The 129,715-nt window shown below is 39.2% G+C and overlaps 3 protein-coding genes across 4 annotated transcripts; all 3 read left to right on the top strand.

Moving 5' to 3' along the window:
• The first annotated feature begins 9,176 nt into the window (after window positions 1-9,176).
• Window positions 9,177-91,726, top strand: ppp1r16b (protein phosphatase 1, regulatory subunit 16B). Of its 2 annotated transcripts, none has more exons than XM_010732125.3 (11): window positions 9,177-9,349; window positions 37,039-37,452; window positions 62,581-62,651; window positions 73,100-73,245; window positions 75,112-75,215; window positions 81,516-81,640; window positions 87,780-87,905; window positions 88,011-88,086; window positions 88,283-88,412; window positions 88,748-88,895; window positions 89,637-91,726. In XM_010732125.3, exons 2-11 carry the CDS (start codon window positions 37,191-37,193, stop codon window positions 90,108-90,110), a joined length of 1,662 nt encoding a protein of 553 aa, XP_010730427.3. In that variant the 5' UTR covers window positions 9,177-9,349; window positions 37,039-37,190; the 3' UTR covers window positions 90,111-91,726. The 2 variants fall into 2 exon arrangements, with proteins under 2 accessions (XP_010730427.3, XP_010730426.3); XM_010732124.3 differs by lacking the exon at window positions 9,177-9,349 and adding an exon at window positions 35,621-35,864.
• A 7,598-nt stretch (window positions 91,727-99,324) lies between these two features.
• On the top strand, window positions 99,325-108,268 carry fam210b (family with sequence similarity 210 member B). Its single transcript, XM_010732123.3, has 3 exons — window positions 99,325-100,027; window positions 104,321-104,520; window positions 107,328-108,268. The coding sequence occupies exons 1-3, from the start codon at window positions 99,524-99,526 to the stop codon at window positions 107,542-107,544; spliced, it is 921 nt and encodes a 306-aa protein (XP_010730425.3). The 5' UTR covers window positions 99,325-99,523; the 3' UTR covers window positions 107,545-108,268.
• Window positions 108,269-124,140: 15,872 nt separating this feature from the next.
• On the top strand, window positions 124,141-129,661 carry LOC104919979 (cytochrome c oxidase subunit NDUFA4). Its single transcript, XM_010732122.3, has 4 exons — window positions 124,141-124,312; window positions 126,658-126,743; window positions 128,421-128,484; window positions 129,450-129,661. The coding sequence occupies exons 1-4, from the start codon at window positions 124,271-124,273 to the stop codon at window positions 129,504-129,506; spliced, it is 249 nt and encodes an 82-aa protein (XP_010730424.1). The 5' UTR covers window positions 124,141-124,270; the 3' UTR covers window positions 129,507-129,661.
• Window positions 129,662-129,715: the final 54 nt, after the last annotated feature.

Below are 129,715 nucleotides of genomic sequence, written 5' to 3'. Positions count from 1 at the left end.
TCATTTTTTCAGGACAGACAGACTGGCCACGGCTCCTGAATATATTTAGATGAACTAAAACTGTCTTGCATGTGGCAAAGACATGATTTAAGACATATACAAATACTTCTCTCCTCTTTTGGTTTTCCACATAAATTAAATAATAATTAAAATGTATTTTTTAAATCTTTAGATGACATCAGCTCCCTTTCCCTCATTGAAATGTCCAGAATCTATTAATATACAAAAATTTCTAGACACAACATGTCTCCTGAAACTCACTGAAGGTCCATTCTCAGTTACGTGTATGTGTTGGCTTGTAACATAGTTATGTTGTCACAATCATGCTCCTATGTAACACCTTGAACTTAAGGTTTAAGGTGAGGACAAGAAACTTTCCCTCTTCAGCAGTTGCCCATGAAAACACTCTCTAGTGTCAAACTCTGCACTACATTATTCTGCACAGTGACGCTAAAAACATTCAAATGATTTGACAATAAGCTTAAGTGCATTTCTGAGCCAAGAGGGACTTTAAAGTGTGCATAGTCCCTCAAAGCAATGCACTTGGAGAGCACATGAGCGCAAAGAGATGCAAATGTGACATTGCAAATGACCACTGTTGTCTTGGTTCATTCAGTAGAATACATCTCTGCTGTTGAGCTGCGGTTGAGGCGCCTCTAAGGGATCCAGAGAGAGGTTGTATCTTCTGGGGCCTGCAGCATTTTTCAATAGCAGTAGACTGAGAGATTTGAATGTACTGTGAAAGCAACAAGTTGAATGTATATGACTGATCTCTCATTTTTGCCTAATCTCACAGACTGCAGTAACAGTGATAGAATCTGTTCTAATGTGTTCAAAATGGCTTTGCAAAATGTATCCGATGTCTATATGTATGAAAATAAAATCTCCACGTACACTTTATCCAGACAGCTCTAACTCGTTTGGCTCTGGCACTAAAATGTAAAATGTTTCCTTCACACATTTTTCTACTAACAGAAGAATTACATCAGCAATTGAACTGAAAACTTGAAAAAATGCATTTTTTTTGCAGTCTCACAAATCGAAATGTGATAGATTTCTTTTTTGCAAACGTCTGCTGCATTGCAATTCTTCTGAGAACTGGAAAGATGGTGTCATCATTGGGCCAAGGAAAGAGAATCCACAAAACGAGCTTTCTGGGAGCACTTACTCTAGGTTATTTGCATATTGCTGTCTCAGTTGAAGGAGGAATCGTGGATTTAGCAGCTGGAACACAGCCATATAACACATAAAAGAAGGCTGACATTGATTTTGGACAGTTAAGATTTTTTCTACCATAAACACTTTGTTCAGTTTTGTTGTTGTCATTGACAAAATGTATCATGATCCTGAAAATACATTACAGTAAGTATAGGAGTATTTCTCATTCTGCACACAAATGGTCACCTTCACTGATATATTATTATGACATTATTAGGTTTAGTCATTTAGTTTTAACCACAGCAGTAGTCAAGTGGTGCTACAATTTGAGGTTTGTTTCATTTATTAGGGTCAGAAGATAAATGTGGAGGGGTAGTGAGATGAAAAAAGATAAACTCTTTTAGTCTCTAATGTAATTTGCTTCATTTTTTTTTTTTTTTGTTAAAATATTGGTGTTTTTTCCTCTTTGGAGCTCAAATAATTATTTGATGTTTGAGGTTTAGAGGGAAATGTCTGTTGGATCCGCCGCACCGCTCTGCCTTGTCAACACCCCGCTCCCGGGGCGCCCGCTCCGTTAACTTAGTGAGCGGTAGCCAAAAATACCAAGGTTTTTTCTTTTTCGGGCGCTTGTGCGCCCCCCATGGAGACTGCGCCCTGGGCGGCCGCCCACATTGCCCATAGCTAAGACCGGCCCTGCATGAAGCCCAGCAATGAGCTGGGGACTTGTCCAGGGTGTATCCCGCCTCTTGTACAAAGTCAGCAGGGATAGGGTCCAGCTCCACCATGACCCTGATGAGGATACGCGGTTACAGATAATGGAAGGACGGATGGATTTGACATGAAATACACACTGCATTGTTAAAGATTAAACTAGTGTTTTCCAAATCACTTGTTACAGCGTGTGATCTGTTACAGTCAAAGAAAATGTCTAACTTGTCACATTTTTGTGTTTTAGTTGTTTGAAGTTCCTCCAAACAGACATTTCCCCTCTAAACCTCAAACATCAAATAATTATTTGAGCTCCAAAGAGGAAAAAACATCCAATATTTTACAAAAAAAAAAAAAAAATTAAGCAAATTACATTAGAGACTAAAAGTAGAGTTTATCTTTTTTCATCTCACTACCCCTCCACATTTATCTTCTGACCCTAATAATTGAAACAAACCTCAAATTGTAGCACCACTTGACTACTGCTGTGGTTAAAACTAAATGACTAAATACTCCTATACTTTACTGTAATGTATTTTCAGGATCATGATACATTTTGTCAATGACAACAAATCAAACTGAACAAAGTGTTTATGGTAGAAAAAATCTTAACTGTCCAAAATCAATGTCAGCCTTCTTTTATGTGTTTATATGGCTGTGTTCCAGCTGCTAAATCCACGATTCCTCCTTTCAACTGAGACAGCAATATGCAAATAACCTAGAGTAAGTGCTCCCAGAAAGCTCGTATTTGTGGATTCTCTTTCCTTGGGCCACAGTGATGACACCATCTTTCCAGTTCTCAGAAGAATTGCATGCAGCAGACGTTTGGCAAAAAAGAAATCTATCACATTTCGATTTGTGAGACTGCAAAAAAATGCCATTTTTTCAAGTTTTCAGTTCAATTGCTGATGTAATTCTTCTTGTTAGTAGAAAAATGTGTGAAGTGAAACATTTTACATTTTAGTGCCAGAGCCAAACGAGTTAGAGCTGTCTGGATAAAGTGTACGTGGAGATTTATTTTCATACATATAGACATCGGATACATTTTGCAAAGCCATTTTGAACACTATTAGAACAGATTTTCTATCACTGGTTACTGCAGTCTGTGAGAGTAGGCAAAAATGAGAGATCAGTCATATACATTCAACTTGTTGCTTTCACAGTACATTCAAATCTCTCAGTCTATCTGCTATTGAAAAATGCTGCAGGCCCCAGAAGATACACCTCTCTCTGGATCCCTTAGAGGCGCCTCAACTGCAGCTCAACAGCAGAGATGTATTCTTACTGAATGAACCAAGACAACATGTGTCATTTGCAACTGTCACATTTGCATCTCTTTGCGCTCATGTGCTCTCCAAGTGCATTGCTTTGAGGGACTATGCACACTTTAAAGTCCCTCTTGGCTCAGAAATGCACTTAAGCTTATTGTCAAATCATTTGAATGTTTTTAGCGTCACTGTGCAGAATAATGTATGTGCAGAGTTTGACACTAGAAGAGTGTTTTCATGGGCAACTGCTGAAGAGGGAAAGTTTCTCTGTCCTCACCTTAAATCTTAAGTTCAAGGTGTATACATAGGAGCATGATTTGTGACAACATAACTATGTTACAAGTCCAACACATAACACGTAACTGAGAATGGACCTTTCAGTGAGTTTTCAGGAGACATGTTGTGTCTAGAAATTTTTGTATATTAATAGATTCTGGACATTTCAATGAGGGAAAGGGAGCTGATGTCATCTAAAGATTTAAAAAATACATTTTAATTATTATTTAATTTATGTGGAAAACCACAAAAGAGGAGAGAAGTATTTGTATATGTCTCAAATCATGTCTTTGCCACATGCAAGACAGTATTTAGTTCATTCTAAATATATTCAGGAGCCAGTGGCCAGTTCTGTCTGTCCTGAATGAAATATGAATCACAGGAAAAATTGGAGTTTAGAAAAAGCACATTATTTCCGTAACTACTTATGTGGACTCAGCAAGACCGGAGGGTCAAAGGAAGGTTGTTCCTGTAAAATGAGACCCAGTGAGATTAAGGATGCCTAAGGGTGCAGATGTTGACAAACAGACAGAAAGTGAGTCATGACTGTAGGATACAAAATCCAAAACTGATTCTTTTCTTTCTTTTCTTTTTTTAGCTGGAATGTCACATTTGGACATGGCTTTGTTTTCAGAAGATCAAGTTTTCAGAAGATCTTTTAAAATTAAAATATACTTAAGGTTTGAAAAGGTGGCACGGTGGTGCAGTAGTTGGCACTGTCAGGATTCCCTGACTTCCTCCCACAGCCAAAAGACATGCAGGTTAAGGCAAGTTAAGGGTTAATTGGTGACTCTAAATTGCCCAGAATGTGAGCGTGTACCCGACCTCAGCTGGAATCCAGCTCCCTACGACCCGGCTAAGGATAAGTCATTATGGAAATGCATGGTATGAAAACTAAATGTACTTATTATGCAGCAGAAAGGTTATTATATCTGATAATTGCTACAGGTTTATTTCTGTGAAAGCAGAAAGCAGCAACGCCCTGGTAGCTCACCTTGTAGAGCACCATGTACCTCATACTGCCTTTCTCTCCCATATTTTCTGTCTGCCTTCAGCTGTTGCTATGCAAAAGTAAAGTAACAATATCTGTGAAATAAATCTAGTAGAAATAGAATATTTACCTCTCAATATAGTGGACTTGATATATAAAACAGCACAATATTGAAATACTCAAGTAATGCACATGTATCTTAAATAAAATACTTGCATAAATATACTTAATTACATTCCACCCCTGCTAGTGTATGTATGGTTACATCCACTTCCAATGGAAAACACTCTGTATTCTTTAAATGTGCTTTAAGAGCATAGAAACTAGTGATAAATGAGATCCACTCCAATACTTAAGTATCATCATTGTAAAGTCCAATATGGTATTGACAGTCCTGTCTGCTCACTCAGTGCTGTTCACCACAAGCAGGTCAATAATATAAGCTGCAGTGCCCTTTATAAACAAGAGCAAGACATGGATACTTACATTGTGATAAAAAAACAGTCTGATTGTTATACAATTGATTACAAAAAGTGAGTTGATGATAATAAGAGCATGCTCAACCTTCTGTGATGTGCTAATATCTTAATGGGGAGACGTGACAACACAGACTCATTGCTCACGGCAGCTACTTGGCACTGATCCAGTCTTTACCACAGAGAGAAGATAAAGGAGAGGGTGGATCATTGTGTGGCAGAAATACACGCTGTGTTTTGTGGAGCAGATTTTTAATACAGTTTTTAATAGCATCACACAAAGAAGGATTGTATTTCCCTGAAACACTTCTTTTGGAGGAGGTCTACAGCAGCATTAGATATTTTCTGTCTGTAGTCTTGTCTCGTTAGTCACCAACAGTGTGACTCTTTGTCTGCCCGCCTATTCAAACCCTAAAAAACTGATGATGGAAAGCTTCTGACATAAAAACTCACTTTCAATCTCGGCACTTAATGATCAGATTAATCACTTTCAAACACATTACTGTAAGAGATTCAAGGCTCTCCTGGATAAAGTTAATTGAACGAAAAGACGTTATTAAATATTATATTATATTCTCATGTGTGTCCATAACATACAAAGCTGGAGCCAGAAGATTGTTAGCTTAGCTTAGCATAAAGACTGGAAACTGGAAAATTGAAGAAGAATAAAAATGATTTGTTTTACATGGAGTTATGCTAAGCTAAGCTAACCAAGCTGCTGACTCTAGCTTCATATTTGGAATGAAAGTGGTACCAATCTTCTCATATAATTCTTGGCGAGAAAGTGAATTCCCAAAATGTTTTTGAAACTATTCTGTTAAATGGCTCCAGACCAAACTTGAGCACCACTTGCAGGGACACAGCAAAGATCTAATCCTCATTCTTAACTGTTACTTGTGGGTTTTGTTTAGTCCTGCCACTCCCAGCAAAACAGCCACTCCTTTCTGCTCTTTGGGAGAAGTGGGGCAAGTGCAAATCCATTAAATATGTAAGGGGTAAAGTCTTAAGCCCACCAGTCATTTCCAGCTGCCTTGGGACCATGAAGATTAGGGTTAAGAGGAAAAAGGGGAGTGTATGAAGGAATACAGCCATTACTGCTGACCCACATTCTCAGATCACAGTGTGTTTGATGTTTGATGTTTTTGTACATACTGTACATCCAAAGTCATAAATTCAGTAATGAAATATTATTATCGTTATATTTCCCATAAGATCAATTCATTATGACTGTGATTGAGGTAATTTTATTCTCACCTATAAAGTGCCTTGAAGCAACCTAATGATCAAAATGTCTAAGAAATAAAACTCTTTCCCAGGAGTATACAGATGAGACGGCTTTTTTTTTTAACTGGACAATATTGTAACTGAATCATTGAATGATTAATAATTGAAAAGAAAAAAGAAAAGTGAGGCAGCACCTTTACCACCTCAGACAGCTTAAGATATTCAGAGTCTCCCTGGGGCTTCTGAAAGACCTTCAGCTTTGGTGCTGCAGAAAGCATCCTAACAGAGGGCTTCATGAAGTACTCTGGTGGCATGTGAATCCATCGCACCGCCCTTCACATTTGATGTTCTTTTGATTCTTATAGTTTACTCTGATTCTGTGTATTATTATTTATTGTGCATAAGCATAAGCAGTCTGGAACAGGCGCAAGACAAATAAAACACTTGAATCTGAATCGCCTTGGTCTTGTTGCTAATAAGAGTCATTTCATCTCAAATGTTTCAAGTGCCGCGTAAACAATTTATGTTTTTAGCACAAGCAAAAATGCATGAGCAATTTCTGGATTTTTCTAGCACCACTATCTTGTACCAAGAGGCAGATTTCTACCATAGAATAAAAACAATGAATACAAGAAGTAGAAAGGAAAGGAGCCAGATATAAAAGATACAAAAAGAAAAAGCCTAAATCCCAAAGAGTGGGAGAGAAACCTCAGACACTGAGGTATTTTCTTCCAAGGTCTACTGTCTCACTGTCTCAGATAGACATACAAATCACTAATTTTATTTTCAGCTTTAGTGTATTTCATGAGCATTAAGACAAGAAAATACCATGCTCAACTCTAAATTAAGTAAAAAATCTGGGTAAAGATATCAGGAGTTTTTTATCAGGATGGGACATGTCAGTAAACTTGTGATTAGATTTTTGGATGATTACCCACTGATTATTGCAAAACTATTATTTAAATGATGCATGAGACAGCAACAGCTAGATGACAATTGACAAGTGACAATGACAAGTTGTCATAAGCTCTTTATATCTTTATAAAAGATGCTAAGAAAAAATGTGTAGGAGGGTGAAAACATGGACAGACAAACAAAGATAACAATACTTTACAACAATAAGCAAACATAAAGAAAAAACAAAAATTCAGAGGCAAGTCAATTTGCTATAAAACTAGTGCACTACTTTTCTAAACCTTATCTAGATCTAGAGTGTGGGTGTCTGAAATGTGTGACGTGGAGGAAACATGATGTAATCTTTTCGTCTTAAGCAAGGTTTTCATTCAAATGTAACAAATTTTAAACAAGTTCCCAGAAAAGTGGAAATAGGTGTTTGTTCATCAAGACAAGCAGCTTGAGGCACTAATTAGTTAGGTGTCGAAGATGAATTAAAAGAACGTGTTATTTTTTTGAATTGCATTTCTATCCACCTGTTTAGTCCCGGTTCAGACCAAATAAGAGCTGTGTCGAAAATGCATTTTTCTCATTCATTTAAACAGGGGTATTACGTTTAAGACTGGGGAGAAGGGGTCTGCAAGGTAAAAAAAACAAAACAAAAAACACAGCAAAGTGCAGAATCAACTTTTGGAGAAATGCAACCCAACATCACATTGCAGTGGCCAATCTGACAATCAGCGGTTGTGCAGCAGTGTGTAGGGTGTGGGTGCTGGACTATGAAACAATCAGAATTTTATTCTTTCTCACTCAAACCAGCAATTTTTTGATACAAATCCAAAAAATATTTCTCCGTGTCACCATTTTGCAGCACAGACTATGACTAAGTAGACACAGATGTAGAAGCTGGATACATAAAATAAACCAAGCCAGAACAAAACTGGGAGAGTATCATCAGTTTAATAGATGTCATCTACCTGGATAGCTCCCCATTTCAGTGATATTTCAGAACCTCCACTGTCAGCCTAAAATGTCTCTCAAACTGAGCCTATCCAGGTGGATTCATGGACTAAACTCTGATACTCTACCTGTTGTGTTCTGGCTTGTTTATTTCATGTAACCAGCTTCTAAGTCAAGTCTGACTTGCAATTTATGCTGCAAAATAGTGACACAAAGAAGTTTAATTTGATTTGTGTCCAGTTGTTTGAGAAAGAGAGAGCGGGAGAAAGCAAACTTTGGTTGAGGGACATAGAAAATGAATGGGATTGAGTGAGCACCGGCTTTGATAAAGCCAGTTAATCGGCAAAATAAAAGGTTTTTCAGCACAATCACCCCTAGCAGCCCTCCCTCATCATTTCTCCAAAAGTTGAATCTGGCTCAACTTCTCTGCAACTAAATCACAGTATGCCCATTCAAACAAATAGGAAAAAAAATTGCATTTTTGCCGCAAAAAATCTTAAAACCTCAGAGTTTAGAGTTGAAAAAGTTCCAGTCGTGCAAACAAACTGTCCATCTAGCACAGTGGCTCTTAACCTGGGTTCGATTGAACCCTAGGAGTTCGGTGAGTCGGTCTCAGGGGTTCGGTGGAGCCTCTGCCCTGGAATTTTTTATACCATTTGTTACAACATATCTTTGTGAGCAATCGTTTTCGAGGATGCTGGGCATAAAAACTAAGAAAAGGAACAGACTTTGCTGTGAAAATGACATGAGACTGGCACTTGCCAAGGTGAAGCCACGCATATCTGAACTGGTCTCTCAAAGGCAACAGCAGAAGTCACACTGAGGTAAGTTGTTGTGAGTTCATGCACTGTGTTGGTTTTGTTATTTGAACAAGGTGATGTTAATGCACGGTTCATTTTGTGCACCAGTAAAAAAAATCATATTTTATTTTTTACTAAAGAAGGGTTCGGTGAATGAGCATATGAAACTGGTGGGGTTCGGTACCTCCAACAAGGTTAGGAACCACTGATCTAGCAGCATGTTGAGCTGCTCCTTAAAAGAAAACACATACATAAAAATAAAACTGCATCAAATAAAAATCAAATCTGTGCGGCGGTGGTGGTGGTGGTGAGGGGCCCATGGTGGCCTCAGGTGGCCCCTCTTTGTGCACCCCTGCCATAGATTACAGTGCGCGCTTCAGTCTCCTCCTCCCTCTCAGCCCCGCCCTCTAGGAGTGAGAGAGAGAGAGAGAGAGTGAGAGAGACTCTGCAGACACACACACACGCACACACACTAAGCTTTTCTTATAGCTCTGCTGTGTCTTTACTAACGGGACAAGTTTAAACCTCCAGGATATCTGTGTCGGTTCTCCGCTTTTCTCTCGCCTCCATGTGAACACCTCGACCCGGACTGAGGTGAGTGCAGAAATCTGAACATGTTGCCAGTTTTAAAGGGTTGAACCGCTGACTGGTTTGTAACTAAACGAGGGGGAAGACGGGGATTTTTTTTTTCTCAGTAGAGGAAAAAGCGGCAGGCAGATAGGAGGAGAGGCATGTCCGACTCTTGCTTCTTCTTGGAGCACTTCGCCGTCTTTCGGGAGTCACTAAACGCCGTAATAACCTGTAATTAAACCGGTGTTTAAAACGGATGTTTCCACTGTCGGCGCCTGTAAATTCAGCTGCACGGTTTGAGATCAGCAGAGCCGCTTCTACATCCTCTCCAGCATGTTGCCATTACACCGCTGTAAATGTTACACATGGCTTTCTCTACATCCGCTTCAGCACGTCTGCAGCAGACACTTTGGACACTTTTATAAAAAGAAAAAAAAAACAAAACAAAAGCTGCACAGATTTACTTTGTTGTTACTTTTATAAGTTTTGCACAAGTGAAGGACAGCTCACCGAGGCTGGAAATGTGTTAAACTTTTGAATGGAACATATGTGCACACCTTTAGTATCTGCCTTTCTTAATTGCCACTTTTATGTATGCTTTTACACGATTCACCTTGTAGTGGTGGTTTAATTTCATTCACGATTAATCCCTAGATTAAATATTTGATCACCTGCTTAATCATTTGGTCTATAAAATAATGAACCATTGCTTGTTTTGGTCCAACCAGCAGTCCATAACTCCAAGTTATGGACTGTAACACTGATACAAAGCAGAGAAAGGAAAGAAATTATCTCTCTTGCGAGGCTAAAACCAGAAACGTAATGGCACCTGAAATGGTTACGATTGTTGGCTTTTGTTGGCTTTTATTGGCTCTTCGACTCGTCCACCATGTTGAACTGCAGTGTGCTCTTTGACACTTTTATGTACGCTTTTACACGATTCACCTTGTGGTGGTTTATTTTCATTCACGATTAATCCCTAGATTAAATATCTGATCACTTTGACACTTTTATGTACGCTTTTACACGATTCACCTGGGCTGTAGACGTTTATTTTCATTCACGATTAATACCTACATTAAATATTTGATTACAGTCTTAGGAAATAGTGAACCATTGCTTGTTTTGTCCAACCAGCAGTTCATAACTCAAAGTTATAATGCTACAAAGCAGAGAAAAAACAAGAAATTGTCCCTCTCGAGAAGCTAAATCCAAAATATGTTTGGAATTTTTAGTTGATGTGAATGACGTAAAGGGCCGGTGTTTAAAATAAATTAGCAGGAATGTAATATAATATTCGTATTTATCTCAAAATAGTTGTTTTGTTGCCTGAGAATGAGCCTTTTATATCTACAGGCCCTCGTCCACCATGTTGAACATGTTGAATGTTCCTACAGTGGGCCAGAATGGACAAACTTAACACTGACTCTACATTGAAGTGTTCATGGTTTTTGTTTTTTTCGCCTGTTGCCGTCACAGTTTCTCCTTCTTGCGTGAAAGAAAAGGGTGAGACAAGTAAATCCTACACACCGGTCCTTTTAAATTGGTTATTTTAATCGTTTATCAGCTGCTTTTCTACAATAATGATTATACTTTTATCTTATCTCTCACGCAGTAAGAAGACTGCATGTAATTATTATTAACAGTCAAACAGTCTCCTGTTTTAATTACCAAAATGGTTGCTTGTATATTTTTTGGACAAAAAAGCAATCCCATCAGCTCTGTACCACAGACTGTGTCACAGGAAACATATGTGATGTCCTTGGTACCATGCTGACATCATAACTGTACCATTTTCAGCCTCTCGCTGTCGCAGCTTCAAGTTCACACGAAAGAGACTAAAAACACCATCAGCTTTGTTCGTCTCACTTTGTGCCACATGCACACTTTGTTAAGGTAGGGGGTGTCCGTGCCTGGCTGAGTTGGCCTTTAAATATTTGATGCGTGGAGACATCCTGGGTACTTTCTCCTGCTGTTCCTCTCAGCATCTGCACAGACTGTCAGCTCATGTTAGAAATGGGCTGTTAGAGAGAGACGGTACAATCTGCAATCTGTAACTATATACATACACAAGTATGGTGTGCATATATATATATATATGCGAAGATTAAGTGTATCTGTGCATGCAAACATGCAAGTGACCTGTGGGCGTCTGTGTCACAAACATCCAGACTAATGTTTGCTTACATAAACCATGTATTGTATTTCATAAGCTCTTTATATCTTTTTAGAAAGTAACTACAGCCTTTAACCAGACTTGAACCGTGGACGTTGCCGTTTAGGGCTGACATCTTAACCACTAAGCTTTGATGGCACTGTGTTTCTCTACACACGATCAACAGTAAGAGCTGTGCTTACTGTAAGATTCGCTGTAGATCACTAAAGCTGCAAAGATTAGATGTCAGTTAGCTGATTTAAGCTTTTCAAATGTCAAAATGTTCTTATTTTTTTATTTGATGTTTTTTTTTCAAGCTTTTATTGGATAGAGACAGCTGGAGAGAGAGACAGACACAGAGAGAGAGAGAGAGAGAGAGAGAGAGACAGACACACAGAGACAGAGATGCAGCAAAAGGCCATGGCTTTGGGAAACAGTGATCAACATTTTTTGACATTTTATAGACCAAACAACTAATAATAATGAAATCAATCTATACAGAACATACTGGTCAGAGGCAAAGTGTGGTAGGTAGGTAAGAAAGCACATTTTTAAAACAGTTTTGGCAAAGAGGGTGGAAGAACGTGGGTAAGAACCGGACAAGCAAGTTGAGTTTGGGTTAGAAGTCTGCTCAGTAACTCATCTGCTTCTGTTATTTCAGTTCTTTAACCTCAGCCGGATCAGTGTATGTAGCCAGCCATTATCTACGTTATTTTTTAATTAAAATATAAAATCTTTTGCACATTCATAATGTTTTTCTAAATGAAGCTAAGCTGCATATCTTTTGAAAACTAATGTTTTCTCTTATTGCCATTCGTGTTTGGACCTGCTACCCAAATAAACACGCTCATAGCCAAATTAGCAATGCCCTCCTCCATGTGACAAACCAACAGTGTCTCTAGTATGTCAGACGATAAATCATCAGGCTGTATACAGTGTAATGGCGAAATTAGATTCCTCTGAGTGTCTGAGTGAGCCGTCTCTGATCTCCGAGGAGCCACGCTGCTCTCCTTCAGTACTCCCTCTGATGAGCTGCCTCCAGAATATATTCTCTGTAGTTGTGTACCCTAACTGATGTTTAATTACACCGACACGGTGATTTGACTGTGGCTCATAAAATATTGAAACAGAAGCGGCCCAGGAGGCACATTGAAAGACCCAAGCTTCACTTCGTCCTTAACTACGACTTAGAGTGGAGCATGGGCGCCGTCTGTGACTGACATGAAAACAACACAGACACATAACCAAATGTTATTTTTTTCTCTGATATTGCTTTCATCAGTCTTTGCAGGAAGTTGTTTTCTCATGTTTGAATTGGAAATCTGCTCCTTGGCCTCCTGCTGCTTAAGATGTCTTCTCTGAGTCTCACCCGAAACCAGTTTGCTTGCTTACAATCGAAAAGCGATTATACTCGATCAGCGTTCTGATTACTGCTAGCAACTGGGCACTGCCTGCTAATCTGTGGTCTTAATACCGAGACAGACAGATCTCAGGTCAGCTATCAAGGCTACTTAAAGTGCAAGGCCTCATTTCTTGACTGTTTTTATAATCAGATTTCTTCCAAGCACACACCTGCTGAGTTTAGCTCTGGAGGTTTCTCGTGCTTCTCTCGTGTATGTGTTCATCAGGGTTGTGATGTGCAAAATGTTCAGCATTGATATACAGCAGTCCCTGTGTCTGGCTCTGGTGCAAGACAAAGTGACGCCAAATTAAATCCAGCGAGCATGTAAATTATTCCTCAGATTGCCCCTGAAGTGGAGTTTTTCGTCTGTGTAAACACTCAAGTGATCAGTGGACATAATGGTAGATCCCCTGCTGATGGATGCTGGGATATCTCAACCCCCTCGTGAGACCACTCGCTGAGAGGATAAAACCACAAACATCATTGTTTTCTGGAGAAGAGCTTTAGCATCATGCCATCCCAATCGATCAGCGCTGTGTGTGTGTGTGTGAATCCGTTTGTTTGTGTGGCTCTTAATTTGCAAATGGTGGACCCTATCTCCAAATTAGATTAATGTTTTCGATAAATTGAAGGATTACACAGTGCTTTATAACCAGACTGTCTTTGTATTTCTCAGGGCTCAGACGTTTCTGCATTTATAATTTGCAATGTATAGAAGTGTAAAAATGATCCAAATAATAAAGTTAAGACAGAAATCAGTTAATTTTAGTTGAACTGCTGTGTTTAATGGATTTGCTCACAACAATCAATCAAGTACATTTGTGAAGTGCTTTTGCAGTAACTAAGTCCAATAACACCATCAAATCTAGAGCTGCAACAAGTGGTCGATTCATTTGTTCGTCTGACTGAAAGGTAATCATCATCTATTCTGAAAATCGATTAATCCTCATCAAGCAAAATTGTAAAATGTTACCACGGTTGTGCCGTGGTTAGCACTGTCACCTCACAGCAATAAGGTTCTCAGTTTGAACCCCAGCTAAGGTGTGGAGTTTGTTTCCAGCTTGTTTCTCTCTGGGTACTCCGGCTTCCTCCCGCAGTCTAAAGACATCATGCACTTGATAAGTTAATTGGTGACTCTTAATTTCCTGTAGGTGTGAATAGTTGTTTGTCAACCCTGTGGTGAACTGGCAACTTGTTGGGATAGGCTCCAGCCGCCCCCTATGACATTATAACAACACTAACCAGGACAAATACGTTCAATAAGTCATTAATATGATAAACAAGCCATGAAGGGCTTTTGACACATGCACACATTTTCCTGTGCCGATAAAAGTGTTTGTTGTGTTCAGTGTCGCAAGTCAATGATCAAAACAGTTTCATAGCAATATTAGATTTTTCTAGGATTTTTGCATCAATGCACCTTCGTCAGGTTTTTAATTTTCAGACATTCCAGTCTGGTTATTTCATCAATGAAAAGTTTCTCAGTTGATTTTTACAGAAAATGTGTCATAGTACATTTACAGTATACACTAATATTATGCCATAAAGTCACATTTACTGTGATACAGAACTTTTTAGCCATCCGTGCAACCAAGCGTGGCTTCCTGTTTCTGCAGACTGACACGAAGCGCTGTGTCTCATTGCATATACTGTCCTTTATAATTCGCTGTGTTTTTACATCCTTTTCTGACGCCGTGTTGTATTTGTAGCTCATTGCATGTTTCTGGGTTAAAGCCCAACATCTCGTGCAGACTGGAGAAGCAGATCCACCAATCAGAGCCAGTGAAGTGTTGTGAACAGGAAGTGAGCTCATAGAGTTTGTAGCTTGCACTCTGTGTTCAGGAAGGAGCGTGACCGAGGGGGGCATTGTGAAGGTTTTTTCCTCACATTGTTGTGGAAAGAACGACAAGGCCCCACTAGTCTAGTCTGAAACCAGCACATGGTTACTCAAATGTGACGGCCTTCCTATTTAGGATATCGTCAGAATATATAGACATGGTTTCTCCTCAAGTGCATATGAAACGTTCCAGCCTTCCAGCTATTCTTCAAGCAGTCTTATAGTAAACAAATACTCGCTGTCTATGATAGAGTCGTGCTTTTATTCTGCTGTCCTGATGAACAAAATGCCTCTTACATTAGACGAACACAGCTGTTGAACTTCAAAGGCAAAATTCAGCCAACATTGAAAGTATTGTTGCAATAGTCCCCCTGTGTGTGTGTGTGTCTGTGTGTGTGTGTGTCTGTCTGTGTGTGTGTGTGTGTGTGTGTGTGTGTGTGCTTTTTGAAGGCTGTTTTTTTTTATGAATTCTCCCTCTGCTGTTTGAGATGGGGCCTTTAATGTCTGGTTTGCTCTGTCTTCCGTCTCTGTCTACCAATTGGTCCACACACTCCCGTGCTTGGTTGTGCCTGTTCGTGCCAAGGCTGCAGTTGAGGGTTGTGTGTGTGTGTGTGTGTGTGTGTGTGTGTGTGTGTGTGTGTGTGTGTGTGTGTGTGTGTGTGTGTGTTTGTCTGTATTTTGTGGTTTGTGCCCTTAGTGTTGTTTCTTCTCTTTAGGCCTTTTGTAGAAGTGTCTGCAAGTGTCATTTTTGGCACCCTTTTTCAGTATTGCTCACTGAATACCCTGAATACTTACGTACACACAATTCTTGTTTTCACACACATACCACACTGTTAGCCACTAATATTTTGCCTATTAAAGTTTTATAAGCAAGAGAAAAGGGAGTGTAGTAGAAGAGAACAAGTGTTTGGTTTGTTTTGAGGCTTTGTTGAGCATTTTCACTGCAAAACTGACAAATCTTGTATATACGCTACATCCTATGGTTCTCATTGGCAGTAAAAAGAATAGACAGCGTATATGTGACGTCACCCGCGTGTTTCCGAAGAGCCGTTCTGAAGCTCAGTGGCTTTGGCCACAGCCATGTTGGCAGTCTCGCCTCTGCCACCTCCCAGCTAATCTAAACCCACCCACCTGTTGAAGCGTCCACACTGTTAATTATGCATAACTTTAAGCCTTAATATCATTTGAATGGGTGAGTTAAACAGAAATTCACCCTTGGTGCAGTTGTCATGAACATAGAAATAAGTTATAAAGACCAAAACTGTTTCTGTACCAGGCTGTAAACATGTTTATTTCTGCTGTGAAGTTGGACATTTTAACACGGGGATATTGACATGTGTAGCCAGCCTCAAGTAACCGTTTGACCCCTCAACGGTAGATTCATTTCACAGACACAGAGGTTACAGCCTGGGTTATCTGTGTATTGATCCAAACCAGATCTAATCAAATCAAAGCTAAACATTTAAAAAATAATTCTAAAATCTAAAATAACCTCCTGGTGGAATAGAAAACCAACAAAAATCCCAATGTTGGTTGAGAACAAATCATTTTATTTCATATTGTTTGCATTATTTACTTCAAATACACACACACATTATCCCTGAAGGGCAACTTGTTGCAGGGCCAGCAGTAACCACATAACCATCAGACAACAATAAATACAAACATCACATATAGCTAGCAGAATCGCAGCAGATGAAATGATTGTGGCACCAAATGTGACATAAAACCTATGCTGTCGTCTCAGCTCGAGTTGCGATTGCCACTTCCCCTTTACACTTCACACTTCTTTCCTATTATTTAAATCTGTGATGGCACAGTAATTATGTCAGTTCCTGTTTTGACATTTACATAGAAAATTGACAATAGTGTACGTGTTATGCAGAGAGTATGGCTGAAGAAAGAAGTTAAAAAAATAAAAAGTCCACTTCCCCTACTCTGCTTCTCTACTTATCTGAATATCCTGTGGCATCTACATTGGCTTGCATGTTCTTTGCTCAGTGCTATAACTAATAATATTATCATGACGTATGCACAGGCATTTTTTTTTCCACTCATAGTACAGATTGTATTCTGCTTGCACACTAACCATACCACAATTTAACAAGAACTGAACTCCAACCACATTCAGTTACACGGTTTCTTAGTCTCTGCATGAGATTGGAAAGAAAGTGTTTATATTTTAGACAAACTGTCCCAAACTCAAACTAATTATATTAAAATGAGTTCAGATGGACCTGAAGGGAATTGTTTTTTGATCAAATTTAAGTTCGATTGTGTGTATCTTACTTTTTTTGTGTGAACTGAACCTCGAGTGACACATAAGCTCATATTAATGTCCAACAGGAAGAACAGCTTGTGGAGATCAACTGTACTCTCGTCTGTTTTTCTAAGACCAACAAATCCAAACCGATCTTTGTTTTGTAGTGTAGTAAAATGAGAAATCAGCATGTATAGCTCATACTCTGCCCCCGTCTGCAGTTACTGGGACAGTGCAACCTCACTGAGCACCCATCTTGGTTTAGTAGTGGATTAGAAGTGACACTTACTGCAGGCTGGCTGAGTCTAAGCCTTGTTTACTCTGGCTGGGTCTTAGCCGGGGACTCAAACCATCATTAGGCAGAAAAATGACTCAACAGTGGGGCCGAGCACCAGACAGGGAGAGGGAAAGAGAGAAGCAAGAGATGCAGGGAGGAAGAGAGTAGGCGGAACAATTCAGACAAAAAAACATAACATAAAAACAGAGGATATTCCCGAATTGGCCTGGAGATAAAGTGAACCGGATGACTGCAGCAGGGGGGTAGTTAGAACCTGGAGGCCAGGGCGTGCTGTGGTCAAACCCTTTTATAAATAAACAGACAGATTGGTCTAAAATAAACAATGATCGCTCATGTCAGTGTGGAGCAGATGGACGAATAACCCCACCCAGAACCGGGACAGGACTGCAGGCCCTAAACATGGGCTGCTGCTGCTGTTGTGCAGAGAGGCTCTGGGCCAGGTTTTTTTTTTTCCTGCATTGAGGTTGAGACCTTTTTGTGAAGCCCATGTACACAAGAAAATCTGCAGAAAACAACCAGTTCAGACATTTATCCAATTCAAAATTGACTTGCTGTAAAGGGATCAGGGTGGTATCGGGAACCCCAGCCGGAGGCTCTGAATGTCTTCTTTTTTGAAGTTGTAACCTGGTCGTCTTGCTGCCACTTCAGACACTGTTCTGCTGATGTAACAGAAAGAAATATGCTCATGGTGTGCAGGTGAAATAAAAGCTGTCCATTTATTTAAAAAAAAAAAAAAAAAAGCATCTCAAGATATAAAAGGAGCCATTACACAATAACAGACAAGCAAATGGAGACTACAGAAGAATAATTAGACTAGTTTTGGGACATGGCAGGACATGAATCTTTACTGCACAGTGCCTGCTAGTGAGAAGAGGTGAATTATATTCCTTCAAAGGTAGCCTAATGGACTGTAAGACTGGAATACAGATGAATGAGTCTGGATGACAAGAGTGCTTACACACAGGGATGCTGCAAAACTTCTGGTGAAAGTGTTTGGGAAAATCAGAAGTTCACAATAGTTCAGGAGTTCACACATAAGTCTAAAAGGTCTGTATGGAAACCTGACACATCCGTGTTAAATAGATGCAATATATGTGCACAAGATGGTATGTGGCTCATTAGACAAGGTAATGCAAGATAGGAAAAGAGGTACCCTGTGAAGATTCTGACCCATAATGTGGCAATGTTATCAGTGGGTTCTCGTTTTGTTCGTATCATGTACAAATGCGAACACATGGGGTGACGTGAATCACGTTCCTGCTGCCGCTTTCATCCTATTACAGTGATTGAAGACGTGTAGAAAAGTGCCAGCAGAGGAAATGAAGGCGAAAACTACAAGCTGGCAAACATGGATTTAAACTATGTACGATTGGCAAATGTTTTATGAGGAAGGAAATACATTTAGAGCTGTAACGATTAGTGGATTAATCAATTAGTGGATTGGCAGGAAATGAATCTGCATCTAGCTGATCAGTCATTTTTGTGTATATCTTCTTGGAAACGGGATATCTTTGGGTTTTGCACTGTCGGATGGACAAATATAGACAATCGATCAACATTTTTCATAATTTTCTGGACAAAACAATTAATCGAGAGAATAATCAGTTGTTCATGACAATAGTCGTTGCAGTCCTATATGTGTTCATTGTGTTAATTTGACATTGTGGACACACACGAAACATAAATATAACTTTTCCTTGTTTACAAGAAAACTCCTCAGGGTACCTTTTTAATCCTGCATGCAAGGAACATTTTTCGCTCAGCCTGGGAATCATGCTGCTTTTGCTTTCACCAGAGCTGTGGAAGAATATTTCTGATAATCTTTTTAGGTCTTCTGCTATGAGAATCCTGCAGCGCATTACATAAAAAAAAATGCAGGTTTCATGCTCTTTCTTTCCATGAAGCGGAAACAAGAGCATGAAACACTGAAATAAAACACTTGAGGGTTAAAGGTGCAACTGAGAATCACCAACACATCATAGTACTTGACAAGATAATTATCTGTTTGGTCATCTTGAGTTTGCAAGAGTCCATTTTACATACTTTCTTTCTTCGTCTTTGCAATAAGGTTTAATCCTCTCAAGTTTATTAAACTGATTCTGACCTCGTGTCCTGTTTGAAGTACATCGCGTGATAAAAAAAATCAATTTAATATAAAGGACTCTGTGGCAGATCAGGCTCACCTCAGTCTACATGAGCAAAGATAAACAAGAAGCTTATGAGGTGTACAGTAAGAGTGCTCTAAATGCTTCAGTTTACACACTGTCTGCTGGGTAATCTGAGGGCTGACCTGCTGCTGACTCTGTGGTGGCGGGGATGGAAAATGTTGCTGTTTGTGTGTGGTAGGTGACGTAGCTTTTTGTCTCTGTTACAAATAGCAGATCAAGTTGTAAAATGATTATCTGGTTAACTAATGATTATTTACTTAAATACTAAACAAAGAAAGACTTACAAATCATAACCCTTCTTTGATGGTTGTATTGACTTTAACTTGCTATATACAAATGACAGGAATTTGTCTTCTTGCAGGCACAATGGTGGGTTTGTAAAGAAAAGGAACAAATTGCTGTTTTAGATGTCTACTGTTGGCAAAAAATGTGTATCTGTTGCTACACTTTGACATACCGTGCGTTTGTTTGTGTTTTACATGTGTGGCTGTGAAGTGTGCTTTTTAGTTTACTCGCCATTTATTTACTTTACTTTACTGTCCAGATGGACAATTCTGAGATGGAAATGAATCAATTGAAAAATTGAATCTATTACGAATGCACAAGAAGCTACAGAGAGCATGTTTTTGCTGTTTGTAGTTGTTTGTACCTCTTCCACGTTGCACAGCTTCATTTCTGTTCACATCGTACCAAAAACACAGCAAAAAGATGTTACAGATTTACAGCATTTCTCAGCACGTCTAAAGATTTGAGACACAACAAGATGTCTTTAAGTATAAGTTTGTTTGTCCACATAGATTTTAAATTTGTATTTGTGCATTATTTTGTAGTTCATTCATTTAACTTCTTTTTTGAATCCGTCCTACTAATACACCGTTTTGCTCCTCCATGATAAGGTCCCTTAAGTGAAGGTGTCAGATAATTTCTTCTGGTGTATTTGTGTAGATGCAGTATTGGAAGCCACCCCCACGTAATGATTGGTGACACTTGCATTTGTCCTTAAACAGGGCTGTCGTTTAGTGATGTTATGAGACTTGATGAAGATGAAGTGCCAAACGTCTTGGCTTGTTTTGGCTTTTTTAAGGTTGTTTGGACGAAGTATATTTTGCAATATTTTTCTGTGGTGATCCATCCACTCACTGGAAACATAATGGAGAAGCAGAAGAAAAATAGAAACATCAGACAGACCTTTTCTTTAATATTAGAAACGTGTTGCAACAAGAAAGCCATAAAAATATAATGATCCCAAACAAAGATGAGATGTTTGTTGTAGTGTAACAGCAGATTCTTTAAATAATAAAGCAGTATTATAGGAACTGTTCAAATGGACAGAGACTGTAAAAACACAGTGAAAGACAAAGTCAGGTACTGCCCAAAAGATGTGAGAAAAGGGCACAATAATTTAAAAAAATAATTGACATGTTTCACGTCTTAAATTAAATTTCCTTCCTTCATGTCTTACAGCTTTACTTGTAGGGGATTTGAAGTGAGTTCTGATTTTGTCCAGCTCGGCTAAACACTGGATTCACAACAGTACAATATGGACCTGCTGGCGCTGTTTCAGTGTTGACCTGACCATGTTAGGCAGGATGAAGAACAGCCGTGAATTAGGTTACCAGGAATTATAATGTGGATTTTGCATGACTGCAGGGCCAGCAGTGTTGTGTAGCAATGATTAATATGTTGGTCACTTCCATGTTTGTCAGTAGGCCCTGCAGGATCAGTACTGGCAGAGAAATATTGCAAGACTTTCTGGCTTTGTGTTTACACCCATCAAGTAAACAGCTCGTGTGGACATATGCTAATCTATGAGTCGAGTTGAGATTATTTTTTATTGTTTATCACTGTGGAATATTGAATTACCTTTGGGCAGAAAAACTAAAGTCACCTAAAAATGTGTTAATGCTTCCTAGCTCCGTTTTGAATGCATCTGACCAGTCGCGGCATCCTGTAGCATACCAACACCTTGGTTTTGTCGATATGCAAGTCTGCTGTCTACCACTGCCCTGGTTCATTACGACAGGGGAGACAATGACCCAGAATCAAGCTGACCTGAGTGCTTTAAATCAAGGCTCCACTGGAGGAAATAAATTCTCTCCCCACCAGCACGCCCAGCGCCAACTAGGACAAGTAATCCAGACAGAATAAAAACGTCCTCTTAGAGGACGCCGAGGGAGAGAGGAATGGAGGAGTGAAGAAGTGATAGGCTGAGAAAGAAAGAAGGCGAGGGAGAGAGGAGCCGGGTTATTGACTTGATACATGGAGATAGGGAAGAGTTGAACCGCTGCAACAACATGCTTACTGAAGATATGTCACGGGACACAGATCTGAGCAGTCTCTTGGAAAGTAAATAAAGCAGAAGATCCATGTTTTTTTATCCATTTTTCTGCATCCATTCTGTGGTTTTCTTAAACTCTGAGCACAGTTCTGCTCTGTTTGTCTACGAGTTGACTGGAATAAGCCTAATATTTAAGACTGCGTATGAAACCATAATACTACTGAATATTAGAAACTGCAGTAAGTATCACAGGTGGCTTTGAATTTCACATCCATAGTCATGTTTACGTATTCTTCAGTCAGATAGTTCCTGATTTAACTATCTGGGAAATGGCCTTTTGATTGCTCATAACCCAGAGTGTTAACTGTCATTTTGCCATTATTAGGCACTGTGTCTATGTCATGCAGTCACAGGCTCCAGAACAGGCAAGTAAGTATAACTTGGTCTGCTTGAGCTAAGATCGTTTAGTCAGCTGCTGTTTCCAGGGACCATCAAGCTCAACCAGTTTCAGGGTTTTTATTTAGGGATTTATAAGGGTTAAACAAACAAGACAATATTACAACATAACAACAATATGTTAACTGTCAGTCATAGCATCACACTGTTAATTATGCATAACTTTAAGCTTTAATATTATTTGAAAAGGTGAGTTGAACCAGGCTGTAAACATGTTTATTTCTGCTGTGAAGTTGGGCATTTCAATACGAGCGCTTATGGAGATTGACTCACATCTGTAGCCAGCAGGATTTACAATTTTTAGCACTTTGGCATTGGCTTCACTTCCCAGCCATGAAGGTTGCCGCTTGACTGGTATCAGTCTATTCACTGAACTCTTTCCCAAAACATCAAACTGTTCCTTTAACGTTTGTGGCGTATGTAGAAACACATCAAAGTAAAGTATCAAAAAGCCATATCGGCTTGGTATGGCATCACAACAAGTATAGAAACATTTCAAATGATACATGGCCCTGTTGATATAAAAATGCCATGTAATTACATGTTTACATGTTTCCTCCGATATTCATCTGATAAACGGCACCAATGACACCAAAGCACGAGTCAGCATCTGGCTCAGGGTAGCTGAGGATTACTAAGAAGCCACCTGTTGCTTCATTTGACTCAAAACATGCAATATATTATCTTCTTTAAAGATTTGAGACCAAATGTCTGTCACAGGATGTGTGTGTGGTGTGTGTGTGTTTGAGGGTCTGTATGGCTCACTGAAGCCTGCTGTGTTTTCATGTTTATCTGTTTACATACAGCAGCAGCTGCTCCTCTGCTTTTTCTTTCCACTCCTCTGCTCTGCTCTCCTCTGCCACTGAATAAGAAACTTTCCTTTTCACTTTCTTTCCATTAATAAAGGAAAGTGCTGCTGAGGGAGTTCGAGACAGACATCCAGAACTCGATATAACATTAAAAGGGCCGGCTATCCTTCACAAATGTACAATATCGTCTCTTCAATAATGGTTCCTGAAATGAAAAAAAAAAAAATCCATTTAACATTATACATTACAGTACAATTACTCATCTCAAAGGACTACTGAATAACATTTTTTGATACCTGTTAGTTTCAAAGTAATTTGGTCAGTGCCATCAGAGTCATTAACCAGCTCTCAAAGATAAATTTGTTTATACCACAAACTTTATGGAGAAAATCAAATTAAAAAATAACACCAAGAATTTTAAATGACTCCTATGTCATGTAATATATATTTTTAAAATTTAATCAGATGTTTTAATGTTCTCGAACAGTGATCACATTCACACAGTTATATGTTATACATATTTACAACTTAAAGCTGTCCCAGCACAACCATGGTATAACCTGCTGGTCACTGAGCGGCTCCACTGGAGCAGTTCGAGTTAAGCATCTTAAGCTCAAGGGTACCTCAGTGGTGGTAATAAGTTAAAATCAGTTTTCCTAACCAGATTTATGAAGCTTCTGAAGATTCTCTCTAACTTTTAGTCCATCACTGCAGATACTATTATGATAATTTAATAATTCAATCATAGAGTTCTTTTCACAAAACCTCTTTTATTGCATGTTTGTTTTCATATCCATGATATGATTGAAGAACACGAGGGAGAAATGAATGAAAACCATGTAACTCATTAGTTTTATGTCAAGTCAAATGTTATTAATGTTATCCAGAATCACAAATTTGCCTCAGGGGGAGCAAACATTCAACACCCTCTTTCTTTAGATCCTTGATCTGGGTAAAGAAAAGCTCAGGAAGGAACCTTAAGAAGAGCCTCAGATCACTCTCCCAGTACAGACAAACATGCAACAGATGGAGAGCGAACAGAACAAACCAACAAAATCACAACATATGCAAATGTTATGACAGGATTTCTAATACATGGAGAATGTGGATACAAGAGGACATTAAGCAGATGTGTTGAAGCAAAGTGACACGATGCCTGAATAAAATATTAACATGTAAACTGCATAATAAATATAGTGCATATAGCATCAAAACCTTATCTAACACCTGTTTTTACATGACAGAGTCTGAAATTCATAATACTGGAATCTGGTGACACAATTCAAAGCACATTACCTGTGAGGAGAATAAAACAGAATGAATTAAATCATCACAGTTGACTTCTGCTCCGTGCAAGGTAGATGTACATCAACTACCACTGCTCAAGGTGTAATTGTGTATGTGTGTTCCTGGCTCTCCAAAAGCAGACCTGCGTATTGCCATTTGGACTTCAGTGGCTCTGGTTTGACACGGCCAGGGGTCGTGTTTCGGCTAATGGCTGCGGTTGTCAGAAAGGTCAGATGTCAAATCTGAGCGTAGCAGTCAAACCCAACTGCTTCCTGTTTTAATGGCCATGGGCCGTGTCATTAGCCTTTTGTGCAGTGTTTCTGGCTTGGGTCCCAAAATAACTGCTGGAGTATGATAATGAGGACTTTTGGGTAAAACTGATCTGCAATCTGCAGTGAAAAGTTTAAGAGCTGCTGCCACAGTCTGATCATTAAAAGTTAATTAAGGGTTGTTACAACTTGACTCCTTTTTTCATAGTTTTAGCCTTTTCTATCTGCGATGATAACAGCGTACAATCTGGTGAGTCCTAGTCTGGGATTTGAGAAAGCAGTTTTAAACAAACCCCCAGGTTACTTTGTGAAAAGAGAAAAAAACAAGAAGACAACAACAACTTAAGCCTTTCCTTCACAGCGAGTGATTTTATTGAGGCAGGGGCAAGACAAAAGTGTTTCAGCTAAAGGCATCTTTTAGAAATGGGAATAAAGGGACACATTGTCTAACAACCTTTCCAGGAAAGTATTCATGATGTTGCACTCAGTTGTACACACTAAAAAGTGACACCAGTAGTTGTCAAAAGAAGAAAAAAACCTGGCCTAGTTTCTCACCTCCACACAGCAGGAGAAGCTCATTAACACACCCATCATGTTCCAAATATGTTAATTTGAATTCATTTTTAAAAAGGTGACATATGGTATAATAAAGTATAATATATTGGATAAAAGCGGATATTTTTACGGCATTCGTTTTCATAAAACAAGTGGGTATTGAATTGTACATATTTAATTTCATATTAAATATGCATTTGTACAATTACTACTTATATTGGCATAAGCCGAATGTCCTAGTAATGTGTTCATGTGCTTTTAGTGAAATATTTCACCCTCCTCTGCTAATGCACACTCAAAGAGTTGAACTCAACTTAATGAATGCTCAGTTGCCGCATGTCGTGTCCCTGGTTGGGAAACTGGTTGGTTTTAGATGTTTTTAGTCGTTTTTCTTCTCCTGTTGGACTCTGTGTTTCTAAATCTTATCTTTGCACTTCACAACATAAAAAAAATCAGGCTTTACTTGACTCAACGTGCTACCCAACTACTAATACAGGCTGTGGTCACCTCACAACTTGATTACTGTAACACCCCCCTGACGGGCCTCCCAGCCAGCACAGTGAAACCTCTCCAGATGATCCAGAAAGTGGCGGTGTGCCTAGTTTTTAATCAACCCAAATGGACACGTTACCCCGCTGGCTCATCAAGCTCCACTGGCTTCCTGTCGCAGCCCGCATTAAATTTAAATCGCTAATGTTTGCCTACAAAGTAGTCTCCGGTTCTGCACCCACGTACCTGGATGCCCATATACAGGTATATGTTACCTCACATCCGTTGCGTTCCTCCAATGAACAACGCCTGGCTCTGCCACCTGTTCGCTCAAGACAATACAGACTTTTCTTGTCTATGTTGTTCCCTTTTGGTGGAATGCACTATCAGTTCCTACCACATCAGGGACGTCCCTCTCTACCTTTAAAAAAACATGCTAAATCTATCCCCTCTAATACTGTCACAGTACTTATTGCTGCACAACGTCCTAGTCGCACTGTATGTACCATGATTGTTTCCCTGTTTTGTAAGTCACTTTGGATAAAAGCGTCAGCTAAATGACTAAATGTAAATGTAGATCTCAATAATTAAATACAATGTGTGTGGCCTAAACTATAAAGATAACTTCCAAGTTGTGATTACTTTCAATAAAAATTGGTATTTGTTATTTCATATCAGTAGCTTGGATGATAGCACACATATAGATCTGGTTAATGGTGAAAGTAAATGGCTTGGAGAATGACTGATTCATGTTATCCCTCTTCAGGAGTGCTACACATGGTTTAATCACCTATTAGCATGCAAAGACTGGGCTATGCATTGATTTGTCCTCAAGTGTAATATGTCAGCTGAGGCTGTCATGAGAGACACAGTGAACTCACACTCACTGCTCATGTTACGGGTTCGGTCTTGTCTCTTGATGTCTTTAACACTTCGGTTAAGGCTCAATTGTGAAATCAGAACAGACCCTCGCTGCGCAAAAGCCTTTATGGTTCAGTTAAATCACAAAATGAGAACAAGTCATTTCATTTCATTCCAAGAGGCTATACTGCTCATTTTAAACATGAAATTGGATCGAGCTCTTTCATTGCAAATGTCTCTACGAAATAATCCCATTGTACTCTCCTTGAGTAGTGGCGTAAAAAGTTAACAGAGAATAGAGGCTTTACACAGCTGCACAACATTCAATATTTAATTTTACATCAGGGTCTTGAATAAATCCTGTGATAAATTTCCCATTTTGACTGTAATTAACAGTGAAATTGACTTCTCCGCCTCTTCTCGACCCTAAACCAGTCAGTCCATTGATTGAGGACGATGGACTGAATGTTTTTCACAGGAAGTCAAGTGATAATGTACATCGCTTGTACGACAGCTGTGACTTCTGCTACTATCTGGCCCAATGATTTCAGAAGGGGTTTTTAATCAGCTTGGCTCTGGCATTTGGTATTAATAGGTGATTAAATGAATTAGCAGGACCTGGATCACTGGCCTCAAACCCAGGGTCTCTGGGACTGACGGGTCCGGATGGGGTAGGAAAGGTCAGGATGATGATGGGAAGGGGCAGAATGGAGGGACACGGTTTTATGTCCGTCTGCTGAGGCGACAATTTCACGAGCAGGCATGTGTACACAGTGTACACACACTTTCTCATGACATAGAGGGGTTTGTACGACTCACACACGCACACACACATACATATAGATAAAATGCAGATTCACACACACTCTGTCACACACACTGGGCTATTGTGTGTGACAGTGCTGCCACTGTGTCTCCATGCGGAGCGTCCTGACACAGCACACGCCTCCTCACAGCTAAATGTCACGTACTGTTACGGACATTATTGGTGATGCAAAGTGCGGCAAGTGTGTGTGTTTTTCCGTAGGCTTAGAGTTGTGTATTATTAGCCGCTGTCACGTATGCAGCCAGAGAAACCATTAAGGAATGAATTCTTTGACCAACAATTAATCGTTTGAGTCACTTTTCTCGCAAAAAAACCCACCAGAAGTCTTTTTCACAGTTGGCTGACGATATGGTTAATTGTTTAACTAGAAAAATAATCAGCAGGCTGTTTGATAATGAAAACAAGCATTTACTGTGTGCAGGGACCCTTCAGTGACCTCCTTTCAGGGCCGCAACAGACTATTATCTTAATGTTTCATATTTTTTCTACTGTGTAATTCATAATTAAATTAAATCAACGAATAAAATTGCATTCAATAACTCTCCCTCTCTCTTTCAATCAACTAATCTATTAATCACTCATTTTTAATTGATTGTTTCAGCACTATGTCTTTTCAAATCTGTTTTTAGCCCTACATTATAGATGATGGATTATATAATCTATCAATTGTCAGGAAGAAGCAAAGCCCAAGATGATAAATGGCTTGTTTTAGTCCACTAACAGTCCCTTTAACAGTTTCTTGGAAAACGATTCAAACAATCATCAAAATTGGGGCTGACTTAATGTTTGTGTTGATCGCCTCAGCTCGAGTCTGTGTCACTGCAGTCGTCCTCTTTTTCCAGATGTGTTTGCCTCTTGCTGCCAGGTTGTGTCTCTTTTGGTGTCTTTGCCTAAGCACAATTTTGTCTTTGCATCTGCTCATGAGACTGATAACAGCATTAACTTGTCTCCTCATAACAGCAGATGATGAACTATGAGGAGGCTGAAATTAAAGCAGGATTCACCAGCAGCACAAACACATCCACTGTTTGGTGTTTCAGGGCTTCTTCTTCTTCTTCTGCTTCTTGTTCTACGTCACCTTTTTCTTCTTGCTGATTGACGGCACCTCTTCGACATATCTATAATGGGTTATGGAAGCATTTGTAAAGACATTCGACATTCATAATGAGATTAGTGAACTAAGTGAATGGGAAGTCTTTAAAAAGATATGGTCATTTGAGCTAATCTTTTTCAAGGCTATTGAAATGAAGGGGGACTAGAAAAGGTGTTTAGCATTAGAACAAAACATAAAACTCAACTTTTAACTGGACATTTTGTCAGCCTTGGATTGTGCGTCATCCATTCAAGCTGAATTTAAATCTTCATTCTTCTATTACAATAAATGAGAGAAAGGAAAGCGAGGAGTGACATTTAGCTTTCTTCAAAATGTTTTGATGAGGTGAAGAGAGGGAACATTTAAAAGCCTTTCGGTGTTCGACCACTGGATCTCATTTTGAGCTTCAGATCCATTAGTTGTAATGTATTCTCTCTCTGAGAGTCTGCATTAAAACACTGATCATGTTGGCACTCAAACAAAAACATTAAATACAAGTGACTGACTTCTGCTTGAAATTAAAAGTGATAAAAAAAACATTTTAAATTCTCAGAAATGAGTAGATAAGACTGCTTTGCATGAACAGTTCTCATATAAGCCAGATTGTGAACAGGTTTTCTTAAAATTTGGGAAAGCCTGGCAGCCTTTTAATTAAAACGTAAATCATGCAGTTGGCTCCACCTTGTGTTGTCAATTTCTGATATCATTGCGCCTGTTTTCTTAATACTGACACATTGTATTTCGTTCTTTCATGCAGTGAATGTACAAGAGGTCAGTGAGCAGCATGTGTGGTTCCTGGTGGTAACAGCAAGTGCGGTTTAATACCACAACAAACGCGTATCTTTCGGTCAAACACAACCGAACTGCATTCTGATTTCGTGCTTTGCACAGTGCAAGTAGTTTCCCACACAGCAGCAGAGCACATGTGAAAGGAGTTGGTTACATTAATGGATGGAGGAGTGCAGCCCGTCACCTGCAGCTCTTCATCTAACAGCTCAATGTGGCACCTTCTTTGTTTCATCACTCCTTTGCAAAAAATAAAAAAATATCTGCCGAAAGCAACCGCTGGCAACATTTCTGTATCACTTTCAACATGGCACAAGTCTGAATTAAATTGCCTTAACGATACAATGCAGGTCTTGTCTTATCTTATGTCTTAAATCTTATTATTAATATCTTTTGCATGAAAGAGCCCATTTTAAGGCGTTTGGGATATCGATCATGTCAGTCTATAAAATCTATTTTGGACCAAAACTTACCAAGATAATCTGATCAACAGTCTCTCCATGTAAAATCCAGCAAAGCAATTTACGTCCTGTCATTGAATGCTTGTGTGCTGTTGGATTTTAATGATGAAACTGCTGTAAAAAGAAAAGAAAAAAAAAATCAGTAGTTTTTATTCTGTGTGCTCGTGGAGGTCATTAAGACTTCAACATCAAAATAAAACCAGGTGCCAAATATCAAACCGGCACACAGCTGTATGTCATCAAATTCATCTCCATGACATCTGGTCAAACTGTGTGTGATGTGGTTAAAAAGCCCTAAAAAAAGATAGTAAGTGGAGTTGAATTGGGATTATGTCTTCATGCTTCTGACAAACATGTGCATACAGGTTGAAGAGCAGTGCACAAAGATGCAGGAACAAGTAGAATGAGTGAAAAGAGACAGTATAGTTAATACAGTTCATGTTAATAAGAAGTTTAGATGAAATCCTGCCTGAGGTGTATTACAGTATGGGCTGTGCTGAGCTGCCGTTATCTATACTGCATGTCGATAGTATAATGCCCCCTGTGCCAAATCGCTGTTGTAATGATGATTGAAGGTCCAGAATGACCTCAATCCAGCTGGTTTGAGGAGATATTAGTGAATTAAAGCTGATGTCAGCTCTGCTCGATGCACACACACACACTCTATAATTTTTAGCTGCTATTGGGAACATTAATGTCCTGACTTGAGCATTTTTTAACACCATTTCATCTATAACTTACAGCCCCTTTAATCAAGTAAAGACTGGTAAAATGTTTTGGTGTACTTTTCTGTAAGGATGCACAATATTGGACTGAGATAAGATATCCAGTATGTTGATCATTTCTGACAGATCTTGACTAATTGCCAATGCCAATATACCGATATTTAATGTATTATTTATTATTTATTAGATTATTATTTATTTGTTTAAGAGAGTCTCTCCTTTAAGTGGAATTAACAGATTATTATGTAAACCCAGTGCAAAACGTTCATATTCCCTTGGCAAAATAAGAAAACTACTGCTGACAGGTTTGTCGTAATGATCAGAATAGTTGGTCTTGAGATGGGCGATCAGATTTGTTGTCTTGAAGAAACGCGATTTGACTCCCCCTTGCTTGGGAGATGCTGAGCAACATCGCAAATTGCAACGTTTCGTGCACGGAAACCTCCATACCTGTATCGTGTATCCTTAATTAAAGCGTCATCTTTTCAGCCTGTCATATCAGCAGACATCATTTTATTTTAAAGCCTGTTATGACTGCGATGACTACCATACTGTTCTGTCATTTAAAGGACATTTGGTTCTCATAACAAGCATGGAAACACACATCTATGAGATATAGTAAAAAGCTGTAAGCTAGTTGCTGTTTTTAAAGTCTTTTGTGTTTTTTTAAAAGTTATGTCTCAGCCTTTGATGCTATACTTTTTTATATTAATGTTCTTGTCTAGCAGGTCAGTAGACGATAAAGTTTTTACAAGAAAGCCAATTATGGTTTGTGGCTGACAGGTAAATGGAAAGTCTGCTTCAGAACGATGCTCTCTGTTTGTTTTTTGAGCCAAAGAAAAAGCATTTCCAGACTATTTATTCTAGACTACAGGATTGTGAGGCACTTTTGTGATTTAGTAACAAAGCAGGTGTGGTACGTAGGCAGCTGACAATTTATGAAAACAACCACCTGAATAAAAGCAGACTAAACTGGGATGATTGTAATTGTTACTCCATGTTGGAGGTTTACTCTTGGTGCAGTATTGTCTACTGATAGCAGCAGCAGCAGCTGCTCGACGTGGATCGCCTGACCTGCTTTTTCAGATCGGTATAAAATTTAGGTAGAGCTTTTTCCATGAAAGTGTAAAAAACAAAGTGCGAGTTCAGTGTAACATTCTTATCTGCAGCTCCGGAAACTGATTGAGGTCAATCTGTGATTTGCTGCCTTGGCCCCCGGGGAGCGTCTGTGATATCACCAGAGGGCTTACTGTTGCTCACAGCTCCCTTTAGTTTTACATATCTTCAAACAGTTTGTCTTCACCTCCTGCTAGGACACCATCAAGTACACAGAGTGTTTGCATTGTCTGTCTTTCATGCACTGACGAAAATGTGCAAGACAATCTCCCCTTGTGGCTACACATGATTAATTCTCTTCTATCTGCAGCTGTTTAACAGTGCCACAGGATGTGCCATTGTCATGTTCTTGTTCACCTGTTGTTAGTGTTATACAAACACGATATCAGCATAGGGCCTGAACTTTTATAATTTTATGATTTGTTTGAACTGTGAGAGAGCCGTTCAGTTGAAGAGTGAAATGGAAAGTTTTGTGTGAATATTCCCCCCGTGTCATTGCCCACAGAACAAAGTCTTATAACGGCTTAAGTTGGCAGCATGCAGTAAGCAGCGAAACTTCTGCATGCTTGTTCAGACACTGGTTTCCTATCAAGACAGCAACGTTGCTCCTTTTCACTCGTGTGGTTTTGGTGTGTTCAAGTTCTTGTGGGAGGGTAGGAAAATGGCTATCTGTCTAAAAATATGTGATATTTAAAATCTGTGTGGTAACAAAACATCCAAGTTTGGCAGCAACCTCTATCCCCCCCTCCCCAATGGTTTTTATTTTCCACGAGTGGGTAACAATCAAGTAGTTAATCAGAAAGTTTAAAGAAGAAAGACGGTGAAGAAACAAATTCACCAAGGTTTTCTGTTTTGTTTCAGAAACACAAAGTCAGGAGTTCTTTCACCAAAATCAGGTTTGATCCAACAAAAAGAAATACTTTATAAATTCTTGTATCAAATAAAATCTGTTTTTCATTGAGGTGATTCATAGAGACTTACTGATGGTATGCACAGCAACTAACAATTGATTCTCTATTGATTCATCTGCATCTTCCGATTATTATTAATTTATTAAAAAAATATTATGCTTGAATAACACATTAATCATCACCAGTCTATTTGCATATCAGAGATTTTTTTTTAACTTCTACTCAGAACTCAGAAATATACAATTTAAAGGTGACACTGGACATTTTTATCAAGTCAGAGAATATTTCATCAGGATTACGACAGCTGGACAGTCAGACGACTCTGAAATAGATTTTTTTTTTTTTTATTAAAAAATCTGAATCAAACTTTTCAGTTTCTGCTCACATTTGCATTAAATTAAAAGTGCTTTTCATCATAAAACACCACAGCTCTAATAAAATCATTTTGGTTTTCAGTTGTTGATTAATACACGTTGATAGTCTATGTGGGTCTGTCTTTGTCACTGCTTTCTTTTTTTGCCTCTGGCTATCCTATGACTTGTGTGTGTTTTGTCTTTGCGGTTGTGTGTATGAGTAATATCATTACCTCTGCTCTGATTCCTCTGATGTGATCAACAGTGGCTCCTGGGTTTCATATTCCCGGCGCTAATGCCATTGACCATCAAAGGTTACTAAAGAAAACACTGGACGTTCCTTGTTTGTCACACATCCTCTCTGAAGTTAATTCACTTTGTATCACACAAAAGGAGGAAGACAGAGCTGCACGCCGTGCCTGGAATCGTTCACCGTACATCAGAGGAAAGTTTTACCTTGTAAAATACAGCCCATTGTAAAATAAAGCATCTCATGTAAAACGTTTTATAGATGTCAGCGGTTTAGCTGTTCTTAGACCCAGTTTGCTTGTTGGCCTTTTTCCTGGATCAGCTCCACTGTGTGTTACAGCTCCTATTGAGATATTCTTACATTAAAACCTTAATCATCCCAGTGGAAGCATTTAGAGTTATTTTGTATTATGTTCTTGGACATTTTTTTTTACTTGACTCTTATTTATTCACAGCCCTTGGGGTATGCTGTGCAGTTTTTATTAATCCGTGATCATCATTATATGCGATAATAGGGGACATTGTGGATGTGCAGGGGACATGAGGAGTCCTTTTAGACATTATCAGGTAATCAAAATCATGTTTTTCCATGACCAGGTTTTTATAATGTAACTGTGCGGCAGTGTTTCAGTCATGTGGGGCCACCACTGTGAGTGCATGTGTGTGTGTTTTCTTTTGTGTCGCCTTTATTATTTCATTAGTTTCATCCCTAAAGTCTCCAATAAACCAGATAAGGGCAGTCGACTTTTTGGCTGCGGTTCAGCTGAGCAAACCTTAATTTCAGCGATAAAATATGGCAGTAAAAACTTTATAAATTTATAAGGAATAACACTAGCTTAGTTGTAAAATATAATATGAGCAAATCAATTAGGGATGCAGTTTGTGTAAAAGGTTAAAAAAGGAGAGACTTCATGGATGAACACCTACACAGGAGCTGTATATGGCATCGCTCATAACTTTTATCTTTACTTTGCACTTCATCCAAGCAGCCTCCTTATAACCCAGCATGCTGCGTTTCCTGGTTTAGCACCAGCAGTTGCATTAAGATGAGCTGAAGGGTCTGTCTCTGTATGTCATTACTTGAATGGATGTGCCTCTATTAGTAGGAACAGTGTGTCACGAACAGGTGATACTGACAGAACAAACAATATCACAGTATTTTTAGCCTCAGTGATTAATATCACATTATTTTGGCAATAATTAGAGGTGCTTTCAGAATAAATTTACATGAAAGAAACTATTGAAGAAATATTATCTTTCTTTGGGTGAGGACTACGGGTACAGATTTATTTATTGCTTGTTGATATTGATGGACAATCATATAGTGTACAGGGCTTGACAGTAACAGTTGGCAGGTTGTCACTGGCATGGGAATGGGGACAGCAAAAGTTAAATATATTTAATATATACATACATATTTTGCAACTGCGTAGTATCTTAATTACTCAGCTATAAGGTGACTAAAAATGGCAACCATATTTTCAGTTGTGGCAGCCAAAAGCTGATGCTGCCAGCCAGCAACCACTAAAAGTTAGTGTTGATCCTGATATAGTCTTGAAATGGTTGTTGTTGTTGTTGGGGGTGGTGGTTACAGCCTTTACTGTAAATCAATGTTAAAAAAATATTTGTTGTTGTTGTTTTTTTTCAAGAAGAGTTTAAAAGTCAATGCAACTGGACTTGGTTGTAGATCTGTGAAGAAGTTTCACCTCTCCAACATCCAAGAAGCTTCTTCAGTTGTTGCTGTTGTTATTAATTGTATATTACCTTCTCATTCTGCAACTGTCAACATGTTGGTGATGCATACTGAGACACTGTAATTAACACACAGAGTAACACACAGTCTTTTATTTAGATCACTGAGTCATATTAAAAATACGACAACAACAACAACAACAACAACACATTTTACATATGCACCAAAAGCTGAAAATGATAAACTACAAGCATAGAAATGAAGGACACAGTTTAAAAAAGGATATTGTGTGTGCTGATCTTAAATGTCAAGCAATCTGTTGATGGTAAACCTTTTTAAAATAGACAAAATGACAGTTATTGTACATCACAGACTGATATCTATCTTTTCTATCACCAAAACTAAACCAGTGGATTTTTAGCTTCAAGCTACCAGCACACATTTTCTCTCCACTATTAAAAAGTCTTAATTTAACATCTACCTATCACGCAAACCAAAAAATCAAACCATGCCTAGAGACTGTTGAGTGCTCGACATTTCTGCATCTGTCGTCCTTCTTCCTTTAAAGACTGAGGGTGGCTAGAAAGAAAAAAAAATTGCTGACAGCTTTACTTTGGAATCCCTCCAGAATAATTTGAGACCCTGCTGCTTAATCCTCTTGTGATCGGCCTTTTGGATGCTGACCCAGTATTTACGAATCATTTGCTGTAAACCAATTTGCTGTGTTTAAGATCTTTCCAGATAGTTTCTCTTTGACACAAGCTCTCATTGTGTTGATCGTCACTTGTCGTTTGGTAAATACTTTCTGTTACAGAGCCATGTACGTGCTTGTATCTCTGTTCTGAAAGGTTTCATACGTCCTAAGGTGTCAGAGTCAACTGTGTGGCGAGGTTTAGCTTTCATTTGTGAGTTTTTCACTTGGCTGCCAATCGTAACGACAGCTTCTGTTCACACACGCGTACGCACATGCTGCGCTGGTAAAACTGAGGACAGAAAGTGATGCTGTTGGAAGTGATCATGCTGTTTGTTTCCTGTCCACGGTTTTAGCAGTTAGGTAGATGTAGTAGCGCTGCAGAGGAAATGTCGGCAGCTGAAGGACTACATGCTGTAGTACATTTCATCAGGCGATGCTGTGGGACTGCAGGCTTTCATTAGGGAGAGGCTGCAGACATGAGGAAATATTTATGAGCATTTATGAAACTGTGAGTAAGAACATGATGCATATTTTGTTGTCAAAGTTATGGAAATCATATATTGTGTATTTTGTTTTGGTGTGTGTGTGTGTGTGTATCATATATTGTGTATTTTGTTTTGGTGTGTGTGTGTGTGTGTGTGTGTGTTTGTGTGTGATAAGTGGTTGGGAAGGATTGGACTTTTATCAGAGGAGTGTTTTCTGGCTGTGGTAATAAAAAGTCCGTAGATTGTTTAGAGTGCTTTTCAAAGGAAGAAGTGACATTTGTACGTTTTCTTCTTTTTTTTTTTTACTGCGTCTTTACTGCATGTACGGCTCTGCAAATACTTCCTCCTCTAGATTTGTGGAGGTTTTTATTAGTGAACATACAGTACGCTGCTTTCATTGTAGATCTCTTCTAGATGATAAGCAGCTACAGTTGTGTGTGTTTTTTTTTTTGTCATTTCGCTGATCGTGTTGCTTTCAGTTGTCAAAAAGAGAGAGAAGAAAAACTTCTTCATGTTTACAGCCAGCAAGGATACATCAAGGTAATGGTGACATGAAAAAAAAAATCCCCCTTTAGCTCACTGCCCTGGTATTTTTTTTCTTTTCTCTTTATCAGTTTCTCATCATACTTGCGTCGACTTGTTGCTGTCAGGAAGCGGTTAACCTTGAACGGCTCACAAAGCAAATGGAAAATTGAGACTGTAACACATGCTCTGTCATTTAGATAAAAATTGAGAAACTGGACATTTTTTATTGAGGTACATTTATCCATTTTACGTGAACCCTCAAATGCATCGTCTTGTCTGAGTGGATATCAGGCGATTGCAAATGGAAGAAAATGGAGCGATTTATGAGAATAATGTATTATGTCTGTTTCGCCTTGATGTGAGAGAAATGTGATTTTATTTACATCTTTTGGCATCAAACAGACAAAAGACGTGTGAGAAGAAAACAGTTAATCAGCACTTTGTTGAATGGTAGTTTGAACTCTCCAACTAGGCCATCAAAAAGCATCTGTGCACTTTGCTGCGGTGCATCACACCAATGTTTCCGCAGAGCACCTTTCCAAACATTTACTAGAAGTCTGCATCAAACTACCTCCACATTTTATTTGTTATTATTTAGTATTAAAGTTCCAGGTTGTAAAAGTTTATATTTTTATGAACAGTGACTCAGCCTCTGTCTATTTTCTCACTCAGGACGCTTGCTGCTGCTAAAAGGATGATGATGACGATGATGGGAGGAGGCCACGGCCGAAGGTGCAGCCCTCGCTAGAATCACACTTTCTCCTCCAACTTCACCCCCTTCACCATCATCCACTTCTGCCGTCCCTCCCTCCTCCCCCACCACCATGGCCAACCACCTGGAGCTGATTCAGGAGCTGCAGCAGCTGGACAAGGTACCCAGCCTGGAGAGGCTGCGGGCGGCCCAGAAGCGGCGCACTCAGCAGCTAAAGAGATGGGCTGTGTACGAGAAGGAGATGCAAAACAAGAAGCGAAAGGCTGACAAGAAGGGACGCAATGCCAACCTCCAGCAAGAGTCCAAGAGGCATGTGTCATTTGCTGCCAGCGTGGCCCTTCTGGAGGCATCAGCCAGGAATGATCCAGATGAAGGTTGGGGCAATAAACAATATTTATGACATATGCAAATTAGAAAATAGAAGTGTAGATTCATGTGGAGTGGAAGTGATGATAGTAAGTGTTGTTCACCAGTGGACAGGCAGTATATATAATATAACCAATTAGGAGCTTTATCCTCCTTGTAACAAGGCAACCCACTAAAAATATGTGCCGGGGTTTCTTTAATAAGCTCAGAGAAACCCAACACAAAGCTCAGTGACACCACATTTGAATAATTACTCTAGTTTCAGGCTCACCTCACTACTTCAGCTGGAAATCAAAATGCCAAGGTCAGGAAAACCATTAGCTGGACCTGCCCACTTGAACTGCAAGTGAAACCCACTCCGGTCGAGCTGAATTTGTTCTGCTAGAAGACTGTTTTATCATTGGGAAATAATGGAGTTGTCACACTGAGATGAAACTCTGCCAGTCTTTTAATTAAAATTTCTACGGACGGTGCCCCTCTATTTGGAGATAATAATTGTTTTTCTCCAGTACAAACAGTCCCACGATGCTGTGGCAGTGCTAACAGTGCGTCAGTGATGCAGGAATGATAACACGACTGCTTATCGTTTAGATATGACATCTAATTTAACTTGAACTTGAAATTAAATTGAACTCTTTTTATCGTAACGAATACAGCCTGTGGCTGTGATACTGTACTTTCTTCGCTTGTGCAAGCTGCCTTCACAGATATGGAGCCACAGGGCTGAAGTATTTTCACAATAATTCTTATAGAGCAGAAGCAGCTTCGCACCACGTATACACACATACACGTGCATGCATATGCACATGCACATGGGCTGTGAACTGACGCATATAAGCTCCAGCTGGACTGAGAGGTTTGTGTTGTCTAAAAGGCCTGTTTGAATCTGGCCATGATCCAAATAAAGATTTGACAGAACCAGCAGGCGAGAAATCACCTAATTAGATAAAAAAGAAAAAAAAAAGAAAAATGTTTCCATACCAAAAAAACAAGTTCTCAGTTTTATTTCTGTTTTTGCTGATTCTGCTGCTTCATTACACACAGACTGAGGTGCTGTTGTGCGAAAGATTTTGAAAAAAATTGGCTTGAACAGCATTAAGAGGTTTTTGTTGGTTTGCTGTGCGGTGTGTAATTCCCGGAAAATCTGCTGAGCCTCTTAGACTTTGAACTGTGATGTTATGACTAATGTAATTCTTCATAATGGTTTGAGGTGTTCAGGAAGATGCAACATCTACTCACTTCCTGTCAGTTCCAGGAAACGTGTACTTGGAAAACAAGTATGCGCTCTTACTCAAAGATAGGTCCATTATCAAAAAGCGGCTTCCAACATTTATCAGCAACACAATTTCAATTTCATTAAATGTCAAAGGGCATCTTTTGGTGTGCTGTTTATCCAGTTTTGAGCAGACAGATAAAACACAGGAAGAACTATGCTGGACCTTTTTTTGTGAAGGAACATTTTTTGTAGAACTTTTGGAGGCCATCTGGCCAACTTGTAAAATGGAAATGCATTTTCTGATGTGTGTGGATTGACTAGCCTGTAGCCTTGACAGGATTTTACATGATAATACAGTGGACTAAATAAATGTATAAATGGAAAACTGCTGCTGTAGATGTGCATATTATAATTTTTCCAGTAAACCTGCTCTGTAGTCGTAGCTTATACAGTATTTTACAGTTTTAGCCATACATCAGTCTAGACGCTGTGCCCCCTTCATGAAGGAATAACATTTTCACATATGTTAACATTAGAAACTGAAAGTGAAACTCGAAACAACTAACCAACTAATAACCAAATAACACTGGGTACTGAGGCACAAATTACACATGATTAATTACTGACTGTGTGCTAAATGATGCTGTTGACAGAAGACGATTAGTACTGATGGATAGCTTATCTTGAGTGGAAGTTTTCTGGAGTCCAGTTATAAGCTGCAGTATAGCAGCAGCAGAAGACATGACTGTCATCCCCAATTAAATCTCAGCCCAGATGATACAGTCGGTGTTGTCACTAACATAGTAACACTACCTGGTGATTGTAACATGTATAGATGTCCTGATAAACAATGTCTGGCCACTGTGCTGGGTCTCTGAATCGAACAAAGGCTTGTTGAATATGAAAATAATGTATACAAAGTTGTCATGGCATCTGTTGTACCTTTAGTTTTCCATCCTCAAAAAGGCCTCCGGCCATGCTTGTTTACATGTGACGTGCAAAAGCAGGGATGGCAACATCACTCATTGTTTAATTATTGATTTATGTCGACAAATACTGGATGACTTTCCATTAAATGTTATCCAGACATTCATGTTGCCCAGAGGATGAATCCTGATTACTTAATTATCATTTTCATCTGGCGCCACCACGAGGTTGACATTTGTAATTTGGACTCTCAGCAATGGGAGAGATTATCATGAACTTTGATACACAAATTCACCTTTTTCCTCAGGATGAATTGTTGCAACTTTAATCTCAGTATCTCTGTACTTTTTGTTTGTTGCTAATTAGCAAATGTTAGAATGCTAACATGCTAAACTAAGATAGTAAACATGCCAAACGTTAGAGCTGCTACACTTAAACAGAGGGGTGTAACGGTACACGCAAGTCATGGTTCGGTAAATACCTCGGTATGGGGGTCACGTTCGGTACGGGTTCAGTACAACGGGAAATAATACAAAAAAAAAAATCACATATAAAAGACTAGCGTTTTTCTGACTGCAAAATCAAAAACCATCTCGTGTCATAAAAGTAAAAAATAAAACAAATGTATTAATTTGTTCTATGTTTTATTCTATTTCTTTTTTGTAGCCCGGTCATGCTCCACCACTGCTCGTGCACGCTTGTAAATGGCAGGGACCACAGACTGGCTGATGTGCGCACAGGATGGGACACTGTAGCGTGGCTCAAGCAGCTTTAATAAATACTTGAAGCCGGGCTCCTCTAATACGGCATATGGGCGCATAGATGTTGATATGTATACGCCAATGCTTCTGTGATGTTTTTGGCCCTGTCAGTGTTGATGTCAAGAGGTGGATTAAAAGCAGCGGGGCAAAGTTGTTGCACAAAAGACGTCTTTTTCCTTGCACCAGTGACAGATATGTCGGGGTGATGCTGTCTTATGTGGGTTAGCATGCTTGAGGTGTTGCCAGCAACATACTGCACCTCTGTGAAACATTGCTGGCAGAAAGTCTTTGTCCAGTCCAGCACTCGTGTGCCGTCACAATTATACTGTACTGGGAAGCCAAAGTGCTCCCAAACAGCTGATTTAAATGAAGCCGGCGCCTCCTCCAACTCCACACTTTACATCACTTTTGTTCTACGTCCTTTTTTGTAACTACTTCTTCTTCTGTAATGACTGTTTCTGGCAGCTTTTAGGCTCATTGCCACCACTGTGACGGTTCGGGATGAATACCATTACCGTTACACCCGTACTTAAACATGTTAGAGCTGTCATTGCTGTAGATGGTTACTGATATTAGCATTTAGCTTCAAGCACCACTGCGCCTCCAAGTACAGCCTCATGAAGCTGCTAACATGAACGTAGTTTCTGAGTCCAGAGTGTTGCTAAAATATATTCAATAAAACATTTTTCTGTCTGTTATTTTATGTAATTAATTAATTATTGGCTTCTCTGATTTCAGATCGACAATGTCCGCTCTGTTCTTTGTGTGAAGGAGCTATGTGACATCTGGTTATAAATTCTGTCGAGCAGGATGGAAAATGTTTTAAATTTAGTTTTTTTTTAAATGAATTAAAAAAATGTAACCTTGGAATACAATCTACGATTTCCATTGATGGTATTCTCTGCTGTCCTCACCTAATTTTTATGTCCTGCTGTTACCCACTAAAATGATATCCAGTTTTCCCTCCACCAACTGCATGAATCCCTGTGAATGCATCATAAGAAACATATTCACTTGTTAATTTTTAGCATGACTGTGTTCACGCAGCTGAATAAATACATCAGCCATGGTCTCTCAGTGTACAGCATTAGACATGTTAATAGAAGATGCCTTTGCTTTGTTTTTAGCATCACTGATATGCAGTGGCTTTGTCAGTTCTGTCGTACTGCCTACAATGCCTGTGCTTGGAAAACATTTGGTATCGCTGCTGTTTAATGAGGGTGACCATGAAAGAAGCTGAGAGATAAAAAGTAAGGGAGACGAGTGTATTGTTGCCCACACAGCCCCAATGGCAGCTGGGTAGCTCAGGAACCTGATAATCTCCTGACTTATTCCCTCTGGTCCCCAAATGCTCCATCAAGCATCCTGACTCCACACGCTATGCTGCTAAAGGCACACTATTCACAGTCACTGGGCGTCCTCTAAAAAAAAAAAAATTATGTGACAGTGTTACGCAATGTCTTGTACTGTCAGTTTTCAAAGAAAGCTGTGAAACAATCGATGTAGATCATGATGAAAATTAGTTTTAGCACCTCCGAAAAACAGATCATTAACACCGACTTTCATTTTCGAAAAACAAAAACAAAATTTAGGCATCTAATCTGCAAAAATGCTGATTAGCAAAGCCAATATGAGCGCAGAAAGTTTACAGAGGTGTTGAGAAGTAAAATGAGACTCTTTTAATGAAGAGAAATAAAGGGAGAAATAAAAACAACAGAGAGAGAGAGATCGACTTTGACGAGGTTGACTCTACCAGCCTCGAGGCCATAATAAGATGAGACGCTGGATTGGCTGGACTCACTCCTGTGTAATCCAAGATTGGCTGGCTCAAGTGAGAAGTTTCCTGCATCTTCTCTGTGGTTGCAGTCAGAGTATCACTGAGTTGACCGGAGAGTATGTGTGTGATCACACACTGACAAATGTGTGTGTGTTCTTCTGGGTTGAGTATTTGCTGTTTGTTTGTGTACTTTGTAAGATTTACTGTAGATGCTATTATAGAAACTGGGATGTGTGTGTTTAAATGTATATGTTTGTGTGTGTGTGTGTGTGTGTGTGTGTGTGTGTGTGTGTGTGTTCTCTTTCCCCTCCGAACTCAAATATCCCTGTCATTATAACTTCCTCACTGGAAGCTGCGGGAGCGGACTCACCAGGCCGTGAGGAGATGCAGATATAGTAAAGCCTCAGAGGATGCAATGTGTACCCGAGCTGAAGTTTGTGTGTGTCAGTTTGTGTGAATATGTTGTGGTTGTGAGATGGACGAAACAATGAGAAAGTGTTTGAATGTTGAGAATACTGGAATTGCATGACTGTAGTGCTAGTGCGAGACTAGCTCTGAAGAGAGAATAGTAGGTCGAGGAGGATTGGATAGAAAAAAAAACAAAAGCATCCTGATCCTGGGCCCATTTCTTTGCCCTTCGGCTTCCACCATCCTGAACCTCTGCCCCCTCACAGTGATGAGGGTTGATGGCTGTGAAATTACTGTGAAGCACCTCACTGTCTCTCTGGGCAGCACACTGACTATTGAGACTGATAGGTTTTCCTCTCCAGAGAGCCTCTATCCTGCAGAGGAGCAGCCAGTGGGGTCAGAAAGGACAGTCAGCACACACACCTACACACACACACACATACACAGTATGAACCAGCCTGACATTTTCTCTTAACACTGCTGTGTTATCTAAAGAAGTTGTCAAACAATTTGGATATGATTGAAGGTGTGAAAAATATCTGTGGAAAAGGGAAGAAATCCGAACTGAAGTGTGCTAAAAGTGTCAGATCCTACAAATGAAACATGCAGGACCTCTGAAAGAAAAGAAATATATGATAATAAACTTTATTTATTATCATATTATTATTATTAGGTGTGAAAATGTTGGCAGCAGAGTTTTAAATGAGCTGGAGGCAGGAGAGGCTTTTTTTGTTTTCTAATGTAAGAACGTAATTGTATTGCATGTATGACAATTTCCAGACTTTGGCAGACATAAATTATCTGAACCTTGAAATGTTCTGCAATTCTGAGTTATTGAACATTAAAGATTACGTTTATGACAATCAGAAAATGTTATTATCCAGATTGATTTGCAAAACTGCTCAGTTTTTACAATTAAAGCAAAACCACCAGGTCAAATCAAGGTAAGCATTTGATGGCAATCATATCATCCCACTGATTAGCTGACTATAAGTGGGTGGAAGTGGCATGGTTGAATCCCAGCTGCTTTTCTTCAGTGTCCTTGTGCAAGACACTGAAGCCCGAGATTCTCCCAATGAGCAGGTCAGCGCCTTGCAAGGCTTCTCTGCCACCATTGTTGTGTGAATGTGAGTATTGTAATAGTAAGAGAGGGAAAAGAACTAGAGCAAGGACGTGATTGACTACACCAAAAGGTAAAAACATTTTTAGGGAGGCATTCAAGGTTTTGTACCTGGTTGTCCACACAAAAAACACAGATCACAGATCAAGCTCCTTTTCTTACCTCCTCACTGGCCAATCACGCTGTGATGTGGGGGTGGATATTAGATTGTCGGTTGTGAAAAGCTGTACAGTAATTGTTGGACACTACCCCCTAATTTCTGTCAGAAAGGTGTGCATAGCCCTTCCATCGTAAGACAAGCACAAGCACCTTCAACTGACTCACACTTAAGCACCCTATATAAATACAGTCCATTTACCAAGTGAAAGAACTACTACTGATTGTAAACTCTTGTGCCTTTGAGTTTTTATAGTATAGTTTTATAGACCCTTTCTATTTGAATTAGTCACATACATATTTGTAAAAAAAATCAAAACTAATCTCCTGCATACAGTCAAAACTTTATTTTATGAAGCCTACGAGTTTTATTGTCATAATTATACTGATTTATATGTTTTCGGTGTGTAATCCTCAGCTGTGGCTGTTTCTTTCATCTGCATATCAGTTATTTTTTACTTTGTAACATTTGAAGGGATCTATTGACGGAAATGAAATATAATATTCATAACTATGTTTTCATTGGTGTATAAAGACCTGAAAATAATAATTGTTATGTTTATGTTACCCTTAGAAAGAGCCTTTTAAATCTAAAAAGAGAGCGGGTCCTCTTCCACGAAGTCCGCCATGTTGAACAAAGTTTCTACAGCAGCCTGGTTGGGACAAACCACACACTCCTATACCTTACATGTTTTTCACAAGTTTCATGGCCACTGTAGGTTCTTCTTCATGCTTGAACATAGAGGAAGAGGTGACAGGTATTTGGTTGGTTAAATTATGACACTTTACAACTGGATGTATGGAAGATCATAAAATATATGGGAATTGTTTATCAGTCTATTATTACATGATAATATGACTGGCAGTTGTATTTGTCCCTCGCTGAATCTTTTACAGCTCTGAGTGTTTCCCACCCATCGACTATTTATTCACCCACTCACATGGCAACACCCAGAACTCTAATTGGCACTTATTCCCCACTTAAAATCATAACATATAACTTGATGTTTGAGAAGCCACACTTTGAATCCACATTCCCTTTTTAGCCATGTGGCTTTCGTTTTTGGTTCACCGCCTTTTTTTTTCTTCCATATCATCACTATATAAATACAGAGGGGGAATGAATCTAGATTTCAAGTTAGAAAAAATACTCCAGCTGCCAGTAACGTCCTCTTGGACAGAAAATTTGCATGTGGTTTGCCGCCTTGTTTCTTTTTCTAGTTATTTGTGTGCAAATAAGGTCTCTGTGGCGCTTTTGTCTTCTTCTCCTGTCTTATTAGAGTGGTAAGGCCTTCTCCTCAGAGGCCAGAGATAGGCTTAGCTGCTCCTACGCATACAGTATGGCAGCAGCAACAGAGTGGTATTAAAATTACACTCAAAAGCAAAGTGAAGTAAGAAGAAGTGCAACACAAAGAAAAGTACACCATTGATGCAACTTGTCGAGAAAACACTGACCTTTGACAGCCATGTCTCTGCTTCTTCCAAACTCCTCATTTAATTTTGTCTCCTGTTTTCTGGTTTTCCTTTGTCGGGGGGAACGCATTAAGTTAATATGTGTTGTTCAACCTTTGCACTTGATTTTAAATGCCAGTGGAGACATATAACTGACTCCTCTCATTGAGTTTGATGGGAATTAAAATGAAGCAGGCCAGTGAGTGTAAAGATCAAACACAAAGGTGAAAGGAGTGAAGTCTTTAGTGAATCATTGGAGGAGGTTGGTGGACTTTAGTGACTTACTGCTTGGATGCAAAATATAAGACTACTAACGACTATACAGTAAATAGTGCTATGCAAGTTGTAGTATGTGTTGTATTTATGGTAAACAAATACAGCTGCTGCATTTTTAAAATCTTGAGAACATATTACATTCAAACAGAGCCATTAGCACGGCTGTATACTCTTAGTCTTGTTGAATAATGTACAAACAGCCTCTTTAATTAGAGCTGACTGTAAAAACAAAACAAACACTGGCGTAATGTTTAGTAGAAAATGTAGTCAATTAGATTTGTCACAAAAATAAGGCTCCTCTCTGTTATTGCACAACATCTGAACATCCCATGATGTCTCATTCCTTGAGAGCCATTATGAAAGATATTCTTGTTTGATTGGGCAGGATACACATGAAAGGGGGATAACTAATCACAGGTCACAGTATAAAAAAAAATCTGTGTTGTGCAGCGATGATGTAACAGGATCAGTGTTGCAGCTCTCTGTCTTTGATTGCAACAATAATGTTGGACCAAGGCAAAAGAGAATTGGTAAACTTCAAACGTTTTTCACTAGCAGACTTAAAAAGATGAACTTCTGAACCAGATTTACCAGCTAATATAAGAAGCCTGAATCTTGTTATCCACAATGTCTTTCAAATGCCTTCACATCCTGCGGAGCATTTGATCTGAGGTAAAGATCACGGATATGTTGGTGAGTCAAGGCCTTATTTCTAAAATGTAGAATTTCATTTGGTTATTAGGCCTAAATAAAAAAAAAATAAAAAAAATGTTTCATTAGTTTTGTGACCACATTTTACCACAGTTTTCATAAATTTATCTAGACACCCAAACATGTAATAAACCTTTTAAAAAGCCACAAGTTTATAAAGGACTTTAAAGCGTGCACTAACTAACTGCTGAGCAAAGAAACAGGAGGTTGTTTACTTACATGTTTAGCCAAGCTGATAGGACCTCTGACCTTTTGACAACTGTTGTGTAAGCCGTCCAGTCTCTCTCTTGCATCATGGGTCATTACAGGGATCACAACAAGGGGTGAGCGGTCTGTTAAGACACAGGTGTGTTGCAGTGGCTCAGTGAGCTCAACACGTGCACAGTGATGAAACCAAACCACAGAAATGTACTGCGAATACGGATGACACTACCAAAAAACAAATGTGATGGGGGTGTTTATCACTTTCTCCTGGAAACCTTGTTTTGTTGTTTTGTTACCTATATATTTGCTTCAGTTCAGCATGAACTGATGATAGCTGATGATGCTGGCACTATAGGCCCAATTTAATATACAACACAATTATTATATGTAGAAGTTGCTCCTCTGTCTCTCTATCAGCTAAGGAGTCCATGGACTGAAAACGTTGAAGACCCCTGATTTAATTCATTTCTTTTTTTCAAAATGCTTAATAATTATTGCCTTTAAATACTTGAACGTGAATGTTTTACTCAGGTAGGAACTGTATTTTTGTTAAACAGGCTGTAGAAGTTTGCAAATGTGTATTGTTTTCTGATATTTTCTAGGCTGAATAATTACTTGAATAATCGCAGATTGATAAATAATGAAAATAAATGTTAAGACTAAATGTAATCACTGACAAAAAGACTTGAATAATGAAATCTGATAACACAATACAGCAGCTTTTAACCAGCTTGCTGTGCAGTGAGCTCAGATGTGCACTGAGATATTAAACTGCTCAAATCAAGTAGAAATTCAGCATTTGTCACATTTAATCTACTGACATTGTGTCACACCATATGTCTCTCTTTCTGGGTGCTTTAGTTATTCAATCATAAGACTGAAATGAGTGCGAGCATTTGTACAATTCCTGCAGCTTATGGTGATAAATTGAACCCTGCCTCACTTAAATCCAAATCAAGGCTCCTTCAACACCGGCTCTTTGCATTTGTACTTTTTCCTCTTGTCTGATCACCGTTGATTTTATGTGACATTTCGGAGCAGTTGATTACTTAAGTGGGATTTGGCGATTCATACCCTGAGTAACGCATGACAGGGTTGAGAACTACAGATAAAATATATCCTTGTGTGGGTATCAATTGAATGCTTCTATGATTACAAGGAGGACTAGTCTTACAAAAAAAACCCACTAGTCTTACTAAAATGGTGTTTGTTTTTTTATGTATGTTGCCGTCACCATTTCTACAGTTATTATTGATATTCTTGTGTTTTTCTCTTTGTGATTAGGGCTGTTTTCATGGAGTCTCAGGCCAGCCTTTGGGTCAGCCAAACTATGTTTCTGCCTTCTCTTTCTCTCTGTCCAAATTAAAATTCCTCTATGGGCTCGCCAGACTCTGCTCCTCCATGCGTTGCTGCTCTGCCTGGCACACACTGCCACTGCTGTCTCCTCCCTGCCATGGTGCCTCAGCCTGGGCAGAGGGGACTAACTCATCTTGGCTATGTAACACAATTTTGGATTAAGTGTAGAAAAAAACTAAAGATACAAAAATGGAGGCAGTGGTTGCGCTTGAACTATTATATACAATGAATTGTGATATTGTGCCAGGGGTTGGTGTAGTCCGTTGAAATAGCAGGCTGCATCTAACCGTAGAATTATTTGGGTTATTTAGCTCCATAATTGAACACGTTTCTTGCCTGTGTAACTGTCAGACAACAAAAAAGGGTTATTTTTGAAACTCTCTGTTTCATTTACAACCCTTTCTGGTGCATTCACCTCATTTAAAATTGCTCACATAAAGGACATACTGTTATTATTGTTATTCAATGCTGGTTCTGATGTGGTCTTAAGTGAACTGTGCTGCCAACGAGCTCACAGAAATCTTGTCTCTCTCCTCCTCCCTTCCACATCAGTCAAATCTCATGGGTGAGCCCTGACTCTCAAGTTAACTCCCATTTCCATGGTAACTGAAGCAGACATAGAGAGGTCCAGGCAGCCATGGCCCAGAGCTACTCAGTTGTAAAGGCACAAATTGTGCATCATCATTGCTGCTGCTGCACGGGACAGCATGTGGGAGATTGTCAGATGGGATTGAGGCTGCTCAGCTAACTCACCCTCAAATAAAACTGTAATAGATGAAGAAAGTTGTAGAATATTGTTATATTATATCAAGGGTTAACTTCAAGTCCTCAAACAAAATGTATGTAAAAGTGAGAGAAATAAGAAACAGTGTAATATTGAGATATTAGATAATATTTGGCAAAAATGTGGGAGATGCCATGACTTGCAGCCAAGGAGAAACGTTACATAGTTAGTTTGGAAGTGTGCAAAAATAACTGTTGTTTGGAAATAGTATTAAATACTATGGTTTAAAGTGAGTTGTAGTAATAGTAGTAATTGAAAAGGCAGTTACAGAGACTTATCCTGTCAAGATGAACAATGGCATCAATTGTTGTCCCAAAACATTCATGTGACAAAGCCCTGTTGTGGCTGTGGTAATTATGATGGAGAAGGTCAGATGATGTTGTTAAAGAGTAACAAAGTCCACGCAGTGAGGAGGACGGGCTGGATAGACGGATCAATGAAAAATCTGACACTATGTGTTTATTATTGTGACCATGACAACAAAGTTCCTCTAACGTTAATGAAGTATGTCAGTCATGTTCATCCAAACCACAATATCTTTCTACATCTATCCAAGTTGTGTTGTGCCTAAAATTAACCAAAACTTAACTATAGTGTTTTTACAGTAACTAAACCGTCATTTAGAAAGCAGTTTTTTTGGAGGCACACTGAATTTGTCATCTTGTTCATAGTGGCATTCAACTAGAAGAGTGGCGTGATGAAACTACTGCTTCTCATGTCGCCATTATGAGAAAGTGGGGGTGTTAGTGCCCACAACTGAGGACCAATGACTAGTAATTGTGAAATAAATTTTCTTGAAGGAAAAGATGACGCATATCTTGACAAGTGTGAGAAAATGGGCATTACACAACTGGAACTGAGCTGCCGATAATCCAACAGGACTGTATGAATGAGGGGAACTGAGAATACACACCCCTTCAAATTCAAATCTTTTCTCTCTAAATATTGAAGTGGAAAACTGTCAAGTTTTGTTCTATTGCCATGAATGTAACTAACATGGTTATGAGCACTTATTTAGTTTTCAGCACTCTTCATCTTTTATTATATAAATTTAAATTAGTCGTGTTAAAAACAACTAAAACTGCTACAAATGTGTGTATTACACTAGCACATGTTCATTGCTCACTTCAATAGTTTTATTATGCACACACAGAAAATGCTGTGCTCACACATCCACTACATTTTTATCCCCAACTGATTGGAGCCCACCTGCCTGTACACCGTTCCTCCTGAAGACGTTTAGGTGACAGTGTGAGATAGGCCAATCCCCAATCCTCCTAATGCCTGATCAGCACCCTGCTGCTCCCACACTCTTTCTAAACCACCTTATAAAATCTTCCAGTGCGTCTCCACCTCCTCCCTCGTAGTGAATGAGCAGCCCCCCACCATACAGAAAATCCTGCAATAGGATTTTGGATTATCCAACAAGGTTTGGGCCTCACTTAAACCAAACAGGTGCTGCATGTTTCATTAACAATACGTAAAGTGATCATGTTAAACCCCAGAAGTGCAGCGAGTGACCTTTTAATGTTATCCGTTGAAATTGCAGAAACACGTGTAGACTAGAAATTTGATGCGGAGAGTGAAGTTTGAAATGTTTTGACAATCTCAAAAGTGCCAAAGTTACAGTTAAAAAAAAAAAAAACTAAATCGATTTAATTAGGATTTGAAAGAACTCTGGGTCACAAAGCAGATTAGATGCTAGATTCAGATGTTATAAAATTCCAAAAATAACTCAGCCCCTACTCACTGCCATTTCTATCAGTTATTACTGGTGCCACAAAATCCAAATGGGGGCAGTGGAGTGGAGCTGAGCTGGGATCAGCAAATGGCAACCACTTCAGCTGGTAACAGCCAAAGGAGCTGTCAATCAAGGCAAACAACAAGGACAAAATAAACCCATTTTAAGCCCAAGATAATCTTAATAGAATAATAATATCAAAACTGCCACATACACATTAGGCCTGTAAAAAGGCTTAATGTGTCTTGTGTCTTTTTGAGTCAGCATCTAGTGGCCATTAAGGGAACTGCATCTGAAGACACTGAAACATTGGCTTTAAAGAGCACTCTGCTGATTTAGCATTTTGTACCAACCAATGCTGTTTAAATTGAATGCAGCTTCCTCTGGGGGCACGGCAATGTGTAAATGTATAAAATATGTGGAGTTTCTCTTTAACACCGAGCTCTGTCTCAGGTATGTCGGGCCACATGTGACTCAAGTGCTGAGGTTGGGTTTGAGCTCTGTGTTTAATTTGTCATTAAAAACGACCTCCATCTGTCTCACTGTCATTTCCCAACAGTCTGTCTTGCTCTTTATCCCTCCCTATCGTTCACTATAATCAGTGGAAGCCTGCAATCTTAATGTCTCTTTGCAAACATACTGGAGTTAATTGGATGGGACGCTGCTGCATAATCCAGAGTATTACTGAGACAAACAATGCTGCTGTTTATGTTTCAGTGTCTTTCTGTTTTGACCATGCACAGACCTGAATGCTACTTTTGATCTGTATGTACAGTAGGTTTACAAATTGGGCACAAAGTTTGATTATGTCAGTAGGTCTGTATATTATGAAATAACATCTGCAAGAGGCAGGAGGAACTTAATTATAAGAGTTAATGTGGTAGTGAGGTAAGGGCAAGGACAGCGTGGCTTCAGTTTGGAAGATTGTTAGAGAGGGGAAGAGTATTAATTGAAATGCTCAGTAAAATTGATGTTTTAAAAAAATGGATTTGCCTCCCTCCATCTGTTTCTGTATCTGCTGCAAAGTGACTCTGCATTGATATGATTCATTATGAAGGCCAGATTGTTTTCTGGTCTCAAAAAGCCTCAGTTGGGGTTTGTGTTTAGTGCTAACTAGCATTTTAACCTGCTAAATTAAGTTGGTAAACATTGTAAACGTTACAATGTTATCATTGCCATTGTGAGCATCTTGCCATGCTGATGTCAGCATTTAGCTGAACGCATCAATATGCATCTCAAATAGCAACTGCACAGAGCGACTAACAGAGCTGTAGACTTTACAGTTGTGTGCATGCAAGCAATCACAATTTCTCTCTTCATTACTATAAAAAAGATGGGACATTATTCTGTTGCAGCTGTTTATGAATGCGTTCACTGTTATCTTTGGCCTAATTAGTTTGAATATACATTGACGGCTTTGCCTCAAAGTTCAAAGAAACCCTGACACACAAGTTATCTGTGAAAAGACTAATTTATTTGAGATGGGATTTGAATGGATTTGAAGTCAATCCGATGAAGTATTTATCTTGAGATGAGCTGTTTTTCTTCATAGGGCTACCGAACATTTGTGAACCATAAAACATGACCTGGGATTTGTCAGTGTGTCCACAATGTCAGCAGGCCACCTGAAGGATTTGTCTGTTAATTACATTGTTAAGAGTCCTTTAATGCCATCTAGGTTTTAGAGTGAACTCCAATCATCTTTATAAATCGAAACATGGCATCATTGGAGGATGTTATGATTATTCTATTTAAGCCTTAATTTGCTCGGGTGACCCAGGGAACACCTGCTGCATCCCAATCGACACTTTGTTGTGTTTTCCAATTGCCTTCTCTGCTGCGTTATCGAACTACATCTGTTAAAGCAGCGTAACATACAATTAAAGTCCCTTAATAGCTCATCATGTGGATGATAATTATAACACGCAGTGGAATGCTAATTATATCAATGATCTTCTCTCCTAACGTCCTACTAAAACCAATGTCATTTAGTTGCTACTTATGGACGAGCCTAGTGGCCTACTTTCTGCACAGCCGACAGGAAAGCAAAGGCTACCTTGCCTGAGGAGCACTTGGAACATAATTGTGTAATTTTTTAAAAAACTGCTGCACTGTTGATATGTTTAGGGCCATCTAAGATGACTCATTTCTGAGAACTGATGCACACTGATGAGCATGTGTACTACATCAGCCTTTTCCCATTTGCAGTAAATTAGTGAAAAATGAATGAAATGGGGTTGTGGCACAAACCTAATGATGACAATAATGAATACAAGCAACATTTCGATCAATTACCTCAGTATTGTGAGTGAAATATTGAACAAAACATCATTCCACATACTGGCAGGCCTTCAAAGGGCTGAAAAAGAGCCAAATTTTAACTGTGTAATCACAATGCAATTCATCCCACTGCAATAAACATATGTTTTACAATGAACTTAATGTGAGTACTAGACATCTTTTGAGCCAAATTTTGTCATCATTGCCAGACCTAATTGAGAAAATAATAATTTCCTGAATAGACAGGAGTCATTAAAATATTTTTTAAACATTGATTGGGATGCCAGTGACACAATCTTTTTCAAAAGAGTTTTATTTTTTGATCAATATCCCGTTGTTACAGTTATTTCCTTGTAATTAGGACACTCTAATTGGATGGAAAGTTTGCATAATAATCCCTGCTGTGTCTAAAGTGTACATGATGCATGCAAACCAATATGAAAGCTGTTCACTACATCATTCAAGGATCAGTAACAGTCAACCTCATTTACTTGACACACAATATATATTAATGCGGCTTCATGTTGTATTTTGTGCTTTCTGACAGTGATAGTGGTAATATTATTCAGATCACAGCTGTCTTTAAATTTCTCGGGAAAAAAAGTCTGAAGGTTAATGTCCACATCACTTCGTGCCCTACTTAAGCACAACTAAAATTACAATTAAATGTTGCTAACAAATCAGTATACTAAGGTGTAACATTTTCTGCCCCTGTACTGTAATGTTGCTCTCTTAGGGCGTACAATTTAGGTAATGACACTGCAAGCAAAAACAGAAGTGCTTTATTGTAATCTAATTTTAGCACTAGTCTTCACCTTTGCAGGCAGTAGCTCAGTCTATGGGGACTTGACTTGGGAAACAAAGGGTGGCCAGATCAAGTCTAGCACTACAATATGGAGCGTGGACTGGTAGCTGGGGAGGTGTCAGATTACCTCCTGAGCACTGCTGAGCTGCCTTTGAGCAAGGTACCGAACCCCTAACTGCTCCCAGGGTGCAGATATGTGCCTATCCATCACTCCACCGTCTCTCCACATTTGCATGTCTATGAGCCCTTTGTGTTTGTGGCTGTATTTCAGCTCTATATGTGTGAAATATTCCCATGGAGGGATTAATAAAGTAAATTTTCGTCTTTGTCTTTCAGCTGGAATGCAGACTTAACATGATGGGTCCTCCCAAATGTGCAGTGTTACAAAGAGAGACACGGCGTAAATTGCTAGTGGATGATAGCTAAGCTGGGTGGTTATTCATAAATATTGACAGGACTTCTCTAGTAACACCAGCTCTTAGTTAACTCAGTGATGTCATAAGAAACACCCAAGAGCCTTGAAGTCCGGGACACTGTTTCTAAAAATATCTGGCTTTATCATCATTTGAAAAATGGAGGAGTAAGTTTCATTATAGTGCAGAGAATTCAAATTTCAGTTTGACTTATAATTTAGCCGAGTCCCTGAGAGCAGCCTCAAGTGTATCACCCATGTCTCTGCTTTTCATTTGACAGATCTTAAAATGTTTTATAGTGTACTTGGCACTTTAAAATATCACCCTGGACTGCAGTGCATTTGAATCTGCCCTCTCACCAGCTTCTTACCGTTTCAGAGGGATTATAAACCACAATGACATTTTAGGTATATTACATAAACCATTCTCTCACTGGCATCAGCCAGTCTGTGAGATTTAAAAGATTCTGGGGCAGCCTTTGCTGCCGCACAACAAATATTTACCACTTCAGTATTGTAAAGAGAGATACTCTTGAAAGAAAATCAATTCTCCACTTTGACTCTACTGCATCTGAACTCTCACAGCACCTCTCATATCACAATCTTTACTTGATACTTGATTCTCACTTCACCGGCCGTTCCCCCTTATCTGTGATCATTGGCCGTGAGATATGAGCCTACAGAGGGAATCGTATGAGTCAGTGTCGTGAGCCAAATCCTCAAAATAAGAACAACCCTGCTATTAACTGTACTATACACTCAGATAGTAACAAAATGTTCCTTTTTCCATCACAATAGTTACCCAGGTGTTATGTACCATGCTTCTTAAGTCAGCGGGAGATTTTTAAAACTCTCCACTGATCTTGTAGATCAGAGCAGCTGTGCATTCAATATGCTGTGATGTGAGGCTCCCTCATCAATCATCTGCCAGGGATATCCTGAACAGGGATAAGTAGGCTCATAAAAATGAATCCTAAAATGAAGTCTGAAAGATCCTAATCTATGTAACCGCAGAGATGGAAGGTTATAGTACTTGTACAAGCGACTCAATTTCACAGTATGATCAGATATGATTTATGAGGATACGGTGTGATAGATACAACAGCACAACCCAGGCTTTCGAAGGGATAATTAATAAAATTCAATCTTTGAAGTTCTCACAGTGATTCATTTTTTTTTATTTGTCCACTGTTCAAACCTTTCAGGGAAATTTTAAAGACAGCCTCGATCTGAATAATGTTACCACTATCACTGTTAGAGAGCTCAAAATACAACATGAAGCCACATTAACATATATTGTATGTCAAGTAAATGAGATTGACTGTTACTGATCCTTGGATGATGTAGTGAACAGCTTTTCTTATTGCCTGCATCATGTACACTTTAGACACAGCAGAGATTATTATTTAAACTTTCAGTCCAATTAGAGTGTCCTAATTACAAGGAAATAACAACGGGATATTGATCGAAAAATAAAACTCTTTTGAAAAAGGATTGTGTCACTGGTATCCCAATTAATGTTTAAAAAAATAAGAGTTGAGCAGAGATATTTTAATGACTCCTGTCCATTATTATTTTTTCCATACACAATGTTAGATGACTCACAGCAGAAACTGCATGAAACTTTACCGGATGAATCATTAATTGTGACTTTTATCAAAGTTGAAGGTATAATGAGCCTGTCTACATAAAATGGAAAATAGGAAGTTAGCTGTGACATCCAAGGTGCATTTATGTAAGACATCTCCAATCACAATCACTACTGGCAAGTGGGAGGTAAAGATTACACTGACAAGAATATTAATACAGACTGCAACAACTGCAAGGATGAAGCATTGTGAATTTGCAGCAGCTCTGTTTCACACCTCTGACTTTCTTCTTCATGGTGTTGGCAGCCAAGAGTCATGACTGTTGTAGTAGCCCCCAAAATACACACAAAAAAGAACATTTTCAAAAAGAAAGTCAATAGATATACAGAAATATAATAAAATAAATATTTTTAAAATTCCCCATCTGTTCTGACGAAGTCTATAGTTGAGACTTGTTTGCGGTAGTTTGGTTACTACAAAAAAAATTCACAGTACAGAAACTGACAGAAAAACATGATTTCTCAGTAACAGAGTTCTCAACATAAATCTATAGAGTTGTTAGAATATTTGTAGGAGTCCTGTGTGTCTTTGTTGAGCAACATTGCGGGTGTCATTAAAAGTGGCACCTCTCACAACTTGTCACAAACAGTTATATAACAAACTCTTCAGATCTTTGCTGGTGACACTGGTTTCATTATGAAATCACACAATACAGTAAAGATGATTCACAGTTTTAATAAGAGCAAACTTTCTCAACCTTACAGTATATTAGTATTCATTATATTCATGCCCCTGGTTCTACTTGGAAGCACACATTACAGTTCTTGAATAACCTCCTATCAATGATCAGAGTTCAGGAAACGTACAACCTAAATAACTCTGGTAAGTTCATTCACTTGGGATTTGTCCTCCACTGCACTGTATTGTGGAGGCACAGTAAGATAACAGGAAGGAAGGGTGGGTTTCTCTTCCTGTGGTGTTGTTTGTTGATGGATCTTTTATCTTTTGGGTAGCATCTCGTCCAGCTCCATCTCCTCCCTCGATGGGAATTTATGGGACCTGCCCAGGAAGACATGCATGAATTTTCTGCAGTGTTGTGTTACTGGCTTTTGTGGCGGTAGATAATTACCATGGTGACCCTTCGATGTAATGGATTGCTTTTTAAAGATTTTTGTGTTTGTGTGTGTGTGCTCGCCCCCATTGGGTGGTGGTGCAGACAGATAGGAATCATGAGTCTGTATCTCCAGCTGTTTTACTTTCTCCCTCCTTTATCTCTGCATTTGTTAATCGCATATCTTGTGTAATCCAAACCAACATTTTACCCCCTATAGTCCCATTTCAGAGTTTGTATGAAATATTCTTTAAGATCCCTTTTCCTCTTATTATAAAACTCATACGCCATGAGTGGGATAAAAGGAAAGAAGTTGCAATTTTTTTTAGTGCCATAGGCCATTAAGCCCTGAGTCTACATGCTGCTAATGAGGACTGTTCATAAAAAGGGTCTTTGAATTGAATGAATCACCATCGCAAATACTGCTGCAGAGGTGGGTGGGTTGTTTTTAGCAATTTTCTTTTACCAAGTTTGTCAATCAACAGGAAAAAAAAATCAGACTTAATATTTAATAAATTTATCAACCAAAAATGCCACCATGATCTTTCCCGGCTTATAAAATGTCAGCATTGGCTGAATTTCTTCATTTCTATCTATGGTAGCAATGTTGCTCTAGGTCGCTCGGTCACTTTAGACCAGACTATTAGACTGATTGCCATGAAATTTTAAGCAGGCATTTATGGTCCCAGAGAATGAATCCTTGAATGACTGTGGTGACCATCTTTCTATCAAAATATTTGCAAAACTAATGACGTTCTTATCAGCTGTACTTTGTGTTGTGAACTAGCAAATGTCAACATGCTAATCAGGTAAACTGTGATGGTGAACATAGTAAACATTATAGCTGCTAATTATCTACACAATAACATTTACACAGGTGAAAAAATTAGAGCTCTGTGATTTGTTGTGTCAACTCACATATCCGAACTCTTTTATAGCTGATAAATGCAGCTAACAGTGTTTTGTAATTGTAATTATGAGGTTTTGACATCATTTTGTCTCCCTCTTTATTTTATCCAGACAGTTATCTGGTAATTTCACAATGTTAATTAGTTAATGATTCTAAAAGGGGGTTTGTTTATTGTTATTTTTGTTTTGTGATGATGTGCGCCTACTCTCTTTTTTTATTTTGTTTTAAAGGACCGAATGATGATGGATTGTGTCTGAACTGTCTCATTATGTGAGCTTTTACTGTATGTTAGAAGTTTATCCTTGAAGACTTCTCTGACTGATTTTGTTGGAAGACTTCTGTCACCACAGCACATATAAGTCAAATACAGACATGCGTTATGTAAAATAACATCCAAATAAACAAACCTGAACATTAAACTGAAAAGGAAATTTTTTTACAAGTACTGTTTCGTCTAAAGCGTGCAGAAATGTCTTTGGTTATATTTTCGCCATATTTAGGAACAAATTGAGAATTTGATTCTAATACATTTGTTTGTGTTACTGTGTGTATGACAGGTTTTGACATGATAAAGGAGGCCATCATCACTGCACAGACACTCAAACTGTCATATACACATTGCACCAATATTCACGTACGAAAACCACCATCATATTGTAATTATGGTAAATTGTGTAAACGGTAGGGAGAACGGCCATGTCATGAGCACTTTACTGAATGTTATTTGCACAAATTGCTTCAGGCAGACAAAAGATTGAAAACCCAAATATTCCAACCAGACATGAAAAAAAATCAATCAACAAAACACAACATTAAATATGCATTAAAAGAGAGCAGAAACAAAACAACAATAGAAACATTCATAAATATTAAGCGAGAACACGACCATATGACAGTGTGCTCTACAGATTGAGCCACCTCTTTCTTCTCTAGGTTTTTGCACTCTCTGTCGTTGTCAGATTTATCACACATCACAACCCAAATCTATTTCACCCTAACTGATGCATCTGTGCACACTCTTTCTCTCTCACAGAGAAAGCAATTTAGAAGCGATGCATATATTTTGGTGCACGCCGCCTAGAAACCAATTATATACCGAGCTGTGAGGTTGGGTTAATCTCAGTCTCTGGTTTTCAGCATATATTTTTAAATATCTATAGTATATTTTCTAACCTGAAGAAGAAGAAGCAGAGCTATCTGACTTGTGACACGATGACACCATGATTACTTTTCCAAACTCAAACGATGTAAATATATCACTGCATGGCCAACATGCAGCAGAGGAAAACGCATAAGGAGCTCTCGTGTGAATAACAAATATCATGAAAACAATACATTTAAATCGCAGACCTGCATTCAAGTGTAATTTTGTACTCACTCATACCTGTCTTTACTGCTGCAGAGCGCTGTCTATAAAACACTTGGCAGTATTTAATGGAGATTAAAAGCTGTGTGTTCCAGCTGGGGAAGTGAATAGTGATGGAGTAGTGTTTTTATTTAGCGCTCACACAGACTCTGACACTCAGACTAAATTTTTTATTTTCACACCATTGTATTATTTATTATGAAACTGCCTATCTCTGGGTTGTTTTCAATAAAACGTAGACTTTTGTTGAAACTGGATGCAATAAAAAATGGATCTCTGTTATCTGATCAGAGCTGCTGGAAAATTGATTTATTCGCAGAGATGTTTCACAGACCAGGTTTCAAGATTATCTGTGCTTGATTTTGTATTAGCAAGATGTCTGATGGATTGGACTTCAAGTTTAACTTTATCCAGTTCCCTGCAGCCTTTCTGGAACTTAAGACAACAATATACTGTAGTAATACCGCAACCACTTGTTGAGTTTATTTTTCTCTTGTTGTTTTGTTGCTTTGTCTTCTGTCCTTTTGAGTTGAAGTACTTTTGGGGGATGTAGAAGATTTAAAAAAAAAAGTGTTGCCATACTCTAAACTCTTTAAAAGTCTCCTACGTTTTTTTGCCTTATTAAAACATCCTTTTAAAAAGCATTGATTCCCGACCAGCTGCCGTGTTGCTCGACTGTAGCTGAACTCTGACATCTCTTTCTGTGGGGCTGAGAAAGAACGTCTACTCTGAAAAATCAATAAAAAATCCTTTCATTACTTCCTGAAACCTTCTCATTACAACTCGTGAATTATTGATGTAGTTATTAATTTGCCACGATCAATTAAGAGACAGGAAACTACAGGAAAGTTCAAGTAGTTGTGGTTAAATCTGTTTTTGTAGGTGTAACAGTGGATTGTATAAGTTAGTGGCGTATTACAGTTACATCATTAGAGTTTTTCGTCTTGCAAATGAAAAAAGAGTCTTTGTTATTGCACCAAATATCAGCGCCTAAACCTTTTTATTGAAAATGTCATTGTGTTTCTTTAGTGTCTTATACAGTATGCAATGTTTGCTATATAGATTTCTTTATAAATGATTATATGATAAATGAAGCATGTGTTTTAAAAAGCTGCCTGTGTCTTGGAGTACCTTAATAACTTATGTATGCTGCTTTGGGATTTTTATACACTTACAATAGAGAAATAAATTATACACCACAGCCAATTATTGTAAGTCACAAAGTGTCCGGAACATATGTTTGCCTCCTCTGGGTAAAAAGAAATTAAAGTAATGCCAGCAGGTATTTTCAGGTAAATCTCGTGCTCGATGTTTCCTCCATAATATTGTTATTTAAATTCAATTATAACCTACTTAGGCGGCTAAACATTGAATTTAAAAGGTCCCCAGAAGATTGTGAAATACTGAAAAACACTTTCACGAGAAAATCACAGACGACACAGCTTATGGACTGCCTTTCCCTTCGAGATATATTGTTTATAATCCAGTTTGTGCACTGTTCATTTATAATAAAGCACCCCAAATCCGCAGTGGAAAGCAGAAATGGCGTGCAATTCTCTCAGCACTCACTGTATTACTTTACTTTTTTCCCTTCACATACAGGAGTGAATGAGCAGTGAGCCTCTCTGCAGCAGCTTGTTTTGTTCAGTTTTGGTTTGGTGGCCTTGGGTTTTAATGGGAGCTGATGTTGGACATGTGTCAGCTGCTGAGCTCCTGTACAAATGGTTGTGATGATACTGAAAATGGTCTGGCAAAGTCAAATATCACAGTTGGATGTTGACAGTAATGCTTATCAGCAGCCTAATAGAGGTCTAATAGATGCAGGATTCAGGAAGTGGGATAATAGAGTTAGGCTGGTGATGGCTGCACTTCCATCATTCTACTTTATTGCATAAAATGCACTCCCACAGCCATATTCTGTGAATCGCACTATGTGTTTCCATAATGACCAGCTGCCATTATCATCAAACAGTACTAACATCTGTCTCACTTAAAGGAAACTCCTACAACACAGCCAACTGTGCATGGAAACAAACCTTTCTGCTGCTCAATTTTCATTCATATTCATCTTGTTGTCATGACCTGCCTCTAGAGCAAACCTTCCTCCCTTGTCTTTATTAGCCATCACATGAATGCAGTTCATATCACAGGCACTCACGGGCTTGAGATGTCCCTAACTTCAAAGTGTGTGTGCTGGGTGCATTTTTGTATTTTATACAAGAGCCATTTTTTTCTGCTTTTAGAGTTTCAGTTTGATTTACTCTCTAAAATCTCTCTGACTGCCGAGCTGTCAACATCAGCCATGTTTTTCTGTCATCAGTCTCACGACAGGTTTGCCTCTATTTCCAACAATCCAGCTGTCTCACTCAGGCTGCATATAGCTAACATTTCACTTGTACCATATGCCCATAACTGCAACCTGAAGTCTATGTTTATGCTCCAGGTGTATTTTCATATGTTGTGCTCTTCGCAGTGCCAAAACGCAGCTGACTTGAACTGCTACAGTCAGACATTTTGCTTTTGTTATTCAGAAGGGCTGCAATAATCTGGTCTATATAATGAAATGAAACCGGCCTATTATAACTTGAAAACCAAAGATGTCTTTACATATCTGGTTTTGTCTGGTTCAAAACTCAAAGATATTGAATTTACAATGACATAAAAGTGAGAAAAGCAGGAATTTCTCACAAATGATGAGCTGGTATCAGGTAGTGTTTGGCACCTTTACTCAAATGATTCATCTATTTTTTTTTTATACTTAATTTTTGGGGGTTGAAAAACCTCAGTGCGACACTCCCTCCCTCGCTAACCAAGCAAACCTGTGTGTGTGTGTGTGTGTGTGTGTGTGTGTGTGTGTGTGTGTGTGTGTGTGTGTGTGTGTGCCCTCTGGATTTGTGCTGTGTATGTTTCTGTCAATCTGAGGGACAGATGTGATAATTATCATCCCAAATCCTTCTCATCTCTCTTTCAGCGTCATAACCTGATTTATCCACTTGTTCTGTTTTTTTTAGTGTCTCTGTGAAATAAAGGCAGGTGGCAGCTCTGCCAAAAAACGAGGGATGATAATAACGGCATGGAGATGAGCCCTGTGTGTCACTGCCGCTTCCTGCTCAGGTCGGCAGGTTTAGCAGCTGTCCAGTGTGCAGCCTGTGATAGCAGATATTTTGTGAATTAGGGTCCAGGGTGGAGGGTTTATCTGTTTGGACTGTGAGACAGACAAACGGTGTAATCCCAATCATCATTACATCATCCTCTATCACCAACCCTCCCTTCACACTCACCCATCATTCATCCATATTTCCAAGGTCAGTTGGGTAACATCCTGGCAGGGCTGGATAATTTGAGAGATTGGAGTTCCTGCAGGGATGCATCACGATGATGCAGTAAGATTAATGGAGTGCAGATTGATTGGTTGGTGATGTCACTGGATAACAGAGGGTTAAGTTAAGGTGCACCTGCAGGCTGTGTAGGCAATCAAGAGGAATTGGCTTGTATGGAATCCCATCATGCTTTTATCTGGCATCTGTTGTTTGTTTGCAGGAGCCAGAAAATCTTAAATGAATCTAAAATTATAACTCAACAGCCGTATCACTGTGCAACGTGTGCTTCTGAACTCGCAACTTGTGACATTAAACCGAATATTTTTCAATTCTCAGCCAAGAATAGTTTTTCATTGAAGCATGGAGTAAAGTGAAACCTCTAAATCTTTTCATTTTTAAGAGGAAATGCATTTTAGACTTTACTTACGTGTTTCTCCGTCTCTCTTTCCACCAGTACGCTACCTGCTAAAGAACAATGTGAGTCCAGACCTCTGCAACGAAGACGGTCTCACCGCCCTGCATCAGGTAACATTGTCCAACTGCGTCTCCATACGTTTGTCTTTTACTCTGCTTGTCTCTCAGGCAGTACTTTACCTTGAAACTGGGGCTCTAAAGTAAGAGTAATAGACTGTAAGTTGCATGTCAAACATCAAATATACAGTAAAATATAATCTGGTAAGAGCAATAGGTAGAGCAGGTTTGATCTGTAGGCATGAAATTGAACTATAAATTGGTTATATTAGTGCCTAAATGGGTGATTGAGATCTGTTTTTGAGTTACCAAAAAGAAGAACATCAACAATTGTTTGAGGATTACAAATGAAGGCTTGATTCGAGGTACTGTGTGTGTTTGTAGATCATGATAGATCCAGGTGAATCAATGTGTATGAAGAAACTAGGTTTTGTTTTGTTTTTTAAATATACACATATACACAAACCGGAAGTGACGTAGTACCTTGGAGAGCGATTAAGATAACAATAAGAAATTATCAGATGTCTATGCTAGTTTTGACACTGAAGAGGTTGAAAATATAAAATAATATAAAATAGAATTAAATAATCACACATATTGTTTCGTTCTGGTGTGAGGAGACAGACTCAGTCTTTTCAAATGATCATTTCCAGACAAAGCTAAATATAAATTTACACACACAAAAAAAAGATTCTTAAGGATCAAATCAGTTTTTCCCCTCCAGTAGAGCAGACATCATACACAGCATTGATTCTTTTTCTTAGCAGCGGTGTGTGTTCCTTGTTGCATATAAAAGTAATGCAGTAGGTTATTTTAGGGGATTCCTTGTGCATGATCCTTGTGTAATGAATGAAAGTTCATTAGGCTGCACCCTTGTAATGAACTTTTGTTTTTTGAAGCCAATTAAAATTAAATTATAGTCTCCTTAGGCAGCTAAACATGGCTTCTAGAAGTTTATGTGCAAAGTGTCTAATAAATAGAGAAATAAAGAAGAGAGAAAGAAACAGCTTTAAAACAGATTTAATGATTTTTTCCCCCTTATCTCCAAGGCATTTTTCTAAATAACTAACCTAAATGTTTCTTATGTGAAAAACAAACTTTGTCTTGTGCTTTGTGCGTTTAAAAAAAAACATGTTTCTGTTTTTCCTGCTACAAAAAATATTGGTTGGCAAGTAAAGAGGACATTAGACAATACAACAGAGCTTATCATTTTGATGCACATTGAACAAATACACTTTCCTTCTTCAAGCCTGATGTACTGCTCATTTTCAATATTAGATTCCATGAAAATACTTTAGACTACAAAATCTAATTTTGCCAACAGTACTTGATGTACTCTTTTAAACTGTCTGATGTAGTCTTGTGTTTATTCTGTTGTCACATTTTTCCCCACTGTGGAGCTGTAAAACATGTGTTAGTGAAGTCCATAGAGTCTGTAGCTTTATGGAAATATAATTAAATCATTTCCTGGTGTGATTAGATTGCAGCAGCAGGAATTAAAGGCCTTGCAGAGAATAATGTGTTGAGTTTTTCCTGACACATTTAAAAAATGTTCTCTAATAGTGAGGAAATGAGTTCAGTATTGGGGGAAATTAGTCAATTCTGATGAAGGAAACTGACAGAGCGGATCAGTCCTGTTTTCACTTGTTAATTAGAGCTATTACTGGCATGATAATCAAAGCTTCCACATCATCCCAATCAATGCTCCAACTCACTTTTCACTTAACATTGCTTTGTGCCTTTGTAAATAATTGGATCATTATATGTCTCATTTGTTCTCAAATTAACCAGCCAGACTTTGACTTAAAACGTTTTTTCCGGTTGCCAGTTCCTGTCAGCACAGTGCAAGAGGCCGACCCAGTAGTGTGAAACAGCAACGTTACCCGGTAACACCATCTAATCAAATTCTGGGGCCAATTTCACAGAGATAGTCTTTAACTTTGGCTCAGCCCAAACTATTAGTCAGACTTCAGATAGATGTCTTAATTCATCCGTTGCACAAAGCTGTCTAATCCTTGACTTTCTTAAATAGGACTAATTTGCAAGAAATTCTGGGTAAACTAAAACCACAAGGCTGACTGAGAAACTGCATCAAACTGCTCAGCTCTGTTTACTTTGCTAGAGAAAATGTTTGACTTTGGTAAGAATTCAACAGCTAAAAGGAGATTTTAGTAAAGTAGTTTACTGTTAGTGCGGTGCAGACCTGTAGCAGAGCTCAGATACTGTGTCTTCTTAATGTGGCAGGGCTGGCAGTACGTTCACTAACTCACCAGACTCAGGACGGTTTCTTTGGACAAATGAAAATGACTGATGATGCCCTCACAGCTGTATATCTGCAGGTTACTGTTCTCTCCAAAAACTCTTCTCTTTATCGTTAATCGCTCCACAAAATTGTTGGCAGAGCACAAATTATGAGCAATGAGTTTTTTTTGTCATTTGGTGCCACTGGTCAGCAGGTGTTATTAATTGTAACTGTAGAAACGTGGCTCTTACCTCTGTTTTCAACCTGGGGGTAGGTTGGCTAACTGCTTTATTTTTTGGGAGACTAACCTGCATTAGATTAATCTGTGAAATGAATTACAGACCAGTGATAAAGAATATCTTATCTAGATCCTTCAGACAGAAAGGATTGATTATAACTATTACTGAGGGAAGACTGCAGTTGCCAACTTTACTGTTTCACCTGCTACAGGCTGGAGACACTGAGGAGCTCAACCTGTAAATACAAACAAGCATAAAACCTTTCTGTTCGTCCCTCGTACACTGAAATATCAACCACAGGAGAGGCTCAGAATCTTATTTTCATCCCTAAGCCCACATCAGGGAGAAGTAAAGGTGATTTCCTGAAGGATTACTCTTCACGTTAAAGCATTTCAAAAGGATGCAATGCTCATTTACTACTTCACTTTCTCCTGTGCTTTTCATCCTTCCCTGCCACCTCTCCTCTCATTTGTCTGTTTCTGTGGTTGAACTGTACCTCTGACAGTTTATGTCCTCTCTCCTTCTCCGCCTCAGCTAACACAGCCGTCTCTTTTTTCCCCGTCAGCTGTTCAAAGCCTAATGTTCAGGTTTCCTGCTGAGAGGCAGAGAAATGAACAGGGGTAGAGAAAATTGAAGTCCATCAGTCACCACCGGTGGGGCTGGTGTTTTAAAAGCTGTGGGCGCCGGCTGCTAAGAGATCAGATTGACCTTTCAGCTTTGAATGTGTGCGTACCCGATAATCTGCTATTTGGATCGGTCAGCCTGCCCACTGTCCTCAAGATGAGACCTTTTCACTTCTGCCACAATTTGACAAATACAACTATAGACAGACAGGATGATGGGGGCGCAATAAATATAGAGACACACATGGGACATTCATACATGTACACATCGAATGGCATTGGGTGAGACAAATGAAGGAAAGTGGGGCTGATGTTTCTCCAAATGAGATGTCACACCTATCTAAGGTTGGTCTCAGCAGACTGATATGAGACATTAATCAATCGATGGCTTGCAGGGGTACTGCATGTACACACACACACACACACACACACACACACACACACACACACATCATGTCAGCTCTTGAGAAGCTATTGCTTCATGAAAGCACCTTGACAGCTTCAGGTCTGATAGGGAACCCATCATTTTTAGTTGATCCAGATAAGTGGAGGCCTTCTGTTCAATGACAAGGTCACGTATGTGTGTGTGTTTGGATGAAAGTGTGTAAGGCCACGTTGACCGTCATAAGTGCTACATCAAAAACACAACCTTCATTTATTTCAATGGGACCGAGGCTGATTACTTTATAACACAAATTTTGTATTTGGAGTATGGGAGTAGTCAAGCAGCAATTTTGAAGCGACTGAAGCGTTTCAGATGAGTTCAGAAAATGACACGGCTAACTTTGAAACACTCTGAGCGAGATGAATTAATCTCTATCTCTCTGCTAGGGCTGCAGGGGTATGCTCAGGGTGGCCTCAGTGTGTTATCGAGCCACCCTTTAGGACCACCCAAAAAAATCCTGGACTGAAAACTGGTGAAAAACTGTTTTGACCTCTAACTCCACAGTAATATATCGTTCAAAGTCTTTGCACTTGTTTTCAGCAACTGTTTTCCAACATAATTCATGTATTTTGAAAGAAATCTTAGAATTGCCTTTACACAGACTTTAAAGATGCAAAAGAGTGACATGTAATTAATCTTACACTCAGACACACTTCACTTATTTTCCTTAAACATGCATCCCTCCTTGATACATGAAACCCACTTCTGAATCCTGGTTTGTTTAGAAACAACACCGTGTCATATGTACGAATGAAAAAGAAAATGATAAGTGAGGTTGAGGGATAAAATGTTTTCTGTTGCAATGGTGTGCAGTACAGGGATCAAACAACTCACTGTGTCTGTTTCTTCTTGCACTATTCTGCAATATTTAAAACTCAGGCCATTTTTTAAAATTAAAGAATAGCACTACTACCTTTGAATCAAAGACATTGCATATTCTATGGCTGCTTTACAATAAAAGTCCCTGGTTGGTTTGCAGATTTTTTTATGTGAGGCGACAGGAAATGTTTGTATTACTAGTACAACTTTAAAACAGAACTCAGATATGATTGTAGGCATTCAGCTGAAAGTAAAAGATGGCTGATTACTAAAAGTATGAGTAGGAACGTGGAGTGAAACTAAGGCACAGATAACCAGTTACAAGCTACAGAAGCCTCTAAAAACAGCACTTTCTCTCTTGGTTTGAGGTAGATTGTCATGTGTTGGACCTGGTTGGTTGGTTGCTGTGATTCTCGGTGCAAGTTCAGATTTCAACAAGCTCCAGAAGAGTATATAGTCTCCATGACCATATTTCTTTTTCTCACCTGTATGAGTAGTTACACTGCCACAACAACGCCGCCCCTCTTATCTGGCTTCTTCTTCTGAGTTCTTGTGTTGTGCTTGAGGAATTCAGGATGGTGTGCCTGAGTGGACACGATGAACCAGAACGTCGACATACTGTTGGAGTCATATTTAAAAAAACATTTACTTCAATGATTCAACCACTCAAATATTTATGCAAAGATAACACGCATGACGCATGCTTTTAACTTGTCCTGTAATGGATCTGAGTTGTGAAGTTATGAGCTTGCATTCTGTGTGATCCCAGACTTTTCATCAGTCTTTCAGCTCTTCATTACTTCAGCCTCTTGAGGACCTTAAACTCAGACCCAGGTCTGAGCCATCTCTCCAAGTTCAGTAATAACCCTGCAACTGTCACTCTAGTCTCTTTTAGCACCTGTGCTCTTTCTTATTAATGTATTTTCATTCAGAAATGTGATTAAGTGTCAATGCCCTGTATGTCAGTATATAAAGTTGAGGGAGGAAAATGACATGCAACAGTGGTTTAAGCTGTACCTGAGCCCGGAAATCATTCAGCTGCTTGTCACAGCCTGGATTCAATTCATTTAGCCTTTTAGGTCTAATTCTCAGCAGCTGAACTTGGCATTTTGAGTTCCTGCACTTCACTCTTCATGATTTGCATTAGTCCTTTTAGCTCTGGTAAGATTGAAAGTCCTTGTATCCTTCAACCTCCAACAGTCTCAGCTGTACTCTCAGCCACTTGGTCCTGGTCTTGCTCACTTAACCCCTTAGTATTAAAGTCTTTGTTCCAGATGTCTGTCACAAACAGCCTTCGTGGCACTAGCTCTGATCTGATCAGCCATTCAGTCATAACCTAAGCCTTATTTCCTTGTCATTTTGCTCCTCAACCCAGACCACAGTCCTCTCAGCCCACTTACAGATCCCAGCAAGACTGTTTCTGTTGTTTTCCAGCCACATTAGGCATAAACTGAGCCTTTGTCAGAACCACACTCCCATCTCTGTGTGAATACATTTCATGAAAAGCACATTATTTCCTTGCTTGCCTCATTGTCTTGTTGCCTAGACAAGAAGGGTGGAGGCTAGGAGTTTAGGTTAGTGGCTAGTTAGCTCGTGGGTGCAAATATTTTTTTCAGAAGCAAACCTAAGACATTAGCTTAGCAGGCAGTACGTGGGTTTATTCGGGAGCGTAGGAGATCAGTCTCTTTGTTAGGTGGTGTGTAGGTTGAAATCTCTTTTCATGATGGCATCTGTCATGCCTCTGCTGCAGGCGGCAGCTTCAGATTTGAGCTAATCCATCAGTGTATCCGATGTCTTTGACAAGCTGGTATGTCTCTTGTCAGTTTCATGAGGCCGCTCATTTTTACTGAATTATATCTTGCCAATTGCCAGACAGAAAATCAGATCCATAACTTGTTCCCCCGAATTACCATCTCTGTGCAACGAGATGTACAATTTGCCGATGTGATACCTTCACACACGCCAACACACACGGTAAACTTTGTGACTGATATATCTCTTTCTTTGAATCTGTAGTCTGCTCTGACATCATTAACAACGGAAGTAGTTGACACAAACAAAAAGCAGCCTCCGCAGAGTCCCACTTCTCCTTTTGGCAGCTTTAGGGGAAGTTTTTGTAGACACATTTTGTCTCTCACCGTCGCATCTTACTTAGCATCATTGACAGTAAAGACCTTTTACTCCAAGTCCAGCTACATGTATACTTAAAAGAACTTATGATTTCCATGCACATGTTCTTTCACACTAAGTCTGGTACAGATTTAGACCTCTGAGTGAACTTCTTTCTTATTGGAACCATACTGAAGCCTTGATATATTACTTCTTTCTTTTCTTTCATGCTGCCTGCCCACTTCATGTAGCTTTTTTTCCCTTCTCATATACATATCACAGAGATTCGTCCACAATCTTTTGAAATTCTCCACTGCAAAAGCCCAGGAAAGAGTTTTAGGCAAAAATTTAAATGCACATGTATCAGCAGAGGTTGATAACATGCCCACGCACTAGATATTTTGTTTCACTTTATTTTTCAGTCTGACATCGTGGTCATGTTAGCAGAGACAACTTAACTCTTTAGTAATTTTTGTGGCTTTGGTACAGAACTACAACGTCTTTATTCCAAAGCTAAGTTCTGACCGGATTGTTTTTTTTTTTCCAACTAGAGAACAACATGATCAAAAGAAGTGTGTGAAAAGGTTTTGAATCTGGTGATCTTCATGTACGTACTTCTCACTATGACTAAAATGTTACTCACAGGATTTCTGTCAGCCAAATAGTTTTTCCAGGTAGTCAGTGGCGGTTGTGTTTTTTATACATCTGTTTCTCTTATCTGTCTTCCTGCTATCTGTCCTGTGCATCTGTGAAGTAATTTCATTTCCTCTCTTCTGTTGTATATCAATTTATGTGCTCCCCCTCACACTCCTGTCAGAGCCACCTTATCTGCAAAACTTTCAAGAGAACACACCACTCTTTTTTTCTCCATACGTCAATGTGGTGTGACAGTCTTGTTGTGTAAGCATCCAGATCTTTTTTTTTTTTTTTGTCTGGGATGTACATGATACCAAAAGGTCTCATCCACTAAATTATCTCATAGCCGCATCATTTATTTTTCATGTATCATGAGTCTATAACTGGTCCTGTTAACTGTACACAAATGAATTAAAGGCTAAGATCTAAATCATAGCAATGGGATGATGCTGAAGAAGACCGTCTGTTGTTGTTGTTGTTGTCCGCGTTTTCCAAAATGACTTTCATATGACGTCTAATCTACCAACCACTTCTCTTTGGCATTTCCATCCTCTTGGTTTATATTCATGTTTGTGCCTCTCCCTGTATTACTGTCTGACTCGCTCTCATTCTCAGATATATGAAACCACAAGAGATTGCACTTCAGCTTATCCTCATTGTAAATCCATGAAAAAGAAAAACAGTTTTTTCTCTGCAAGCGTTCTTCTCGCACTTGTTATGGTGAGTTTGCGGTGGAATATTTAAAGACGAGTGTAAAAGGTGAAAGATTCTTGGGAAAAGAATCATTCAACACAACGGGTGTGTATTAGAATATCTAAATAAATCAGTACCTGAGCTTCAGAGTTAATGCAGAGAGGAAAACAGAAGCCCCGATGAGATATGCACCTATTTATTTATTAGCATTGTACAAATTAATCCTCCGTCTGAATATGCACTTGTTTACGTAGTCATGACAACAATCTTACTAGGTCACACACAAGTAACATTTCACTTTCAGCACTGCACACGTCTGAATGTGATGCTGTCAGATTAATGTGGAGACTCCAGCAGATGAAGCCAGTAATGTGACTTATTTCATGCCTGAAAAGAGCCAGACTTTGGGTCAGCAGTACCACTGCAACACAAACCCAAAGGAAAGGGGTGACTTGAGGACTAGATTGGAAAATACTGCCCTGTAAGTTACAGTGGATCTATTCATTCATCCATGAATGTTGATTCTTGTGACAGTTTTATGAATCAGTGACTTGTGTTATGCCTAAATTCTTATGGGTCACTCAAATTCACATCAGACTTTTCAGGTTCAGGCGTTGGCATTACTATTAATGACTATAACTCTGCTACTTTGGCCAGATGCTGATGTTGCTGGTGTCTAACGGTCACATTCCTGCTGAACATTTAATTCTTATTATGATTCTTATTATCTATGGAGACCTATTGATATTACATTGTCGTTAGATGGCAGACGTCACTTAATGCCCATTTAATAAAAATGATGGCTTTTATAATGCAATATTAATGAGGGGCAATGCTTCTGCAACAGAATGTAGGTTGGACACAACAACATCCTGTCGTCCTCAATATCTACTCAGGTGATGGACTGTTATGAGTTGATAAAATATGTTGACTTTCATTCAAAGTTTTTACTTTGTGCAGGCCTTCATAATTAATAATTTTGTCTTCTTTTTTTTTTTTAATAAATAAGTCACATCACAATTTTCCAGAGCATATGGTGGGGACTTTAAATATCTTGTTTTATCCAACCAAACAAACCAAAAAGCTCATAAACATTTAATTTGCAATGATATGAAACCAAGAAAAGCAGAAACTGCTTGAGTCACTGTTCATTAACTCTGGTTTATATCCATTTAAATGTTTGGCAAACTGGACTTTTAGTACAATATGTCTCATTTGCATCATCTTTGTGCATGTGATCAACCTGAAGATGCCACCAAAGTACACTCAGATTCACAATTATTTAAACTACACTATGTTTACACAAAGGCATATACATGTTGAAGCTTTCATGTTCGCATCAAATGATTCATTAGGAAATTGGAAACTTTGTGTGTGTGTGCGTGTGTGCGTGCGTGCGTGCGTGTGTGTGTGTGTTAGCTCAGTGCCCAGGATGGACCGTGTCTATTCACAGTGCATGCTGGGATAGACCGCAGCTTCCTAAAACCCTTTGCAGGATAAGCAGTTGATAATTACGATTGATTTATTTATTTTGGTCTTTTCTTTTTTTTTGTCATTTCTATTTTGTAACAACCTTTTTTTTCTCCTTTCATTTTCCTCTCATTGTTTAAATCTTCCATAAATGACTCTGCTGAACTAACAGCAGTCATTTTGTCAGGAGAGATTTTACATTTTATCCTGACAGATGTCTGATTTTCATTTCAGAACAGAGACAAAACACTCCAGTGGCTTCTCACAAAAATGAAGGCACTCTTTGGTTAAAAAAAATAAATAATAATGTGCAGCTGTTTCTGAGAACAAAGGATTTTATGACATTTTTATGACGGGTGTGATGGTAGGGCACAAGATAACATGTAATAGATTCACATTCAAGTTTACCAGCACAAATAACAACATAGCTTTACTGAAATGCCCATTAAGGCTTTTGGATCTGAATCCTTCAGCTGTCTGATTGTATGTGACCCCCCTCCTGTGACAAGTAATCCCATTCTTTGATTTCATGTCTGCCTCATGTCGTCTCTATTAGTTTTTTCTCTTTCTTGTCCTCTCAGCCGTCTTCATGTTTGTTCAGCGGCACCGCACCACCACACTAACACCAGTTAGCTCTGATGGAGAAAACTGCTGTTGCTGACTACATCGGAAGATGGTTTTTATGGAAAAATTTGTCTTCCTCCACACCCTATAATCACACCCAAGTTTAACAAGGAAAATACTTTCTGTCCCTCTCTCTTTGTCTCTCTGTCTCAGTGGATGGGTGTGAGTTATGGGTGTGTTTCCAGTTTTGTCTCAGATCCAGGAACCAAAAAACACAATGGACAAGAAGTCAGAATGAATGTGTCCAAATTGGCTTAATGTTTTTGCACACAGCAATATGCTATTAAAAGACTTTTGCAGAGATACAGAGTTTACAGTCTTGGTGACAAATGAGTCTCTTTTCAACCCTTTGTGCAATAATTAAGGTGCTGAAGCGTTACAGTACAACATCATTGCAGCACAGCTGAGTGCTCACTCTATGAGTTATGTGCCATCCGACTGAAGAGAGCTCTTTTTCAGCCAGCATTTAATTTTCCTTAAGAGGAAACTGTGGATCTCAGTCCATCGTCAGAACTCCTCACTAAAACATTAGCAACTATTACAGTGTCAAAAATTAAAAGACATTTCTTCTTTTCCACTCCTCCCCTTCTCTTTCATCACAGTGTTGTATCGATAACTACGAGGAGATGGTGAAGATCCTGCTGGACCGAGGAGCCAGTGTCAATGCTCAGGACAACGAGCTGTGGACGCCATTGCACGCCGCTGCTACATGTGGCCACGCCGGACTGGTCAAGATCCTTATTTCACAGTAAGACATGCAGATTTATAGTGGAGGTGCCCTGCCTTGTCTGAAACAGAAAACATCTCTACCTCAGAAAGAATTATTGAATGTGTAAAACAGCTAGAAAATAATCTGCTACATTAATAATGTCGGTCTGATTCAGTTTAGCAGGCAATTGACTGATGACATTGTATGACACTAATCAGGGCAGTATCAGGGAGAAAGAGAGAAACAATTGCTCTGGTAATAATAATAATCTACATATAATAATAATCTATATAATAATCTACAGTTTAAAGTTTGTTAGGACCAGCTGGACTTCATTCAATATCATCACACATGTGTTCGCATGTGCTTACCACCCTGTAAACTCTCTGTACACACACAGTCTGGAATTAACAGGCATATATTTGTTGTACTGTCACATACTAGAAATGCAACCACTATCCTCATTGGGCTACTAGAAAATTATGATTTTTCTTTCTTTAATTCAGTTCTGAGAAATGAAAGTGTTTCTGATCCAAAAACAACAACGCCTGGGATTGATTGTAGTGCACCTTGCTGGAGAGGAAATGCCAAGTCCACACTAATGGCAGTAGCAGGAAAAAACATATAGCAAGGCAATAAAGAAAATCGTTGACAAAAACAACGATTGAAATGAGAAATGGCGTTGTCTTCCACCTTTTCCAGTTATGGGAAATATTAGGACATATTAGGGAAGGTAAATATTGTTGAAATTGGTATCACAATATTATTTAACCATTATTTTCTTTTCATGTAAAATATGTAAAATATTCAAATTAATAGGTTACATGAGACAGGCGACACTTCTAATTACAATTTACCTGCAGTCTGAAATTAGACTCCGTAAAACCTGAAATAATAATATCAAGGCACAGAATGGCACATGGACATGATGACAGTGTGGGTTGTCAAATTCATAATTTAATAATACTGACCCCCATTTTCTAGGGGCAAAAACACACATCACGTATAATGAATTTCTTTACATGAACACGAGAGAGAAGTTGCATGGTGCATGCATACATAATGGATGTACATGAACATGATCATACAAATAGTATTTAATTAGATCCTCTGACATAACAGCGTGCACTTACACATATCTATAGATTAAAAACAAATGAAGACTGTGTGTACACACTCAATAATTAAAGTCTGCATGCAGTAACTGGAAACAAACACACACACACACACACACATACAAAATATACAAAATATACAGACACAGTGCTGCCATCTGTTGACATGCAGTACTTGTCAAGCCCCTCATCATATTACTAGGACTCATTGTCCACAGTGAAATTACTGAATAAAAAACAGAGAAAAATGCAGGCCAGCTTGTTCCACACTGAAAAAGTTTAATTGGAATCATCAATAGTCCTCCAGCATTTTGTCATCCCTGTCCAAGACTTTGAGTTACAGATCTACTTTTTCTCAGCATTTTGTGGGTCTCACAACTGATCGGAATATCAAACACAGACCTGAATTACTATGCTGATTTAAAACATAGATGATGTAAAGCTTTTGCAAAAACTGAAATCATCACAAAACTGTATTTAGTTGGAGCACCTTGGTAGCCGAATGGTTACAGCATATGCCACATGGTCACTACTGTTGCCAGTTTGGTTCCAGTTGGCGACCTTTAGTTTGTCGCATGTTATACTCTCTCTTTCCCATTTCATGTCTGCCTTTTCACTACGTCTGTCTAATGAAGCCAAAATAATATTAATAATATTATAAAAAAATATATTAAGCTGGTCTTTTTCTCATAGTTGTCATCTTGACCATGGATGTTGTACATTTCTAACATTTATTAGCCTATAAACAAAATCCCAAAGTGTTAATCATTTATCTGCTCATTTCCCACAGCGGTGCAGATTTGCTGGCGGTCAACTCTGACGGAAACATGCCCTATGACCTGTGTGAAGACGACCCGACACTGGACATAATTGAGACAGCTATGGCTAACAGAGGTAGAGTATAAATGTTTGAAGAGATGCCACGACCATAGCTGTCTGCGTCTGTGGACAGAATTTTTAAGCTGCAGTTCTTAAGTGCAGTGACCACTGTTTTTTTTTTTTTGCCTCATTGAACAAGTTTGTGAACTTATCAGTTTCACAATGTCTGCAGGCAGACTGAATAAGTGAGAGAGAGCAACTAAAAGTTACTTCTAGGTTTACTTCTTATGTATGAGAGGCTTTAAATGAGTACTCGTAGTTAGCATGTTATTGCTGCAAAATAGATGACATGGTTACGTTCAGTGTCGGACTGCATAACACTTTTTACAATTAAAGTATTCAATATTATATGTAATGATGCACAAAATTGAAGAAGATTTGCAATTTAATAAAACAGGAGTAACCAGGTGAGACTCTTATTATATATATATTAAAACTGTGCGTCCTATGCGACAGTAACAAATCATCTCAGCACATCTCAATTCCTAAAATGCATCTTGCAGGGAGGCTTGATGAAGAAACTACGATATGAGTGATGAGATATTACTTCTATTATTATCGTTGAATTCAGGCTACACCCAACTTGCATATCACTCAATTATAAACCTAGATAATGTCACACTTTGCATAGCACTTTTCATTTTAACATTTGTAGTTTTTCACACAATTAAACATTTGTGTATGTTGAATAAAAAACTGTATTGTGACATTATGCCATGTTGCAGATTAAATTATAGGTAAATATGTTACCGTTATGCTCATCTGACAGAAGTCAGAAAATATAAAACAATGGGCAAATGCAGCTGTGCCACATGTCATATTGAATTAATAACTCCAAAGCAAGGGTGTCTCATTTTGGTAAAATGTAACTGAACCACCAAATTATGCAGAGGATAATCACTATAGGAGCTTGGCCTCATGCCTACATAGTGTGTGGCGTGGGAGGTAACACCAATCAGAGTGACAGAATGACAGCCACTCAATCTAGTATGAATACAGGTGCAGGTAATTGGAGCTATCTGATCAGCTATTGGAGATGTTTTGTTTTATACGAGGGGAAGGGCAGGGGGTGATTGATGACAAAAGCTGCCACCATGTACATCAGCTGCCTTCAGATCAGCCAATGCTGAAATTCAATTGCTAATAATAGCTGTGAATACTCAGTTTCAAGCAGTATTGGGGGTCACTATGCATACTTGTAGCAAAATATTCAAATACTGTCGTTGCCTACTTCCAAACAAAATAAAGACTGCTAGGCATAAATATACAAATACAAACGTTTTAAAGTTTTTTTTTAGTCTCAAAGCCACACTAGTTTCTTTTACTCATTTGTCAGCATTTTTATGAAGGAATCTTTTTTTCTTTATACTGTCAATGGTCAGCATGGATTATATTAGTGATGTTGTGCACAGGGGTGTTTCTAGATAACAAGGGGGTCCAGATCATCTGGGGAGGACAGGGTGTGCTAAATTTTATTTAATTTGATAGGAAATCAGAATCACTGTCATTGGCCAGGTATGTGTACACATACAAGACAAACATGGGCAACATGTTTGTCAAAATAAATCCACGCTGCATTCTCTGCCATTGTTCTGCTCAAATGTGGTAGTCCCCTGCTGAATGTTGCTACAGGTCTGACAGTCCACCACGGGTGACAGAAAATATTAATGCTCATTCCTGCTGACAGGACGGGTGGTCTGTCTGCCAGTCAGATTGGTATTTGGATAACCTCTTTCTTTTTACAGACAGATTTGAGCTGGAAGTATTTGCCGACATTTAAAAAAAACCAAAAAAAAACCTCCACGTCTGAGTCTGTAACCCGGGCAATGATGATGCTGAGTGATAGACAACTTGCTTGTCATACTAGGGGTCATTTTCTACCACCAATTTGTGGTTTCAAACTTTCTTCTTTGCGACGTCTTGTGAAACTGTTTTGGTTTTATTGTTTCCAAGCATGTGAAAATATGCGACGATGGCAACCGTAAGTAGCAGGCTAATTAACCAGACTTGCTACAACTGCAACTTATCTCAAACCAGATAAACACATGTTTGTATATAGCTTCATATCCACATTTTTGGCATGTGGAGACAATCCAAAGCTTGAGAAACCTGTCATGCTTTGTTATGATTGTTAGGCTATGTTTGGATGTTCAGAGGAGGAGTTCATCATTGCACAATTCTGTTTATTTGACAGTTGTCTTTGTCTTGGCGAACCATTCCCTTACTTGTAACATACAGTTTAAATCTTCTTTAATCTTTGCAGCAGGATATGAGAACATTTGTAGCTTCCTGCAGTCTTAAAAGTATGTCAGCAACAGGAACAGATTGTTGTGGAAGATGTCAGCAGGGTGGTGACCTCAGAAAGCGCTTAGCATCCTGCATAGTTTCAGGATTGACACTTTGGGAGGCTCTGAGATATTCACAGTTCTCTTTCTCCCGACGGGATGCAGATTGGGATACCCTATATTCATCCTGTATCACTGTAAAGAGCCGCAGTCGGCACAGTTTGTCTCTGTGACGTGACTTAAAAAGTTCAAAGAGATCAGCACTGACATGCATATCAGTGAGGAAAGAAGGAAAACCCATGCTGTGTTTTAGATGTGTTTGCATTTGTGTCTCTGTTTGTGTGATACAAAGAGAGGCTGACACAAAGGAAGGCGGAGTGACAGCTTTACTTACAATGGAGTTAAATCACACTCAGCCTTGTTAATGTAAGCTGTCATCAATTTTGTTTTTGTTTTCTAGTAAACAGTTTTGTCTACAGGCGGGCGTGTGAGCACACAGCTGGAAACAAAGCAGGAAAATCTGTTTGTGCCGGCTTTGACTTTAGAGAAATATTGTGGCGTGAATGTCCAGACTGGATGCTGAAATGTGGATGGTATAAAGCAGTGTTTCTCAATCCTGGTCCTCGAGGAACACTGCCCTGCATGTTTTAGACATTCCCTGCTCCAACACACCATATTCAAATGAGTGGCTCATTATCAGGCCACTGCAGCATTCGATGACGAGCTGATCATTTGAATCAGGTGTGGTGCAGGAGGAAACATCTAAAACATGCAGGGCAGTGGTCCCCGAGGACCAGGGTTGAGAAACAGTGGTATAAAGGAATAGTTCATATTTTCACTTTCCAGCAGAGAAATAGACAGGATTGACAAGATTGACAACACTCTCAAACAGAAGTGTCAAAACTATAATTCGCTCTTTTTACGGGGAGTTATGTGGACTGGGAGTTGCCAGGCAACCAGCAGAGAAAGTCACTGCTCTAAGCCATGAAATAATCCAGCATATGAATGGCAAATTCTCATTTTTACACTTTTGTTATTGTACAGGGTAAACAAAGTGAACATTTATAGTTTCTTAGTGAGCTTTAGATATGCTGGTAGGTGCATGTTTTACCTAAGCAAAGCTAACCAGCTACTGGCATTAGCCTCATATACAACATACAGACAAGAGAGCGGTATTCAAGTGCGGCACAGCACAAGTAATCACATCAATGGAACTTGGTTTTTGTTCATATCCATAAAATTCACTCTCCACTAATGTATTTTTTTCTATTTTTAAGGTGTAATATCTGCTGCACAAATTTTTTACAGTCCCTCGACTCACCTCTTTTGTTTGGCTCTGACATTTAGCTCATGAAGGTATGAGACTTACGGCATTTGGTAAATACCTCTAAACCATTAAATAAACAGCAGTATTGAAAAAAAAAAACCTACTACCAACCTTATGGACATAATAAGACAGCTACATAACATAAGAGTTGTCCTACTGGAGCAGAACAGAGACATTCCAGCTTCACCTCACCTCATCTGCTTTTCAGGCCAACTTGCAAACTAACCAAAGCAGTATATTCATCTGTGCACACCGGTTTGTTTACATATGTGAGGCTGCGGGTTGCTGCCGATGTAGCCTATGTACGTGTTAGAGAAGAAACAGCAAACAAGAGAAGGTTAAAAAATACTAGTAATTTTCGTCAGTCAAGGTGCCCTTCAGCATGATAGTAAATCCCAGAAGCTTCAGCAGAGTTGCTCACTGGTAAACAGGAGAAAACATGTGCGTGCAGGGCGCTGCTGCTGCTGAGTGCTCAGTCATATTTCCCTGTAATTAAAGGTCAGAAAAAGCCCTGTAATGATAAATACTGTATTGTAAGCAAGTGGGTGAATGATTCTGATGTTGTTTTAATAGGGCAAATAGGGCACATGGCACCACATTGTGTGGGTTTCATCCTGGATATGAGACAATATTGGAAACCCTCATAGACAGAGAGAGAGAGAGGGTGTGAGCTTGGAGAGGGGGAAACGGAGACTGCCGAAAAAGAGGCTCTCAGATTACAATAGGGTCTCTCAAGCCGTAAAATGCATGATAGCGGTACAGTAGGTGCGAAGAATGATTATTAAGCCGATCAAAGGGAGAGCGGTTCTACTAATTGCTCCCGTAATGTTCTCTGCACTGTACTGCTGGATAAGGCTTTGCTCTCCAGGGACACCGCAGGGATGGGCACACCAGCACTCTCACACGCACATATTCACACACACACACACAAACACACACACACACACACACACACACACACACACACACACAGCACTTCATATTCAGCATTGACTGATCTGACTCTTCCTTGATCCTCCTCTATAGAGCCCAGTTCATCTGCATCGAGCCGCAGTGGTTAGGGGGAAATGTCTGCTGTTTGTTGCTCAGGAGCTCCTGGGATCAGTTAGATTTTCAGTTTAATGATTTATGTGATGGACATTGGTAAGCTATGGAGCATCACTGGAGCTAAATTGAAATATGAACACACAAACAAGCAAATAAAATCTGTGATATTAGTACCAGAGGGACTCATGATTGCTAGGAGAAACAGCATAAAGTACAAAAGAAAGTAATAGCTGGAGGGATGCATTTCATTTAAATCGATAAAGGGGGACTGTCGTCGTCCTGATTCCTCCGCCTTTAAACACCCTCAGGCGGTAATTCTAATTGTGAATTCGGAGAGTACTACTAGTCAACCTCCTCACCATTTTTCAGTACCTCCATCACAACCACAGGCCGTCGCATGTCGATGTGGGCCTTGATAGTGTGACATTGAAACAGGGGTTTGACTTTAAAATTGTGGGCTGGAGGCTGAAATGTTGGCTGAGTGGATAGATTTGCCTTCAGCTTCACTCGCCCAGGTTTAATTTATAACTCTGTGTCACAGGAAAGGTCGTAGGGCTGAAAAACTGTGAATAACATATGCACAGTCAGGTGATGCTAGTCTACTTTTAGTCTACTAGTAGACAAGTTCCAGAGGATGGTCCTCCAGTATAAGACATATATGTACATTTGTGATTTTAAACTGACAAATAAATTGAAATGTTTCTTTCTTTACTGAAGTCACATCATCTTATTTGCATCCACAACATTTAATTAATTGTAGCTTTATTCCTCATGCAGCTCATTCAGCCTCCAAGTGATTCACATCCAGTCACGCTGCAAGAATATAGTCATAGTTCTGACTTTTTATTGTCAATCTAAAATATATATCGCTATATAAATATATATATATAGATATAGATTTTTTTTTTGCCAGACAGTACAGGACAGTACTGCTGAGCTGTGGGAGAAGAAGTCATGTGTGGCGGTCACAGTATTGTGTCCCACCTGGCAGTAGGGTGATGGATCATAGGAGGAATTTAGAGTAGCTGTGACAGACAGATTTCCCTGAGCTTCAACTGAGCCGCAGACCACAAAACTCTTTGCCATGAAGATGGTGAGGAAGACAGCATGAAAGTACACAAGGACTACTCAAAATCTATTTCAAATATTCTACTGCTGACATGAATACTTACTTATAAATACTACTATTAATACTATAAGCAGCTCTGTACTGTACTTACAAATGAATGAAGTTAAAAATGTTAAAATAATTATCTGAAAGTTCCTATAACCATTAACATAATTATATTTCTTTATGTTATTCAGATGGTTAAAAATTACTTCATGTAATTCACTCATGTCTAAAATCAGTGTCTGCTGCTGTTCCAAACCTATTCATATTTCCTTTGAAATCTTAAACTTTCACTCCCTGCTGAGAAGCTTTTATTGAGAAATAGATGAACCATTTCTCATAGAAAAGTTCCAGTGCAATTTGAAAAAGCCGTCCATCCAAAGTGAAGTTTCCTCTCTATAGCATTCACTTTTTGAAGTAAATCAGAGCGGCGCCTCTGTCCCTCCATGTGCCTCAGAGCAGCAATAAACTGGCCCTGTCAGCATGCTGCCAAAAAACTCCTTTGTGATTAGCCCTGTGGTTCTGCTTGTGTATTTGATTGACAGGCATCACCCAGGAGATGATCAACGAGACACGAGCGTCAACAGAGAGGAGGATGCTGGGAGACATTCAGGAACTGATGAGACAGGGAGAGGAGGTCAACCAACAAGACTCTCAGGGAGCCACACTGGTAAGATATTTTCTCCACCAATCTCAATTTAAAACAAGCTGGCTCAACATTTTTTTTTCAAGTTTATAGATTTTTTTTATAGTCTTTGTTGCTATAAAAAAAATAGCTGAATCGAAATTTCTTAGGACCAGGGTATACATAAAAACAGTACAAAGTTTGAGTTTTGTTGGAAAATTGCATATGATAGGTACATTGTTAAAGGGAAAATCTAAAAATACAATATTATACATACAAGTTACCAGTTAGTTTGTTGTTGCCTTAGGCTTTTGACCATGATCCATTACAGCGACAAAGGCCTGAGGCAGGCCTAATGAATTCTGGTTGATCAAACAAGCAAGCCATCCGTGAAGCCACCCACCTGTCAGTCCATGCTGGCTTTACTTCAGAACCACAGAGTTTGCTGCTTGCTTTAAAGTTTTGGTTTTGGTTGTTTAACTATTGTAGGGCTACAGCCATCCTCCGCGGCCCCAGACGTCATCATCTTTGGTGGGGTGCATTTCCACGAGCATTGAGTTGTTGAGATTGTGTTTTTTGAGAAGAAAAGAAACGCACCCAGCTCTTAACAAATTATCAAGCATCAGAGGTCTGCACTGAGATGAAACAGGAAATGGTTTATGAATATTCAGGGATCCATCTTTATTATGGATTCACCTTTTAATGATCACGTGCTCTGCAACACATGATCACCCTATAAAACTAATCAGGCATTTAGAGACTCGTGATAATCTTCTTAAAGGTAAATGAGCTGTATGATTTTATACTGCTCTACAGAAATAAAAGTTTGTGAGCAGTGAATATACATACAGTCATGAATTAAAAATTATGTAACAATTGGATTTGAATAAACCTGCAATAATAGATATGTATGCATTAGCGAAAACAATTATGAGAAGCAACTGAGAATCATAAAAGACTGATCATGATACACACATACTCACAGATGTCTGAAATGAACCACAATCCACCATGAGCCCAATAAACAAGCATAAAGATTGCATTTACAGAAAAACAGATATGCATATTAGTAAGAAATGATTGAATTTTAAACAAAAGATAAACGCTTCAAACATAATGATTCGTGAAATTAATAAATATGGCGGCAAAACAAAGAAAAATGTGAAAAGAATGTGAAGCTGTGTTTATTATGTGCAATAAACAAAGCTTAGCGTTGGTGCTTTGAGCTAAATTCAGACAAAATAGACTCATGAGGCACAGTTGCTTTGGATTGCATCGGTAAGCCGTCCAAAATGGGAACATTGTAGACTTAAACGGTACACAAACTGTATGGTCATGACAGTTGAACTGACTAGCCTGCTGGTGATACATCCCTGACCTGCTCTAGACACATTTCCTGAATGTGCCAAACTACTTAATATGTACTGAAAAGAATGCTTGGGGGGCTACAGGTTTCACCAGATGTGTTCATGTATTACTGTCAGACAGGACACTCTTTTAGTGTCGCTTGTTAGCCTCTGGATACTGTTCCTAGAACGACAATCAATCATAAATCGCTTTACTTCCACTCAGTACCAGGATGTTATTGTTATTGTAGCTTTTAGAATTGAAAACTCAATATATTTAGTGGTTCGACCTCATAGATATGAGTCAACAGTCAAACTCCTTTTCATTGGACATGTCAGCATTAATTGGACATCTGTCATTTCCTTTTTGTTTTTGAATCGTGCTTTCATTCTTGTATGTTCATTCTGGTTATGTAAGATTCATGACATGCATGGGAATTTTTTTTTATACTAAGTCCCAGCCGCACACTTCCGTGTAGTCTTTTGTTTTTGTATTATTGGGGCAGTGTACTTAAAGTGGTCACTGATGTATTAATCAGTCAAATAGAGTACAAAGACTTGCTGTCATATAATTTCCTGAGTGAAGTGGTATATGTCAGAATATATATACTCTATGTATATATACTCAGATGCCTTAATGAAGCCTTTATTATTTTAGGGACGATGAGGCAACACACTGACAGATCACTGGATGGAAATAGCAAGGGTACATAGTAGTAACCCAAAATAACCCTGTTAAGCCTTAGTCTTACCACAGATTGTCTGATTGAGCTGCTTGTCTCCCTGCTTTATGCGTTCTGTTAATCTTCATTCGAGCATGATGAAGCAAACTGGAGCATGCCTTATTAAAATCTCTGGCAAAGAAGAGAGGAAGAGACCTGGAACTGGTAGGAAGTTATGTAAGGTTAATCTTTTGTTTTCCACTGATATGCATGTTGTGTCCTTGTTTTGATGTGCAGGAACAATGGTTTTCATCTCCTGTGGTTGAAAACGGGGGTTTGATCAAACTCTGAGAGGATTAACAGTTTATTTGACAATTCATAAAGGTATCCCAGTTTCATTTAACTGATGCAGACAGGGGTGGAATGAGTACTAAGTACATTTACTCAACTAAGTACAATTTTGAGGTAGGCCTACTTGTACTAACTTGAGGATTTCCATTTTGTGGTACTTTATACTTATATTCCACTACATTTTAAAATATTGTGCTCTTTACTTCACAACCTTCATTTGACAGCCTTACTTTCTAGTTCCATTGCAGATTTTATTTAAATTAATCAACAAATAAGTTCTGATATATTATTATAGGCTGACAGCAGTATATTGTCAAGAACAAGACTAGGACACAGGACTCCGGCGCAGAGGTAGTGTCAAAAACCAGCAGGCTTTATTGAGTGGCAGCAAGGCATGCCTCTTACAAAAGTGATGAAACAAAACGGGCTATGAAAACTACTAAGGCTATGACAAAGCTATGAAAACTACGGCTCTAAGGAGAGCAAAATAAACGGCTATGGAAGGTAGCAAAATAATCGCTCCAGTCGGAGAAGTACCACTTAAACTATCTATGACTACGAAAACACTAGTTCAAACAAAAGACGCCAGAGGATAACCTAATCTAATAAAGAAATAGCTAAACTAAAAATCACTCCTAAAACTGAAGGCAGACTAATCTAAGGGCAAGAAATAAAAGTCACTCCTAAGAGGAAAAATAAAAGGCTGAACTGAAAATCTAACAATGGAAAACTCTAAACTGAACTATGAAAAAAACAAAGCAAAAACACTCTTTCGAGGACGCGCTGAGGCGAAAACAGGCTTGAAGAAATACTTGGATCAAGGGCTGTGGTGGACGAAACACACTGGCAACAAGACAAAGGGAGATGCAGACTATATGAACACATGGAGTTAATGGGGAACAGGTGGACACAATCGGAAATCAGGGAAGACCATCAGACCGGTGACACATGAGGAAGGGCAAGTGACCTGAAACGAGAGGAGAGTTACTTTTCAAAATAAAACAGGAAATGACAACACAGAACAAAAACCCAGCTTGACTTCACCGCATTGTGACATATATACAGTTATTCAAATTAGCATCACCTTTATCAGCTGCAACATTAAAGTGATATACTGTATAAATACACATTATACTATACTCATTATTATCTAGTAATATATATTATTCTGAAATGGTCCATTATGTATCTGTGCTTTTATTTTGGCACTTCTAAGTTTATTTTTTACTTTTACTGAAGATTTTCAATTTCACTTGGCTTTCCATTGTAATAGAGTATTTTTACACTGTTCAATACCCAGATACTTTTTTTTCCACCACTGCAAATAAATTATTTATCAATCAAGAGGTAGTAAGGAAGTACAACTTACAGTATGTTGGTGTGAAAAAAATATTAATTTATGTCACAAACATTGTAAAAATAATAATTGTTGTATCTAGACAGGCATAAACAAAGTGCTTTACAGAATGCATTGAAAATAAACAGGGAATGCAGCATATAAGGCATAGGTTATCTGTCCTCTAAACACACTAACAGTCACAGGGGAAATCCTGAACAGGTGGTCAGTCCCCTACACAGCTAACACAAACATAGACGGATCCAAACACCTTCACAATCACACCTACCGGCAATTCAAAAGTTTCCAGTTCCCCTAAAGGGCATGTCTTCAGACAGAGTTAGCCAAAAACTGGATAAGACAGAGTAAGCTTATGCCAGCAAGAGGTAAGGTATACCCCAGAAAGGCTGCCAATGAAACTGTGAGAGGAATCTGAAATGCACATCATATTATGACGCTTATAGTTTTTCATTCATTCATTTGTCGTGCTATCAGTTTGGCCCTCGGGATAGCAGTGTTTGTCAGTCCACCACTTTGGTCCAGATGGAAATATGTCAACAATGACTTTGGTGATTGCCTGACTTTTCCTCTAGCTCCGCCATGAGGCTGACATTTTTAGTTTTGTCAAAAAGTTTTAGATAGAGTGGCATTAAATCTGATAAATCATGACCTTTTCAGGGTGAGTTGTAATAACTTTGGTGATCCCTTTCAAATGTTCAAATTCATTGTCCAGTACTTTATGAAAAAAATAGCTGTAAAACTAATAACATTCTCATCAGCCTCAGCTGCACTTTGTGCTAAATGTTAATCTAGTATGCAAACATGCTGAACTAAGAAGGTATATATCACGTGCTAGACATCAGTATGTCAGAATACTGCCATGAACTGTGTCCCTGGACAAATAATAAAGAAACCTGAAGTTATTCTCAATTTTGCTTTACTATGAGAGATGCTGCTCTGCAGCAATGTGTCTCATTCATCCTCAGCACCAGCCAGAAGGCAATAATACTACACAGACCCGGGCCTTTCAGGAACTGGTAAACCATAATATTCCTGAAATGCTTTGAAGATGTCCTCTTATTGTAGCATCTCCGCTAAACATCCACTGAAACATGTCCGGTACTTGAAAATCAAGGAGCTATTGAGATAACTGATGTGCTATGAAAGCCTTTACGCTCTGCTTTCCAGTTATCTTCAGATGTTTTGCTGCATATGCATTTACTGTGGGTTAAAAAACAGTCATGAAAAAGCTGTTCATAAAAAAAGACATTTAAAATGCTGCAGTACAAATCACAAACATGTAGCACTGTCTCCCCCTCTCTTTCTTTTTGCATTCCTTCTAGTGTAGTACCATTTTATTGTGTGGAGTCATTACAATGGAAATCACCATATCAAGTGCATGTGTCCGAGCCCCTGCAGCGCACAAGGCTGCGATTTTCCTCTGCCAGTTACAGTACATCCTTATTTCCGCATGAGGATCAATAATGGTGGATCTTATGTTGAGAATGTTCTCTCTCTGTCTCTCCAGTAACACTAACCTTCTTGTTATTTTAGACCTGCTACATTTGAGGTTTGTATTTTACTGGGGTGTAAAGTTATTGCCTGAGAAATTCATCAGGTTTTATTCCTGATACAGATGAAATAGGTTGTGTGTGTGTGTGTGTGTGTGTGTGTGTGTGTGTGTGTGTGTGTGTGTGTGTGTGTGTGTGTGTGTGTGTGTGTGTGATTCACAGTGATTTGCAGGCAAACAACAACAGCAATAACAAGTGTTATGTTCTTGCTGAGCTTGTAGTTTTCTTCTTTTGTGTCCATAAAGTTGCTGAAAATTATTGTGTACTCTCTAGATCACAAATATGTCTAGATCGCATTCAGACATATTTACTCATAGTCATTTATTCAAGCAAATCAGTCAAAACAAGCTATTTGAAAAAGTCATCTGTGGCACTGGGAACTTTGTTGGTCTTCCTTGAACTTACGATAACTATTAACTGAGTTAATATAGTAGTGGCTCACCTGGTAGAGCATACGCCTCATGCATCAAGTACTTAGTGTGGTAAGCCCGATTCGATTCCAGCCTGAGTCCTTTGTGGAATAAAAGGTGTGCAGTGATTCACTCTTTTCAGCTCCTGTTTAAATGTTTCCTCACCTGTAGAGTGTGTATTCTCAGGCTAGGAGGATCAGTTTTTAGCCAAAACCTCCATCAGCTTGAAATGATGGCAGAGCCTTTTTACAACACTGTGGACCTAGATCAACAAAACATTATTGATCGAAGGTGCCCAGTGCTGCTCCCACATCCCCAGACTTGGATGCAAGTAAATTTCTGATGTCTTATACGGTCAGCATGTTTGAGTTAGTAGTACATTATTCTTTGGCATCTAAAATCGTGGCTTCATTGTGAAATCCATATGGGGTTTTATGCACAGCGCATAATCTATTGAAAATCCTGTGCAATGCAAATCCAAATCATTGTCCCCCCTCTGTCCTTGCAGCTCCACATTGCAGCAGCAAATGGCTACGTGCAGGCTGCAGAGCTGCTGCTGGAGGCGGGAGCTCGCATGGACCTGAGAGATTCAGATGGATGGCAACCTCTTCATGCTGCAGCATGCTGGGGTCAGGTAAGGTAAACATAACAGGAAGCAGGAAACAGATAAGCTCGCACATACAAAGGCTTTTGAAACCATTAACATAATTTGCTCCTGTTGTTATTGTTGTGGTTTCAGATGCATGTGGCAGAGCTGCTAGTGTCTCATGGAGCCAGTCTCAATGCCAAGACCTTCCTTGAGGAGACCCCTATAGGTATATTTACACCCAAACACTCTCTTATCAATGCAACCAGTGATGTTGACAGTCAGTATGAGATATTGGTGACATTGCTAAAGAGAATCTAAACAAATAAGTTTTCGTAATCTTGGTTTTGTTCTTTTATTTTATAAGAGAGCAGCAAAGCATGACACTTACAAAATAAAAGCTGACATTTCCTTCTCATCTCAAGATCTGTGTGAGGATGAGGAGTTCAGAGCTATCCTGCTGGACCTGAAACACAAACATGATATTATCATGAAGTCACAGCTCAAACACAAAACCTCACTGTGTAGGCGAACGTCCAGTGCAGGCAGTCGTGGGTAAGTGCTGACATCTGCTGGTGTGACTGCTGCTACTACGGGTGGTGCCCCCCCCTCCTTCATTTCAATCTTAGAGAAATCCTTTATGATAAAGGGAGCCATCACTACAGTGTTTTGTCTCAGTTCTGCTCTCTGTAGAGTTTTTGTCAATGATTTTTGGATGTGCATACTCCAAACTTGAGAAGTCTAAGCAAATCCAGACAGTATTATTTAGAGTAATAAGTATTGTAGAAATTGTAATTAAGTTTAGAAAATGCTTTATTCTTTTTTGTTGCCGTTGTTTTCTGCTTTTCTGCCAAATGCTATTATCTCACTGGAAACTGCTGTGTCTACAGAAAAGTGGTGCGGCGAGCCAGCCTGTCAGACAGACACAACTTGTGCCGAAAAGAGTACGAGACGGAGGCCATTGTTTGGAGGGGAGGCAGGGAGGAGGAGGATGAAAAGGAGAAAGAATCTGATCAGGAGAATATCCAGGTGGTGCATGTAAGTCTTCAGGTCATTCATCTTTTATTCTTGTTTACTATTTTTCTAGAATTAGATAAACCTATGATTAGTTGTACATCACATCACAATTTCAAACATAGCATTTCTGAATTCATCCTCTGTGTTCCTGCACATAATTTGCCAGACACATACGACCTGACATGAGTTCATTGAGATATTTTTAGCACAACTAAAAAGACATTTTTAATATCAGAAATATAATCATCCCTCCCACACATGAAGAGCTTAAATGTCAGGTTTTGGTATACGTGTATCAGAGCTAAAGATGTTTCCTTAAAACCAGTCACACAGGAAGAAACCCACAATGGAAAAAAATGTGCAACACAATCCTCCACCATCAGTAGAGTCAATAGATAAGAATGCAGCAGAGATGAGGAATGAGGAATAGTGTGCGACAGTTGCTTTTCCTCTACTAGAAAAAATGCTGTCTGCAGCATATTGAGGCACATTATCAACTGGTTATCAAAAGGCTTTAAGGGATTTGTAGAAAGTAATGATCTGAAATAGTAAGTACATTGATGACAGTGTCACAAAATAATTTCTGAGGGTAGACTTAGACAAAACAATTAGCCTTACATCTCATTTTATCTGTGCTTGGTAGCCTAAGAACCAGATGAAAGATATCTGATTTTCCCCATACAGAGTCAGTGAACACATATTTAATCCTCCAAAGAGAAGCATTATAGCAGGATTAAAGTCGTCTTTATCGATGTCCTGCAGGTCAAGCCAGTCGAAGCTGTGGAGCTGCCAGACAAGCCCAAGCTGCCCACCATCCTCAAAGATGGCAACAGCAAACAAAACGGCCTCATCTCCACAAAAACGTCTACGCCGCCGCAACAGCCCTCCAACGGCAATGCGCCATCATCTGATAAGGGCGGGGTCATCACCACTCAGCCCACCCAGGAGGAAGCCTGGCCGAGAGAGCGTGCTCAAACTCTGTCGGAGCTCAAGAAACAGAGGGCTGCTGCCAAATTGTTGAATCACCCCTTGTTCAACGGTCACCTAGGTAACGGCTCCACAGACTCCTTCACTGATGCCAAAACCAACTCCGAAGACCCCCGCATGCCACTGGTCTCCTCCAATGGCAGCGCGGTGTACTACACGCCGGCCAGTGGAGACCCGCCGCTCCTCAAATTCAAGCAGCCAATAGAGGAAGAGCAGCCGAAGATGCGGACCTGCTGCTGCGTGTCATAGCGCCCAGGTCATGTGAATGTTAACGGAACAGAAAGTGTTTGCACAGAGAGGAGGGAAATGAACAACGTGCTGTAGAAGGGAGGAGAGGAAGGAGAGAGTGTAATCTTTTGACGTCCTATTCCTCCCCTTTAAACTTCTTCCAGAGATGACGGCTCGCCTGAAGAAGGTGTAGAAACTTATCCTAACCTCCCTGCCATGAGACACCTTCCCCAAACTCAGGCATGCTTTAAGTGTAGCAGAAAAAGGAGAGGAACTGAGCAGTGCCACTTTTGTCACATGGATTAAATTCCTTCTCATATATGGAGTCTCTCTACAAACGCATAGAAAGAGCGCAAGAAGCTGTCACTCTGTCCCTATGCACCTTTAGGAATAAGGGTGTGGACAGTTTTTTTTAAGCTTTTCACCTGGAACGTATCAAAAATTTTGAATCAGGACAGTAGAAAAGAATTCAAGGTACAAGGTGCATGTTCTGCCTTCAGATATGAAGATGGAAGAGATTTTTTTACCCTACATATGGGATGGTTATCATGTAATTAAACAGCAGGACAAGCTCTCGTTGTTGTGAAACCACATTGTTCTGTTTTTTTTGTCACATTCTTGCCATTTTCAAATGTGCAGAAAGGCCATCACAGAACGGTCCAGATGTGTCACATCATGTTGTGCTACAACATATCAGAAGCAGCGAAAAGTAGCAAAAAGAGATCTGTGACATCTTTTTTGAAGTATTGATCATGTTAAAATGCTGCCTGCATAAGTAAAGGGAAGGAATGCCATAAAACAGTGTTAAAATATTCAGGAAGTGTACTTCTACAGCAAGAGATAATAGGAAGTATAGTAGTGCACTAGTGTTTGAGAGACTGTCACTATATTCTGTTAAACGTCATCTCACCGTCCTCTCATATAAACCCTGAACTGACAGGTCATGCTCTGTTTTATGCACAATCCACTTTGTGCTCACTTGTTTAGATAATTTAAGCAAACATGGTTGAAAATTACTGTACATTTCTTTATTTATGTAATTAATGCAATGTGTAAAAACAAACAAACAAACAAAAAAACATGTTTCCTAAAGTTGAGTGTATTTATTATTTGGATGGTGTGTGGAGAGTGTGAATGCAATATAAGATGAGCTGGAGCGTCTTCCAGCAAAGCACCTTCTGACATGAAAAACGTTCAACTGATGAAGTGTAGTAAGGGTTTCTGTCTACTATATGTACATGCTATTAAAATCACACAAACAAGTCATCCTGTTGGGATGGATTTCATATTTGTGTCACTACAAATAACAGTGTTATTTGTTTATGTTGTGTTTTTTTGTTGTTGTTGTTGTTTTTCTGGTGGCCATTGTGTGGCTTTATCTTCTGCCAGTCACTGTATTTGTTAACAAAAATTGTAAATGTTATGTAATGAATTATTGTGAGTATAGTATGAGTTTTCTGAAGATACACATTGACTCTATGCTTGCCTCATTACATATTAATCCACACATGGATTCGGTCTTTAGTAAGCCCGCACCATTATGTCAACACAAATTATAAACTTGCCAACCTATAAACAAATGCTAGAAGCGGTTTCTCTGCTTAACTAATAAAAGAATGGTTTGACATTTCGAGAAATATGCTTACATGCTTTCTTGCTTATAGTTAGAGGAGAAGATCGAGAGAACACTCTGGTTTGTAAGTTTAATGTGTAGCTGGAGGCAGTGGCCAGTTAGCTTAGCTTAGAGACTGCAAAAAAGTGGAAACAAGTCTTTCTTGGCTGGGTTCTGTGGTTTTTGTACAGATAATGATTTAACAGACCTTTTTCAGAAACAATTTTTTGACTTATAGCACAAGCAATGGCTTTGTTCCATAAAGTGGCCCAGGAAGCCTTTTCTCTTGAGCTAGCATGTACAATAACAAGCCATGGACCTGGCTGTAAGCAGTTTTCTTTTTCACTGAGTCAGGTTAGCAGTTTCCTGTGTTACCAGTTTTTGTGCTAAGGTAAGCCAATCAGCTCAGACATGAGAGTGGTGTCAACCTGCTACCTGCTCGTCTTACTGTCAGCAAGAAAGCAAATAAACATATTTCCTAAAAGGTTGAACTACTCCTTTTGTCTAATAACAGCTCCTCTAATCTCCTTGTTAGTGCCAAAGAGTCTTTCATGTTTTAATAAATATATATATAATTTATTATATATATATATATAGGACACAAACTTTGGGTCCTCTTTGCTGTTATAAATAGTTTCTGATGGCCAACCCTTTTAAACATGTGATTACCAACAATGCCACTATCACTTTATCCCCACAACATCGACTGTACAGTGTCAAATATTTGTACAGATGCATTTGTAAATATGTTTGTATTAGTATCCCCTTATCTGTTCCCATGAACTGCATTTACATGTCTGTGTTGTTACTGTTAAACATATAGGAAAAAACAATTACCCACTTTGATTAACAATGAACAGTGTTAGCAAGCATTCGGTTGTCGAGGAGTAAACTGTGAGTCAATGTAGACCTCCTTAGTAGTCCAGCAGTCTTAAATCTATCTGTAAAGTGGAGTGCACCCAGGTATCAATGTCATATTTAATATTTTTCCCCTGCTGTTGCGGTGACCAGTGTCTGCATGGTCATAAGTCATAGGTAGGAGTTTGTTTTTCAACTCAGTTTGAGGAAGTACAAATTATGTCACGGTCAAAGAGATTGCTGTATCCCCTGTTTTTGGTTCCTCATTTAGTATCCATCATCTTATTATGAGTCAGCTAAAATTCATTAATGTTATTCCAATTAATGTATGTTTGAGCTGCTCCATTTAAATCTCAGTTTTGCCTCCTTATTAATGGATTTCAATCTCACTGAATTGTGATTTTTGAACTGCGACCTGGTTAGTGTTCACCAGAAAGGGGACAGTCACCTGTTTAAAAAGTACCCTGTGTTCTCATGGTATATATATATAGATCAAAGCTTGTGTTTGTCTGCAAGCCTCGTCTATAAAGGATAAGATTATAAAGACGAAAAACTACTGATTTTGTAATTACTGGAATATATTGATGGTTGCATTAACATATTTTGAATAAATGGTATATTTTGAGAATTTTACATGGTCTCTTCTGATTTAGTAAAGATCTTTTGTGTTGCGTGTTTGGGTGCAATGGATTTCTTGCTATTTTAATTGTAATGTGCCATCCAGGCCTGGACACAAGCAGAAATGTCAAACATCTCTTGTAGATTGAATATCTGTTTGTTGGATAAAATAAGACATTTGAAGACATCACCAAACAGACCAAACAGTTGATTGAGAAAGTCATCAGCTGATAAAAGAAACAGCCTCACACTTTATTCCTAAAGTCAGATTCTGCATGCAGCTCATATTTGCATGCCATATGAAGGTCATCAACAATTTATTTCACCCTGAGACCTCTGCTTTCTCTGCCCCACAGCTCCTTTTTGTTCTGAAACAGGCAGAGGCTGGACCGTCCTTCACCACACAGCTGTCAGGGTCTTGGCCCAGCATCAACTGCTTCCTTCAGTGTTTTTTTTTTTTCTCTCTCCATTCTCTTTGTGAACTTACTCTCATTCAGTGGCTGTAGGGTCAGCGGGGTCAATGTTTCTACAGGCTGCACCCAGCAGTCATTGCTCAGACAAATAGAGTTGGGTTAGGGAATATAAAAGACAGTTTGGAGATGGTAATATTTAATGTTTCTCAAAGTTTATTGTGAGACACATTTTAGAGATTGCTTTCCTGACATTTAACATAAAGTACTTTCTGCACTGTAACTATTTATATGGAAACAGCCATTGTCTCAGTTTCTTCAATCTCCAGTTTCATTGCTGTTTATTTTAGGGGAGTGACCTTTTGACACGGATATACTGTAGTTCTCTATATTTTATAGACAGGCTTATCAGTATTTACAGTACATTAGGATGTCACATTGTAAGTAACACCTACTGACTCAGAGATTTGAAATCAGTACTAATTTGACAAACATCTATATTAGATTAGTCTTGTATCACAGTGTCTTGAGCAAATGTTGGATGTCAACAGAAGCTCCCAGTGGACACAGTCAGTATGTCTAAAGCATATAGACACATGAGGACAATAGTGCTGAAAACACATGATCCACACTGCATTAACCTCCTCTGTGTAGCCTGGCTTTGCTATTGTGCCTGAGCTACACTGAGTCCAGGCCAGCTGGCTCCAGTCCCAGTGCTTTAGTCCTCTTCACTGAAGGGTGAAGTGGATCAGTGCCAGAAAGAGCATACAGACATATACTGACCCCCCCTGCTGACCACATGAATGAAGGGATGATAATGATGGAAGGCACTGAAAGAAGCGGTCACGAGTGTGGAGAATAAAGTAGGAAAATGAACCAATGCCAAGAGTTGTTTAGACACTGACCAGCATGAGGGAGGGATGGATGGAAAGTAGAGATCTTTGCACTGATTAAATAAAGAAGGCATGCAAATGAAGGGTGGATGGCAAGACTGAAAGAGGGCCTGTGCTGGGAGGAGGCCACTGCTATTCACCATCCTGCCAGCTTGATGGAAGATGGATAGAAGAGCTGCACAAAAAACAACGGATGGATGGAGGGATGGCTCAGTGGGTTCTTCCTCATTCCCATGATCTGTTGGAGACCTGCAAGTCAATGTCTGTCTGTCTGACACTACCAACCAAGGTATTAACACCAGCCATTCCAGCACAACTGAAATATCTCATCAACCTGGCGATGGATTGGCATAAAATGTTGTACAGACATTTGTGTATCTCAGGATGAATTGTAATAACTGTAGTCATCCCCTGATACAGACATTTGTGTATCTCAGAATGAATTGTTTAAATTTGTCGAATACTTTTGGGTTTTTTAAAACCAAACTAATGATAATCTCATCAACCACAGCTATACTGTACTTTGTGTTCACGGTTGATTAGCAAATGTTAGCACAGTTATAGGTGGCTGTAAACTCTTCTTCTGCTATTTATATACATCATTAAATACTAAATATAAGTAACATTATGTAAGATTTGTAAGCCATCAGCTTCTTGCTCTCGCTCTCTTCTTTTCTCTTTCTTTATTGTCCTCTTTGGTCTCTTTGCCTAGGCCATTTGCTATGTCCATAGAAGTTGCTGAGACCAGTTATATTGAACTATCGCCTGGCTCCAGTTCTAGCACAACACTAACAGCACTCTCCGTCAGCATCCACACCTGCTTCGGGCCTGAAAACTTTCCCCTCCCAGTAGTCTAAAGTTTCTTTGCTACAATTGTAAAGGCCAACACTCTCCTGGTGCTCTGATGTTAAGGTAGTATGTTATTAGTTAGTTAGTTAGTGTTAATAGTTCACATGAATTTTCTTTACTGTTCATCAGAAAACTCTAGCGTACCCGGAGCCCAAAGTAACATAGTGTAAGAACAGGTGTATGGGCACAGACTGGGGATGACAAAGACACAAATCACTCAAGGACAAGTCAGTGTAGCACCAAAAGGATAATGAAGCTGTTATTTTATGGTAAAAAAGTGTCGCTTTAAAAATGGAAAATTCATTTCATTCAGTGAGGTCTGATCCACTATTCTATCTCTTCAAATGTAAAAGAAAAACTTGAGTGACTAATTTAGTTTTTAATTACAATTTACTGAGAATCATTAATTTACAAAGCACATTCTATAAAACAGTAATGTTTCAATTATCACAATACAAGTAAGTAAAAGTCTTGTCACCTCTCAAACATGTCAGAAAATGATTTCAGTTATTTTTTTAATGGCAGATTTTTTCGAGTTCTTCCCAGTACCTATTAAAATTGTTTTCCCCAGGAACACACTGCACACTTTATGAATGGGAGATCCACTCATTTGAGTTATGAATGCAGTATAAGCCTCTGCACAACTTCAGTTTTAACAAGGGTCCACAAAAAGTTAGACTTATCTTACTAAACCTGAATAAACTGATTTTCTAAGTGTGTCACCGGGGCTCTGACTTTTCCTTCCTTTGCAGTTTTTGGTATGTCCTCCTCCCTCTGCGTCAGCCCCTTATTTACAAAGGTCATGGTGCTATCAAAAGCAACACTCAGTGACGTGCAGTTTGAACACTGATGGAAAATCATTCATCAGAAATATGACGAAACAAATATGATTTATGGGGTGAGTCATGAACAGTGATGATGTGTAGTTGGGATGGCTTCATTTGGCACTACTGTGGACTGACATGTCTGTGACTCAGTGGTTATGAAATCTCCCTGACCACAGCAGATTATTTTTATCCTATGTGGAGGTGGACAAATTACTGGAACATGAAAGCAAACCAGTAGAAACAAGACTCAAAATCCACTGCTGCAATGACACAGTCACAGTAACTATTTTATTATTTACTCTGTTGACTATCTGTCCAGTAACACCATGTTTAATAACTGAATGGATGTTCTAAAGTATTGTACTGTTGAAATAAGTGCATTTGACAATTCAAGCATGTTTTTGTATTTGAATGAAGATGAATGATGTGTAGGTAACACGTGTTACTATGAGAGTTTCATCTTAAAAAACTGAATGAACAGTGTGTTCTCAGAGGAAAACCACTAAATAAGCCTGCAGATAAATTTAGCTGAAAGGTGAAAGTAATGTGAATTTTTGGGCCCTTTTAATAAACCAATGTCAGCTTGTGACCCCAAATCATAGGTCATGGTTGAGTTATGAGTTCTTACCTAAAATATTATTATAGTTATGGAATTTTCTATCCTTTGGTTAGGTTCTATCCAGTCTATCTCAACACTGTGGTGGCCAGGGTCGAAGAGACCTTCCTAGACATAATAGATAGCTTGCCGTTGAGGTTCCAATCTGCGTAAACAGACATCTGTGTCTTCAGATTAGAATATGCTGACAATACCACCTGCATGTGTAAAGACATTTTCTTTGGCTAATTCTGGATGTATAGTATTTGTGGTGTGATCTTGGGGTTTAAAGTCTATCCACCAGGATGAGTTCGGCAGAATGTGAGATCGACTCAGGCACTTCTGAGAGTGTCTCTAGTTCTCCTTGGCCAAGCGTCAATAAATAATACAGCGTAAGACATCAGAGGCTCCTGAACGCTTTCTTCCTTCCTGACCTCACCACTGACCTTTGACTTCAGCAATTTCTCCACAACAATAGTCACCTTTTCCATGTCATGCTGTGTGTGGGGATGTGCTGTCTTCAGTCTTTATAAGGAACTAGAGTGAACTTCTTCCCCTTCTTTCTGGCTGTGGGAGGTAGTTCACATTAACAGTACATCTGACCTCTACTTAAATATCTAACATCAAATTTAAACATTCACATTCAATGTTGTTCCCTACTGGCAAATTAATGTTTCATTCTTATCTAATAAAACTATACTTTAATCAACCACAAATATGAAGAGAGTTAAAAGTGCACAAATGTTGATCTTGTGGCTCTCCCGAGGAAAGGTCAGAGGCACCGGTGCTGAACTAACTGTGGGACGTTTTTTGTGGCTTCCTGCCAAACATCCCACCCTCTTCTTTATCTCACCTCCTACTCACTCTCACTACTTTCTCTCTCGCCTTTTATTTCAAGTGTGTCGGTGCATTTCTAATTGTAACGTTTTTGACAAAAAGAGCTATAAATGTCACAGAATAGAATTACCCCTTTACATCTGAAAGTACACCATGTTTGTCACATGATAGCAATTACCACAGACATGATTCAGAAATATTTACTTTTTCACACTGAAGCATACTGTATGTAGAGTGAGGTTTCTGATCTTGTGCTCTCCCACCACTTCCTTTCTATCTGGTTTATGAAAACCCCAATAGACATTACTTCTATCTGTTTTTGCAAAGGTATGCAAATTTACATGAGAAACATAAAGGCAGTGGTGCAAAGTAACACACATTTACTCCGAAACTATAGCCGTACTACTCATTTTTTGAGGTACTTTTACAATTTCCATTTTATGCTTCTTTATTCTACAACTCCATCTCAAAGAAATATAGTAGTTTTTACTCCACAGATATAGTTACTAGCTACTTTAAAGATTTTACATTGAAAACAAATGATTATGTTACAAAATACTATTATTCTTATAGATTAAAGTACTCAATAACACATAAAGTTCTTTAAATTAGTTCCACCTCAATCCGCTTAAATATTGAAAAACTGTTGTAACGTGATAATGATGTGGGGATGGTTAGCATTTTTACTTATTTTTCAAGTACATTTTGGTTCCAATTTTTGGGACTTCTACTTAGGTAAAATTATATATATACACATCTTTTCATGTAGTAATGCTGCTTCTTCTAAAATGTCTCAACTTCCTCAACCAGAAGAGGAAATAAGACAAAAAATGTTTTGGCTTTACCTGTAAAAAATAGCAACATCATGCTGACAGTTAAAAATAACTTTTTCTTTGTCCTGCTTGACCGGACTTATCTCCCCATAACATACATTTACATCCAAAAACACAGACAGTAAGGGCCAACAATGAAAACTAGGACATTCTGTATTGTTCATCATAAGTATGTGCAGTTGCGGTGTTGTCTTCGTTGTACCTTCTGCATGCTCATACATGTACCTTTTTTCCTTTTTCTGAACTGTTTGCCTAGATTGTGTAATACGAAATCGTTTCCATTTAAAGGACCTGTGTGTAGGATTCATTGGTAGTGTAGTTGCGGATTGCAAAGAACTCCACTCCCTCTCCTGCATGAAGGAGAAACTACTGTATGGTGGCAGCCAAATAAGCTCAGGGCTGCTGTTGAAACATGGGCACTTCAACAACTGGTGGACAACTGTGACTAGTAGATATAAAAGGCTCATTCTAAGGAATCAACAGCATAAGAAATATTATTTTTTATACTAATGAAAACATAGTTATGCATATCATGTTCTATTTCTACCATGTTATGTAAATAGAGTTGTTCAAATCTAATGCACTGGACCTTTAATCTTCAGTTTCTTTTCATGTCTAAAAACTTTGACCTCTTTCCTTAGCACCAGGTCTTCACTGTAATAAAAATAACACAACTGGATATAAACCTGCCTGGTTAAAATAAGTTAATGAATTGCTGAAATTGCTTTGACCCCTCACAACATCTGTCAAGAATAGGGGTCTCTAGTTGTACTGTAAAATAATCCTGGCTCTAGAACCATGTTACATACACCCCAGGGACTGTTCATGATATAACTCAATTGTGAGAATGAACACGGTTACACCTTTAAATACCCCCTCCCTTCTCTCCAGTCTTTACTATCTGCGATTGCGCGTCAGCCCTCATTGGCTGTCGGTGATAATCGGTCAACAAGCGGTCCGGGGGAAGGCAGGAGGGTACAGGGCAGCATGTTTACAGACACTTACAGTCCTGATCAGTTGTTCTGAACGACTCAGCCGCTGTATTTATTTTCTTTTCTTTTTATATTTCTCCGGAGACACGGAGCTGGTTTCAGGGCGGACAATGTTTCTGTGTCGCACAGGGAGGTTGCCTGCAGCAGCGGCTCTGGATCAGGCTTTCAAGTCAACGGGCTCGTTTCTAGTGCAAGTTAAAGCAAACAGACTGAGGGACGTCACTTTGACATTACGTAAGGACTACATGTCTCAGGGACGCCGGTGTTTCTGTGTCTCCGTCCACGATTCAACTCGTGCGCACCTGAAGAAACAACAACCGGACCCGCAACCCGTCCAGAACTGGGACACCTCGTCTGGTTTTGTAATTTCGGACTGGGTACATCCATCCAAAAAGGCGCAAAGTGACGCCAGTAAATCTGATATCATCAGACAGCTGCTTCATGCAAACACATGCTACAGCAATAGAGGGGAGCTCCCGGTGGGTGATGTTTTGTTTACAGGTAACTGGAGGGTTTCCAGCCGACACTGCTCCACCAGGACCATGCACACCACTGCCACATCCACGAAGAAGCGCGACACCGGCGAAGAGCAGACGGCCGACAACAACAAAGGGGTAATTTAAACTATTCAGCTCGAGTGTTTGTCTGACCCCCCTCCAGCCCAGTTCACAAGAGCACACAGGTCCGAGTCTGTCTGTCAACTGGTGGGAGAGTCTTTGTGTCCCGGTGGTGCCAGGATTGAACTCAAACCCATAAAATATGCAGAAAGCTGCCTGCCCGCCTGCCCGCCTGCCCGGGCCTCATGCGTACAAGCACGCAGGCTTGTTATACAACACTGCGTGACGCGCTCAGTTGTGGGTAGTCTGCATGTGCAGGAGCCTCGCTGGAGTTCATGTATAATTAACGTGCATGAGTGTTATTTACAGGCATGATAGGAGTGAGAGGGAGCATATGCTGAGTCACTGTTCAAACTGCATGTTTTACTGCCTCCTTTTCATACAAACCCATGAGATCTTTTGTCCAAACACACCTGCTCTGATAGTGAGTCAACTACAGAGCAGTAAAAATTGTGGGTGAACTTGAACCTGCAGTGAGCACAACACTGTTATACTGGTGTGTCTTCTGTTATCTATGTTCTGTAAGGCTTCTGCTATCCATTGCAAGTCAATAGTCCCAAGTGTGTGTGTGTGTGTGTGTGTGTGTGTGTGTGTGTGTGTGTGTGTGTGTGTGTGTATAGTGATCTAAATACTAATCTCAGTACATGTGCTCAGAAGAACATGGCCCCCAGCAAACTGATGTTTGTAACCACAAAAAATGATCTATTTGGCACCCTTTTAAAAAGTGGAGCAGGCTAGTACCACCTGTTCAGTAACATAAATCAACTGAATGTCAACTACAAAGTAGTTTCACAACTGAAACACTATATATAGTTAAAAAAAACAACAACTGAGGAATGCATCCTGCCTACAGTTCACTGCAAATGCCGCCATAGGGCTGGGACGATGTGCTTGTTTCCCGATTCGATAAGATCATGATTCAGTATTCTAAATTATTACACATTATTCAGTCTTTCTGAGTTTTATCAATGTCTCTGCCTCGGTGAACCTTGCCCAGTTTTCCAACTTGCAAGTCCAACTTGAATGACTGTTTAAATGCACTTCTACATGTCAAAGGTTGTTTTTCAGAGTACAGTGGATTGCAGTATTAGACATAGTAGTGCTGTGAGCTAAATGCTAACCAGAAATGATCACATTCGGACGAGAGCGTGCAGCTGTTGGGTAACGTGCTGCCAGTCACGCTGTGCTTGGTTTTTGACTTCAACGAAGCAGGAAAAAACAACCTCCATAGTTAACATACTCGGATTGCAGTGCACTAAAGCACATTTCTGACAACATTTGAGGTCGAGAAATGGCAAATACAGTCACAGCTTACTAGGGTAAACTTTACATAAAGCTCAATACATTCTGACTTCTTTTTATTGCCTCCATTGGCTCCGATCCCTGCTGACCTTTAGTAAGAATGCAGGTTTAAGACACTTCCTCGTCGGCTTCACTTCACAGAGGCTGAAGCTCAGCACATTAACTATACTATGTCACTGGGCAGAACGAGGAGGAAGTTGATAGTTCTGAGTGGGTATTACTGACTTCTGATCTAAATACATTCTAGTATGCAGAGCACCAATTTAGCATACTTAAAAAAGATGAGGACTAGGACTTGTGCTTGTTCTGTTGCGGGATGCAGCCTGCAGCAGTAGATTAGTTTTGCTCAGCTTTTATCGTCTAACTTGACACAAGACAACAGTCATGTTTAGCCTCTCTTTTTTTGTTTTCAGCCTCTCATAATTCCCTTCCCATTTTGCCTCTGTACATGTTTGCATGCAAGTGTGCTTTTGTCTGTGTTTGCATGCTGCTGTGACTTGGTATATCTCCATGTGTCCTCATGCCTCTGAAAAGCTGTTATCAGGCACAGCAGTACCACTGTTCCCCTCCCATACACCCTCCCTGGCACAACTGCCTTTGGCCGTTCGCTCACATGACCCTCCTACACTGCTGCATGCCTTTTACTTTTAGCTTGGCCTGATTCTCCCCTGAAAAGCAAAGGCCTGCTCTCTCACCCACTCTGGCCTTTCTATTGTCTATTGTTGGCAGGCTAGTGAATACGTCACCAAGGCTATGGCTTCACCCAGGGGGTCTGGACCAAAATCTAGCAAGACAAATTGCAGTGAAGAGAAAAGATAACTTGTTTTCCTCCTATTCCCTTTAGTCTTCTTCTCCCCTTGATAAATTGTGTGACTCAGCCCTACAAGGGAAGGCAGCCTGAAGCAAGCAGAATGTAAGGGAAGCAAACAAAAGGCTTAGGCAGATATGAATGAAAGTCACTGTATGTTAGGCCAAATGTTGCACATGACAGTGAACATCACATGTCCAAATAGCTAATATGAACATGTGGAAGTTGTAAAACAAGTTACAAAACCTCAAAACAATGGAGCACATTTGCTTGGAGAACAATCGTACAATAAATATAAAGCTGTACATATTTTAGGTGTGAATCTTCACACATTTCAGTGCAGTGCTTTGCCCCTTTAGTCTTCCTTCGTCTGCTCATTTCTGCTAAATGATCATCATTATAGTATGCTCACATACAGCCTACATTATGTCCTCATCACTGTTGACCTTGGCTATAGTCTAACATAATAATAATAATAATGATAAACTGCCTGATAAAAAGAAGTCACTGTAGACACTATTCTTTGTACTTAAGTTGTCTCACCTTTGTGGGTACAATGTCAGTAAAAATAGAAATAGATTCATTCTACACAGGCTCAAGCTACATTCTGTCTCAAGGATAGATTGTTTCCTCATGGCAGAAAATACTTTTTAATAACTTGGAACAATGAACTACTGGACAGGATTCCCTTTTGTTTGCTTGCTGCCAAGGGGAAGTTGAATATGAGCAATAAAGCGCTCGTCTTTTGTCTTTGTCTTTCGCCAAATGGCTTTATAACACCACAAAGCTTTTTACAGTCAATCCAGTACTGAGCAAATTCCTGTTTGTCACATATAAAAAAAAAAACATTGCATTTCTAAAACGTGAAGAGTTTGGACAGTGTTAGTCTTCTTTTTATATAAAAAAACGACTCCCGACCTGTCACCTTGAGTCCTGGTCTGATTAAACACCATGCTGTCATACCTGTTGTACAGGTTTTGCTGCATTAAGCATGGCTACTGTAAAATGAAGCCCCTGAGGCAGAGCGTTGTGTGTATGTCTATTTACTGTTCTTAAACAAGCTGCAGGTCTTCACTGCCTGAGTCTGCACCATCAACGCACTGTGGTGTTGTTGTTGAGTATGTTGTAGTTCACTAAATTGTTTTACTGCCAGCACACACTGAAGTGACCTGCCTGCTTCCTGCTACATGTCGGACAACTGCATTATGTCTACTGTTTGTTCATCTTGGAGAGTGGTATGTATAGAGGTCACGGACATAGTAATGTGTGTGTTTGTGCACTCATGAGAGGCTCTTTGTGTGTGTGTGTGTGTGTGTGTGTGTGTGTTTTGTAAAGGAGAGTGATGTACTTTGTTGAGAGGTGAAAGGGCAAGAAATAAAGTGAATTACCTAAAACACACAGTAGCAGTCTATGTTTAATCAGCTGACTTGGCTACACAATAAGTAGAGATGGTAAAATCCAGGATTTCTTTGACCTCAACTTTCACCTAGATGACACAGTCACAGCACAGTGTGGGGTTTTTTTTGTATTATGATGATGCATGCATTTACTGTGTATATATGCAACCTAAAAATAAGACAGATGTTTTCTCAACTTGTACTCCAACATGCACGCTTTGTTTAGTGATTCTACAGAGGATCAGGAAATCCTGGACTAAAGATAAACATTGCTGCGATTATGGCATTTGTTTTGATAAATTGTGTAGTCAGACATTGTTCTAGCCCTCAGAGGGGCTTAGTAATATCTTTTTATGAAGGCAAATGGAAGTAACCTAGATATTTTTAAGGTTAAAAGGCCACAATATTCATATAAAGTATACAGTATATGAATACTTCAAGTGGATATTGAAATATTGTCTGTTTTAGCTTTTCTGCATGTTTAAATCCAAATGATTGTCAAAAATTGATGTCAGTGAACCAAAAGTGGAGCTTCCATCTTTGAGTTTTTTTTGTAGTTTGAGCAGTACCAGTTGAATATGAATGTGGAAAATGTCACCATTTTGTATGCGGAGAGGAAACTATCACCACAATTTTCATCCAGTCCTTCTTTGCCATTCATGTCTTTGTTTTTGTCAGACATGTTCTCCAGAGATTAATTTTCAATCCAGCCGTCCATCACATATTGTCCTGCTCACTTGCTTCTATTTTTCTCTTTTTTCTTTTCTTTTCTTTTGGGTCCAGGAGGAACAGCATTTAAAAGATGCCTCTATGACTTCCTCATCTACTGCAAATGCCCCAGGGGAGCCAGAGCCAGAGGGAGGAAAACTCAACAAGACCCAGCAACTAAAGAAAGTCTTCAAAGAGTATGGAGCAGTTGGAGTTTCCTTTCATATCTGCATCTCCCTCATGTCTCTGGGAATGTTCTACCTCCTTATATCTAGGTAACCAAACATCAGATTATTGCTTTTTCTACAGGTGCACACGTAGTTTCTATTTTTTCCAAAAAGATAATTTAAATTGATTAAATTGATTATTACATTTGCTGTACATGTGTATTTGTTATGATTGTATTACTATAAAAAAAATAGCGATTGACAACTTTACTAACAGTCAATCATCAAGCAGGTACAACAAAACAAGATATAGCAGCCAGCTAATATTACTTACTAGTCCAAGAGCAGGAAGGCCAGTTCACCGTCTGTCTTTCAGCCTTTTATTTCACAAAGTTCTCTCCACAGACTAAAAAACAGTCTTAGATTAACTCTTGTCAGGCAGCCTTTCGCTCAGTCACTCTCTTTTTTTCTTAACTTCCTCCAGTCTCCTCGTCCGTCTCTTTGCCTCTGTACCCAGAGGTCCAAAACACCTGTGGTACAAACACTAACGGTCTCCTGGTGCTCTGAGCTCAGTCTGGACGGCTCAGCTTACAAACTGAGCTAACATTAGCTAACAGCAACTATAGTTCACACTTTATTTCCATCAAGAAAAATTGTTGGTGGTGTGTAACTTAGTGCTGTAAAGAATTACAGTATGTACTTCTTGCAGGTGATTGTACCTGGAGCCAAGAGGTATGGAGTGCAGAAAAAGGCACATGGGCCGCAGCATGGGAATAGCAAAGACACCATTCAATAAAAAATAATAAAATCAGATATTTTTAAGTTGCATAATGTTGCTTTAATAAAAATCCACACGAAGCAGACATCATAGTAAAAACGTGTCCCAAACCACAGCAACAGTCTTTCCATAGTAGGGTGTGGCTGGTGTGCACTCCTCCCGCATGCTGCATGTCATGTTTTTCTAGCAGTTTGTAGGCGTGCATAAAAGTTAAAATGTTTTCAACCAAGCAAGGCACAGAGTTGGACTGCTCACTGATGTCACTTGACCTCGGCAGCCAATCAAAACAAGCAAGAAGCGGGCTTTACGCTTCACTCCCTTCCTGTTTTGGTAGAGGTGATAGGAATGGTGGGACAATCCCAAAATACAGACAGGACAGGACTGAAAGTGCTCGTCATCCAGGCTTAACCCACAGCAGAGATGGTGGTAATCGCCATACCGTGCCCCTTTTTTCCAGCATATTGTAAACCCAAACCTCAGCTTTTTATGAGCCCCTAAAACATGTTTACACTGTTAAAACATTTGTACCGTGACCTTGTTTGGTCCCATTGTCTTGTTTTGTGATGTATGTTTCTTGCTGAGAATTATTCCCAGGAAATCAAAGAGTAAAACTCTCAGTAGGAGAAGGACAGATTCCTCTACTGACCATAAAAGTCCACATTGATCTTATACGAGGCAACATATTCAAAGTATTTTGGGAAAATCACTGACTGGAATAAAAGCAGATGGAGGTTGAAGAAAAATAACTGGAATGCGTCAAACATCACTTACTGATATTATCCAGCAGTGTAAGAGCATTTTCTTTCAACCTAAAGATGGCACAGGAAATCACTGACCCATGGGCCGCTTTTACACTGCAGGAATGCAAAATGTCTGGCGCAAATTGGCAGCAAATGGGACCTGTTATGGGAGAGGAAACAAAGTATGGGCTCTTGAAAACGTCCACTCAGTCAGCTACATTATACTAACCCTGCTGTTGTTGAAATACTACTACTCGACTGAATCAGACAGACACTAAAATCATGTTGAGCGTGTGAATAAAACATGAGTTCATTTTCTCATTTTGCAACAACAGCACATGCAGAATTTAAAATCTTTGATACCACATTCAACTATGTGGTGCATTTTGAAACCTTCCATTGATGGTGACAGACAGTGAAAAGCTCAAGCAGCACAGCACAGCTTTAGTTTTGGAAAAGAGTATCAGTCCAGACATTTTTTAGGCCCTTGTCTGTGTGTCTGGCCACATGCCAGGGACTTGAATACCAGAGAGACTTGGCAGAGATTATCTGACAGCTTAGAGATTTCTTGTATAGCAGATAATGGCCCTTAAAGTGAAAGCTGACTCTGTAGCTAACAACCATTGAGCATTATCACTGTGTGTCCACAGAGGCCGGGCATGTGGCCTGCTAATGCGGTGCTGTATGCTGGGTAAACAGTTGTCAGGGTGCAGATGGATCTTTATATTTAGCTGAAGTTTGCAGAGTGTAACAGAGCTGGTAATGTGTATGAGAGGGATGCTGTATTGATTGAAGCAGATCTAAGCCTCATGTTAGCACATTCTTTACATATTTATGTCCCGGAACAGTTCTGATTAAAAAATGCCACGGCTCTTATAAAACCGTCTCATAAAGGCGGAGATGCATGAAGCTTGTTAAACGCTCTTTGGTTTGTGTGTTTTCATTCTTTCAGTGCTTCATATGCTAATCAGTTTGGTCAAAAGGCTGTAATATAAACTGCTACACAACAATATTTATTGAACACAGCTCCCCCTAGTGGATATAAACGTGACTTGCAAGTCTAACAACATAGGCAGAACCAAAGGAAGGAACAGAACAGGGGCAAAAGCTAAGTGGTAACAAGGAGAAGCTGTTCTAGCAGTGTTGGGCTTTTAGGATTTTATTTTCGGGCTCTGAAGCCCCTGACGTTTTTCTTTGAGATGTTGCATGAGTTTGTATGATCGCTGCATGTCCAAATGGTGTTTTTTCTCAAGATGTTGCATTATTATGTTTTTGATTATGTTTGTGATTATTATAACTAATATTCCTAATTAATAAGAAGAAAAATGTAAGAAGGCGACTTGTGAGTGATCGCCTATGTACTTCTAACCATTTTTCTGTGTCATTCATCTCCCCAGTGGGATCGATATGGCGGCCGTGCTTTGCAAAGTGGGCTTCAGTGAGGCGGTCGTTCGGTCTAAAATGGCAGCAGGGACGAGCACATTTGTCTTGGCCTACGCCATCCACAAGCTCTTCGCTCCAGCTCGCATCAGCATCACTCTGGTGTCGGTGCCTCTCATCGTGCGCTACTTCAGAAAGACTGGTCTCTTTAAACCACCCACACCTGCACCCTGATGACTCTGCTCTACTCCTCCACTGCCTCATTAGGCTACAAACACCCTGACTGTTAATGGAGATAATTATCCTTACTCACTTTCCTTCTTGTAGAAATGCCTCATCTTTTCTCAGTTGTCGTTGTCGTGAATTCAGGTGAAACGTTTCCTACATTAGATCCAGTTGTAGAAGAAATCAAAGTGTTCAATTGTGTTGCTGTAGGATTTAAAAAGTCCAAAGTGTAAAAATGTATTTGAAGTCATGCCTTAATATATATGCATTCCAAAAACCAGAAACAAAAGCTCAAATTTATTTACAATCAGAAGTATCATCAGGGATTTTAAGGTTTTCGTCCGAAGCTCTTTCAGTAGGCAGGTTTGTCTCTTAATGCTGTGAAGGTTCCCTGTGGGGACAAATAGAAAAAGCTGATCTCTCCACTGTTTGCTGTTAGCTGACTAGGCCATGTTCTGGTGTTATGTGAATCAGCAGAATAATTCAAGTTCTGTCTCCTCTCTCCCTCCTTACTTAGCTCAGACTCTCTCTCCCACTCTCCATTTTCTGCTGTTGTTTTTGCTTTCCCTATTCTTCTTCTCAGCATCTCTCCTGGCATCCATTTTCCTTCCCTTATATTGCTTTGCTGTTCCTCTCCTCTTTTTTTTCTCAGTCTTCTCTCTCTCTCTTGTTCTTTGCAAATGCCACTGCCCAAGCGGTAATTTAAAGCACATTAATCTCAGAGTGAAGCTGATTGTAGTGTAAGCTTTGGATGAAGAATGTTAGTTTGTGAGGATTTTTTTTTTTCTGATTGAATGGACCGTATTTAACTATTAAAAGGGATGTTCTCTTTTATATTTGGTGTGTTTTTGTTCTGAAATGTCATCATCCACATGCTGTAAGTCAGTTGTGTTCTATTTGTTCAGTTTAGTCACACGCAATGCAAATAGGGTCATAGATAATTATCACCTGATCCTGCAGTTGCCCTCAGTTTTATGCCTTCAGGTCATTGTTTTCTAACTGTACTTAACTGTGTTTCCAGCTGCAGCATGCAGCTGTTTTCTATAAATAGCTCTAAAACAGATTGTACACTACCTGCCCAGCACCAAAAGGCAGGCTAGCGGAGTTAGCGACTAGCCGTGAAACACTGTGGAGACTTAGAGATTTAGTAGCTAAAGCATCAAACGTTTCCATTTGAAGGTGGTGGAGACCAAAGTGGAGCTAAAAGGGGAGCGACCACAAAGAATAACACGTTGCTCTGAATATGTCATGGAAGGGGAATAAACAGATGTGTGTAGACAGTAACCCTACATTTGCATAACACTTATGAGATTTCTAACTGTTGTTTCTGCTCATGGGAGAAGTTTGCGTCCTGTATGAAACCGAAACACAACATTGACGTGATATTTCAACCCAAACCACGTTTTTCTTGTTAAACCTAACCAAGAGTGTTGGTGCCTAACCAAACTGCAACTGACAGTAATGTACATCTCAGGAGAGTTTTGTGAATCTAGGCTTGCCATCTAGCAGAACTGAAATAAACAGCGGTTTGCTAAAATGTTGTCATCCATATCAAAAGGTGAGCCTCTTGGGGGCAGTGAAAACAAGTTGTTCGGTTATTTTGGGATTAAATAAAAGCTAAATTAATTTGGAAGTGTTAGAAGAGTTCACATTTGTTTATTTGAAGGTCTTTTCACAACCAGATTTTATTTTTTTGTATACTGCAGTGTACTTTTTGGTTTAACTTTAACTTTTTTTTGTTTAGGAGAAAGTACATTTCAAATAGCTTTGCAGTTTTCCAATTTTGTGTAGGAACTCCCAGCAGATACAGAAAAAAGAATTTTGTGGCTAAATATTGTAATTATATCATTGCACTACTTTTTAACCTAATATATGAAAAGGTGTATGTGAAATCAGGGGGAAAAAACTATTTCAAATGCCACCTTTGACTGTACTTCTCCTTTGTTACCACACTGGGGAGCTCCTGAACTATAAATACAGTGCGGTTAGTTCTCCATTTCTCTGATACATCTGTACAATTCTCATCTCTCATAAGATTGAACGTCTTTGTTCTCTTAATGTCTTTGAGATAGATACAAGCATCACATCGCAAGAAGGAGCATTAATCCTCATGCTCGTCAAACTTCTTAAGTGTTGTTCGATGTAAGATTGGTGTCTACAAAAGAAAAAGAAAAAGCGTAGACAGTTTGTGAAATGACTGAAAACATACATTTTTTTAGTCACAGATGTATGATAACATCATACTTCAACTTGAAACACAAGCCTGGAAAGCACGGCATGATTAAAGCTTGAATAAAGCGCTGCCATGATGGTGGACCATATGTTTCCTAAAGGAGTTAGGCCATCATGCACTGACCAGTTTTAGTCATAAGAATTCATTATTTCTGGCTGTATTTTATAACAGCAGGCATGGTGCCATCTCTCTCCTCTCTCTTTCCTCCTGTTCTCCCTCTGTTTTTTCCTTGAAGGTTTCATGGGTCAGCCAGCACAGCAAGCAAACCTCAGCTGGTGTGTCGTCCCTGAAGATCTGCAGTGCGTTGAATGGTAGCTGCCTTGAACAAGACCTTATCTCCTTCCTTTCTGTGTGCATGTGTGTGTGTGTGTGTGTGTGTGTTTCTTGGCCCAGTAAATAATTCAGTCAGGAGAGTTGTATAAGGGGAACTAAGAGTGCATGGTGGTCTGTGCCAGATATCAAGACTGGTTTTTCAGGAATAGGAGTTTTGGCAGCACTGTGACACAAACTGATACAAACCGATGTCACACACACACACACACAGACACACACAGGAAGAAGGCAAAGCCTGGGCCTCATTAGCCATGATGAGGACAGGGAGCTGCCATCGCCTCTCCATCCCCTGCATGTCCCCCATGGCTAGGAACAAATTGGTGACAGCGCTCCCAGCCACTCTGTCGGGCTACCTGCGATGCACTGGGCTCTGTCAGGCTCCTCTCCTCCCATACTTCTGTGCATTTGCGTATCAATGTTTGTGTGGAGAGAAAGCTAGCATACACACACAAGAAAAAGAAGAGAGGGTAGATCAGCTCCCTGGTAATACTCCCCGTCACCTTTTACTCTGCCCAGAACTGAGATGTGATACAAGTGCAACACTTCATCTGGTTGGCCTTGAGTTTGATGAGGGGGGCCCCTCCCTCAGCGTGAGGAGTTCAAGGGGGTTTAAATTCCTGCCTCAGCTCCTGACTTGTGCCCGCTGCACCTTTTTATTAAAGTCAGATACACAGTCAGCGTCACCACTGTCAGAGCAGCACACATAGTGAATCCATTATGGCTGTATATTCAGACCCGAGTTGGAAGGCATGTGTGTGTATAGTAGTTGCAAAGTGCTGATGCATGCAGTGATATATAAACATATGGCAACAGCACATATCCTCTTTTTCACACACACACACACACACACACCTTATACTCACACTCAAGCTCACTTCCTGACAAGCTGTGTTTTTTTTCCCCTTGCACCTTCTTTTATTTAATTTCTTCATTATTTTTTCTTGCTATTTCCTCTCCATCATTTTCTGCACCTGCTCATTATCTCTCCTTATTACCTTTCCCCCAGTGTCTCCCCATCTCCTGACCCACTCAGTAAACTTGTTAGCCCTTCAGAGTGTCAGTGTCTAGACGGAGAGGCACCTATTCTGTCAACCTCGCAGGTTCAAAGACACTGTGAATTTCTTTAAAGGATGGGCTGGCATGAAGTTTCAAGGAGCACGCAATCATACACACAGTGTACACAAAGACACTTATTCTCTCGATCTTCCCTGCTCACTATCCTCAACCTTTTCTTTCTCTCTTTCCCCCTTTTTTTCCGCTTTAACCCTCTTTTCCTCATATTTTTTTTGGCCACTCCTCTCCTCCCCCTACTCCCTCTCTCGCCCGAGCATCTTTCTCTTTCGCTCTCTCTTCCTCTCTCTCCTCTCCTGTCTCCGAGTTAAGTTTAGCAGATGCACCTGATGGCAGCATCATCCTGGAGCACCTGTCAGCTGTCTGCCTTCATCACGGCTCCTCTGCTGCCACAGGGGCCACGGGGAAGTAAACCTGGAGACAGTCACTACTATCAACAGCTGCATCTTATTATTTTAAACACCGGTGCCAGTCAATTTCCACCAGAGATGCGTGCATTTATTTATTTTATTTTTTTCCTCCCCCCCAACCCCCCACCCCGTGCGTGTCGCCTCCCCCTCCTCCTCATTCTCATTGCTCCTCAGGATTCAGAAGCTCAGCTGTTAAAAGCGAGCAATTATAATCGAGCAGAGAGGGAGGCGAGGTTTGAGATGGAGAGGCAGAGAGTTTATCTAGAAAAAGAAGAAGAAGAAGAAGAAGAAGAAGAAGGGGGGGAAGACGAGGCAGCAGCCATAAGTTGTCAAAGTGTTTTTTGGCAATTGTGAATTATGTTTTTGTCTGTTACTGTAACTTAGCTGAATATCTGTCACCTGTCTCTGAGGCAACTGGGTCATTCACTTTCACTTTGTTAATGCAATACTTCAGAATACAGTGTACTGCATACCTCATGATGATACGTTGTCTTCAGTCGATTCACAATTACATTCTAGTACATAGACACACTGTGCATAAACATATTGATTTGGCTGAAGGGCTGATGGGATTTGTTTCCACAAAAGATTTCATAGTGACAATTTACTTACAATAAACATGTACACAAACAGCATTAGATACCACAATGAAAGCCATATTAAATACAAACAACTCCACATCTGCTGATTTCAAATGGTTATGTTTCCACCCAGGATTAGCAGAATGCAATTGTGATGTTCTAACAACCTGTATAATTACTAGTCCAAGTGCTAGTTCATCTATCATATATATGATTTGCTTATCTATCAATGTTTCTCATCCAGGGAAGAGCTCTCATAGATGCTCCTACAAATACTGTACATAGTGCATGACATTGGCATTTAGCAATGCGTGTGCTGAGCCAGGAAATAATTTTCCCCCAATCCGTTTTACTAAAATCTATTGTTAACCACGAGGATGCTTTTGATAAGCAGAAACTATGATGGATTGTTAGTGGAATGCATTGAGCTTTTACCATCTCCTTTCCACTTAAATTATCTTTAGAAAGCATGAATGCAAAAAGACCCCCAGTTAAAAGCAAGGACTATTTTAAGGAGATGTTTCTTTGTCCATAAAATAATTAGTGTAGTTAATAGTTTGTTACCATCATACTTTAAAGAAATGTTTACAACAACATGAACAGACATTTCAATACCAGATTCACTTAATTATCTAAACCACTTATCTAGATGTTAAAGCCAGTGTCTATATTCACTATGTGTATATATGCGCTGCAATATAAAACTGCATCTGCACACAGCTACTGCTGTATGTCAGGTTAGATCTCAGCAATGATGTTGAAATCAAATGTTATTTTAACAGAGATAAACAATGGCCAAGAGTATGAAAATATAATAATATAATTAGATTATATTCTTCTATATATCTTTTATTTTCAATCATTATTCTATAATATCATCATATTATCTTCCTCTTTGACAGATAGACAACAGCGATGTTGGCAACAGGTTGCTGCATCAGGCAGATCTCTAAAACGATATCCACGTATGAATTCAGAATCTGTAGGAAAGGATCCAAGATTTTAGATTTCTGATTTCCATTTGTAGTCCGAGTAGTCTGTAGTAGTAGTAGTAGGTAAACAGGCCCCTAAAAACCTCAACCAAGAGACTTCTCATGTTTTTAATTTATTTTTCCAGTTTAGACCAATATGCTAATTCTACATTAGCCATTATTTTATTTTCATTCTAATTCATTTACATTACTGTCTCTAACACACACACACTCATATGAACAGTGCTGCTGTTCACACTATGCGCTGCACGTGCAGGTCGGCTGCTGCGACCTCTAATTGTTACTCTAGAAAGTGTCCCAAAATCCTCCTCCAACAGCCCCCCGAACAGAGAGTCTTCTTCTGTAAAGTATGCACGGCTCACCCACCTAAATGTGTGGCTGGCATTGGACAGCCAAAAGATTTGAGGAAGCAAACGGGTGAGTATTCAGCTCACCGTCACCAAACAAGCAAGCAAGCATTATTCATTAACTATGTTGTTGATTTAAAAGACTTTTAAATGTCTTGCACGTTAGCAAACAGTGTCAGCAAATTGGCGGCAAATGTTACTAACGCTCATGTTACAGCCTACATGCTTCTGACTGGTGGCTGAATAGAACGATCAGTGCCATTGTAACATTACAAAGCTCAATGCACCAAGTGAAATGAGCTTTTAAGTCCAAATTTAGTGTTTTGTTTTTAGTCTAACCAATGTTGCAGTGCTGGAAAGTCGACTCTATAATTTTATTGAATTAATGCTCAAAACAGATGATTGAATGTTCACACTCTTTGAAACATCAATAGTATGCTTTATATTTATATAATTTATGTTTGCACAAGGTGGTGCATTAAATCTGGGCTCATCTCACATTAAAAACAGCAACTTTATGCTATTTTTCAAAGTAAATGTAAATTGCAAATGCCTCAATTTAAATAGTAAAAACAGCTATAATATCAAATTAAACTTTTATGAAAGATCAGAAACAATATTTCAGAATAACAGTTATCAGTCCTCATCAGTATGTTTGCACTGTGGTGGAGGAGTGAACCAAAACTACAGCAAGTGCAGAAACAGCGGCGTAAACCACTGAGATGCCATTACCGATCGAAGTCTGTTTGCCTGTACACACTTCATAATGAATGCATCTCATAAATCCTCCCTTAAACGATTCCTCCTTAAATGATTCCCAAAGCTCAGACTGTCTGCTCAGTGGAGGGCGCTCATGGATCAAACCATTAACAGGAAACCAGGCCAGGGTGACGAGTGGAGGGCAACAAGCTCAGGCCCCAGATCATCACCCCGCCCCAATCCACCACCCTCTACAAACCTAATGGAAAGCGAACAGACAGACAATTTCTTTCAATTAGCCCGAACTGGCCAACCCAATAAATTTTAGTTTGTTCCTCAAGACGTAAGAGCCCTGTTGCATGTCCTGCTGAAAATGAAGACTAATGGGGTATTGTGGAGCTGCTGAGTGCTTGATTTTGTGCCACTATACCACTCGCCCTGCTCTCCCCCACCCTCCACCCTCCAGCCTTCCCTCCTTCCTTGAGCTAACTGGAATCAGTGCTGACCAGGCACAACACAAATGTTTAATACATTTATTCACGACTTGGATTCATTTTCTGTTTTAAGCATTATTCCTTAGTAGTTAGGCGGGGCTATTCATCACGGCTTGACAACAGCGATGAACGTAACCATTGTTCACCCTTGGTGTCAGCTGAAGTGATGGCCTGCAGAGTCAGACTCACCCACTCAGCTGCCTACTGAATTACTTAAAGTTTTTCTTTTTTTAAAAATATACAGCATGTTTTATGGGAATTTAGAGCTATAATTAAAACTGAATTTTTGTTGCGGCTGTTTAAAATGGGCTGCTGAGTAGTTCAATATCTTTAAGACAATTTTTCTGTGTCATTGCCAAAGGGCTGTTGACATTATCAGTGATGGAACAAGTATTCAGATCCTTAACTTAAGTAGCAATAACACACTGTAAAAACACAAGCACCAGTAAAATGTCCTGCATTAATTAAAAAAAAAATAAAATAAAAAAAAAGTCTACAGAAGTCTTCCCAAACTTTTCCATGCCAAGGCCCCCAAATAGCATTAGCTAATGGCTGGGCCCTTATTGATGCAATAATAATTACATTTGTATCTAATCATGTTACCATGACAACACAGTTTAGAAAGACAGGTGTGGTTTTTTTCTCAGCAATAAAACTTTACTATAACTGCAATATTTTGGTTATTAACCATTTTTACGTGTTTATATACTGCTTAGAAATGCCAAATAAAGACTTAGAGCAATAGTACTTTTTCAGCAGCACTTTATTTAAAGTAACGTTTTACAGTTTTAACTTCAGTTGTGTAGTTTATTATATATTTTGTTAAATTATAATGACAACAGCAACAAGTAACTGTAGCTGTCAAATAAATGTAAAGGAGTAAAAAGTAACATTTAGCTCTGTAATGTAGTGAAGTAAAAGCATAGTAAATACCATAAAATCTTAACAAGTAGAAGTACCTTGAGCATGCACTTGTACTTTTCCACCGCTGGACTTAAATGGACAGTTTTAGTTGTGGTGAGATGAGATAACCATTCAAAAAAAGTACTGATCACTACTTTTCCTTTAGAATAAAAATGGGTATAACAGCAATGCCAATAACAACAATAAAGATGAATAATCTGAGATATATTATTTGCCATCAAACGCTGATGTATGGGTGACCCTCAGGCCACTGTGGTTGATGAGGGGAGAAACAAAGTTGCTTTGTCATAGAGAGAAATATTAACTACAAGTGAACAGGGGGCAAGGAGACATTGATTTTACAATTCAAGACTCAATCAAAGAGAATTATGGATGGCAATACTACAGTGATTCGCCTGCGCTGCTCATTAAGCTTAACATCCACTGTGTATGTCTCCCCTCTGGCAATGTAGGAATAAGATTTACCGGTGCAGGTTAAACACAGTTCAATACTTTAGAGAGGTGAAATCACATGATGGCTAAGGAAGGTTTGTGAGTTTGTAGTAGTCGTAGACAACGCAGGTATAGAAAGGAGGAGAGGAAGCGGGATAGACAGAAAAAGAAAGAGAAGGAGAAAGGAGGATGAACACAAATAGAGAGACAGAGGCAAAAAAGAGAAATGCCACTATTACAGCCTCAACAGATAAACTATGCATCAAAGTGTAGCGTTTATTGAAACAAAATTTTATGTGTGCTTTGAGGGCATGAAAATGAGAACTCTATGTTCGAACACATCAATACAACGCTGCAGCAGCCAATGTTTTTTTTTTCGTCTTCTTTTCCCCAAGATTCCCAATCAGATCTTGTGGCTCCCTGCAGGCTTTTATGCCAGCCACAAATGGTGTGAGTGCCAGACTGACAAACACGCAATCACTCAGAGTGGAGAGAGAGGGAGAAAAAAAAAACACCCTCCTATCACAAAGGCCCTTTTAATAAGCCCATGAAAAAGAGCAAGTAATCCTTTGTAATGATTTCATTAAATGCCCTCATCACACCTGGAGATAATTCCATTATGATTGTGGCAATAAAATGAGGTTTTCATCAAGATCCGCAGACAGAAGGAGGAAAAGCTATTATTCCTCTCGTATTTATATATGACGTTGCCTCTAATATTATGATATTAGGCTATTTGGCAGAATTTATGACACTAAAGTCAATCCATAATGCTTGTGGAGAGTTTCCCCCACTGACAATACCAGACATTTTGAACATGCTGCATCTGTGGGGGGAGAATAATTTAGTGTTGGTGTTAGAACTGACAGATGATGAAAGAAATTATGGTGTTAGTTGGTTGAAAACATTAAGATCCACCACCTTTTACACGTTTTTGTCTTAAAACACCAAAAGCAGGTGATTAAAAAAACGCAGCGCCTGTAAAACTAAAAGGTGTAAAATTTTTCCCTCAGAAAAGTGTGAATTCACCTTCTTTTCACTACATGTGTTTTTATTCTGATGGACTTGTATTGAAGCTCACATTGGTCTTCAACTCTCTGATCGTGCATTACAAAGCAGTAAGAAATACTGTAGGTTTTTTTTTGAGGAAAACAGCTGTCATAGCTCACACACACAAGACCTATTTGAACTGCTAAAAAAAATAAAGATGTGGGCAGCAATTCACAGGCCAAAATCAGGCCAATTATGTGCAGGTAGTATATAGTAGGTTTATTAATATTTGTTGAACATAGATGTAAGATCAGAGAAAAAAAACCTCTGTAGTTGGGCAATAAATCTTTGTGGGTTTACCCCAATATTAAGATATTGGTTAGGGCAGCTTAAAATAAGGTGGCATTTAAAATTATAAGAACAAAAGTCACACTAATGTTAATAAAAGTTGGATATTGTGATGAGAAAACATCCAAGTTTTCCAGTTGTATTTTTGCCCCAGTCTGGATAAAAACAAACCTACAGAAAATTCAGGTCGAACCTACAAAACATTATGAGAAAAAGAGAAATGGGAGAGAGAGAGTTTCATTACAAAGTGTACTGAAACATAACTTCAGCACTGCCACAATTCTGTCAGCTGGCAGTGTGGAGGTACAGTATAGGGCTCTCCACAGAACTTATATTATTGTTACAAAAAATTCCAGTACGGCAAAGAAAATGTGACAAAGGAGAAATGGCGAGGATACTGTGTGCTGTCTGGAGGAATTGGAAGCTATGTGTTTTTGGCATTCATGTCACAGCCCTTTTGAAAAATGCATCAAAGCAATTGCAGAACTCGTGGGACTGGGTTTGGGCACACAAAGTCGTGACCATCATCCAAACCTCAGTGGTGAGGATGGAAGGGAACTGCTGCTGCTTATAGTGGAGGGTTTGAAACACGCTACTGTGCCACTTAATAATAAAAACGAGCGCCCTGCCAGACCATGGTAACACAGATTCCTGTCATTTCTGTGAATGTGCCTGTTTAGATGTAAAATGTGTGCATATGTGTGCAACTGTGTGCAAAAACAATTGGTGACAATAAAACGGTGACAGTGACTGGTATTTTTCATGCCTCTTGAAAAACTTGGAAACAGATTGTGTTGTTTTTCATGCTTATGTTCACACATGGCTATTAGCTGAAATGCCTTCTGCTTTAAGAAGAACTCTCCCTTCCACCTTCTGTTTCAAAAATAACGATGGCCACAGACTAACTATGACTTTCTTACATGTGCAGTGATGGTTAGGAAATGAAATGAGATCACTCACAGATGGATAATTCCCCACAGATGTCATACTCCCCACTCATCCTCTGCTTTGTAAGTCTTGGCCAAGATATCTCCAAAAAGGAAAAATAAGTTAATCTCTGCATGTGGTTAAAGCAGCAAAGCTCATACTGTTACTACTACAGATACTATTATTCTGTTTTTAGGCCTACATATATAGTGATTTCTGTAATGGAAGTCACAAGTAAAGATTGAGTTTTAAGGTACAACTGATACTAATATTTGATCCTATAGTCAAAATCTGCAGCTGCAACAACATGATTTTTTCATTAAATAATCTGAAAAATCTTTTCAATCAACTTGTTAACAGTTAATACTGTAGTTGCTGATAATTGTTTTTCGATTAACTAGTTCTCATATTCATTTTAAAAACACAAACATCTTTAATGAAGATCCCTTAAACTTTTACATGTTATTGCTGTATTACCATATTACCATATGTTTCTGCAGAAATTATTTAACAGCTGACACAGATGTATCTGTGACAAGCTAAAATCAGATGATGTATTGGTTGTGCTCTAATTATAATGAACTAGTTCTAAGGACACACAATATCATGTCAAGCTCCTCAGCCCATCACTTTAGCTGTCTGCAACATTCTGCTCTGTTTATATAAACCCTGCAGTGTTTGTTCCCAAGGCAAGTCCACAGGAGATTTTTGCATACGGTTTGATCACGTATTATATTATATTATTATTATTATTATTATTATTATTATTATTATTATTGCTTCATGTTAATTCAAACTAGTCTGTGTAAAGACACAGACGCTTAGATTGATATCTAGCTCTGTGGAAGGTTATTAACTTCATACTAAACCTGAATAAAGAACAATGTTGTTTCTAAAAGTTTTGAATTTGGGAAACAGTCTGTACAGTTGTATTACTGTTGACATATTGACATAGTGTATTGCGTAGTCTATACTCCAGACTGACAGCTACAGAACATGCAGAGTTTGAGAATGGAACAACATATTCACTCCAACCTAAACCAAACAAACCTCTACTATCCTGTATTTTTGAGTGTGTCTGAAAGAGCACACTATATACTATTCACTGTGCTTATTATTATTATGATTATTATTCCTACATCCTTTTTTTGGCACGCTACTCCTCCCACAGTTTTTGTCGCACATACACAAAAAACACACATCAAAATGTGCGGCTCGGCCAGTAATCAGACTGCTATGACTTTTCTAAGCATTTCACCAAATGGTTTGCTGTTTGCAGACACACAAGCACACACACGGACACACACACACACACACACAGACAGGACAGACACACACACAGACACACACACACACACACAGACAAGACAAAACAAAAGTCTTTTAAAATAAGAGTCCCTTCAAAATAAAAGACTTTGTAAAACTCTCTCATTAACAGACACAAGACCACACAAGCACACATGCACACACACACACACACACACACACACACAAGACAAAAGTCTTTCAAAATAAGAGTCCCTTTAAAATATTAATAATAATTAAAAAAGCAATTATGACACAGCTTGTTGTGTTAATACTGAATTTGCTGAGCAGTGTCAATAATAATGTATGGGGATGATGGGGCCATAGTCAGGCACACTCAAAATTTCTTTAAAATTTTTTCTAGTTATGTATATTCTGCTTTGTTCTAACTAAACATACAGGAGATTAATAAGTACAAGATCTTCACACACTAACAAACTTTGTAAGTCTGAAATTAACTGCAGCTTGGAACATGTAGCACCTGATTCATATCATATTCATTCATTCATTCATTCATTCATATATTGTAATATATTAAAAATGTTTTCTAATGCACTATATCAGCAGTCAAAACATCATAGATGTGACTTTAATTTTAATCAAGTGTCTGATGGATGCTTATGACCAGTTATAAACTAGAGGTTGACTGACGTAGCTTATAACACAGTATGGCCACCTATACTCACCTAGACTCAACAATCACCTGTAGTTAGAGCTCGTACTATGCTATAACAGTACATGCAGTGTCACAGGTTATCACTGTATGTGCCAAGTAAAGTGAAGTACATATTGATGCATCTATACCATGGTAAAATGTGTCTGCTATAGGAATAAAAACCATGAAGTACAAAACCATTATGACATATTTAAAATAAAGAAATTGTTTTGTCAAGCTTTATTTTCAACGTGGGATGAAAGAAATGGGATGTGGTGATCTAACAAACCATCAAGAACTGTATGTGGGCATTGTTACATCCATTACATCCCCCATTCACACACACACAGCTGGGGAAGCTGCTCTTGTATTTTGTGTATTCAGTGTAAATTACATGTCTGTCTCACCTTGTTATTGGGTCTGGAATTAAATAACGGCACCCTTGGACCTGTGTCCAATATCTGAAGTGTAAACTGAGGGTAACAATAAACAGTCACAGTCTCTGAAGGAGAGAAATCAGTAACACAGCTATCTATTATTCGGAAGCTATCCTCGTGGGGTCACATGTTGGGGTCATCACTTATTTGCACAGGAGGGGGTGGCTAAGTTTGGATAACGTAGCTGTATTCCCTGGATATTTCAAAGTCGTGTCACTGAGGGGACTCACAGCCACTCTCCGCTCTCTAAGGAATGAAAGAAAAACTTGTTGAGAATTTATAGGAGTTCTGAGTGCTTGTCGGGTCATGTGGTGGATTTCTGAGATACAGCGGGTTCTGCCCTCACTGTAGTCTTGCTCACATAAATACATACAAGTGTGTGTATTTTTGTGAGCAAGACAGAAAGAAATCTACCTCACCTTATTTTTATCTCCTTTTTCTCATTTTCTGAGTGTTTTGGCTTGTAAATGTATTGTTTGCTCACCAGGTAACATTAAGTATTTTCTTTAGAGCGCTTTTGGCAAAAAAAAAAGTAAAGTAAAAAAAGTAGGCACGTCAGAGTGAACCAAACAATAAAACAAAACAATGAGATGGAAGACACTACAGTTCTCCATAAAGCTGAAAAGGAAGTGCAGAGTCAGGTAATAATCCTCTGTGCATTCATCACTACAGGCTACTCCTTTTAGATTAAATATTATATATTAAAATATTGATTCGTAGTTCAGGTTTTTTGAAGTAAGATGAGATGCTTATCCATAGTCAGTGTGTTTCCTACAGTAGACAGCGGTCAGCATGCTTCCAGTTTGGAGAAACAGACAGAAGTCATGGCATTTAAGTGGAGTAAAGCAACAAACAAAAATCTGTATTCCTTTAAGTGTGAGCATATTCTCACTGTGATACACCGTGATACATTGTATGAGGTACAGTTGGGCTTATTATGACTGACACCATACAGCTCCAAAGGAAAACTGCCTCACAGCAAAGTAAAGCTGTTTTTTTTTTTTTCAGATTTTTGGAAGTTTTTCTGCTGACCCTGTCCATAGTAGTGCCTAGTGTGACTAAGGATAAATACTGCAATCCACTTCATAAAAACTGAACTATCCCTTCAAATAAATCCATCCACCTATCCAGTGATTTGGAAATGAATCTAAATAAAGAGGTATCTAGGGAGTACAAACAAACATAAAAAAACAACAACAAGAAAGACACAAAGTCACATGTTTTTTGTGTATTTAGTAGTTATGTATGAATGTGGTGGAGGGTTGGATGGGGGACAAGTCAAGGCTAGAGTCTCGGCCTACTGTATCCATTCTTACAGAGAAAATCTGATTAAAGCCACTCTTCCTCTTAGCTACATCACCAGCGGGAAAGAGATTTGGATATTGCACTCTGCTTCATCTTTTAAACACTCGGCCTCCGATCTGTTAGGGGGAACAATGGAGGAGGCTGATGAGGGATGGGGAGCATGTATTGACTTTTTCTCTTTCCTCTTTCGTCGTCATGGCATATCATTCCCCCCCCATCCACTTCTGTTGAACACCTTTCCTTCCCTATCAGCCGTCATCAATCTCTCTATCCTTGCTGTGTGAAAAATTGCACCCATTACCTTTGTCATGTGGTATACAGAAATAGCATTCTTTCCACTGACAATCGTGGGGTAAAACAACTTATGGTGACTCACAAGCCTGCAGTCTGAAGGCTTTGCAGCATAAATCACAACCAAATATTGAACAACTTTCATAGAATAAACAGAAGTTAAAAGCTGTCGAAATGGGTGCGCATCCCGAATAATGCAGGCTGTGCAAACTGACCCTCCACACATGGGTGAAAGATTTGTTATCGTCCTTATACTCTGAAATATTTATCCCCCACACAGGCTGCGACCAGAGATAACAGTGTGTTTAGTATTTGGTCAGTTAAATGAGGGTTCGACTGAAGTTACTACAGAATATGTTGTACTCTTTTCCACTTTAATTACTTTAATTAGGAAAGATTTGTTTTATTCAGTAGAGAATTGTTCAAGGTCACTTGAACACAATTACTGTGATGATTAAAAGTTTGAAAATATTTCATCAAGACTTAGAGTCTACAGCCATGCTAGCGGCCCTGTGATGCTGGAGTTAGGCACTGCAGTGCTTTGAGCTGAACGCTAATATCAGCATGTTGACATACTCACAATGGCAATGCTAGTATGCTGATGCTAAGCAGGTATGTGCTCACTATTTGCTAATTAAAACTAAACACAAAGAACAGCTGAGGTTGATAGGAAGGTCAATTAGCAGGTATTTGATCATCAGACAAATTTAAATTTTGACCTAATTATGGTGCTAAAATAAAAAACTCAAGCTCATCAAATCATCCTGTGAAGAATATGAATGTCTGAACAAAATATAATGCTTTGCAACTGTATCTAGACTTTAAAAGTCATTAGGTTCATTATCTGGAAAGCATAAAGTTCCAGTCAGTCTTGTAGATGTTAAAATATTTAGCTGTGAAGTGAAACCTGCCTTTTATGGTAGATGAAAAATCATTGGATCACCAAAGTTATAAGGATTCATCCACTGGGGACCTTGAAAGTCAATATACAAAATGTCACAACAATCCATCCAATAGTTTTTGAGATATTTCAGTCTAAATCAAAGTGGTGGAGAGATCGACTTACACTGACATTTCCATCTCTAGAGCCACAACACCAGTGTGGCTAAAAATGCAACCACTTTGCCTCTTCCACTTAAGCATGATAAATGGTGAGAACACAATAGCAACCTTAAGTAAGGAATAGTAATGACCTGTGCATTTTGCACAGCGTAGCATTTTGGTGTTAATTACATTAGGTTTCAAAGTGCTGTTAAGGAACCTGAAAGGTCCGCAGGCGCTGCATCACAGACTAATCAATTGCCATTATCATGCCTGGTACAAAGGTCTTGACCCGAGGGACAGGTCTGGACGCCGCTATTACTTCTCTCCTCTTTACACTGAACAAGACGCTCTGCAAAAGCAGCACAGTTTAATGGCCGCTGGGGGATGATTTGAAAGTTTTAGAGTGATGACTATCCATAAAAACAGTGGCTCGTCATTTTAGAAATGACAATATAACATGAAGCTATCCAACACAATGGCTGCACTCTGGGTGTGAGGTCTAAACGTGAAGCAATTATAAGAGCAGGCTGCGCTTCAGCTGCACTTCTAAGAGGAAATGTTTGGAAATTGTCAGTCTGTATCTGTTGTGGTGTCAGTAAAAAAATGTGAGTTTCAGTACCTGCAGTTTTGTTGTTGTATAACCCTTTAGGGCACAGAGTACCTAATGAGCCTCAGTGGAAACAGGACTGTGTCCTCAACAGATGTGATTATGAGGATTAGGGCTGTCTCACCCTCCCTCTCGCCTCTGAACCTCTCATTCATCCAATGGGAGGGATAGAAAAAGAGGGACAGAGCAGACCGAAGAGATTGGCAACAGGTCTCGCTGTACTTGCCAACGTACATTACTTCAGCTAACAAGCACTCATTCATATGGATATATTCGTTAGACATTAGCTTCTTTTAGAAGAATAATAAAGATGTTTAAGACCATGTTTCAACATGCGAAGAAGCATCCAGGGGTAGGTGGCATCATACTTGTGCATCTATAGAGCTTGGTGATTATTTCTATAACTAACGTCAAGCTGTTTTGTCACCATGATGTGTTCAAAATTGTTTTTTGTTTTCTTAAAGTTAATGGTCATGTATAAGCTTTTCTGCGATGTTGGGTATTAGTTTTTCAAGATGAACATAATAAGGTTGTGGTAGAGAAGACTTATCTACCTATATACATATACTGCACATGTAGATACATACTGTATATAGAAAATATTACCATAGTCTCAGGGAACATTTTATGTGTCATTCAACAAAAGCCAGCTCTTAAATGAGACTTAGTGATGGTCCTGAAAGCTCTAAAAGCCAGTAAAAGTGGACCTTTGAGCTCAGATTATTTTCTTATATACAACATTAAAACAATTATATTTACTAATTTGATCAACTGAATCATGAAAAGAGTGGTGTGTCTCGCACATAGTGACTACGTATCACTGACATGTTCATTTGCTTTGTTATTATCATAACAGAATGAAAACAAGAAAGTAAAAAACAACAACAACAACACACAAGCTGCCTCTGTGCTGCCTGAGCTATGCTGAGGGTGACCCAAATTTGTGGATTGACAGGGCTGCTTTGGCAGTGCACCAGAAAAGTAATAAGGCCAGCAACAGTATCGAACCCCAGCGAGTATAAAACACTTCCTATATCGGACAGGCTGAATGGTGAAAGGTGAAACACACACACTTGTGTGGCATAATATAAAGATATCAGCACCAGGGAGTGGACAGCTCTCAACACACGGGCCTGTCGGGAGTATTTCCTTAGTGTGTGTGTGTATGCGTGTGTTTTTGTGTGGTGTGTGTCAGTGTTCAAAGCTGACCTGCTTCCATGCGCTTGTGTGTTTGTGTGACTGTGTTTACTTCAATGATCGAAGCGTGTGTGTGTTCACTTGCCTGTTAGCACACACACACATACACACACACACACACACAAACGATTATTTGATTATGCAAAAAGTCCAACAAATTACAGATTGATCGATAAAGAATTCAAGCTGACATGATTAGTTAATCAGTCACTCGAAAGAATATTCATTGGCAGCTACCTTCATAACTGATTAATCGTTGAAGTCATTTTTTAAAAGCAGAAATTCCACCTTAAATGTGAGGATGAGCATATTTTCTGATAGGATACTAAATTTAAAATCATTATTTGGGTTCAGTTTTCTGACATTTAATGGCTTGACGACTAATTGAGCATTAAGTTTAGTCTGCAATGAAAACAATTGCTCATTTCAGCCCTATTCAGAATCTTTATAACACTGATTGTGTGAATTTTCTTAGCTGTTTGCGGTTAAACTGCACTTCAGCATCTGATTGCTTGAGTAAATGTGTGAAGCAGGAGCTCTGAGTCAGAATTTTTACATACTTGTGTGCTGAGTGGTTTGAGTAGGTAGCCAAGGGAGGGATTATTTTCTCCATCCCTCTACGAGATCTTTAAAAAGCTAGTGAATATCAAAGTTTTATCACCAGACATTCTCCTAATCAACAAAAAGGCAAGTGGCAACACAATCAGACAGAAGACAGATGTCTAGATACAGCTGAGTAGAGACATCCTTCAGTTCAACCTGATCAAACTGTCATCTCTCTGCAGCTTGACTAGATCTGTGTGTGCAGAGAACAGCTGTTTGCCAGGGCTGTGACTCTCTCTGTCTCTCTGTCTCTCTCTCTCGCTTATACATACAGTATCACGCAGCAAACTAGACAGGAAATGTATGGCAGCCTAGTGCTGATGAATAGATGCAGCAGGGTGAGAGAAGATTGACGCAGCTAAGCTTTGGGTGTTTAAGAGGACATATCATATTATCCCCCTGTCCCCCTAATATCCTTTTCTATTTTAATTCCTGTCATCATCACCGCTCAGAACATCAAATAAAAGTCTGTCTACTCATCTGGGTGTGTGTTAGATCATTTGCGTGCGTGTGGGTGCGAGTATATGTGTAAAGTGTGTGTGTGTGTGTGTGTGTGTGATGCTGTCGCTCAGTCTGACAGGTATAGTGTTGAGGAGGAGAGGCTGGCACACACAGACGTGCGGCAGCTCTCTCTTCCACCGCGTCCTTGCCCATTCAACCCAGGCTGACAGTGAGCTGCCTCGCACATGGCCTGAGCCTCATGCATATGGAGGAGGGCAGGGAGAGGAAAAACAGGAATAACAACTACCCGTGTATGTGTGTATAATGTGTGTGTATTTCACACAGATTCATGGTACATATCATAGCCAAAACCACTTGATAGAATATGTTTGTTTGCCTTCCTATGTCTTTGGTCTGAGACTAATGCATTCCTCCTCTCCTCGGCTCCCCTCTCAGTTAATCCCTCAATTTCTCTTCCTGGGTATGGGCGTCACAGGGGCCACCCTTTATCTGATCCGTCTGGCAAGAGGACCTCATGTCACGTAAGGTTTTTATCCATCTAAACTTGTAACTATTGTATTAATCCTCCATCATGCTTTTGAAGCTGTCAGATTTTAGGAAATTTTCCATTATTGTCAGCTGAATCCAAACACTGGATACGACAAGCTGGGAGACTTTTTAATATTACAAACCAGGTTGGGTTCTGATTGCCGCTTCCTTTTTGGACCTGGATCTAGGTTGGCAATAAACCCAGAATCGCTGATCTTGGAGGCACATTTATCTCACAGCTTTTATCTTTTCTCACTTGTTCTTATTGGCAGAGAGTAATATACAAAACATGCAGGTAGCAGGATTCTCACAGCAGATTATCAGCTGTATATTATGAACATAAAATTCATAAGAAACTTACCAAAAGGCCAAAAAATAAACTCTTGTAGTTAACATGTACTCTGCAAGAATATGAGTGAAGTATGGACTGTTTACTGAATAATCCAGCAGATTGCTTTTAAAACTTTTTTTATTTATATCATGTCAATATTTTCAGTTAAATTGTTCTGAATCTGGACTTCTAGTGATGTGATTGCGGTGTTTCTTTCTCCTTGGCTGACAAGAAAAAATATTAAATTAAAATAAATCTTTGTGGTTTTGTCATTTCTAACTTTTTGCAATGCGCATCTTCAAGCACATCTAAATTTCTGATAATTCACCAACCAACAATTATGATTTGTATTTTTTCTTTCCATCTGAACAACAATAAGTTAGTTATCGTTCTGTGAAGCACAAACAATGTGTCACCCACTGAAGGTTTACCACCATTACAGATACTAAAAGTGAAACTAAAATGATTGAATAAGGGGTTTGAAAAGATTCAATAAGTGGATACTGGCCATCCATTTGAGTGCCCTCAATTTGATACCAGCTTTTCAGCTACATATGTTGAATTAAAGTTCATAACAAAGCAGCTGGCTGTATTAAATGAATACAGTATATATCTCAGAAGCTGCCCCAGTAACACTGAACACATGCAATAAATGTGCACTGTTCATGGTCTATTTTGGGCCACACAGAACCACTTGTTCTGAGGGTCAGTCATAACGCCTGACCTCATCACCAGCTGGTGATGAGTGCCGTGGTCAGTGCCTTCCTCTCTCTCCCTCAGAGAGGGTCTAGTGTCCTGTGGTAATGGAGGGAGTGGAGGGGAAACAGGCCTGCTCTGCCATCGCTCCCCTCTTTCTCTCTTTGTTTGTGCTTTGGCGACATGATGTGCTGCGAGGGGGATGAGGAGGGATGGACAGTCACAGTGGAGCCCTGTGAAATCCAGACTTTGGTTAATGAACACAGGAGCACTGCCAAGTCACTGGGCTGAATTCACCTCATCCTATAATCACTTCTATTTTTTTCTCCATGTTTTATGTATTTATCTCCTTATGTCTCTGTCCTTCTGTTCCTCTGTCTTCCTTTTCCATTTGTTTACATCTCGATTAGGGGCGCCGTCCTATGCCGGTATTGATAATATCATATATATCACAATCATCTGGTTATCATGAATTCTTTTGGACACAACAATCATGTAGTGAAAGACTGATACTGTGATAGCACTAATCTTGGTCTATCTAGGTCTTCATTTTCTCTGCTTTCCGTGTCGCTCTATGCCTCCGTCATGCATACCTTTCTCATTCTCATGTCCTGTCTTTTCTCTTCCTCTCTTTATTCTGCAGTCTTTGGGATAAAAAGAACAACCCAGAGCCTTGGAACAAGCTCGACCCAACCTACCAGTACAAGGTAACTTACTCTCTTGATAATCCACCAACCCACTCTGCCAGAAAACTAATCTAGGCGTGAAGTGAGTTGTTTTATTGAGTCACTGAAAATCTCAAGTCATCATCCGGCTAAGAACCTACCAAAATAGGTTTGGACCAACCAGTGCAGGCAAAAATAATATCAGATCAGATGGCTGCTTCCTGGCTTTCTTCACATCTGTTCAAACAAAGGAAAACAAAGTGTCTTTAAAAAACAAATTAAGGCAGAGGGAGCCGGGAGCTTTTAGCGGTCAGTAATAATTTGCCTTAACTCTTGAACAAGGCCAGAGCCACAGACAAACTAATGAAAATATTAACAACGCTGACCAAAAATAGAGCAGAAAAACAACAAACTGACAAGCCCCAGCAGAGAGATCTGGGTGATGTGTTTTTCAAGAGAAAAGAGCATTTTCGGAGGGTTTCAAGGCTGCGTTGCTTGCCAGTGGAATGAAAGTCGCTGCAGACAAAAGGTCAGGACACGGCATGTTTAATTCTCGATAGCGAAGCAAAGGTCTCACATCGAAATTCCACTGAAGTCCAAACAATGATCGTAATGAGGAGGGGGAAGTGGGAAAGAGGGGAGTGGAGAAGGGGGAGGAGGTGAGTGTTTTAATGGCAGACCAATCAAGAAAAATACACAGGGAGAAAATATCACTGTCAGTCCAAAAATGTGAGTTTATCATGGATGTGCAGTCACGCGATATATACCGTATATCATCCAAGACATATGCCAAATCAGCTACACAGGAGCTAAAAAGTGTGAAATAATGGAAAATAAGTGTGTTTGGGTGAGTGCATGGCATGTATGTGTCTATATTTTCACTTGAGGTTAAAAAATAAATATGTTCACCCCTGCCTCTTTGTTTTCCATGCATTCTCCTAAAGACAGCACTGATTAATTTAATTTAAGCAAAACAGATTTAAATGTATTCCTCCTGCCATCCACAGTTTGTGGCCATCAACACAGACTACAAAAGCCTGAAGAAAGAGGGCCCTGACTTCTAAAGGTCCTCCAGGCAACTCCAGGGGCACCAAGTTTGGCATGACCTCCTGCTGATGCCACAGTGAAGCATCTTTCTGAGTGTCACCTCATGCTCCACGACAACAGCTCTGAATTAACACTGTAACCCTGTGAACAAAAACTAATAAAGAATACATGAGACAGAAGACTGGTTCTGTAGTGCATTATTCTATTATATATATATCATCATATA

The sequence above is a fragment of the Larimichthys crocea genome, chromosome VI (assembly GCF_000972845.2).
Source record: "Larimichthys crocea isolate SSNF chromosome VI, L_crocea_2.0, whole genome shotgun sequence".
In the NCBI taxonomy this organism is placed as follows: domain Eukaryota; kingdom Metazoa; phylum Chordata; class Actinopteri; family Sciaenidae; genus Larimichthys; species Larimichthys crocea.
The sequence above is the reverse complement of the archived record's forward strand: the minus strand, read 5'-3'. Positions and strand labels throughout refer to the sequence as shown.

Coding starts and splice junctions, on each gene's coding strand:
- ppp1r16b (XM_010732125.3), top strand. CDS start 37,191: ATGGCCAACCACCTGGAGCTGATTCAGGAGCTGCAGCAGCTGGACAAG. Junction 81,641..87,779: donor ACTCTCAGGGAGCCACACTG/GTAAGATATTTT, acceptor CTGTCCTTGCAG/CTCCACATTGCAGCAGCAAA. Junction 88,087..88,282: donor CCTTGAGGAGACCCCTATAG/GTATATTTACAC, acceptor TCTCATCTCAAG/ATCTGTGTGAGGATGAGGAG.
- fam210b (XM_010732123.3), top strand. CDS start 99,524: ATGTTTCTGTGTCGCACAGGGAGGTTGCCTGCAGCAGCGGCTCTGGAT. Junction 100,028..104,320: donor CGGCCGACAACAACAAAGGG/GTAATTTAAACT, acceptor TTTTGGGTCCAG/GAGGAACAGCATTTAAAAGA. Junction 104,521..107,327: donor TTCTACCTCCTTATATCTAG/GTAACCAAACAT, acceptor TCATCTCCCCAG/TGGGATCGATATGGCGGCCG.
- LOC104919979 (XM_010732122.3), top strand. CDS start 124,271: ATGTTTAAGACCATGTTTCAACATGCGAAGAAGCATCCAGGG. Junction 124,313..126,657: donor ATGCGAAGAAGCATCCAGGG/GTAGGTGGCATC, acceptor CTCCCCTCTCAG/TTAATCCCTCAATTTCTCTT. Junction 126,744..128,420: donor GCAAGAGGACCTCATGTCAC/GTAAGGTTTTTA, acceptor TTTATTCTGCAG/TCTTTGGGATAAAAAGAACA.